The 114,541-nt window shown below is 44.9% G+C and overlaps 3 protein-coding genes and 1 pseudogene across 6 annotated transcripts; 2 read left to right on the top strand and 2 right to left on the bottom strand.

Annotated features, from left to right (window-relative positions):
• The first annotated feature begins 5,619 nt into the window (after nt 1–5,619).
• Nucleotides 5,620–34,044, top strand: GDI2 (GDP dissociation inhibitor 2). Its single transcript, XM_066633963.1, has 11 exons — nt 5,620–5,784; nt 18,925–19,032; nt 20,448–20,547; nt 21,190–21,324; nt 25,490–25,688; nt 26,151–26,282; nt 28,587–28,686; nt 30,151–30,322; nt 31,520–31,664; nt 32,924–32,978; nt 33,065–34,044. Exons 1-11 carry the CDS (start codon nt 5,740–5,742, stop codon nt 33,218–33,220), a joined length of 1,347 nt encoding a protein of 448 aa, XP_066490060.1. The 5' UTR covers nt 5,620–5,739; the 3' UTR covers nt 33,221–34,044.
• Nucleotides 28,270–28,389, bottom strand: LOC136658015 (5S ribosomal RNA; annotated as a pseudogene).
• A 2,506-nt stretch (nt 34,045–36,550) lies between the features above and the next one.
• TASOR2 (transcription activation suppressor family member 2) lies at nt 36,551–95,652 on the bottom strand. Of its 3 annotated transcripts, XM_066633730.1 has the most exons (20): nt 95,365–95,652; nt 83,044–83,139; nt 80,936–81,057; nt 80,819–80,838; nt 80,600–80,699; nt 78,362–78,462; nt 77,062–77,165; nt 74,648–74,720; nt 74,232–74,309; nt 70,786–71,550; nt 68,643–68,801; nt 66,977–67,889; nt 57,876–58,314; nt 49,169–52,618; nt 44,932–45,057; nt 42,812–42,965; nt 40,586–40,691; nt 40,298–40,479; nt 38,942–39,056; nt 36,551–37,364 (listed from the first exon to the last, which is right to left on the bottom strand). In XM_066633730.1, coding segments are annotated over exons 3-20 (6,999 nt in total). In that variant the 5' UTR covers nt 81,049–81,057; nt 83,044–83,139; nt 95,365–95,652; the 3' UTR covers nt 36,551–37,363. The 3 variants fall into 3 exon arrangements, with proteins under 3 accessions (XP_066489827.1, XP_066489825.1, XP_066489826.1); XM_066633728.1 differs by lacking the exon at nt 36,551–37,364 and having other exon boundaries at nt 38,938–39,056; XM_066633729.1 differs by lacking the exon at nt 36,551–37,364 and having other exon boundaries at nt 38,938–39,056; nt 95,496–95,652.
• A 2,412-nt stretch (nt 95,653–98,064) lies between these two features.
• ASB13 (ankyrin repeat and SOCS box containing 13) lies at nt 98,065–108,331 on the top strand. Of its 2 annotated transcripts, XM_066633639.1 has the most exons (7): nt 98,066–98,222; nt 99,576–99,734; nt 101,010–101,197; nt 102,651–102,801; nt 104,013–104,147; nt 105,180–105,371; nt 106,099–108,331. In XM_066633639.1, the coding sequence occupies exons 2-7, from the start codon at nt 99,629–99,631 to the stop codon at nt 106,224–106,226; spliced, it is 900 nt and encodes a 299-aa protein (XP_066489736.1). In that variant the 5' UTR covers nt 98,066–98,222; nt 99,576–99,628; the 3' UTR covers nt 106,227–108,331. The 2 variants fall into 2 exon arrangements, with proteins under 2 accessions (XP_066489737.1, XP_066489736.1); XM_066633640.1 differs by lacking the exon at nt 99,576–99,734 and having other exon boundaries at nt 98,065–98,222.
• The last annotated feature ends 6,210 nt before the right edge of the window (nt 108,332–114,541 follow it).

Below are 114,541 nucleotides of genomic sequence, written 5' to 3'. Positions count from 1 at the left end.
AAGCCAGACAGTGCTGTCCCAATGAATCCAATATAAACCAGTCATGTTACAAGAGTGTTTGAATGCTACATATTTGGCAGGCAAAAGCAAGCAGTCAAACAACCAAGCTGAGGTAATGCTGGGAAACAATAAAAAGGTCCCATTTTCAGCAGCCAAAAGACTTAGGAAAGCTTTATTTTAGCTTCATATAATCAACAGTCACAGCAAGCCAGCTTTCTTTTTCTGAAGCCAAACTTCAGAATATCCTAGCTTCATAAGGCAGAAACCACACTTTAGCTGCTCCTAATTCCCCAAGAACATAACTAACTTTATAATGCTCAAAGACTATTTTTTAATAACCTGTTCCAGTATAGTTTTAATCATTCTTATTTTATTATACTTTTATGTTTTAATTATTGTTATATATTTTTAGGCTCTGGAAAAGTGGTAATATACTTTCTAAAATAAAAAAACTAAAACACGTAATTTTTATTTTAAGAAATAACAATGAAAATGAATGGCAACAAATGATGGTCCAAAAATGGAACCCCTATTCATTGCCTTTTGATCTGTGGGACATTTATTCAGAAAATTTAGAAACTATACGAATGGTGCTCATTTATATCCATTTCCATTTGATCCAAATACTAATGCACATTTCAACTAATGAGCTCCCAATATGGTGTGGAGAGCTTCACTATGAGCTCTACTTAACGTGTTGCTAGAGAAGTTCCAAGCTTTCTTGGAAGTTATTTATGGACCCTCTGATCCCCTGAGAGCCTCTGGCCCAGTTGACCAAACACAACCAGAGTTGTGTTTGTGGGGTGGGGGAAAGGGGGTCTATTTGAGTGTCTGTGCTTTATTTCTTGGACTGTGTTGGTGTTTTGAGAAATCCTGGACATTTGACCGCATTCAGTCATTCATCTAAGTTCCATCTCTAATGTATTTATTTAAATTTTATATTTAATTTTTTTCTCGACCCTCAACACCATGCCAGATATTTGATGTGGCCCTTCAGCTGAAAAGTTTAGAGACCCCTGCACTATAGTATATTCCAGATATACAGTGCTGTACAACATAAGCAGAAAGGAAGAGTCCCTCTCTGAAACAGTTCCTATAGAGAGATGAGAAAAGAAGGAGGGGAGAGGCCAGCTGCAAATGGACATGAGCAAATGCACTCAAGGCTGAGACTCCCAACATCTTTTTATTTTATAAGCACAAAGGGGCTTAATTTGGATGAGGGGCATGATGCGGAAGGACAGGGCTTAACCACTTTGTTGCTCTGACTTGAATCATACAAACACCCCGATGCTAGTATTATCTGCAGAGGGGGAAACTTACAGGCACAATTTTGTTCTGACTGAAAATAAAGGCCGGGGAAGACTGAATCTCCATGGCTCTTCAAAGCTGTAGCCAGTTATATACTCTTCTACAGAACTCTACTATTCTTAGTTATAGCAAAAGAGCAGAGCTGTTGAAAAAGTAGAGCATGTATTTTCCTGCCTGTGCTTTCATGTTTTCATTGCAAATGCATTATGAACTGAATTCCTGTGGGTGCCAGTTTAAATTATTGCTGCTCAGATCATTAGAGCAGTTATCTTTTCAGCTGTGCACAAGAAATCATGATGGAAAAAGCTTGAGCTGCCAGACAGAAGCCCATTCAACAGGAGAGTTTTGCATCAGCACAAGACTCTCTTCAACTCTAACCAAGCAACATTGGGCAGCTGTGACACCTGGTATTTTTGTTCCTCAATTGGCCATTTTCCCAGCTCAGATCTGAAATTTGTAAGAGGTTCAAGATGTGAGACACCAGTACTGTAATGGGGCAAAAGGCTTGGACCACCACACCCTACAGAGAGACATTTGTTCTCCCTCCCTCAAAATATATTGGAACTCAAGATCATCCAATAAATGTGTTGGGCAACAGACTCAGTACAAAAAAAGGAAGTATTCCTCTGCACAATGCATGGTTATGGAATTTGCTTCCAAAGAATGACTTTAAAATCCATGGAAAATCTATCAATTGAAAATCTGTAGTGTAGGGCACCTTATTATTTTTCTGCAACAGGAGATCTGTAAGATCACAAAATGCTTTTAATGACACTTTGAAAAATTACTTCTGATGTAGAAGTTTGGAAGTGAGGAAAGTGAGCTAGGGAAAGGCAGATTATAAGGCTGCAATCCTATCCAGTTTCCTGAGAATAAGCACCATTGAGTATAATAGGACTTCTGACTAGACAGGCATAGGATTGGGCTCTAAATCATTTATATATTTAAATAAATAATAGAAGGCTGTCCATGCATACAGTCTTCCCACCTGCTGGGATGAATGAGAACACATCCACATGACATTAAATCTAAGAGTGATGAAATTTTAGTCAGTTGAGTCTATGAGTTTTAGTTGATTGGTCAAATTTTAAAATTGGTTAAATTTGCACAATTAGTTCTGAAATACAAAGTGCTATTTTGTTTAGGAGACAGGCTGGAAGACACTGATCTGACACCTGTCTTGTGTGCCTATTGGCACAGGGGTTCTTTGGCAGCAGATGGTGTTTGGGTGTGTGTGTGAGAGAGAGAGAGAGAGCGAGAGCGAGAGCGAGAGCGAGAGCACCAGTGAGTTCATGAGCAACAGTAACCACAAAACTGAAAAGTGGAAAAGAAAAGTCTTCAGCCTTTGCTGGAAGGATAATAGGGAGAGGACAGTTTTTAAATCCCACTAAGGGGGGAGGGGAGTTCCATAATGACAACATCACCATAGAGAAAACCCTGCTCCTCACAGCCATCAAACTGGCCTCAGTCAGAGAAGGCACATTTATTGACTGATTTATATCCTGCCTTTCTCCTCAAAGAGCACCCAAGGTGGCACACAACAACGTATGTGTGCTCCTGAGCTTGGGGAAGGGAATTCAAAACTACCTCCTAATACTATTCCTGCTTTGAACCCAACTGGGTTCAATGGTGTTTAATACTAAATAAGCCTGTACAGGAAGGCAGCTCTGCAGCCCACTCTAACCATGTTTACTTAGAAGTCCCACCAGGGCCAGCCCCAAGACCAGCAGGGCTCCCATGTGCCCCCCCATGCACCAGGCAGCCATGACAACTGCAGCTGTGGTGAGTCAGACACTTGTGGTGCTGCGTGCAAAGAATGGCACCTGGAAATAGTTGGTGCCATTCTTCTACTTCTACCACCAACTACTTCTAGGAGGCCATTTTCAGACCAAACAGTCACAGGGGAGGACAAGAAAGCCCACATGCCACTCGCTGTGCTGCCATCCCAGGCTGCCAGACACTGGCTGCAATAGTGGGAGATCCACCAGCAGCCCCAGTGCCGGTCCCACAGAGAGCCGGGCCCAAGGTCATGTTGCCCTCAGGCCACCCCAAGTCCCTCACAGCTCAGCAGCTGGCGAATGAATGCCTGTTGTCAGCTGGCCCAGTCACAAAACTGCCTGACATGGCTTGATTTGCAGTGGAGGATGGAGGAAAGAGTCAGGGGATGTTTCACCTCCAGTCTGCTGTGGACGCGAATCACCTCCAAACCAGCAAGTGCCTCCTTCTAGTGCAGCCATTTTCACTACTGTGGTCCACAGGAATTTGGGGGAAGGTCATTTATTAATAGGGCCAATGGAAGATGTGAGCCCCCACTGGGAACATGGTGTACCTTGTCAATTGTCAAAAACCTGGTGGTGTGCCTTGACCATTTTAGTGCCTTGTCAGTGTGCTGTGAGATGAAAAAGATTGAAAATAACTGTTCTAGTGTATATCAGGTGGCCACCGGAACAAAAGCGCTCCTTCCTTCCTGCAGTCACCTTAAGCAAAGTCTGAAATCCTGTGCTTCCTCCACCACAAAATGGAGTGAATGAGCTGGCTGTTTTAGCATGCAAACACACAGGCTCATTGTGACTAGATGTCCTAACCACCAAAGAGGAACAGGCACCCCCAAATGGAAGACATTCCAGAGAAATTTAGGACATGGCAAAATAAAAGCTGAAGACACTCATATATTGGTTTCATGTGGTTAATTTAAACATATTACTTATTATTCAACTAAAAAATTTATTACATTTGGGCCGAAAACCTAATGCACTTTCCAGCACTGCAGTTGGGGAGCACTCATGGAAGCCTCCTCAAAGTAAAGGAATTTTTGTTCCCTTACCTCAGAGCTGCATTGCCCTTATGTTGATGATGGAAAGTGGGTTAGGATTGCACCCATAGTTTATTACATAGAGGGCGCAATCCTAACCCACTTTCCAGCACTGACATAAGAGCAGTGCAGCTCCAAGGTAAGGAAACGAACAATCCCTTACTTTGAGGCCTCCTTGAGTGCCCCCCAACTGCAGGATGCTGCACACGTCCCATTGTCACAGCTATACCAGTGCTGAAATGTTGGTTAGGATTGGGGCCATAATTTATGAATGACAAGAAGACTGTGCGCTGCCTGCAGGGGCCGCTCACAGGGGAAAGGAGGACATTTTAGTTCCAGGGACATGTGGCGGGTGGGAAGGCAGGTAAGAGAGAGCCTTCCCACCAGAGTCCTTTGAAAAGCACCACAATGTAAGTTGAGGCAGGTGAGGCAAAGCCTCCCCACTGGAATCTTACGGAGCCACCAAAAGAGGTGCCACCATGTGAGGCTCCCAAGCATCCACAACCCACATGTGCTGCACTCTCCATGCTGTGTGTATGGGTTGTGGGTGCTTGGGCGCCTCACATGGTGGTGGCGCTTTTTGAAGGACTCTGGTGGGGAAGCTCTGCCTCATCTCACAGGATGGTGGTGCTTTAGAATGACTCTGTGGGGAGGCTCTGTCCCACCTGCCTCACCTCACAGGGCGGTGGTGCTTTTGAAGGAATGTGTGGGGAGGATCTGCCTCACCTGACAGGGCAGTGGTGCCTTTGAAGGACTGTGTGGGGAGGATCTGCCTCACCTGGCAGGGCGGTGGTGCTTTGGAAGGACTGTGTGGGAATGCTCTGCCTCACTTGCCTCCCCACCCACCGCACGTCCTGAGTGGGTGTCACAGTGGCGTAGCTAAAGGGGGGCGAAGCACTGCGTAGTGCAGGGCGCCTTCCCTCGGAGCCAGGAGTTCCGCCTCCGTCTCGCTCCCCCGCCAGGGATGGCTCTGAAGGGGAGGAGGAGGCGCCGCTTGCCTGCCGCGGGAGGGCACCCTGCCAAGCCCAAGGCTTCGCCCTCTCCAGCTATGCCACTGCGCTCAAACACCGCCGCCGGCAGCAGAGACCCACGAGTCCTTCCGGATCTCTGCAGCCTGAGCCGCGCCTTTACGCATGCGCCTGCTTTCGAACCCTCGCGGCCGCATCAGCGTGGCATCGCCTTCGCCCCGCCCCTTAGCGACGGTTCTCGGGAGCGAATGGGGACGCGGGAGGGCCGGTGATTGACGTCGCGGCGAGAGCCAATCGGCGCGCGGGCCGACAGCGCCCCCTTCCCGCGGAGCCGCGCGGATGGAGGCAATTGGGGCGCGCAGGGGCTCCACCTCCTCGGGCGGCTGCGGCTCCTCCGCCCGGGCCCCGCCCCCACCCCGCGGCCCCGCCTCCCTGGCGCGGTCTCTTCAGGGCGGCCGCGGCGCCTCCATTTTCTCGCCTACTTCCAGCTGCTGCTGCGGCCAGCGCCACCCCCAGCACCAGCAGACCAACCCCGCGCCTCGCGCCAGCGCCCCCGCCGGCCGCAAGGACAGCCTCCGCCGGCGCCGCCCCAGCTTCCCCAGCAGCCCCAGCGCCGGCCGCCTCCGCCGCCGCCTCTCCTTCACCGCCGCCATGAACGAGGAGTACGACGTGATCGTGCTGGGCACCGGCCTCACGGTACGGCGCGGCCTGGCAGGCGGGCCCTGGCAACGCCGCCTCGCCCCCCCGACGCGCTCTGCGGCACGGCCCCCCGCCCGGAGACTGGCCCCGCCTCTCCCGCGCTCCCCCCTCCCGTTCTCCGGGCGGCGAGCCGCGCCCTCCCCCCCTGCTCAGGGCCCCCTTCCTCCCCCCGCTGCTCTTGCTCCCTTCCTCGCAGGAATGTGCGGTGCGTGGGGAGGCAGGTGAGGTAGAGCCTCCCCCCCAGTCCTTTGGTGGTTGGGGAGGCAAGTGAGGCAGAGCCTCCCCACTAGTCCTTCACGGTGGGTGGGGAGGCAGGTGAGGCAGAGCGTAGCCCCTGGAGTCCTTTGGTGAGTGAGGAGGCAGGTGAGGCAGAGCTTTCCCACCAGAGTCCTTCGAAAGGCACCATCATGGAGTGAGGCACCCACACACCTCTGTCTCCTTGGTTTTTTTCATTCCTTTCACCAGGGATATGCGGTGGGTGGGGAAGCAGGGGAGGCAGAGCCTCCACATTGGAGTCTTTTGAAAAGCGCTGCTGCTCTGAGAATTGCCCAAGTATCCATAACCCTCCATGCTGTGCATGTGGGTTGTGGGTGCTTGGGTACATCACACAGCAGTGGTGCTTTTCGATGGACTCATGTGGTCTGCTTCCCCCCACCCGCATGTCCCTGCCTTTCACATATTATGCTGCTTCCCAGCGTCTCATATGGCTTTGCATATGGCTCTTCCTTCCTCAGAACTGCCCACATGTGTCTCTTTTTTCTCTCTGCTTCATTTTCTTCCTTGGCCTCAATCCTGAAGGACTTCCTAGTGCTACCCTTGCTTTCCCTTCTTTCTCCACTTTGTTTTGGGGGTGGCAAGGATTCTCTGCCTATTTTCTCTCTCATTCTGCTGTTCTCATTTTGTGGGCCCAAGCAGTTCTTTCTGTCCCCCTCATCCTTTTACAGTCTCTGTCCCATTCAGAAGTCAAGGACATTCCCCCCTCACGTCTTTCCATGGCACAGCCCTAAAAGACTTCATAGCACCCCATATCATTCTGCCTATTCATTGGTTGCTTTCTTTTTGTAGTAAAATTGGATGCATTCATTTATGAATACTCTGTTCTCCAAGGCAGTATACAACAGTTTGGTGAGGTTATGCTCCTTGGGCTATTGTAGTAAGGCTACTGTATTAGGCTATTGGTCTAAGGAGACTCAGTAAGCTTAGTGGGTGAGCAGGGATTTAAATGTAAGCTTCCCTTTTTCCAACTCTGATCTCTTATTTTCAACAATACCCACTATTACAGTACAGGTGGAGCATGTTTATCTGCAGATTTTACATTTGGAGGGCATAAGGGGCCAAAGATCATGAATTTGTCTATCGGTTATTTTCTGTATCCACAGAGACCCCCACCTGCTTTGATTTCCTCAGTGGCACCATCCCTGGTGTGTGCTGTCTTCCAGCCTCCCAACTTGACAGTTACTTCTCTCCCCCACGTCCACCCTCCTTTACGTATTTCCTGTTCATGATTTCTGTATCTCTTCCTTGTCAGTGTAACAAATATGTATCTTATTCCAGTTTGCTGATGCCTGTTTTTTTTACAGCCCTCCTATCCTGTTTACAGCCCTCCTGCCCAGGAGCCACCTTCTTTGCCTCCTTTCAGCTACCCCACTACCATCTGCTTCATTTAAAAAAAATCTAGGAAGCTTGTGTACAATCTTAACCAGGACATGGTGTTTGCCTTCCCAGCCTATTCTCTCTCTTTGAGCCCATTCACACAATGCAGATGTATCCATCTAAAAAATTTTTAAACTGTGATTTTAAAGGAATGCATTTTTCCCCTTCTCCAGGGATCAGCACATTCCTTCTCATTTGCAGTGGCCATTCGTGCTGAGTTAAATTCATGTATAAAAAAATCTGTATGTAACAAAGTTGAACTTGTATTTTATTTTTAATGTATTAGACTTTATGCTACCATGGCACATGAGTGCATTTGGAGAAACACTGTAGAGTGTACTTTGAACAGGTTACTATGTATATACTTTTAACAGTGATAGTCAATAGGGATAGTCTCCTGTGTAAGTGTGGATAGTATTGCAACCTTTTGTAAGCCCCATTGACTATCATTGATTAAAGCATATACAGACCCATCCTTGTTATACACGGATTTTTTATACACAGATTTGACTCAACACGAATGGCCACTGGAAATGAGAAGCAATGTGCTGATCCCTGGAGAAGGGGAAAAAATTCATCCCTTTGAAACCACAGTTTGAAAAACTGCTTTTTTTACTGTTGCAGAGAGATAGTCATGCAAGTGATCATTCCATTCTCCAGCTGAGCCAGGCAAAGGCAAGGAGTCCTTTGCATTTCTGATTACTGACTGCTTCTCTACCACAGTAAGAAAAGCTATTTTTAAACCACAATTGTAAAGGGGCACATTTTTAAATTTTTTTAAAATTGCTTTTCTTTAACACATTTTATGGTATCAGCAATGAGTCCCTGAATCAAACCCCTGTGAATGTCGAGACACAGCTTTATTAGGAGCAATGGAGGGGCAAAAAACCTGTTTTTTCCACTGTTTTTTATCCATGGGTTTTTTTATCCACTAGAGGGTTCTGGAACAGAAGCCTAGTGGATAACAAGACACAACCTGTACGTTGTAGCCTGTTAAAAGTATCAAGCTCCCCAAATGCAGTCACACACCTTGTTGGCATCAAGTCTAATATACTGAAAAAAAAAACAACCTTTAGAATCTAGGTTGCAGTCCTATCCACACTTACACAGGATACTTGTTATACACAGATTTGACTCAACACGAATGGCCAAGGAATGTGCTGATCTCTGGAGAAGGGGAAAAATACATTCCTTTAAAATCAGTTTTAAAAAAACTGCTTTTCTTTTTATTTTAGAGTGAAAGTCATGCAAGGGATTACGGGTATAACGGGAATCCACAGATTCCACAGATTTTTCCATCTCAACATGATGAGAAGGGCCCTTTAAATTAAAGGAAAAGTTAATGTGATAGGGCTGACAATCCATCAATCATTCTCTCTCCAGGCTTCACTCCAAGGCAGAGTGACCCCTACCTTCCCCCTGAGTACATGAGAGAAAGATCCACTTTGCTCTGGGTGAAGGGAGGGGTTGCTGGCTCCTCTGGAGAGAGACTTATTGATGGATTGTCTGCCTAATGACTCTAACATCACAAAGGTCAGCAAGGCTGTTTTTAAATCACAGAGCAAAGGGACATTGTTTTTTTTTAAAATTGATTTGCTTTAGTGTGACTTTTGCCATCTGGGAAATGGAACCCTGAGTTCTGGAAATGGAACCCTCATGAATAATGGAACACAACCTGTGCGCAATGAAATGAATGGGGACCCATCTGAAATTGGCTTGTGACCTATCTATGGGTCCTGACCCACATTTTAACAAACACTGACTTATCTACATGCATAGCCTCTTGCCTTGCTACTAGTAGCTTTTTATTTTTGGTTTCAGCCCTGCACACTTTGCCATCAGTCCCTGGTGTCCTTTCACAAACCTCACTCCAACCTCCCATTCCCATACTTGCCCCACATTTTAATATAGCATCACTAGCTTAACCATCATCCTTATGCACTCACAGACTGTGTCTACCTTTCCTGTGGAAAAACCACTCCTATATACTGTCATTCTCATATTTGTTTAAATAATTTATACATCACCTTTTTCTTGCCAAAGCAAATGCCCAAGGTAACTTTCAAAATGCAGCACTATCCTGAGAGGTACCTCTACCTTTTAGGGTAGTGCTGGACTCTGTGAGTGCTGGTGTTAATAGGCTTCCTCTGGCCTTGGCATCTTCTTGTTCATATCTTCTCCTTTTCAGTAATACACCCCTCTTCCCAACTTTGATATCCTTCATTGTTCTTCCTTAAAATTGTATGCTTCCCATTCCTCGTTCTTGTTCCCTGCATGCTTTTATTTGGTCACTAAATACAACAAACCTTTTTTTCTTCAACTCTTTAGTTTTGCTCATCTTTCTCTGCTACTGTCTTCTGACCCTTTAAAGTGGTCCTGCTCCTTGGATATTCAACTTTTTCTTTATTGGGCTGTGATTTCTTGCACCTCTTCCTATATACTAGAGGTTTTCTGCAGGTAGATTGGAACCCAGAAGTGACTCACAACCTGACATCAGGTGGGTCACAGCAGTGTTGGCACCTTCACCTTTGAACAGCAGCCAGGACTAGGGGTCCTAGATGAGGAAGATACCTGAGATTTTGACACTGGGGTGCTTCAGAGTAACTTCTGCAGTCTTCAGTATCGACCTTCACTCTTGCTTATCTTCCTGCCATGGCATACCCCCCTTTCCCTTTGTCTTTCAAATTTGAGTGCATGCTATTCTCTGCCCCTTTCTCCTCCAGTTGGCCTGAAAGGAAACAAGGGACAGAATGGCACTATAGCAGCTAATGCTAATTGTCACCAGGTGGAGAAGAGGAACTGGGGCATCTTACTTGCCCACCACTCTTCCATGTTGCAGGTCCCATCTCCTGTTAAGTTGGAGGCCACAGCTCTAGTCTGGTCACTCTCAAACTTTGGAAACTTCTTCCTGTGATCAGCCAACTTGTGGAAGAAGGATGGTCCTTCAAAATAGTAAACATTTGAACATTTTGCTTTGTCATCAGCCAAGATCTTGTTGTAAGTTAAGCTGTTCTATTTAGACTAAACTTTAGAGCTGTGGTTCCCAAACTTCTATAAGGACATTGGGAACCCTGTAAGTATTTGCACTTAACAGATGGGGGGGGGGAGCAGCAGTGGTACTGCTGCGACCAAGGGGTTTAGTAAGGTACCTTGGGAAGGCAGCTCCAGCCATCCTGAGGGTGCAGGGGGCATATGATTTTCTGCAGGTCTCCTTGCTGCTCCAAACAGCTCTTATATCTGATTACGACCCACTGTAAAGGGGAACTGTTATGTTACCTGGAAGTGGGTCATAGTTGGAGATAGGAGCTGTTTGGAGCAGCTAGGGGGACCCATAGAGGAGATAATTCACCACACCCTCAAGATGGCTGGAGCTGCCCCTCAAATACGTTATTAAACCCCTTGGTCATGGCAGTGCTTCAGTTGCTGCAGTGCTATCATTGCTTGACCTTTCCCCTTAAGTGGGAATGGCATGCTTCTGGTTTCCCTGATAATAGCACTTTAACAGTCCTACTAATTTCAGTGTGTTGGTAAAAGAAATATGGCTCAATAAAAATGAATGATAAACCATGGAGTGGGATAATATATTGTTTTCAGAACTATGGGAACAATAAGTATGGCTTCCTGCAGTTTTTGAAACCAGTTTTTTCCTGCTCTTGTTTTCTACACTTCCTCTGTTTGTAGGAATTGAGCAGAGATTTATGCATTTTAGCTGTGGAACATGCTTTGCATTCCTCTGTGACTTTGTGTCTTTGGGTGTCATTCTCCTAAGAGCTGTATACATTTCCAGCACCTCATGATTTTGGGCGTCTCTGACACTGCCAAGAGTCATTGGTGACAAATGGGACCTACTTGGTTCAATTTAGCCCTTACCTCTACTTGCATAAATTGTTACACAAGCATTTCCTTTGTCACATGCATTAGCATAGAGTTGCTACCCAGGAAGAAGTGAATGGCATGTATAGAAAGCTAACAGCTATTCATGGCCTAGTGCAGAGTTGTCAAACAGAGGCCTACAGGCTGAATGTGGCTCTGGAAGCAATTTATCTAACTCCTGTTATAATTAGGATATCCCAGCATAATAAATGGGCTTTCATATCTTAAAATTATGAACAAGATTTGCACATTTTCTGTCACTTGCAGATAATGAGTTTTCTATGCAAGAACAAAGTGCTTATTTCTGACCATCTGTTTAATGATGTCACCTGTGTATGAAACAAGTTTGACACCTCTGTTCTAGTGTAACTGAGAGTTTAGCAGGGTTGTCAGATTCATTTCATACACAAGCTGGCATTCATGGTGCCTGCTGAGGTCCGGAAGTGACATTAAGCAGATTACAGCCAGAAATAAGCTCTTTGTTCTTGTATAGAATCTCATTAGCTGCAAATGATAAGAGTAAAATGTGCAAATCTTGTTCATGTTTTCAAGATATAAGAGATCTCAATTTCAATTTTTTCAAGATATAAGAGATCACTGGGAGAACCTAATTACAGGTTATTCACAAGGCTTCCATTCCTGGAACCCTCATAAATACTGAATTTTGTGTGAAATGAAATGACCGGAAATTCAGGATCCACTGAACTCCAAATGTGACTGGAACCTTCAGTCGTTCCTGGAGCTGTTCTGTGGCCTGTGTACAAAGCTTCAGAGGCCACTTCCCCAGAGGCGCCTCCAGAGGTTCTTCTGAGGCCTATGGAGGCTGTGTGCAGCCTCCACAAAGAAAGGCGTCTGGAGGTCCTAGATAGGCACTTTCATTTTTTGCCCAGAAACTGGAAGTGCCTTTCTAGGACCTCCAGAGGCCTTTCTGAGGCTCATGGAGGCTGTGCTCCAGTCATCTCTGGAGAGATCAGGTGGGACCAAGTCTTGCTCCACGCAGGTCCAGGAACCCATGTTGACCCAGTTTTGCAGATAGAAATTTTGCAAATAAAAGGCTCCACCTGTATAAAGGCAGGATAGATTGCATCCAGAGGTTGCTTTTGGCCCATTGGCCTTATGTTTGACATCCCTGTTCTAGAGTAACTATGACAGAAGAGTTGTGGTCTACATTCTCATGCCTGGCTGCATGTTTGAGTGAATAAGTGCACTTCTGGTGACTTCCTCTTTTCTAAGGAAATGCTGAGTGGGACTGAAATACTGTATCCTCCTAGCACTCCAAACTTTTCAATATGATGGCCATGTTTTATATTTTACACATTTTTATGGGCTGATATGATATGAATGAATGAATTTAAATGAATGAATAAGTTTTACTTGGATCTTTTTTGTGATCAGTATGAGATGATTCAGAACAAAAAAAGAAATGTGATAATTAGAAAGAAACAATGCTGTACTTAAACTGAAAAATGATATATAATGAGTAAATGTCAAACATTAGCAAATGCTCTGACAAAAATACCAAGTTGCTGTGGACTGGATATGGCCCTGGGCCATCGTTGGAGACCCCTGTTCTAGCAGGCAAAACTCTTAGATGTATTTTTCTGTTCAGAGAACTTGGTTTATATTAGTTTATTGTTACCTGTCTGGCAGGGCTTTCCTTTGAAACTTTGGACCTGGGCTGCAAGACATGTCACTTTTGATGAATACACACTACAGGCAGAAATGGCTTTCCTTGACAAAAGCATATAGATAAACAAAGTAATAGAAGCACAAAAGGTACATTAATCCAGTTCTTGTAGTGAAAAGGCTTTGTGTTCAGGCAGGCTGTGTGCACTGGCAGAACACATGGTCATCTGTGATGCTGAATTTCTTAAATCTAGGACACTGTTAGTAAACTCGGAGTCTTGCCTTGTATCTGTGAAAGTGGATATAGGTTGTTGGTTGACAGTTATCTAAAGTAAAGGCAATAGTCCTGTTAGCTTTGCCTGTAAACTGGATGTGTTCAAGAAATGAATAGGTAGATTCTTTGAGAATCTCTAACAAAGTCTTGGCATGATTGCTATAGGTCGCAGCACTTAAAATAAAGCCATAAATCTTACTTTGTGAGTAAAGCCCTCTTTGCGTTGCTGTTAATCATTAAGAATAATTTTCTGTTGGATTAGAGCTTTGCATGCTTACTACCTTGCCTCTTGATGCAATTTCCTCTGTAGAGTTGTCAGTGAACCAAATATACCCTATGGGTCTTAGAAGTCAGTCCACTGCGTTGACTTCTGAGTAAGCATAGGATTTGAATGTGTGGTCAAATTGCAGGGTTGAATAAAACCAAAGCGAAACTGGCTCCAGTTTTTTTATGGAGTTGGAAACTTGGTGATGGAGCTCACTGCAGTTAGACCTCCAACCCTGTGATATCAAAGTCCAATCATTGTCATGAAAAATGGGGACAGTACTGTATAATGTATGGCAATCCAGGATACTGCCAGTATTGTCAAACTAAGCAATATGAACAGGAGCTTAAGTTGATCATAAGCATAAACTTAGCCTTATGTCTTTTGGCTATTCATCAGGTGTTTGATCTAAGGCAGGGGTGTCCAAACTTTTTGACAGGAGGGCCACATCATCTCTCTGACACTGTGTCAGGGGCTAGGAAAAAAAGAATTAATTTACATTTTAAATTTGAATAAATTAACATAAAGAATATGTTAGAGATGGAACTTACTTGAATGAATGTAGGTCTTGCAATAGTTAAAGGCCTGTAAAAGGCTTTGCAAAAAGCAAGGCTGGCCTTTCCGTCACTGCTGCTGCTGCATCACAGATGTGAAATAGCAAGCAGTGGAGGGAGCCCTCATTCCACTGTAGCATCCCACGTGAGATTGAACAGTTGCCCTCAAACTGAGAGCAGTTGCGATGGACCAGCACGGGTGCCAGCAAGTCTCCACAGGGCCGCAAGTGGCCCCCAGGCTGGGGTTTGGGCACCCCTAATCTAAGGGATCTAAAACTGTAAACTTTGTTCACTGCCTTAAGATTTTTTCTAAAATGCATTATATGTAATGTAGTAATGTACGCTGTCGGTGCCACAGGAATGTGTATTTATGTTTTATAAAAACTACAAGGATAGAATAAAACTGCAGTACTGATCTTAATTTGTGGGCTGACTAATACATAGCTTGATTTTTGGCTAGAGGCTTAACCCATTTCTATGCAACCCACAGGTATGTACACATTTGATCCCTGTTGTGTTTATGCAACTTTGGGCAGAAATTACTTAAGAGAGTTTTTTTCAAACTGTGGGTTGTGAGCCAATTTCATGTGGGTCTCCATTCATTTCAATATTTTATTTTTAATATATCAGACTTGATGCTATCTTGGTATGTGACTGCGCTTGGGGAAATGTTACAGACTTGTACATTTAGCTAGCTGCTACGTATATTCTTTTAACGACGATAGTAAATAGGACTTACTCCTGGATAAGTATGGGTAGGATTGCAGTTTAGGATTGTTAAAAATTTTCCTGCTTGATGATGTCGTTTCTGGCCATGATATCACTTCCGGTGTGTCCTGACAGATTCTTACTCTAAAAGTTGGGTCCTGGTGCTCCATGTGTGAGAACCTCCGGCTTAAGGGAAGCTCTGTAGAAAAGGCTCAATGGTGAGTGTGCGGAAATAAAACATGCTGCCAAGCGTTAAGTGAATATTAAGTGGCATGTAATTCATTGAAAAAAATCTATAGATTTGCTTCCTAGAGTGCCTAATAACCTAAGTACAAAATGTTTGAGTTTCAAGGGAGGTCATTGGGAGAGTTCTTGAGCAAAAGCAACAACTGATGCCGTACCACAGGAGTTCTGCCTGTGCAACTGGAGGCAGTCTTGTAGCAGCATAAAAATTTGTTTTGCCTGTGTGCAGTGCACATGCTGTCTGACAGGAAGTCTGCCCACGTTACTGTGTCATGTAGTTGGTCTTGCAGCGCGGTCAAGTTTTTTTGTTATATTTAAGTAATTCTGTGTTGGCCAGTGCAGTGCTGCCCACTGTCCTTGAGAGCAGAGCCTTGTATTGTATGCCTTGGTCTATGTTGCCCTGTGCGGGTAGAATTGCTGCATGATGCAGCCCTATTTACTGTATAGTTCTTGCTGAATGCCTTGCGTGCCCTGTCCTCCTTCCCCCACCCTTCACACGTTGCATATCCTTTTTTGATGGTTTCACTTTTGGGGAAAATATTGTGACTAGTTGTCAAGTTTTGTTGTATTCACAGAGCTGGCTCAGTCCAAGTCCTCAGGACCTGCATTGAACTAGACTCTGCTCCACCTGAACCCTCCAAAGGGGATCGGTGCTGTGCTCTGGTTCCTTCAGGGCTTTCTGAAGCCTACAGAGGCAGTGCTCACCTGCCCACTGCCTCTGTGGGCTTTAGAATGGCCCGGATAGGCGAAAAACATTATTTCCCGTTTCCCTTGGGAAACCAGAAGTGGCTTTTTTTTTTTTTTTTGCCTCCCTGCAGAGGCAGGCTTCAGAAAGCCCTCCAGGGGGGACCGGAGGTGTACTCTGGTCCCCTTCACAGGGAGACAGGGGTGGAAAATTTGATTATTCACGATTTTCAGTATCAGTAAGGGGTCAAGAATGGTTCTTTCACACATACCGAGAACCCATCTGTAGTAGAACTGTAATGGCACAAATACAGCCAAGCGCTATGCCATATACAGCTACAATTATTTAGTTTGTACCTTCTCTGCTGCACTTGGTGGCAGCTGAAAAGCAACTGGGCAATACTTACTGGCATTTGGATTTTTATCAAAACCTGAAGATGTAAAGTTGGCTCTTGATCAGAAGCTTCTTTGCAAGTTTCAACTCATTTACAGGTGAGCCTCATCACTCACGTGGATGGCAAAAAATGCACTATAGCAAATCAATTTAAAAAACAAAGTTTCTTTGCTCCAGTGATTTAAAAACAGCCTTGCTGACCTTTTAAGAAGACAATCCATGGATCAGTCGTCTTCCAAGCACTTACAAAGATGCTTCACTCAGCCCCACCCTTCACCAATGCAAAGTGATCACCTTTCTTTCAGGAAAGAGAGGAGGACTGATGGATTGTCAGCCAGCTGCCCCCCCCCCCTCCATTAAGGAGGCTATTGTTAAAGGACTGTTCAGTTTTTTAAACTGATTTTAAAGGGATACATTTTCCCCCTTCTCCAGGGATCAGCACATTCCTTCTCATTTGCAGAGGGCCATTTGTGTTGAGTCAAATCCGTGTATAAAAAACCCATGTATAAATAGGCTGGACCTGTACTAAACTTTCCTCTCCCCTAGCTGGCAGTCTTAGACATTAGACAGATAAAAAAATCTGCGCCTAAACAGGTTCCGCCTGTATTACTAAGATAGAAAAGTGAGTAACTTTCCCATATAGATATAGGGAGAAGAGGTTACTTACTAATGCAAGTATATAATGAGTTAACTTTGTAGTAATTCAGCATTGCCAATTGAAACAGGGAACCAGTCGTCCTCTCCCCACTTCCCACCTGTATCCTGGGGGAAAAATATCTTCACTTGTACTCTTAACAACTTGTTAGCCCCTACAAGAAATCAATGAGTTGGTTTATCTTGTGACCTTGGTCTAAAAATTGAAGCTTCATCAGAGATTGGTATATCCAACACTTGCTATGTAAATTTGTCCTAGCTGTGGTGGTGCTGGCTGACACATCTGTTAAGCTGAGCACTGTCTTTTCTGTTTCCATTCTAGATCATATTATCATAGAGATCATTCTTCCAACAGCAATCTTTTATAACCCATTTCTAATCTTTATGACCAGTTTTCTGTTCTGTCTTGGGAATATATAATTGGAATGTTTTCGTGGATAGACACAACTGGGCTACTATGACTAAAATATCAGATTTTCTAGTGTGCTGCACAGCTAGAAGTATGTAGGCCATCGTAGGATAGTTTTGCAATAGATCATTTATCATCTTTTACCTTGCTATTTATGGTGTCTGAGAACAGAGGTATCTTAGACTGTTGGTGGCCCCAAGAGATGTCTGAAACTATCTTGGCCTAATTGCAAATGTAACTCCATTCTGTCTTATGCCAAAAAGCTCTCTGATTCTTATTGTTGTTGAACCAGAGACAACTTGGGATGGAACATAAGAATTGCTTCCAACTCTTTGGGATACTGTCCCAGTACCTGTGTTGCACTAATCTCCTCTATGGAAGGCAGGCACTGAACCAACCAAAAACATGCAGGCAGGACCTTATTGCATATTGTTAACCAAAAGCATAGACCTGTCTGCTTGGCATATGCCGCACGCAACCTTTGGTGTGCATTTTTGGAAATTTTGTTGAAATAGATGGTGAGGTAAAGGGAAAAGAAGTTCTTGGCCTCTGAGGTAAACTCTAAAGCTTCAGATGAAAATTGTCAAAATGCTGGAATAAACTGAGCTGCAAACTTCAGTCTTGGATGTCCCAAATTAGGCTCTAAAAAAAAATGAGAGTGATGGGACTCTAGAGAGACTAACTTTATGTCTGCATCCTGCTTTTTGGCTAGACTGGGTCCAGAGCAACTTATGCGTAAAAAGCCACACTGTGTTGGGAGTTGGTGATGCTGCTCAGGTTTCAGGCTCTTCCTTGGAGGAGGAGTTGCAGATAAACCTGTAGGAGGGAGCAGAGAGGGATATAGCTGGCTGACTAAAATATGCCAAGCCACAGGAGCAGCCCTTCCTGAGCAAGCCAAAGCAGCACACTTGGTGTAATTAAGGCTCCAGCAGAGTTCATACTTGTTTGCCTTTGCAGTGGTGTACATAGGCTTATTCTGCGCTGCTACCTAATTTTCCTTCCTCTGCCCTTCAGCGGACTTTCTGCCTGGAGGTTGAGGGAAGCCAAATCTGAGCTTGCAGATTTCAGCTGCCAAAGAAAATGACTGCGCATGTTGCCCATTTCTTCTTGCCCACCGACAGGGCCACACCCCAAGAGTCCTCTCCTGCAGACTTGCAATGCAGTATTGGCAGGTTGTTTATGGTATTGGGCTCTCATTTGGAATACTTGGGCATAGCCATCTTAGGGAAAACCAACATTACCATGAAGAAAATTAAACCTGTACACTATCACTTGGTAGCTATGCCAGATAGGCAGGCACTTCTTTGGGTGGGACAGGCATATTGAATAGCATTGTATTTAGTTGCAGCAGTTTCTCTTTTGGAGCTGTGCTCATTAAGCTAGCTCTGAAAAGGACCCACCCAAGTGCACCAATCTGGTACTCTGCCACAAGTTCCTGGTCCTGTTACTTGTGACTTTTGTTTGCAGATCTGGGACTTCAGAGTTGTTAGTTCTTCTGTTGGCTTTGTAACGCTTCATAGGGAAAACCTGTTATAATGAGTTATATGAGCGACATCCTGCATTTTCCTTCCTGTTTATCTTGTTCGTATTTAAATACACATTTTGTCACAAACTGGCAGATGTGCTTAGATATGGTAGGCAAGTCGCCTTCTTGCCACCGCCTGCTCTTGGCTCAACTAGCAGAGGGTGGAATTGTTTGCCTTGTGTCATGAAGTCCTGCAAATGAAGAAGGAAACCAATGGAAGAGTCAAACCTGTGGACTACCTTGGTCTGATGTTTCCCCCTTTCTTCCAAATGCAGGAATGCATCCTCTCTGGCATTATGTCAGTGAATGGGAAAAAAGTCCTTCACATGGATCGCAATGCTTACTATGGAGGGGAGAGTGCATCTATTACACCCCTGGAAGATGTGAGTACCTTTAAATGCTTGCTTGACTTTTTCAGGTCTCCTCTATTTCCAGCAAATTATGATATACATACTTAAAGCAACAAGGGCAGGGGAAGAATGATAATGTGGACCGGAATTGTCCCTGTGTACATTGCTGTGATTGAACCAAAAGACCTTGGCACTTCCAAGATGCTGGGTCTCTGGACAGGATGTTGAGAAACTTGGGCTAGCACAGTCATTTGCTGATCAGCAAGACTATGTTAAGTACTTGAACAGATCTTATCAAGTTGGCCTGGTCTTTAAGCTGTTTCTGTCCAAGTTGTCTTTCCCTGTCATCTTTGTTGCCGTCCACGCCATCATATCAAGTCTTCATTTGGAAACCACTTTCATTAAGTGCCTAAAGGGCATAGTTTTAGATGGTTTATCCAAAGTTAGAACCTCAAAGTTGTATCTAGTTCAATTACCTGATTTGCTTATGTGGAATTTTGTGTAAAGCTCTTGAATCACATATCCCCCCCACCAGTAGCCAATACCAGGCTATGCAAGCTGTTGTAATGGATTTATTTAATCTGTATATAATTCTGCAATATGGTTTTATTCTAGGAACGCTTAGTTCCTTAAATAAAGCAGATTTTCAGATTCCCTGTATGGAAACTTGATTAGCAGGTGCTATGAAATTTGTTTGATAGGCTTTTCTCCAGTTTTATTTGAAAGGCTAGGGGTGGGATATAGAAGAATTTTAACTGGAGGACCATTGTGTACTCTTTGATGTTGCTGAAGTACTGTTCCTTATCAGCAGTGAATTTTCATATAAGATTCAAATTTTGTGGTTAAAATTAAGCCAATGTGATATTTTTGTCATACTCCATGTCAATTGTATGTAGAATTTCTAACTTTGCATCTGAAACTAGAATTGTGCAGTTAATATGTAGAAGAACTAGTTGGAGCCAGGGCCTAGCAGCTGTACTGAAGTAAGTCCTTACCTCAGAACCTCTGTATTCCATATTTTTGTTTGAGAGTACAGGTCCTCCCTATGAGCCTGTGGATTTGACTTGCTGCGGGTTCCAAACCTGCAGTGGAGGGCCTCACCTAATCTCCCGAATGTGACTGGAGGTGTTCTCTGGTTGCATCCAGGAGGAGTTTCTGAAGCCTGCAGAGGCCATGTGTGGCACCTCTGGGCCTCAGAACACATCCAGACTTTCATCTAGGACCAGACCTGCAAATTCGCTTATCTGCAAGTTTAGGTATCTGGGTCCGGGAATGGATCCCCATGGATACCAGGGTTCTACTGTACACGGTTTTGAAGATGAACCAGGAATTGAATACCTCCTGTTAAGCACTTTGTAAAATTCTGGTTTAAACTGCTGGTAGACTCAGTTTCCCTTTCTATATGAAGAATACACAATCCTAATTATACAATTTTTTTGTTCTTAAAGCTGTATAAAAGGTTTAACCTGCCCGGGTCTCCACCAGAATCAATGGGCCGAGGAAGGGACTGGAATGTGGACCTGATTCCTAAATTCCTTATGGCTAATGGTGAGTGACTGTTAATCCCTCTTCCAAAGGAGTACAGTGTAGCCTCATTCTAAATTGGTTATTTGTGCAAGATATACCGAGTTCTTCTTTTGTTGACTTATCCAATATCAGTGGTTCAATCCTGCCCCAAAGCCTAGAAACCTTTTGGTCTAGTTTAAATAGTCTGGTGTTTAAGCCTGTTACTCAGTAGAAGCCATACGCCTGTGGAAGATAGCTCTGCCTTGAGTACACAGTGGACACTAATGTTGCTAGATTTGCATCCATAAGACTTCCTAGTTGGCTAGCAGGGTTACATCAAGCCAGGTTTAGGGCACTTGAATGTACTTAATTATATACATAACCATCCAGTAATGCAGTTTTCAGCACTGCAGCCATTTTTGGAATAGTGTGTCACATTTGCATTTTAAAACAGTATGTTTTTTGGTAAAGCAGTGTTAGCACTGTGCTCCTGATTGCCTGAAAACCTTCCCCAAGCCCCATATTGCACAATACATGTATAGTTGGCTGTCACCCAAAGACTTCCCCCTTTTTTGCTGCATCTTTATTTTATTTTTCACATTTTTATACACCTTTCCCTCCATTATTTACACCCTTCAACTTATAGTTTTCTTCTGACTCTCATTAAACCTCTCTTGGTTTTAGGCCAGCTGGTCAAGATGTTGTTGTACACTGAAGTTACTCGCTACCTGGACTTCAAAGTGATTGAAGGAAGTTTTGTCTATAAGGGAGGAAAGATTTACAAAGTTCCTTCAACTGAGGCAGAAGCCCTAGCATCCAGTAAGCGGATTCTTTCTCTGTACTATGGTTGGAATCTCACTAATGTGGAGTGTGAAATACTGTACTAGAACTTTCTTGCATTGATTGGGAATGTTTGAGAAAGGATGGTTACTGTGTATTCTCCCAACTCAGAAATGAAGAAGGGAACTGATATCCAGGCTTTGAATGCACTGCTTGTTAAAACTTTAGAGTGCATAAACTATAGTTTAACTCTCACACTATATTGACTCTACAGCAGTGTTTTGCAAACTGTGGGTTGCAAACCAATTTCAGGTGGGTCCCCATTCATTTCAGTATTTTGTTTTTAATATATTAGAGTTGATGCTGCTACCATGGTATGTGACTGCACTTGGAGAAATTACACACCTGTACTTTTAACAAGCTACTATGTATATTCTTTTAACAATGATAGTCAATGGGACTTACTCCTTGTGGGTAGAATTGCAGCCTAGGAATGCAAAAAATTTTCCTGCTTGATGATGTCACTTCAGGTCATGTCATCACTTCCGGTGGGTCCTGAGAGATTCTCATTCTAAAAAGGGGTCCTAGTACTAAATGTGTGCGAACCACTGCTCTACAGCATTTGACTGTTAGTTTGACTTAACAGGTTTGGATCAACTTGAATGTGGAGATCTGTGAAAGTTCAATCTGTGAAAACCCATTGCAGCACAGAGTACAATTACCATAGTAATTATTTTCTGTAATTGATCATATATGTTGCATGTTGCCTGATAAGGAGATACAGGTCTAGCCTATTTATACATGGATTTGACTCAACATGAATGGCCACTGCAAATGAGAAGGAATGTGCTGATCCCTGGAGAAGGGGAAAAATAAACCCCTTTAAAATCAGTTTTAAAAACTGAACAGTCCTTTAACTATAGCCTCCTTAATGAGAGAGAGAGAGGGCAGCTGGCTGACAATCCTTCTCTCTCCAGGTGACCCCTCCCTTCCCCCTGAGCATGTGAAAGAAAGGTGATTTGCTTTGATGAAGGGAGGGGCTGAGTGTAAGCTCTCAGCTCTTTGTAAGCTCTTGGAGGATGACTGATTGATGGATTGTCTTAATGACTTATCTTACATCACAAGGGTCAGCAAGGCTGTTTCTAAATAATTGATTTGCTATAGTTTATTTTTCTTGGAACTGAACCCATGTGAATAATTAGGCTCAAGCTCCTTGAGTGGAGAAATGAAAAAATCACAGTTCTGGGGGCCCTCTATTTCCTCAGGTAATTGCATCAGGCGTCCAAGAGCTAAGTTGACCAGCAGACCTTAGGCTGCACACAACATTCCTGGGAGACTGAAATGGGTTGGAAGGCTGGTGGTTTAGCACGTCCCTGTGTCTTACTACTTGTGGAGAACTTTTGTTACACTCCTGGACCTGTTGCTGCTTTGCAAACATGAAACTTGAATTGCTGTGCAGTTCATGCTACCTCTGTCTGTTGCCACTGAAGTTGATTCGTGATCTGCCACTTGCAGCAGCCTAATGCCACTGCTTGCAAGGCAGGTTACCTTAAGGACAGCCATCTCTGATCACCATGCCATGTGTTAGGCCAGAGGTCTCCAAAGTTTTCAGCATGAGGGCCACCTTGTACATTTGACACAGTGTCAAGGGCCGCAAAACAAACATGCAGATAAAATAAGAGCCAATGTACTGAGAACTTGATTGAATACAATTAAGCGGGTGGGGAGGAGGGGAGCAGAGGGCAAAATGGATTTGCCCAGGAAGAGCAGTGAATGGATTTTGAAAAAAATGGGGAGAGGCAGAGGGCAAAACTGACTTAACTAAAATGCACTGACCTAAGAACCAGCAGTTTAAAACTGTCCAGGATTCCCCTCACCCTTCAGGCACCTTGCTAAAATGCACAGAAGTAAATATCTTGGAACCAGAAGAGTACAGGAGACTTGCCCCTTAAGAAATAAAGGAGACTCTGAAGCAGATGCCCATCTCCCCCTATCCATAACCTGGCTTATTTAAATGTGCAGGTTAACTTCTCAGACCCAGAAGATTGAAGATGTTCTGATTTCTCTCACATGCGCGCCTGCTCTCTCACACACGTGTACACACACACCCTCAGAAATAAAGGAAACTTTCAGAATTTCACTAATACTGAGATACACCAATCGCCACCTCCCGCCTTCCCCACAGACAGGGAAGCGAAAGCCATGCATGCATAGAGAGAGAACCAATCTGAGGGCTTCAAAGGGGTGCAGCTCCAGAAGCAAAGGGGGAGCAGGGCTTCTTAACCCAATGGCAGAAAACTCCAAGCAATGAGGGAGAGGAGGAGAATGGTTGGCAGGTTTCTTCACTCTCTACATGTGCACACACCTGGATCGCTGCCTCCCCCACAGACCCCCAAAATAAAGGAAAGAGCACACACTCTTTCTCCAAACACACAACAAAAATTAAACAACCTTAAGTGGATGGAGAGAAAAATAACACACATAGTGCAAAGAACAAATACCTCAAAGCACGCTGGTGACGACTCCCTTGTCTTGCTCAGGCAATGGGCATGCTTGCAGCAGCTGTGTATGTCACGCGGGTGGCAGCCCCAGAGAGTATGGAGCTGTGGCCATGTTGGAGGGCTCCCTTCATGCTGCTGGTGGCTGCTGGGAGACTGAAGCTGTGGGGGCTCTTTGCACAGCTTTTGCACTTCAGGGTGATGCAGCACCGACTGGGCATGGAACTGCAGTAGCACGGCAGGAGAGTGCCACAGTGGAGAGTTTTCTCAGGGGCTGCAGGAGAAAAGTCTGTCTGCCTTCTGCAAAAGCGCGGGACTCTCTGCAGCTATCAAGAGACCAACACTCATCTCGCAGCTCTTGCGAGTGTTTCAGTAATCAGCCCTCATGCAGACAGTAGCTTCGTCAGTACAGCAAGTGCGGACTTAGGTCTCCACTGGGCCAGAACCCCATTGGAGACTAAGGGGTCCTTAAGGGCCGGATTAGGAGTCTCAATGGGCTGCACTTTGGAGACCCCCATTTAGACTGCACAGCTCTAACAAAACTGAAGATAAGAACTGTCTTGCAGGATGAAGCAGAAGGTCTAGTGGTGTTCTCCCAGCAGTGACTAACCAGATGCTTCTGGGGAAGCAGCTTTCTCTCATACTAACAAGGGACTAGGTGTTTCACTCCTAGGAAATGGCTCTGTTGGAGATTGTTTCATAACTTGATCCTTTTAGTCAGTGATGCTGTGACTCACTGTTGGGTACTGGGCCCACCTGGCTAGACTGAACCCTTAGTACCAGTGGTCATTCATTCATTCCACCTTTATTGGCATAAACAATCCATCAAACAAACAAAATTGAAACGTTCAATATAGATATTATTGTTATAAGGCAGCTTTTCTGTGTTCAGATTTGTGAGATGATATTTTTTCAAGCTATACCGATTAATCAACTAGTAGAAATAATTGTTAATCTGGGACTTGGGTAGGGATACTGTTGGCATAAGGAGCAGACTTGCCAGCCGCAGCACCTCCTCTTCTACTGGGAAAGTCTGGCCATATTCCATACCAAGATCGGGGGTGGGGTGGGGTGGCGGCAGTCTTGGTGAGAACAGAAGGTAAAGACCAAATAATTGAAAATAAGACTGGGTTATTTCCAGTCGCACTTGGCTGCACCTTAGCAGTAGGTAAGCCAGATCAGCTGCTGTGCAAGGGAGAAAATAGTCGCCAGTTAGTCACTGGTTCTTTTCTGATTTAGTGAGCCTGCTTTGATTGGGTTTTTTCTTTTATCCTGAAGAACTTACCAAAACTTCAGTATTCATTAGAATTTGTTAAGTAACTTAGATGGGATGTGCCCATCTGGTGCCATGTGAGAAGATTAAAATTGCATGTTAATTGGTGTTCTCCCCAAGTAAGCTGAGGATAAATGGGCTTAATGAAGTAACCACTGTTGACCATGTATATTTGTCCTTGCTACAGTGTTCAAAAAATCCTCTGTGCATGAGTTCACATTGGCTCTGGGTGATCCCCTCAGAACTGTGGTTTGGAGGATTGACTGAATCAATTAGTAGGGTATGTTGCTGTAATTCAATACCGACCTGGAAGTTACTGAAGTTCCTTCTTGTGTTCCTCTATCTGGAAGAACCTGATGATCAAAAGTGAAGTTGTATACTAGTAATCTGTTGTTGGCATGTACTCTAATCTGGTGGTCTCGTGGCCTTGCAGGTCTGATGGGCTTGTTTGAGAAGCGGCGCTTCCGGAAATTCTTGGTGTATGTTGCCAACTTTGATGAGAATGATGCACGCACTTTTGAAGGTGTTGATCCTAAGAAGAGCACTATGCGTGATGTGTACAAGAAATTTGACCTGGGCCAGGATGTTATTGATTTCACAGGCCACGCCCTTGCACTGTATAGGACTGATGAGTAAGTGGCTGTTCTTTCTCATGCTTGAGAGTCCTCTTCTATGTACTGAGAGTGGAGGAGGTAGGTGAGACAAGCCAGTGGTGGTCCTCTATAGCTAATGGAAGTCAGTTCTTGGGACTCAGTTGTCTGCTTGGGACTCTGCACAGAGCTCTGTGTCTACAGGTTGCCTACAGGTGTTCCTGGACATCAAAACTCATCTTCAGTTTGTTTGCACACCAAATTCTTCTTTATGGACCTCAGGGTAAGAAAAGCTTATGGGTGGGTCCTTTTGTCTCCTAAAGTACTAGGTACAGTACATAACACAAGTGATACTGTCCTGTGCAGAGAGTTGGTTGAATTAGTGAGGCTGTTTAGAATGAGGGGAAACTGCAGTAGAAGCAGGAATAAACTGGGGAAAATGCACAAAAATGCTGAAAGGGATAACTTGCTACCACTTTGCTTATTTTAACTTTTTTTTGTTAGCTACCTAGACCAGCCCTGCCACGAAACAATCAACAGGATTAAACTGTACAGTGAGTCTCTGGCTAGATATGGCAAGAGTCCCTACTTGTATCCTCTTTATGGCCTGGGAGAGCTGCCCCAGGGATTTGCAAGGTGAGAACTCTGAGAATTCCATTGAGTTGCTATTTCACATTCTACATTGAGGGCTTGACTTCCCTTGCCTCTTTGTTATGCTTTTATCCACTGGGATCCTGTAGAGCAGGGGTGTCCAAATTTTTTGGCAGTAAGGCCACTTCATCTCTTTGACACTGTGCTGGGGGCCGGGGGGAGGTTAATTTATATTTTAAATTTGACTATATTTACATAAATTTACATAAATGAATACATTAAAGATGGAATTTCTATGAATGAATAAATTCTACTGAGCTTATTTATAATATAAATATTTCTAGGCAGTGACCTGTCTTAGCAAGACAGGAACACACGAGGAACAATATTTCTAGGCAGAAACTCATCCCAGCAAGGCAGAAACACATGAGGAAAAGTTTTTCACCAACCCCCTCCCCCAGCACTTTACAAAAATGCACAGAACTAAGTATCTCAGAACCAACAGAGTTCCACCATTTGTGGATTGCAGGAGGCACACACCCAAATACAGCAGGACACAGAAGTTAACACAGAATCAGGATCTCACAAAGCAACAGAGAGAAGGGGGAGTATTTTTCATGTGCAGGAGACACTCACTCACCCAAACACACCAGGAGGAAGTTAACAAGGAACAAGGATCTCCCTTCTCCCTCCCACTCAGCACTGCCCTCGCTCACCAAAGCGAGCCAAGCCAGCATGTCACCCCCTTCATAAACTGACCTATGCTACTCCCTCCTGCTCAACAGCCCCTCAGCACAAAGCTAACAAACACAACCCATAACTTCTCCCCTCAGGTCCCGCCCGCCACCCCCCACATGAAGCACACCCAGGCAGCACATTCAGTCAACTCAGGATTTCTCTCCCTCAGCTCCCGCCCACCCTCCCCACACAGAGCAAACCAACACATTCAAGTGGCCTGTGATTACTTGCCCCCACCTGATGTGTGACCTCAGCTCTGGCCTCCCCAACATCGGGTATATTTGCCAGATGGGCGGGGCTTCTGTAGAACTCTCCCGCAGGAGAGTACTTCAGGGCCAGCCATCCCCTCACTGCTGCTGCAACGAGCAGTGATGTCTGGCCTTTGAGGGCTCTGGTGGGTCTCCAGCAGGCCGAGTGCCCTTTGGAGATGGGGGGGGCTCCCTGGAGGCTGGATTGGGTGTCCCTGAGGGCCGCAAATGACCCGTGGGCCATGGTTTGGGGAGGCCCTGCTGTAGAGGAACTATAAGCTCTTTTTAAGTGTGTGGAGGATGTATTGTCAAGCTGAATGAATGTTGCTACGTGACTCTGTCAGCGGAGGGGTTTGGCTGGGTGAGCCTGTGCAAGAAGCAGGGGTAGCCCGCCTGTTGGAGGGCAGCCCCTGATCCCTGAATGCTAGCAAGATCCTTCATGGAGGGAGCACACTGCCTCTTGCAGAGAAACTTGAGGAACAGGCACTGCAGCTAGTTCTCTCTGCATTAATGGTGGCTGTAGCGAAAGCACAATATCTCTCACCAAACATGGTCCTGTTTCTTAGTGAGGGAGGAGGCAGGCACTGTGTAATCTGCAAGCTCTAGGAGTGGCCCTAGCACAGATGCAGAGCATATGCTCTGTGCACAGAAGGTCCCAGATTCTGTTTCTGGTATCCTCTCCAGGCAGGCAGGCAAAGGCCCCTGTCCTTAAGCCTGGAAGAGTAGCTGTTAGTGGAGACAGTATTGAGTTAAGTAGACCAGTGCTGACCTTGTGCAAGGCAGCTTAATATGTTCTGTCCCCAAGCAGAGCTGAGTGGGAGAAAGTGTATTGCTGTGCTTGAGCAGATTGAATTTTGTTATCTGCAGCAAACACAAATAGTTCTAGTGACCGTATACCTGGGGCAGTACCTGCCAATTTTAGTCAAGCACTACAGGGCACGTGTTCCTGTCCATGCTGCCTGATCTGGGTTCATGTTTAACCCAATTGGATTCTGCTGTGGCACCAACTTGGTTGGCAACCTTCAGTCTTGAAAGACTATGGTATAAGCCTACAGCACCTGGTATTCCCAAGCGGTCTCCCATCCAAGTACTAACCAGGCCTGACCCTGCTTAGCTTCCAAGATCAGACAAGATCGGGAATGTGCAGGGTAACAGTTGCTGTATCATCTGACTAGTGCAGTCCAGTGTGTCTTTTCCATGAGGAAAAGATATAAAAGGAATGAAATGCTTGCCTTCCTGTGTCAGTAACTGCCATTTTTCTATGGCAGAACCATGAACCAATGGGCTTTGCCAGCTGCATATGTAGCATCTATGTAGCTGCTTTTAACAGCTGGTTGTTTTATTATGTCTGCTTCATTGACAGATTAAGTGCAATCTATGGAGGCACCTACATGTTGAACAAACCAATTGAAGAGATTGTAGTTGAAAATGGCAAAGTGGTTGGAGTGAAATCAGAAGGGGAGGTACAGTAACTCTTCTCCATTTTTCTCAATTGTTGAAAATCTTGCTATCTTTCTGCCTCAAAGAAGTCAGTTCATTGGTTTGAAAATGAGCTGATCCCCAAGACTCTGTGCCTACAAATGTTTTGGGCTGAGCGTTTCAGTTAATTCAGCACACTTGACCACTGTGATGAAATAACCATTGGAAGGGGCTACTTTTTAATGGCTCTGGCAAACGGCCCCACCATTTGTATGAAGAAGCTGATTAGTACGTGTCACGCTATATAAGTAGTGTGATATGGAAGCTTATTTTGCCATAAGCACGTATACTTAAAGATGCTTATATATGCCTTTCCACAAAACTTCAAAGTTGCTAACACTACTATAGAAATGTCCTGGTGATGCCTGTCCTAGTGGCAAAATAACTCTGTAGCACGGTGGTGCACGTGTCTCCTCATCTGGCAGCTGGGGGGGTGCTGGGAAGGCTGTCTCTTGCCATTGTGTAGTTGCCAAACAGAGCATTTGTCTGGCTAAAGTGAGTACTTGGCCAACCAGATTTGGGTCTAATTCATATAGAAAGGCAGTAATAGAGTATTGTTGCCTGAAATGAATAAGCATTCAGATGCCAGTGCCAGTTTTCATCACAATCAAATATGTTACTGACGGGATTAACCCAGTACTTCATAGTTTTATTCTGCAGGAGATCTCACCGGTAGCTATCCCTGTGAAATTTGATGTAGGTAGGGTATATCACAAAGAGCACCCCTATCAATGTTTCCCATTGGTGAGACCAGTGTCTGTTGCCTTACCATATTGGCTTCTTGGTGCTTTTCTCCAGATAGCCATTCCTGTTGCGGGGTTGTGATAAGAATGGGTTTGTGGGTAAGGAGACTGGTCAAGCTAAGATTGGTCTTTCAGACTTCTACATTCAGCCCTTTCATGTTGCTTCTGGAATGACTCTCTCAGCTGCAGAACCCTCTTCCCTCCCCAAGTCATGCAAATTGCCTAGTATGATTAATGACTGAGTGAAATAGTATGTGTGACATGCTGTTCAGATGTGTCTAGGAAAGAGGGTAGTGGCAGAGAGGCTATACAGATGGCAGAGTGGGCTGGAGCAATGCTACCCATGGTGTTTTGCTGAAGTGCTGCTCCCAGGGAATTACTACCTTCTCTTTCTGGGAGCTCATAGAGTAGAAAGCAGCTGCTGGGAGTTGCTAGAGCCACGTGTGCCTTCAGATCTAGAAATGGAAATTGAACCTGGAAGTGGAATGGGTGCAGCATGAACATGTTACTACCCTCCTCAGTGTGCAGCATATGCTCTCAGAGCACAGCAACTTTTAGAGAGCTGTGTCTATGTGGGCTGCTTGGCTTACTGTATTGCTTTCAATATTCTAATTGCAGGAACCAGGTGTTCTGTTGGTTTGAACACCAGTAGCCTTAGATTTGTCCAACTTTTAGAAAGTTGCCTTATTTTTTCCTTCCTGGCAGATTGCTCGCTGCAAACAGCTCATCTGTGATCCCAGCTATGTCCCAGAGAGAGTGAAAAAGGTTGGCAAGGTCATCCGGGTAATCTGTATCTTGAGCCACCCCATCAAGAATACAAACGATGCCAATTCATGCCAGATCATCATTCCCCAGAATCAGGTTAACAGGAAATCGGGTAAGTCTGGAGGAGTGATCTGGATGCACAAATTAATACAGCCTCTTCTCTCCCAAAGCTCTTGTTGCATGTCTTGGACATGCAATTCAAAACAGGTGTTTGTAACACACTTGAGTTCCTGTGTGTGTTTTGAGCATTGCCTTGTAACTTGGTGACAGACTTGGGTGTAGTTGAAACTGCTAATCCTGGGGCATGATTGACATGGAATAATTAGGTGGCATTCCCAAGTACACCATTGCCACTTCCCTCTCCTGTGTATCCCAAATCTATTGAGACTTGCTGAATTCCATAGAGGAGCCAAGCTTGATTCTCCCCCCCCCCCATTTGCAACACTTCAATGGATAATGAGGAGTGAGTGAGTGGATTTTGCAGGAAGGGGTGATGGGAGAAACTGTGGTATTGCCAGCTGCTGTGGGCTCCCCCCAAACCTACTTATGCTCAGGTTTGGCTTCGTGTTCCTTTATACCATATATTTTTTAAGGCTTTTTGTATCCTTGTCTCTGCATGTGTACTTTTGAGTGCTTGCTGTAACACGTGGCATTTCATGGCTCCTACATAACTTCTTGCCCCATTGTGCTGGAAAAATCTCTGCCTTCTAGATAAAATCCTTAAGATTACATCTGCAAATCAAGACCACGATGAGGTCTTAACTGATCCTGCCAAGGGCCCAGCAGGCGTATGGGGGATGTGAGGGAATGACCACAATCATCTCTTCCTGCCTAGCATATCATGACTAATGGCATGTGCTGCTACTGTGGCAGTCTGCCCTGTTACTTCCAGACCAGTTGGTGTGTGCATTGTTGCCTGCCATACATCTTGAAAGCCCAGGAAAAGAAGGGAGGTGAAGCTGAAAGCAGAGGGGGCCTACTGAAGCTGGGGGGGGGGCACTTGGTCAAAGTTTCAGAGAGATTTATCACCTTTATTCTAGCTAGTGCCAGCCTCAGCCTCATAACAAAACTGGTGTCTGGTTTGCTGTACCCTATTTCAAGTTGGTCAGTTCAAAGCTGAAGATCTCTTCTGTAGCAAATACTCCTAGGTTGACCCAGTCTCCTCTGAGCACCCTTTCTGATAAACTGAATTGGACTGCAGTTCTGTGTTCGCTTACCTCAGTGTATGTCCCATGGAACTTGGTGGGATGAAACTTCTCAGGCATAGGATTGCTTTTGAACTGCTAACTCCTGCACACTTGTCTTCTAGACATCTACGTCTGCATGATCTCATCTGCACATAATGTGGCAGCTCAAGGAAAGTACATTGCCATTGTGAGCACAACTGTAGAGTCAAATGATCCAGAAAAAGAAATCAAGCCTGCCCTGGAGCTCCTTGAACCCATTGAACAGAAGTAAGGCTGCCTGTGGGCTTCAGTCTTCCCAACTTCTCAGTTCCTGTCATGCTAGGGTATTCTGTGCTCCACAGGCATGTTTGCTGGGTGGGGGAAGGCCAAACAACAAACTATGATCCATTACTTATCTACATTCTGAGTAGTTTGCTGTGGACCACCTGGTTTGTGTGATGTGTCAATGCGCTGAACTCTCAAAAACCTCACAGCTGGGTTGGTTTCCAGAGCCAGGGTCCATTATGCTGTGCTGTGTGCCTTTCAGTAAATCCTGCCTTGTTCCCACTCTCACAGCCTGCTGTTCCATCTGAGGAAACGGATACAGAACCAATCAGATGTGACAGTCTTCATACATGTGCACTTCTGGTGTATATTTGGGGTGGAGGGAGGGGAAGGGATAGAGGAGGTTAGGCTTGCCTGTCAACATCAAAGTGAAAAAGAACGCTGAACAGTGAACCTGCTCGAGCATCTGGAAGCAGCCTTTCTGCTGACTTACTGTTGAGGTGGCCCAAGGATGAGGTTCCTGTTGTGGTGAGCTACTGGGGATGCTTTTCACTCCATGTCTGCCGTTGACCTGTGTGTGGCCTGTTGCGCACAGAGCTGCTGTGATCCACTTGCTGAAGTGAGCAGAACTCAAATCCTGCCACCTCCTTTGCATAATCACTTTAACCAGGAAGCATGGAATGTGTTCCATGCACTTCCTGATTGAAGAGACTGCTCAAAGGAGAAAGAGAAGGGGGTAGGAGGCAGGCTTGCTGCCTTCCATGTGGTGGGGGGGGTGTGCGCAGAAGAGGCAGCATTAGGTGGTAGATCACTTTCCTGTGCTGAGAGAGAAATATGCTAGTGCACACAGAACCATCTGTCATCTTGGCTTTCAAATCATGCAGGGTGCTGATGTAAAGGCAGCCTGTGTGCGCACTTACTCATGATATAAGCACTTGGTCCTGCTGAGGGAGACAGGTGTCCCTCTTCTCCAGTTCGTCTGAAGAAAAAGAGTGGCTAGGCTTTTGCACAAACAGATTCCTTCCTTTCTCCACTTAGTCCTGGTTTTTACAACTTTCATCCAACAGCAGAGGAATTTTTCTATTGCCAGAGTTTTCCCAATGGCCACAGGCAAGCCAGTGACTGGGATTGTTGGATCCTGCATGGATTTGTGTTCTTTGTGTCAGGGCAGGGGTTTGAATCCTTCTCCCACATTGTCTTAAACATTGTCTAAAGTGACTCTTTTCCTGTCTCTCTCCCCCTCCCCCCACCCATTTTCATAGGTTTGTTAGTGTCAGCGACCTGTTTGCACCAACTGACCTCGGCAGAGAGAGCCAGGTTTGTATAAATTGGAAAGCAGTGGAGCCACTTATGGGCAGGTGCAGGCATTGCAAATAACTCCTTCTGGTTCTGTTTGTGTCCAGATCTTTATTTCCCGTACCTATGATGCGACCACTCACTTTGAGACGACGTGTGATGACATCAAAGACATTTACAAGAGGATGATGGGATCGGAGTTTGACTTTGAAGAGATGAAACGAAAGAAGAACGATATCTATGGGGAGGAAGACCAGCAGTAAGAGTGCTGAAGGCTTAGCTCTACGTGGGCTGGTGTTGGGGTATGTGATACACAGAGGAACTTAAGTGAGCACCGTATGAAGTTCAATATTATCAGGCCTGCTTTTGTAATCATTTCTCTGAGATTTGAGAGTCCTTCACTGGTCAGTGCTCCTCCCTTCTTTGGATGTAATCATGCGTTAATTCTTTAAACAAGGTTGCTTTGTCAAAATTGGCAGATACTGATACTTCTAATCTTTGCCCATTGCTAATTTGACTAGAGTAAACAGACATTAACCTAGGTTTTGGGAGGGGTGCAAGCCAAAAATAACTTGCATTTCCTGTGTCACCTGAAGCTCTCTAACCCTGTGAATGCTTCAGTGAAAGCAGCAGGTGCCCTCTAGACCACTCTGGTCTCTAAACTGTGTGCCCTGCTACCAGGGCCCTTATCCCAAGCAGCCTCTCCCCACCTGGTCTTAACTTCATGGCAAGCTGCATTTATGGCCAAAGCCCACCGCACCTGTAGCCATGCGGCAGGGTTGCTACCCACTGCTGTCCTCCTCTACTAAAAGCTTCTCAAACCGTTTACATCCCTTGAGACACAACTGTGCCACAAGGCTTTGTGTGTTGAAAGTGATACTAATAAAAAAACCTGGTGCAAGAACAAAATTCCACAGCAGGCATGGTCTCTGTGCAAGTATTTTCTTTCTCCTCTGTATCACATATGGCTTCTCAGGTGGACCAAACTGCACTGCAGTATTGATTTGACGGAGCCTGGGCTTGTGTCTGGTGGGAAAGGCTCCAGATGACTTCTGTACTGCCAAGTAAAGCCAACTTCTGGAAACTAGTTTTGTGCTGTTGTCTGATTCACTCTTGATGCATCTGGTTCACTTAGCTGTAGATGGGGAAGCTGTTAGTGTATTGCATTCACTAGCCACAGTAACAAGCATCAGCTTCCCAGGGTGGGGTGGGCAGACTGAGGAGCACAGGTTAGAGTGGACTTTGAGGTAGTTGCATCCTGTTTCTGGAGGCATATCAATGGCAGGCAGCTCAAAAAGGGTTGGGAACATTTAATTGATTTGTCTCACAACATTTTTCTTGCTGGGAAGCAGGTGCTGCCATCTCTCTGCTCACAATGGCCTGTATAAAGGTAGAGCTCAAACATGAACAGCAGGAATTCAATATTTGTGGAATCTTGTCTAGATTCATGGCCCAGCCTGTTGGTTCCTCAATGTCTCGCCTCCAGCAGTATAATCATCTTGTATAAAGCTCTTTCAGTGGCATTGGAGCAAAAGAGGCAGCAGCACCTACTGCCTATGCTGATACTATGTATATACCATGCTTACCTTGAGTGGAGTACATCTGCCCTGACCTGTTATAAAGAGTGTACTCAACTAAGTAACTGTCAAATCTAGATTGAATTACTTCATATGCACATGGTTATAGAACTTGGGTGAGCAAAGGCATCTGCCTGCTGCCACAGAGAACAATAGAAATGGAGTGGGTGCACCAATGGAGCTTGTGTGAACAATAAAGGGAAGTGTGAGAGAAATGTTCTTCTAGAAGGAATGTGAGTAGTATAGGGGGGAAAGACTACTTGTCCTCCCATGGGAAAGTCCTGGGAAGGGGCAGAATTGATGTAAAGAATGTGTGCCTAATGTTCTGGAAACAGAAGATGTTTTCCTCCACCATCTAGCTTCTCTTGAGCTTGAAAGAGGTTAATTTTTAAGCTGGGTGTCTCATCTCTACCTGTTAAGCATTTGAGTGTCTTGGTTTTCTTAATGTTTCAAGCCTGAACTCTGAAAAGGACAGGGAATACATATGATAAAAAAACTTAGAAAGGGGGATGGTGGTAGAAGACCTGTTGGTTTCTAAGTGGACCAAGTGCTCTGTGGACTTCAGTGGAGAGGAAATGAACAGCAGCGAGACTGTTGCATGGGGAGTTTACTATCAAGAAAGAAAGATCAAGAAAGGCAAGCGTATTGACTGCATGTGAGTAAAGGCAGTTATGCAAACAGTGGCATAGTTAAAGGGCCTGCAACCATTTGGCATTAAGTCAAAGAGTTTAGAGGACAGATGGGACAAAACTGGGTAAGGTGCCTTGACCTATCTATGCATGCTGAATCTCCCATACAGGTACGTTGCATTAAGGCAGTGGTTCTTGAACTTTTCTGGCTCGCGCCTCCCCTATCCTTGTGGCCATTGGCCACGGCTCCCCATTATAACACCTCACCTCAGTTACCTCCAAAATGGGGATGAAGGTGTTAATTATACACTAGAAACAAAAAACAGCTGCCAGCAGGCTGCAATCCTAACCACACCTGAGAGACCTAGAGACTGGCTGCAATCCTAAACTCACTTTCCTGAGAGTAAGTCCCATTGAACACAATAGGACTTACTTCTGAGTAGACCTAGCTAGGATTGTGCCTTTTGTCTTACAATAGCAGCCAACAGAGTGCCCCCCTCCCCAAAAAGAGTCGGGAGCAAAAAGGGGAATGGCTAAAAAGGAATGGGGATTTTTATTTTTAATCAATTTTTGGAGACAAAACCATCAAGAGTGGCTTTTTTCTCTTTTGGAGGGGGATGAAAAAGAGAAAGGTGAGGATCCTTGGTTAAGCTGACAGACCCCAAGCCTATGTAGGTCTACTCAGAAGGAAGTCCCATTTGAGTCAATGGGGTTCCTCCCAGGAAAGTGTGGAAAGGATTGCAGCCACACAGAACAATATTACAACTCACCCCCAGAGTAGATGGGAGCTGCTCACACACATACACCCAACATGCAGATGCCACCCCTGTTCCCCCCCAGGCAAGATGGAGGAATGCAGGCTGGGGCATTTGGATACCCCCCCCCCACTAGGAGCAGGCTGAGCTTACTCTTCCCTCCCAGTTTGAAGCCTGTCAGGAGCACACCCTGTGCTGATGAGATGCAGCACCTCTGCACTCCTCTCCTCCAGCCTTGACCAATCCCAGGGCGAGGGGCACACTGGGAAATATAGTCCCTGGGGCAAGGCTGCACATGGAGAGAGCTACATGATGAGATGCAGCACCTCTGCTGATGCCCAGCCACCCTTCTCTCCCACCTACCCCCACCATGTTTCACATGCCCTCCCAGCCTCACGCTGCTCCACCACCTCTTTCACAGCTGAAGAAAAGCAGCAAGGCAGCAGGTGCAGCTGAGCAGAGCTCTGCAGAATCAGCTGCAGCCACCTCTCCCCAGATGCCTCAGAGGCCCTTATTGGCTAGCCACGCCTCCCTAGGGAGGTAGGACGCACAGATGGAATACCTCAGCATTAAGGGGTCAAGTCCACAAACTGACAGAATAGACAATTTCTGGATTAAGCAAGTCTAGCCAATAACTTGGGTCAGTTTTATTTATAAAGACTGTTATAAAATGCTTTCCAAGGAGAGACCTTGTATCTTACAAAGTTTATTAGTGCTGCAACCTATCCAGCATTTCTGCAATACTATAAATAGAACATGGGGAAGGAGCCAGCCTAGCTCCAGAATGCCAACATTCCTATCTACAAAGGAAAAAGTCCTAATGAGCCTCCACAAACTGGTAAGAGTAAAAAAAACAACTTGCAAGCTACTGTTGATTGCACAGTAACAGTATCGCATTTCATTTAAAAGTAGGTCCTAAAATGTATAATTCAAGTACGTGAGCTGTGGCCTACTGGAAATTCCTGCTGTATGAGCCCTGATGAAATGAATGGGAAAACTGTTCAGCAGTATGATAGCATAGCTTCTGCAGGAGAACTTCCAGCTGGGTCATGCCCATTATGTACCGTCCATGGAAAAAACTTGAGTTGTGGACTGATTCCTAAACTTTCAAGTAGGTTGGGGTGTGTTTTCCCGTTTGGATAGTTCTGTTTAGCTGCACAACTGTGTCATTAAATTGCTTTCTATTTCAGACAATACATACAAATGTTTTCCTTAAAAGGTTCCACATGGTGGTTAAATAAAGCAAATGAGCAAAGTCTTCCGCACAGCCCTTGAAAAAGGCTGCCATTCTCCCCATGCTTAGCTTTTATTATGCATGGTGGGGAAAGGAAGGAGACAAAATAAGCATCTCTGAGTACAATATTGAGTACAATATTGTACAAATGAGTACAATATGCCTGCCTTCTGGGCTAATGGGAGAAGGACAGAGGCATCCATCTTGGTTATCTGAAATAAAAGAATATTAATGTTAAGATTATTGCAGATCTTTGAAGCTACAAAAAGTAATGAACCTCTCTATGTGGAGTCAGCTAGAGAATTCATGACAAAAGGTACACTGTCTGGCATTTGATAGCAGGCCTACCTCAAAGGCAATATAGGAGTTGCTCAAAGGCTATTTCAGCAATTTTCAATCTTTTTCATCTCAAGGCACACTGACAAGGCACTAAAATTGTCAATACATCCCATCAAGTTTTTGACAACTGACAAGGCACACTATGCTGCCAGTGGGGGAGGGGCTCACATTGGCCCTACTACTAAATGACCTCTCCCAAATTCCTGTGGCACACTTGTAGACCACTTGTGGCATACCAATGTGTCATGGCACTGTGGTTGAAAATGGCTGGGCTAATTCATACAACATGTTTCTCAGCTGAGTACAGATTTAAAGGTCTGTTTCTAAACTACATGAACAGCCTAGGCTAGCCATTTTCAACCACTGCTGTGGCACATCAATGTGCTTCTGGAGTTAGGGGGAGGGTCATTTATTAGTAGGGCCATTGAGGGAAGTGGTGTGCCTTGTCAATTTTAGTACCTTGTCAGTGTGCCAAGAGATGAACAAGGTTGAAAATCACTGGACTAGGCCATGCTTGCAGAGTAGTTCCAGAAAACAACTTCCAAACAGTTTTCACAGCACTGAAATATCAGCAACATTCTGTGGTGGTTGAAGCACAGCTGTAATGCCTACAGGCTGGAAGCAGCAGCAGCTGGCCTTTCTGTTGCTAAAAGAAGAGTCACCATGGCTTCTTAATCCCAACAAGCTCTACCTTAAGCTAAGCAGCAGGACTTCCATCATGTTCAGCCATATCTCTCCATGTAGCTGTGGTCACAACAGTTTGCACTGATTTAAGAGCTGGCTGCCAGGATAAGAGAGGAGCTGTAACCACCATACCCTCTAAGCCAGTGGTTCCCAAAGTCCTATTCAGACTTTGAAAAACTTGTAAGTCTTTGCATGGGCGGAGAGGGGGAGTAGTGCAATCAAACCAATCACTGCTGCCAGACAGAGAAGGGTTTTTTTTTAAAAACTTACCTGAGGGTCACTATGGCTCTCCAGAGGGTCTAGAGTGCCTGTGACTCCCTGCTGCAGCCCTCCCCAAGGCTTGGAAATGTAAAAAGAAAAAAAAAACACTTCTGGTTTGGGACAAACAAAAGCCAGAAGTGTCCCCCCCTTTTTTTTTACATTTGGGAAGGGCTGCAAATGGAGTTGCAGGCTCCCCAGACATTCTGAAGAGTTTATTGTGACTCCTGGTAAGTTGAAAAACCCTTTCACAGCCTGGCAACAGTGTAATCATGGCAATTGTGTTGCTGCTGATTTCTGGCAACCCACCAGTTTAGGAATCATTGATCTAAGCTATACAGCCCTAATGAAAGTCTTGCACAGCTGGACTTTTGCATTCTGAAGCTTGGCAATTACCTTATCACCAAGTGCTCTGGAGCAGGCCCAAAGCTGATATTACCAGATTATCTATTTCCCCACTTCATCTGCCCACCTTGTGCATCCCTGGGAACCCCATAATATTCCTTACCAACAGCCACTTCTAAATGGGGCAGCCATGTCTTGAGCAGTCACAATGAAGGTACTGACATCCAGGGCCAGGATTCCCTTGCTCTCCAAGAACTCTCTGTTAGCTCTGGGCTTTTCTGCAATGGGGACATGAAGAGAAGGGTTTGCTGCTACCTCTGTCAAATACTTGCCATCATTAGGCAGCAGGCCAAAGATTAGGCAGCTAAGAAGAGTCTTGCTAGCTGTATGGGAATTTTGTTTTGCTGGGGGAAAAGGCATTCTTGGGCTCCTAAGATTAACACAGGTCTACAGTCTTTAGCAATACTCCTCCTCCATAAATTAACATGATCTCTGTGGTCAATGGCGAGCCCCTCATGATGTTAGAGCTAGGGAGCAGCTACCAAGAATGACTATGATGTTGTTCTTAAAAAGATAGATTCTATTTTATTCCACTATGCTTGGTGCATCTGCCATGACTCCACCTGTGCAGAGATTGCTTGACCACAGATAGCCCAGACAACCTCCAGACCGGACTACACAATATGCCATGTGGAAGTGGTCCTGGAAACTTTCATTAGTTCAGAATACAGCAACTGGGATCCACTATAGAGAACATATCTCTGGCCAGTTCTCAAATAATTGTCCATTTCCTGGAACAACTAAAAAAGGGGAGGGGTTCCATTAAAGACCTCAGTGCCTTGGGACCTGGGCACCATCTTCTGCAGGTATTTGCCTGGGTCTTAAGATACTGCTGCCAAACCTAATTCTTTTCCACAGCCAGGCCAATATATCTTCATTTGTCTTGAACATTTTTCTTTTGGGGGATTTCAAATGTTATATTACTGTGACCCTCCCCCCTAATAATATCTAAAGTTATGCAAAAAAAAAAAAAAGATAAAATAAAACACAAACTCCCAGGAAACTGGCCAAAGTAAACTGGTTTTCCCTGCCTGCTCACCTCACTTAGAGTGGGGAAATGGGGCAGGGGAGAATGCTATTGAACTGTCCACCTCTTTTGCCTGAATCTGTTGCCCTCCAGTTTCACTGGGTGACCTTCTTAGTTCTTTTCTTGGGGCAGTAGGAGCATTCTCCCAAAATGGTTGGCATAATTTTCAAAGACTCTCTCATATTCATTCCCCCACCCCACCCCCACCCTGTCTTTTTTTCTAAACTGCTTTAGCCTTCCCTGGTAGGGGAGATACTTCAACACCTGGAACATTTGGGGGACCCTACTTTCGACAATCTCCTGAAACTTAAGGGGAGGGGAAGGGCATGCAGAGTTGCATACTTGCTGCAGTCCATGCCAGACTGTGACACAACTTAGTCTGAAAGTGTGGAACAAAGGAAAACATGCACAAAAACCGAGTGGCTCTCTTGCCTGTGAGAAACACAGCAAATCTCCGCCAAATGTGCTGAACCTGCAGATTCAACAAGCACTTCAGATACTCAGATCGTTGGGTGGACTTGGAGTCACATTGATGGTAGTGAAGAACTTCCATTATATTTGCCCCCTGGCAGGATCTCAGGATCATGTCCTTGGCGTGAGCAGCAGAATCCACCCTTCGGGATGAGAAAGGTTTCAGGGGTTGACCCGAAATGGTTTAGAGTTATGCTCTGCTCCAAAATACATCTCCATGGCAAATAGAACATCCTGCCCAGCCCTTACCTTGTGTCTTCGCGGAGTTTTTTAGTCTCTTTGTAGTGAAGGAGCCACCTCCATCTTCCCCGACCATTGAGCTTCTCCAAGGTTTTGACAGTGTCCTTCAGTTCCTCTGTGGAAAGAGCAAGACCCATTCTGGTCAGTTCAACTGGGACCAGCTACCATTTGGCTCCTCTCACTCTAGGACTGTCATACAGGACTCTCCTTTTAAGCTGTTGCATAAAATGAACAAACTGGCATTCAAATTTGCTTATTTTCCTCTTCCCTCCTGCATCGTGTCCATCAGCTGCTGTGACTCAATGGTGGGAGAAGGCTATTTGCCTTCATTTTCTGCTTCTAAACTACCTACTGGTATGGACATAAAAGCCCACTTCGAACATCTACCATTGTGCAAGTGACTAGATTTTCTCACCTATATGTGCAACTCACAAAGAATTAAACATTGTGCCATGAGATTTTCAAAGTGGACAGACTGCTACAAATTCTGTATCAGCCAATGTGGTTCTCCAAGGGAATAATCCCTACTGGCCCCTGGAGAAAGGTGGCATTGCCCTGGACACATCCTCCTTCATGCCCTCCCCCGCAGCCAACATGACTGGTAGCTCCCAGGTGATGAAATTGTCTTCCAGGAGTACTGCAGGGTGGAAAAGGTATGAAGAGGATGAACTGATCTTGCCTGCCTACCCAAGCTGCCCAGCCCTCAGATAGTTAAGTGGAGAGCTGGAGGGAGAGTTGAAGGGGATGGGGATGGGGAGCAGCTAACAGCTTGACCTGGGGGCTGGAGCACACCAGCAGGTAAGGGGGCCCAGTGGATCCTGTCACTGACCCTGCCCAGATGTAGCTGACTGGTCATTTCTCACAATGGGAGCTTTAAAATGCCCCATGATACACAATGCTAGTTTTTACACATGCTCAGCTTTCCTGGGTGCCAATATATGGGTGGGGAAGTCCAGAAAGATCACTCAGGCACCAGCCAGGCCCCAAGAGAAAGGGAGCGATCAGGGCATGGCTCATGTCATTCTTTTTTTCCACAAAACAGGAACAGGAGGGGAGACAGGCTTGACCACAGCAGGTCACAAAGGGGCACTGGGCAAGGTTTTCCAGAGACAAATGTTTCCTATACCAGGGTTTCTCGAACTGATTGGGACCTGACTCGAAACTGTGCGTCATGATCTGATTGTTGTTGGGCTGCAAAACTGGAACTGACAAGATAATAGCTGAGAAGGAAAATGCATGGAACCCTATGGAAAGTGAAACTAAGGGCCCAATCCTATCCAACTTTCCAGCACTGGTGCAGCTGCAATGCAGCCCCAAGGTTCAACAAATGTTCCCTTACCTTGAAGAGGCCACTGTGACTGCCGCCTCACCACAAAATGCAGCGCATGCCCCGTGGGCATGGTTGCACTTGCACTGGAAAACTGGATAGGCTGGGCCCTAAGCCACACTGCATGTTTACTCATGAGTGGATGACTGTGCATTGGACCACTGCAAAGGGTAGGCTGAGAGGAACACTGCACCACCCAAATGGTTGAGATCCGATGAACACAGCCCTCCAAAAACATCCGAGAAGGAAGTCCTCCATCCAAGCTGACAAATGTATTGAGTCCTATGGAAAGTGAAACTAAGCTACATGGACACATTTACTTATGAGTAAGCAAGTGCCATGGCTTGTGTTGAAAGTCAAGCAAAGGGGAACACAAAACCACCAGAATGGTCCCGATCTGATGAACGTGGAGCTCAAAAAATGCTCCAGAAGGTAGCCTCCCCCATAAAAAGGATAAAAACAGAGGCTTGAGTTGGTAAGGTGAAACTTTTTTCATTTCTTTTTTAGGGGTTGAGGTTATTGCAGGCAGGCTACAGAAATAATTCATTTGGTGGAACAGGGTTGACTTCTCCCATTTCATCTCTCCTTATTTATTTATTTATTTATTTATTTATTTATTTATTTCCTATCTCTAGAGAAAATGGCACAATTTCAGTGCTTATTGCATTTCCAGGAAGCACTTCCTTGTTGATGATGTCACTTTAGGCAATGATATCATGCTGGTGGATCCCAGACAGACTGCCATTCTAAAAAGTGGGTCCCAGTGCTAAAAAGTTTGAGACCCACTTCCTATACTGACAAGCTAGAGTTCTGTGTGAAGGGGGATTGAGTATCAATGCAGATGAGGAGAGCATTCAATCCTGAGGTTTCCCCCTTGCATTCTGAGCAGGTTGATTGCACCGTCTCACCTACTGTCATGGCCTGGAGCACGCTGTCATCGGATACCACAAAACCTCCACTGTGAAACAGCTCCTGGCAGGTGTTGTCCAGGACATCTTCAGGGCTGTCTACCCCCACAAATGTCACATTGGGAAGGTGCTTCAGCCTCAGCAAGGAAGGGATCTGTTCAAGAAGCAAACACTTCTCATGAGCAGCATGCATCAATTGCAAGCATTTCCAGTGTGTCTTTGGCTACTTTGCATGGTTTTGCTCATTGGGGGCAGGGCAAGGAGGCGCCAAGGACCTGCCCTCAGCCATTCAGCCTCTTCTCTCTGGCTTCTGGGATCCAGCATATCTTATTTCACTTATATCCCACCCTTAATTCAGGGACCTAGAATGGCACACATCACCAACCTCCTCCATTTTATCCTCACAACTACCTCATGAAGGATAGACTGAGAGCCCAGATAGACTGACTCAGCCCAATCTCAGTATGACTGAGATTCACAGCTGAGCTGGGATTTGTATGAAGGTCTTCCTGGTTCTAATCTAACCACTACACTATGATGGGACAGTTGCAAGGCCTTAAAACTTGCTACATTTTTTTAATGAAAGCTAAAATTCTAGATTACTGGGAAGGTGAATTTCACACCCAGTATCACCTTCTATGCATTTTCTGCAAAATCACAGCTTATATACAGCCTTGGTTACTGCTAGATCTTATAAATGAGAATGGGATGAGGCTCCAGGACAATGAGCACAATCCTCACTCCTTTTCCAACAACTACTCTCCTCTTGGTCTTCTCCAGGGCATTATCTGTTTCAAGACTAGGGAAAAACTATGATGTATTAAATTTAATAACCATCTTGGATGGCCAAGTCAGGCTGTGTTACAGAGCAAATGCAAATCTAATGATCTGCATTAGAAGGGGATGTCAGAACATGAGAACTGCCCAGTTGGATCAGGCAATCTACGAGCGCTGCACACTCCAACAACAGCTTACCAGCTGCCTCTGAGAAGATACTAAGCAGGATAGTACAGTTCAGTGGCAGACTGTTTCTGTACACAGAGGTTCTACTTAGCCCCCAAGGTTAATAGCCATTGTCACCCTCAGTTTATCTGTCTAACTCCCTAAATCAGTGGTTCTCAAACCTTTTCAGAGATTTACTCCCAAAGTAAATCTTTGCGGGGAATGGGCGAGAGAAGTGGCACAATCCCCAGGATTGCATCGCTAAGGGGGTGCTTTTATTTACAAAGTGCCTGGGCAAGCAGCAGGAGGTGCAGGGAGCCCTGCAGAGCCCTCCACAGGGCTCTCCGAGGCTTGGAATGTTGAGAAACAGCGTGCGCAAACCAATCCCTGATTGAAACACGAAACTGGAAGTGGTTTGCACGTGCTGTTTCTCAACATTCCAAGTTTCAGGGAATCTTACGAACGGCTGTGCAGGGCTCCCTGCGCCTCTTGCTGCCTGCCCAGACACTTTGTAAGTACAAGCCCGCCCCCCTTAGCAACATGATCCTAGGTATCATGTCACTGCCTCTCCCCTTCCCCTGCTCCTTAAAGGGACAGGGGTACCTTCACACGAACTGGTAGGTTGTGACCCACCAGTTTGAAAACCACTGCCCTAAATAAATGCCCATGAACTCAGTGGGAAAGTGCATGACTTTACTAAATGCATCATCACATCTAAGTTCCACTCCTTATCCAGAGCTACTTCTGAAAAGCAGGGCCCTATACAGATAACATTCCAAACAGAGACATGGCTAGAAATACAGGGCATCTCAAGAACATGTACACATACTTCATACTGTCAAATTTAGTGCTATAATTCACACATATACTGCATATGGTGTATACAGAAGCAGTTGCTCGACCCAGTTAACCGGTTAACAAATTAGTGCTTGAAATGTTCCCCACTGGCAACTCAACAATGTTGAGTAAGGGCTCCACGACATATGTGCTGGGATGGTTCTACATATCTCCACACTTGCTTCCCTTGGATGCTCAAGGGTTGCAGGTTTCTACAATGAAATATGTATACATTAGAGCTCATCGAAGTGTGTTACATTTTTTGAGACACCCTGTATTGCGAGGGGAAAAAAACTCCAGGAATATCTGGAAAGCAGTTAGAAAGAGCCTTCTGAACCTACTTTATGAATGTGTGGAAAGATGTCCTCATTTCTAATGATGACCTTCAGACTGTCTGTCTCTGGATTGCTCGCCTTCAAGAAATGCAGGGGCTCTGCTTCAGTGTGACCCTCTTTTTTCAGCAAGTTCTGCAACAAAATATTAATTTAAAAACAACCAACCACTGAAATGGAAGTAGGCTGGTCAACAGTTTTACATTTCTGAGTTTTCTTTTTAAAGCATGATTCTCTAGGGGCACAATCCTAACCAACTTTCCAGCACTGACATAGCTGTACCGATGTGGCATGTGTCATGAACAAAGGGGGGTTGGGGGACTTAGGGTTCTTGGTTTTTTGAACCTTAAAACCCTCAAGGCCCCTTGCCCGGTAGTACTGCCACCACCCTGTACATGCCAGTGCCTCAGTCCAGGGACACTGAGACCCTCTAGGCTTAATGCTATCCCTTGCAGGCACTGAGCTCTTTCTCTAATTAAAGCCTCAGTCCTCAAGTTACTAGACTTCATCGAGTATTTGGTAGCTTGCTGAACGGCTAGGCAGGATTCTGAACCTTTGTTCCCAACAGACAACGACACAAGTTAGTAAAAGATATTTTAGTTTAGCACAAGCATGCTGCAGTGGGTGAGGAAAGGGAGAGGTGCAGTGCCGGGAGGAAGACTTGGCCTCTTGGGAGTACTCAAGGACTGTCCTCAGTAGCACCTACCCTTTACAACCCCTCTAACTTTGCTTGTCAGCCATGCAGGCACCTTTCTGGACTTAGATGAGCCCTTCTTCCTTTGCAGGATACACTTCCGCTGGGCCTCCAATACTGTTCTTTTAAAGAGCTTCCACGTGCTTTGGAGAGAATGGACTCTTTTTACCTTCCCTTTCAACTTCTTTCTAACTAGCCTCCTCATTTGAGGGAAATCCACCTTTCGGAAATAAAGGGTTTTTGTTTCAGTTTTGCTCGGCACTTTTTCTTGACATGCTTGGCAAAACAGATTGCACTGTTCCGCAATGGCTCAGTAACATTACATCTCTAACCTGATCCTGAGTACCACACAATATTAAATCCAGTCATCTGTATTCTGGAGGGCTCCATGACTCCATGCTTTAAGGCACAGTCGTTTAGCAAGTAAAGAAATTCACTCTCACTTTTATGACCAGAGTACAAATTGACCCAGTCAATATGAGGATAATTGAAGCCTCCCATGATTACAAACCTCTCTCTCCTTGATGCTTCCCTGATCTGTTTCCTCAGTTCAAGGTCCCCTTCAGGTATTTGGTCCAGAGGACAACAGCATGCCCCCAGTATTACATCACTCCTTGAGCCTGGTAATTTAACCCACAGCGATTCTATATTGGAGTCAGACCCACCTTCAATCTCTACTTTTCTGGATTCTATCCCTTCTACATAGATGGCCAACCCACATCCAACATGCCCCTCCCTGTCCCTCCTATAGAGTTTATAGCCTCAGATTGCGGTATCCCACTGATTCTCCTCATTCCACCATGTTTATGTTATACCCACATCAGGGGTGGGCAAACCCTGGCCCAAGGGCCGTTTGCGACCCTCAGGGACCTCCAGTCTGGCCCGCAGAGAGCCCTAAGTCTCCAATGAGCCTCTGGCCTGTCAGAGACTGTTGGAGCCCATGCCGGCCAATGACTGCTGGTCACAACTGTCAGACATGAGCTGCAGGCCGAGTTAAAGCAAGACCTTTTATAGTCTCCATGTGTTTTCTACTTTTCCTTGGGCATTATTTTAACCCCTATTGCCTCTGAACAACTTATGTCTCCATGTGTTTCTGGCCTGCTCTGGCTTGGTCTGGATGTTTTCACTGTTCAATATGTGTGTGGCAAACACTTCATAGTTCTCATGTGGTTCTACATGCCTGTATTATAGTTCTTATGTGTATTATAAATAAGCTCAGTAAAATTCATTATTTCATATAAGTTCCATCTCTAATGCATTCATTTATGTGATTTTATGTAAATTTATTCAAATTTGAAATGTAAATTAATTCTTTTTTCCCCTCGGCCCCGCCACAGTGTCAGAGAGATGATGAGGCTCTCCTGCTAAAATGTTTGCCCACCTCTGCACTACATCAAGGTTTTCCCTAGCCACCAAACATTTCAGTTCCCCCATCTTTGCTTGAAGACTTCGGGTATTTGCATAAAAGCACTTGTAAACGGAAGCCCCTCAAGATGGGCTGCTTATTTGCTCCTTTATCTCTGAGCCTCTCATTCTGATGGACCGGCTATCACTTCCCATCATGCTTCCATTCCCAATTCCTTTTCTGTCACTACCTTGTTGCTCTCTAACCTTCCCATTCTCATTCCATAGGGATGAAGAGTCCCAAACCAGATGTCCCTTGGCTCCTGTTGGCTTTCCCCCAGGGTTCAGTTTAATCATGAACTTGAGTTTGATTCCATTATGTCAACCTTCAGCCATTTTGCAGCAGTTGTAGGAAGCTAATTGGAAGTTGAGAAAGAAGCTCCTTATCTTGAGTTTTACTTGGACCAGGTGAAAAGTTTGATAATGGGCCTAGTCTTCAAGGTCTTGCTAACTGAAATTTGGCTGCAGCTGTGATTCTCTAGTTAGGATGGGTCAGAATGAGTGGCCAACAGTAACTTCAGGTGATGAAATCAGACTCCAGACTTGCCCAAGCCCCCTGCAGCCCCCCGGGGGTGCGGGGAGCCCTGCGCGACCTTCGGCAGGGCTCCCCGGGTCAGGGAAGGTGACAGCGGAGCTATTGCGCCCCACTCCGCTAAACCGGAAGTGGTGTGCGATCGCTCCACGTTCCCTTTTGACTGGGCTGCAGGGACTGGGGTGCACCCTCCAGTCCCTGTAGCAGCCGTCCCTGGCTGCGGGAAGCTGAGCACAAGCACCTGCAGGGCTCAGGGCGCGAGGGCCTGCGGTTCAGGGAAAGTGAGAGTTGGCCAATCGCGCACCGCTTCTGGTTTAGTGGAGCGTGGCACGATCGCTCCGCTGTCACCTTCCCTGACCCGGGGAGCCCTGCTGAAGGTCACACAGGGCTCCCTGCAGCCCCCCTGAGCGGCGCAATCCTGGGGAGCAAATAAGCAGCCCATCTTGAGGGGCTTCCGTTTACAAATCGCTGGGGATTGCGCCGCTCCCTCCACCCCCGCAAAGACTTACTGCGGGGTTCAAACTCCTTGCGAGTTTGAAAACCGCAAGACAAAGGTAATGAGGGATGTTGAACCAACCTACCAGTGATGCCAGAGCAACTTTGGTATAGGATTGCATCTGACAGTATTATCCCCATGTTGCAGCTGGGAAAGACTTAGGTTGAGAGGGAGCGGCTGGTCTAAGGCTGGCGAGAATTCATGGCAAAGATGATTAGAACTAGGGAAATCCCAAGTCACAGCTCAGGCTCTTAGTCACTACATTATACCAGTTCTCAGTGAGGCAGATCAAACTGTGTCCAGACTATACCACTTCATACATTAGCAAGAGAGGTATCATGTGGCATGCTAGTTTTCTACATACAGGCAACTTTTTCTGTGCAGAGAAGCATTCCATCATGTGCATCCTGCACTGAAGTGGTACAGACAAGAGATCCATTTGCTTGCCCACAGATGCCCAGTGATGCACTGCCAAAGCCCTATTTAAATCACTATCAAACAGCCGCTGTGATTAGTCAAAACTTCAGTTCTGCCTATTCATGGGTTCCTTGCAAGACAGTCTGAGAACAGGAGCACCCACAACAGACAGACATGCCTAAACTAAGGGAGGAAGTGATCCTTATGACTCTACCTGCTCACCCTAAGTCAGGGATTGTCCTACTTGCAAAAGGTGACAGCTTTCACCAAACTTCTTTGTCCAGAGAGATTTGACACCTTGCCTTCAGCTTTTACAATGACTGAAAAACACTGCTATTCCAACAGGCATTCACTTGTGGTCAAGCAACATGCTACATCAAATGCATAGCAGGTTTTGGTGCTCAGTAATTGTTCTTTGTTCATGCTACAGAACAGTCAAGCACGGTTAGTTTAACACTTTTCCCCATACCACAGTCCCAATGAAAATGATGTTCTCAAAGTTACTATTACCTTATGAGGAAAACTTATACTGACACAGGAAATTTGGTCAAGGTTCCATTACTGATTGATGTTGCTACTTTTGTTTTGTTTAGTTGTATTACAATATAAAAACATACCCAGATATAGAGGGAGACTAATGCTCTAATTCAGTCCCCTTCTGCACAAACATAACACCCACTGTCTGCACAAATATTAGAATTACCTTTAGTCTACCAAAGAAAGGGTTGTCATCGGTTTCCATCAGGTAAAACATGTAGGGGGTTTTGGAGGCCTCTTTGACAACATTTTTAAGCCTGAAATGTAGTGTGTGGCAGAGTTCTGTGAAGAGAGACTCATAGGAGGCCATCCTTTGAGGTAAGGATGAGGATCTTTTCTCAGGAGCTGGAGCACCTTCTGAGGTAGAACTTAGATCTCTCTCTTTGTTACTTGTTTGCCTGTCGCCCAATTTTATCACCTTGCTTAACTCAACAAACTCGTCCATAATAACTGAAATATCTCCCCAGGAATCTTTTAGCTTATTATTGTGAGTTGGCTTGTTCAGACAGAAAGGTGAAAATGGCTCCTGTCCTTGACTTTGACATTTGGCTGCTTTGCCAACTGAGTCTTGTGCCACTGCAAGAACAGGAGGGGGCTCCAGGAAGTCTGTGCTGCTTCTTGGGTACCAACTTGAAATCCTCTGCCTTGGGCCTGGATTTCTAATTGTTATCAAGAGTGGACTTCGGCTCCTGGCTGGCAAACTTGGAGCAGGAGCAGCTGCTGCTGCATCTTTCAAGGATAATGTTTCTGCTCTTACTCGAGGTGAAAAGTATTTTGCACAGATATTGCTGGAGGTAGAAAGTTGTGAGTTGTTCCTTGCTAGGGTTTCTTTTAGCTTATAATGAAAACGCAAACATTCCATATCCAAAGTGCTTTGGATGGGGTCATCCCAAAATCTCCAAGTCCTGCTCAAGGAGTTTATTAATCCTGACTCTCCCACAAAAGTGTCACATCTCTTGGAAGAGTGAAATGTCCTAGTTTTGTCTTTGTGCTTCTTGGTTACAGAAAAGTTTATATACTTTAGTTGCCCCAAGTCACTGTCAATACCAAAAGCTGGTGATATGGATTTATCACCTTTCCTAGCTGTAGAAGGCCAGTCATATTGCTTAGACTCAGCACCTGACACCCTCTTCTTATTTTCTAAGTACATCCAATTGCCACTCTTACTGATCTCTTCCTCAGGGTTCAAGCCACAAACATGGTTAGCTCCAGCAGCTCCTGGTGAATCAGTCAGGCTCATATAAGAAGAACTCCCAGGTGGGCTTCCATGAGAGGGATTTCCAAAAGGTTCTTGGTCATCCTCTGCAGTAGGGAACTTGTATTCCAAATTCATGTTGGCATCCATAGCTCTGACAGGCAACTGCACTCTTTCCTTTGTCAACCATTCACTGAAAGGATTTTCAGAATCCCCCAGTGTGAGACTTTCTCCTGCATCTCCATGCCTAGGCAGATCAGATTCTTCTGATAAATATACAATATGATGTTCTCCTGGCGCATAGGGCAAGATTTCTGCATATGCTTCCCTAACCCGGTCTCTCTCTGAAGTGGATGCCTCATAGCTAGCAGGTCCTAGTTCACACATTACAGAAACAGAGGAATTCTTGCCCTTTGACAAGGGTGCTTCAGCAATGGAAGCTGAACACTCCAGACTTCTTGTGCCTATTCTTGTCCACTCCATGCAACCAGAGATGGATGAGACATTTTCATTCTCCTGAACCAACTCTCTTTCAATCATATTTGCTTGATCAGAACTCACACTTTCATGCAGTGTTGAATGACCTTGTAAAGTGGCATGCAAGTCTGTCATTTGGTCAACAAAGATGCAATTTTGTTTGAGATGCTCATTTACTATCAGTTTGGGGTCAGTTGAACAACTCTCTTCATCACTCTCAGGAGGGGAGACACACTCTAGGGTAACAAAACCCCTCCAGTTTAAGTCTGAATTTACTTTAGAACAGGTTTCTTCACTCACCACTGTTAAGGCACTCACTGTGTCTATCAACTCACTAAGCAAGGATCTAATATCTTCAGATAAAGTAACTGTAATCTGGTTTAGTTTATCACCACCACATCCAACTTCTTGAGTAACAGACAAATCTCCAGTATTATCATCTTCAGGTTTTGCTTCAGGCACTAGACTATTCAACCCCAAGCTCCGTTTTTCTTTTGCGTCTGGAGAGCCACTCTGCAATTCTGGTGACTGTCTGGCTTGCTGTTCCTCTCCAGTGATTGCAATGCTTTGCACTTCATCTGATTCACTAGCCTGCAATGGTGCTGTCTCAGTCAGGTGGAGTCCTTCCTCTTCTTTGGAAATGGATACATCTTCAACCAAATCCAGCTGTTCTGAAGGTGTAACATGTTGGGCAAATACAATGGAGACGTTCCCTTTTGATTCCTCTTGAGTTGACATACTCTTTTGTACTGGGTGCAGTTCACAAGTTTGCAGCTGAGCTGAATCAGCCATATCTTCCTGGGAAATGTCTTCAATTAAAGTGATTTGATTTGGCAATTCAAGTGGTTTGGTTGATACCACAACATTTTCCCGGTTTCCTGACAACTCTGCTTCTTCATCACAAGTTGTCTGATGGACTGGACTAACCTGCCATGAAGGTGAATCATCCAACTTGATTCCTTCATCTTCCTGGCAAATGTAGGAGCCTTCAACCACATCAAGTTGATTTGGAAATATTGGATGTTTGGCTGATACAACAGAGTCCTCAATTCGTAGTGGTTCAGTGACTTCCTCAAGAGCTGTTTGATGAACAGCATGAACTTGCTGGGAAACCAAATCAACTCCATTCTCTCCTTGGTCTTCCTGCAAAGGGCAGAAACCTTCAACCAAACCTCTTTGGTTTGGAGCTGGGGAACTTGACGCTGAAACTACAGAATCATCTTGGTTCCCATGCAATTCTGTTCCTTCTTTCGGAGATTCCCGATGCACAGAAACTGTAGCTGATGATGTTATTAAAGTGAATGGACTGTCATCGGGTGATGCTGCATCATACACAGCAGCTGCTTCTGTCTCTTCAGTCATGAAGCTTTTCTCAAGTACTTCATTCTCTTCATCCAGGTCCATGTCTCGGGGTTCTGAGTCAGCATCATTGCTCTCAGAAAGAACAAGGTCAATTGATTCCAGTTCCACATTTTCTCCATCTATATCCTTCTCTTCATTTATGGAGAGACGTGTCAAGTTCCCTACTTCTCTGCATGAACCATCCCTGCACTCAGCACTTGTTTCCAACCATGGCTCTTCAGAAGCATTTGGTGATCCAACACTGCTTGTCTGGCAGCAACACCTCTCCTCTACATAAGGAGATCTGCTGTCTATTTCCTGATTCTCCACAGAAGCTGCAGCCTTGCTGCTGGCTACAGCTTGTCTGTCTGCTAAATCTGCTGGAGATGCAGGAGGCACAGATGCTGTGTCACTCTGAGAAACTTCAGCAAAATTAACAGCTTGATTTGCTTTTATCTCCCCATCAATGTGCCTATGTGCCTGGGACCTATGTGCCTGGGACCTTAAGCACCTATCAATGAGCTTATTTGAAGAACTTTCATTCAGGTGATTGTCAGAGATGACAGGATCAAGCACGATGTCTTCAGAGTCCTCTCCAGCCACCTGAAAGTTTCAAATGTTCAGAGAGACATTAGTAGGCACAAAAAATCCCCATAACTTTTAAATCTATAAACTACACTAGAGCAATTAAAACAACATTTCAAAACAGTTCAAAGTTTACCAAGCATTTTAAAAACAAGTTCTGTCCACAGTTAGAACAGCCTAACCTCTTCTGTCCTCCAAATTCCTTCAAGGCTCATCTCAATGCAATGCTTCTAAAACTGATCTCCGTAACATGTTGCCCATCAAGCCAAATGCAACTCACTATTCGTGCAGTGGGGCCTGGCAGGTGCTCGTCAACTCTTTCCTGTTTTTCAGCTCCAGATAATAATATGAGGTTTACTGAGCTCCTCATGAGCAGAGGATAGCTTAGTGTATTTGCCACAAGTTATGCACACCTGCTCTAAACATCATGCTATGACAACTAGAGCCTTGTTCAGTAAGGTTTTGCATTTTGGTGTTTTTCAGTTTAATATCGAAGAAGCCTAGGTCTCTCTGTCCTCACAACCAATTCATATCACCACCACCTTTTTCTTGGCCTTCCATTTTGATTTAAAATAGGTATCAAGTTCTGGGGGAATATATGAAATATTCATAACATGACTACCATAAAGGCTACCACAATACAAATAAATGATGAACTAACTACTAAAACAGAGAAAAAATATCTATACAAAAGAAGAAGAGTCCTGCTAGCGCCCATATAGTGTGACATCCTTCAAGAAGTCCACAAGCAGGGACTGAAGACAAAAGCCCTCTCACACTGTATGTCCCCAGCAACTGGTATTCAGGGGTACACTGCTTCTGAACATGGAGGCTCTATTTAACTACCATACAGCTATGCTTCCCCAGTTGTCACATTTCTTTGTTAATGGTATGCCACCAGTTTATAGGACCCAACAGCACCTTTATAATAAAGGATTAAAGAATCTAAATGCTGACATTGTAATATCAGATCTTATCCCTGAAGCAACTTCATGTGGACTTGCAGCCTTTAGACACTCATAAGGAAAACAATACTAAAAAGTGCAAAAGAGATGCAACATGTTTAATGTTAAATTCCACTTAGGGTTTTGCATGCAAGACCACAGCCAGTTATGAATATGCAATGTTCCAGACTTTGACATATGATCTAAAGCAGGGGTGTCAAACTCATTTCATACAGAGGGTTGAACAGCATTCATGATGCATGCTGAGGGCCAGAAGTGATGTCATTAGGCAGGAAGTGATGTCATTAAAAAGGTCATAACAAAAAATAAGCTCCTTTTCTAACTTAGAAGTCATTAGCTTCAAATGACAGAAGAGGAAATATCAAAACTTGATTGTATTTCAAGATATGGGAGAACACAATTTTCATGTGGGTTTTCCTTTCAGCAGTAACACCTCAGAACTGCTCAGCAGTTGAGAGCCTGAGGGCCAGATAAAAAGCTTCCGCGGGCCGCATCCGGCCCCCGGACCTTATGTTTGACACCCCTGATCTAAAGCTTTCATGGTCAATACTATTAGTGTTCCATTAAGAACTGTTTGGGCTTATTGGCCATAGTCTATGAAGACTTTCATTTCCCAGTGTTTTGCCCACAACTTCACAAAGAGAGTCTGGTCCAACAAGAAGCTGACAGAACATACCAAGATCCAGGTCTACAGAGCTTGCGTCCTGAGTACACTTCTGTACTGCAGCGAGTCATGGACTCTTTGCTCACAACAGGAGAGGAAACGGAACGCTTTCCACATGCGCTGCCTCCGACGCATTCTCGGCATCACCTGGCAGGACAAAGTTCCAAACAACACAGTCCTGGAACGAGCTGGAATCCCTAGCATGTATGCACTGCTGAAACAGAGACGCCTGCGTTGGCTCGGTCATGTTGTGAGAATGGATGATGGCTGGATCCCAAAGGATCTCCTCTATGGAGAACTCGTGCAAGGAAAGCACCCTACAGGTAGACCACAGCTGCGATACAAGGACATCTGCAAGAGGGATCTGAAGGCCTTAGGAGTGGACCTCAACAAGTGGGAAACCCTGGCCTCTGAGCGGCCCGCTTGGAGGCAGGCTGTGCAACATGGCCTTTCCCAGTTTGAAGAGACACTTGGCCAACAGTCTGAGGCTAAGAGGCAAAGAAGGAAGGCCCATAGCCAGGGAGACAGACCAGGGACAGACTGCACTTGCTCCCGGTGTGGAAGGGATTGTCACTCCCGAATTGGCCTTTTCAGCCACACTAGACGCTGTGCCAGAAACACCTTTCAGAGCACGATACCATAGTCTTTTGAGACTGAAGGTTGCCAACAATATAATATTGTGGGCATTTTCAAAGTGTGAAAACCTGTTTCACCAAGAGTTTGGGGACGATGGAAAACAGTGAAGGCAGCAAGCTACTATGCCTGATATATAGAATCAAACATTTATTGAAGTACATAAAACACAGACATGGATAAGTATGGAACTTTGAGGAGAGGAAGGGCAGCCCAATCCTGAGCTGCCCGGTACATGGGGCTGTGGCAGCGCCGAAAATGGCTGCCACCGCAACCTGTGTACTCCACGCAGTCTTTTGTTCCCTTCCCCCAGGTAAAGTAGCCCCGCAATGGGGCTACTTGTTTCTACAGCAACCCAAAGGTCGGCGTAGAATCAAGAGCCTCCGTGTCAGGCAGGCAACCCAACACGGAGGTTCTGGATCCGGTGGAGCAAAGCTCCACCAGTCCCGTCTCCTCCCCGCCCCCCTCCACCTTCCCTGGAATGCCTTCTCCCAACCTCTACCATGCGACCACCAAGTGTCGCAGCTCTGGCACTTGCCCGGTGCTCGCCCAGCACTGACCAGTGCTAAGCTAGCACTGGTGCTAGGGCCTGCAAACGTGCCTTATGACATGTTTGCAACAGTGCGCGCCTGCGGTGAGCCAGCACACAAAGCTAAGGATTGGGCCCTTAGCATTCAAAAGGTCAGGTTCCAGCCAAACCATAGAATTAAATCCTTCCTTCTTGGGTCACTCAAATAAGTATCTTATATCTAATCCCTCAGCGATGTCACGCTAAGATGACTCCACATCAGTAGAAAACTCTTCTTCCTTCAGATGACTTCCCTCACTGACAGCTTCTCTTCTGGTTGTTCTCTCTGCCTGCCCTGACTGATGCTGAGAAGCAGGCTCCTTTTATAGAGGCTGGACCTCTACACACAGGCCTCTAAGGCACGACCCTGAAAAGGCTGAAAGTTCTCACTCAGGTCCATTTGCAGTCTCCTTTTCTGCTTTAATCCTTTCTGGGATGTTTACCCCCTTTGTTGAGGTGTATTCATGAGTTTAACCCCTATCTCTGAGGTAAAATTTTCTCCTACCCACTTAAATAAAACTTTTTCATAAAAACTAAAGACTTTAAGGTCTCACTTAAGTCAGGTAAAAGAATTTTGGTAGAAAACTCTTTTACTGCTTACTGAGGCAAGTGTTTGAGCTTTTAATCTTTTCTCAACAAAAGGACTAGAGGCGAGAACCACAGACCACTCATCTCACCCCAAAGCAACTGTCAATAACTGTCCACTGATCTTGTTCACTGTGTGTTCCTTAAAGGACTATGCATATTCTGTATGAGAGATCAGGAGATCAGTGCAACCCTGGTGGTAGAATGTTTCACAGGCAACAGAACAATCCAATTCAAGGATAAAAATCTTCCTCCTATACATAAAGAATGTAACAGACCATATAGGTAGGATTCTGCAGAAGGTGAATTTGAGACCAATCTTTAAGTCTACTCAGAAAATACATCAGAAATCACAATAAGCAAAAGGAGTAAGGTACCCTCTCTCTCCTTGGCAAGGGCTTATAGAATCTTATGTAGTTGTGGTCAAGTATACACAGGCAACATGAGAAGGAGCCTGAACAAAGAACATGAGAAGCACTCTCAGTTGCTACAGGTTGACAAATCAGCTGTGGTTGAGCACATGGCAAAGACAGGCCATAGGATGGATTGCCAACATGCACAAGTATTATCTATGACTACCTAATACTACACTGGAACTTACAGGGAAACAACAGATATACAAAAACACCGTAACAATAAAAACAGAAAGGAGGAGACTTTGAGCATTAGCAATGCTGGGCTATCAGCCCTTAGAAATGCTAGGATCCAGTAATTTGGTACAGGAAAAGAACTGGGTTGTGGAAAGGAAGTGCATAGTCCTTTAAGGAACACAGGGTGAACAAGATCAGTGGGACAATTATTGTCAGTTGCTGTAGGGTGAGACAAAAGGTCTGTGGTTCTCACCTCTAGTCCTTTGAAATGCCTACAATATTTGTAGGTGAAACCTTAGGAAATGTAAATTTTCATAGACCATGGCCAATAAGCCTGAACAGTTCTTACTGTTCCAGGCTTTGTTAATCAATGATGACAACTTTACTCCATCTCTGGAGCTCAAGAACACAGTTGAAATCAGGAGCTCTGGGCTAGAATGGAAATTCATGGCTCCTGTGCACAGCTGCTCCAAGTGGTGAGCTTCAGAGAGAGAGAGATTAAAGCGTGGGTGTCAAACATATGGCCTGTGGAAACTTTTTATCTGGCCTGCATGATAATTGGGCCTTCCCAGTACCACCATCAGTTGGCTGCTGAGCTGCGAAGTGACACATTGGCAGAAGTGGCACTGCTGATAGGACATGATAAATGGGCTCTCCCATATTTTGAAAATATGATCAAGATTTGCATATTTTCTCTCTTGTCATTTGAAGCTAATGAGTTCCTAGGTACAAAACACTTATTTTTGGTCATCACCTGCTTAATGACATCACTTCCAGTCCCATTAATGCTATTTGGCCGGATGTATGAAATGGGTTTGATACCCCTGGGTTAGAGCATCTGCTAGGTAAGGCTCCCTGGATCTGCAGTGGCTCCATCTACCCAGATTGACCCCAGCTTTCCTAAACAGGAAGGGCTATAAAGGCTTTCTGTTCAGGCTAATGCAACAACAGTATTTCCTGATTGTTTTCCGCTTCAGGCGTATCCCTTGGGTTTGACCTCCCAGCTCCAATTCCTTGACTTCTAGTTCCCACTTTTGAGTTTCCACTCAGAAGCTGTCTATAGCTCAGCCCTGGAAGTTGGCTCCTGTTGATGTATGGACTTATTTAATACATTTGTTTATTTATATCCAACCTCTTTCTTCCACTATAGAAATTGATGGTGCATTTTAATAATAATAATAATGGGTCCCTACAATAATGGGTCACCCATCCAAGCACTGATGAGATTTGCTTAGCTACAGCAAGGAGGCTATGTGCCCTTGGACCTCACCTTATCAAAGAAATGAACAGTAGCCTCAGAGTTGCTGGTAGTCGTGTCGACTTGGTCATCTTTCAAAGACAGGTCACTCAGTTTCTCAACGCAAAGGGGAGGCTCACTCTCTATGCAGTTGGTAGAGGACAGTTCATTACAAGAAAGTGGCTTCTCAGAGGGAGGACATGCTCTCTCTTCAACTCTGCTGAACACTTGGTCAACTTCTGAAAGTGAGTCTGCAGGGCACTTCTCCAAACTGTAGGATCCTCCATAGTCATCCAATGGTTCCAAAGGATCTACAACACTGTTCAGTGAGACGTATTTGGCAGGGTTACTGTGTTCAACCACTTTCCTTATGGTAGGAGAATTGACTTGCCTGCTGTAAAACAGAGCTACCCACATATAGAGTATGAGCTTCATTTCTTCCACATCATCAGTCGTACTAATATCCCAGGGTCTGGATGAAAAAAAGCAAAGGCAGAGAGAAATAGCTGGGTATCTGACTGACCATGTAATTTAAGTATCTCTGGCAAACTGAACAGTATCACATCACATAATTTCAGTCTCACATAGCCTGGGCCCTGAGTACCTCAGGGTGTGTCTTTACCTATATGTACATTTATTCCACTGCCTAAGATCAGATCAGAAGGCACTGTCTCAGACCCAAACCACACATGCAGAAATCAAAGTGGCAAGGGGCATTTTCCATGAAATAAGGGCATGAAGAACTCCTCATCCTGTGGGTTTTGTGCCACAGAATATGCAAGTATCTCTGCCACTCATCTCTCTTAATCCATGAATTTGGACTTTTCCACATAGCTTTTTGAATGCATGGTTGCAAAACCCATGTGGATCTTGATATCCGCGAGTTTGTTTGATCCCAACAGCAACCGAGATTATTGTCCTGGATGCCACAGCTCCCCCTCTTGCTGATCTCACCTTTCAAAGGCAGCTACCTCCTTCCCATTGCTTGTGGCAGGTAGAGGAGAACAGAGTAAAAGTACTGTGTTTGAATGGTGGTCTGAGAATCTTTCAAGTGCATTGGCTCATGCTGGAGGGAAGTGATGTTCCTGTGGATGACTGAGCGGCAACACAACCCCCACTTCAGCATTCATGTCTGCTAATAGGTGTTTCATTTGTGCATGTGTGAAATGGCTTTTGCTGGTATGGACTACATTAACTACACCACTAAGCCTGATTTTTTTTACTCTTTTATTAAATCAAAGCTCATCAGAGCAAGTTTTCAATCATAAAGCCCTGTTAGCCTCCCAAAACCACTAGACTTTGTGCCACTAGCTACTCCAGGCCCTGACCACTGAAGTAGCCAAAAGCATACGCCTGACCCTTTCTGCAGTCTCCTCGTGTGCTCCATCTCTCGAGCTTGGTCTGGGTGGGGGGAATCATATTTAGGCCCCCTCAGCTGCAGATGGTTCCTGCTTCAGCAGAACCTCACCTTGAGGGAGGCTGAAATTGTGTAGGATGCAGCACATCATCATCACTGGGGCCAGCTGCTTGCTGTCCTGTCTTTACAGTAGAATCATCCCTTCAACAAAGGATTTCACCACAAACATCCTCAGGATATAGTTGAAATGCTTGCACTCTGGGATGGGGGAGGGGTAGGGCTTCATCAGCAATGGGCATAGCAAGTAGGCGGCAATGATCAGGGGTGGTTGGCAACCCCACTGATGTCCTCTGGCACAATGGGTGCCCAAGAGCCCTCCTCCATTCTCCTACACAGAAGGGGCATCTGCCCGGCACCCCCACAAACATCTCTAGGAAAATTACTCGAGTCCACCACCACTTGCAGCACTACAGAATGGTACCTCATAGGGTGAAGGTCTTCGTCGGTCCCGTCATTCACACCCAGGATTTGGGATGCGGCTTCCATCCAGGGTGCCAACACAGTTCATGGAGCTCTTGGCATGAAAACAACCAATTGAGCATTGCCAAATTCATGACCAAATCCAGCATGTTATCTGTGATGGTCTTGCAAATCTCCACAAAGACAGGGAATGCTGTGGACATCCTGACCATGTACAGTGCTGACATTGTTCTGTAGTTCATATTCAACCCTAGCCTGAAAAGTCATGGCCACTTTCCCCAAGGGTAATGAGCTTCCACACTGGCACGGACTCCTGGGTCAGTCACACCTTGAATTTGTTTACAGTGCATGAAGTGAATCGGGACATGTGGTAGTACCCCACCACTGGTTGCCATCCCAGCTCTTGAGCACATCAGTCACTCACCAAAGGGTGCAGCAAGGCAGGACCCAACAGTTCTGGGGCTGATGCTCTGAGGTGATCCATGTACTGAGTGTTTTGGCCCCTGCCTAATGGCCCACATTGCCTTCAACTGGCAAGTGAGAAGGGTGCTGATGCAACCATAGTGATTTTGTGGGACCAGAGACAGGGTCTGCACCATCATCCTCCACCACCATAATCATGATTACATGAATTGTCCCAAGCTAGTACAACACCATGCAAAGCATTGCATGGTTGATCAGGTTGATCTGCCGCACGAACTCTGCCAGACAATCTATCCTGGAAGGTTCTGACAAGTTGCCATTGTTAGCACTGTGGCAAATGTGTGGTTGTAAACCCTATGCAAATTGAAACCCACAGATGTATTTTCCCATGGAATAACTGCATGTTTTGTTTGTGCCTTAGATGCCATATATTAGCTGCCTGGGGGAGGGTCTTCTCTCTGGTGATACTGCTGCAATTATGGAATAGTCTCCAAGGGGTAGCTGCCTGGCAAAATTCTTCTATAGTCCTATGTAAAGATCTTTTTTGCCACATGTTTATTTGTATATGCTTTTTAAGTTTGATTCACTACCTTGGGCATTTTCAAATAGAAAAGTTTACAAATAAACAAAAATTCCAGGAAGGCCAATGATCTGAAGTTATGGGGAAAAAATAAAATGATCTATACTGGATTGGAAAAAACACTTTCATTCTGTTAAGGCAAAGTTTTAAACACTGAAACAATGTCTAGAATTATTTAAAATATTTGTATCCTGACTTTCCCTTCCTGCAAGGGAGATGCTCACAACGTTTATGTAGTTATACTATGCCATTTGATGGAAAATGATTGGGGTCCTACAATAACAACTACAGAAATGGAATGGAAATGCCTCATGTTGTGGGATTGAGATCTAGCTAAGGAAAACAACACATTAAGAAAATTCATCATCCTGTTACAACATTCCTCTCTTCCTGCTCTAAATCCATTTCCGGAATCTTCTATGGAAGGTGTCCGAGATATGCACAAGGTCTAGCCTTACGTCTACATTTTCTGGTTTGGACAGGAATCTTTTGGTTAACATTCTTTGCTAATGGCCTTACGGTAGATATGCAATATTTGTAGCCTTTGGATGATGGTTGTGGAAACAATCTCAGATGCACAAACCTTCAGTTACTAGACCTGACAACTTACCTGCTTAGTTTTACAAATGATGCTATCCCTGAGAAACTGCATGCATATTAAATGACATATTAGTGGCTGTGAGACTTGTTTTTACTAGATCTTGGGAAATGCAAGCAAGTCCCTTTGTGATAAACCCCATGCTTTCCCTTCTATTTTTTGCCTATTTTTTCTGTATTATAGACAATGGTACTCAAACTTCTCAGGAGTAAAACTCCTAAGTTTTTGAGGGAACAGGGAAATCAACAGTGACACAAGCCCCATTGCTTGTACAACAGTGATTGCACCACTGTGGGGAAGGGGAGGCTTTCTTTAAACCTAACCTACTTGCTGCCTAGGTGCAGGGAGCTCCGCTGAGTCCTCTGCAGGACTCCCCACAGCTTGTAGAAAGTGAAAGTAATGATTATGACCCACCTCGTTTCACAATAGCAATCCAGAAGTTGGTCGCCATTGTTACTTTCACTTTCTACAAACTGTGGGGAGCCCTGCAGAGGGATCCACAGGGTTGCCCACATCCCCCAGACCCTGGCAGCAGATAGGTTAGATTTAAAGGAAGCCCCCCCTTCTCCACAGCAGCAAGATCCTGGGGGTCACATCTCTGCTTTCCCCCTGCCCCCACCACTTAAAGGGAAAGAGGTTCTCAAGTTGATGGGTCACAACCCACCAGTTTGAGGACCATTGTTTTAGACAATTTTTAACTCCCTAGCAGCTTCTGTGCCATTCAGCTGCTGGAATTTTCTTTATAAGAAGCGTTTGTCTTTTATTTGGCAAATGCCATTGTTAACAGTGCTAGATGTATATATTCAGCTTCCATCTGAGCGACTAGCTCCCTGCCGAAATAGGAATGTGCTTAGTAATTGGGGAATAAGCCTATCTATTTTGATCCAAGTGGTGGGAGAAAATGGCCAAGTAGTTTCCACTCCCCTAATCAGTTAATATGATGACATCATTGCAGCCAAGTGATAAAACAAACCTGCAGGAAGGGGGTTATTCTCCATCTGTTACCTGAGTGACCCATTCATTGGGAGCTCAGAGTAACCTCTTCCTCAATCGCAAGTGAAATGGACTAGGGATTCCCTGACATGTATGTAGCTTTACCTAGGGAATGTCTAACCAATAGAATATGGTAAGGGCTCTTTACTTCCAATTATTCCTGTTTGCAATTTTTCCAGTACTGCTTACAACATTTTAATCAGCAACACATGAGAGCCAGCAGCATCTCAGCGCCATCTGATGGGCATTAATGGTTACTGCATCCTTCTGGTGAAGACCTTTCTTAATGCTTTCCTGCCAAGTTTAGATTTTCTCTGCTTACCTTTTTCCCATTTTCATTACTTCTTTTTTTGTTTAGATTTTTAATAAACTAGTTATATTTTGACCCTTGGTCTTTCTGTTCACAGGTAATTCAGTGGATTGTCACAGCTGTAATCTCTGAAGATGCTACTGTGAGATTGTTTTTTAAACAGAACCCCTGTTATGGGGTTCAGTGTTCTCCTAGGAGAGTTTCTTTCCCCTTCAGATGGTCCTCAATTGCCTGATCTCTATAGTCTGGGATGATGGCAGCAGATATAATCTTTTGCTCATTCAGCTGCTAGTCCAATGAAGGGAAAGTAGGAAGGGGTATGGGTGTGCTAACCACTAGGCCAGCAGTTCTCAAACTCTCCAGGAGTTTGAGTCCCATTGTAAGTTCTTGTGGGGAAGGGGGGGGGAATGGAGTCACACTATCGCCAGAATCATGCCACTTGGGAGGGGTGCAGGTGCTTGCTTCCACTTACTAGAGTCTGCAATAGGCTCCCAGGGGGTGTGGAGAAACCAATGCCAACCTCCGCAGGGCTGCCCAACATGCAGAGACATTGCAGATAAGGATTGCAACCTACTTTAGGTTTGCAATTGTAAACCGGAAATGGGTTGGGATTGTTATTTTGAGGGTCTCAGCAATTTGGGGAGCCCTGCAGAGGCTGGTGCAAGGATCCCCACACCCCAGGAACTTGCTCCAGGCTCTGGTAAGTGGAAGCAAGCCTCTGCACCCTTCCAAAGTGGTGCAATCCTGGTGATTACATCACCCCATTCCCCCCACCCTGCCCCTTAAGGGGGCCAATGCCAGGGCCCTCAGATCGAGATGTTGCGATGCTCCAGTTTGAGAACCACTGCACTAGGTGTACTTCCCTGGACCAACCTGCCTTCTTCTAGGAGTCTCCTTTGCTGACATCCTTGAAAAAAGAAAGGCTCAAAGAAACAGAAGTAACTTTACCATAGATTTTTGATAAGCAGGTAAAGTCTGGTCTCCAGTGATAAGACATATAATGAATCCATTCTCTGTATCAAATCACGATCTGATTGAAGTTCTACATATTTTAATAATGCTGTTACTTAATTGGAAAGCTCTTGAAAGCTCCTGTTTTTCCTCTGCATGTTTGTTGAACATTTGTTTTATATTAATGTGACACTTTTCTTCCTTCTTAATAATGGGCATAAAGTTAAGTGATCCATGAAGTTTAGGCTGTCCATTGCCTCAGACCTCTACAAAGTTGGGGGACCTATGAAGAATGTCTGCCCTCAGAGGCTTACAGATGGCAGCTCTGGGCCATTTTCTCACCACTATTGTTGGTGCTTCAATTGAGGCCCTGGTCAATCTCTGGAATGGAAAAACCTCTGGCTGTTGACACAATCATTCTTGAGCTTCTCTCCCTTCTCAAAGAGCTAAGGCTGCTCCCTGGTTTTCTGGGGAGCTGCCAGAAATGAAACAATTGGGGTGATGACCTGAGCAACTGTGAAGGCTTGCAACAAGTCTGACCAAACATGGACCCACTTGATCCCACCACAGGATGCAGATAAAATCACTCACATCTGCCACAACTTGGACTCCACTTTAACAGTCCCTGAAGATGTCCCCACTGCACCGACTTATCCAGTTATTTTGGATTCCTTTCAGTATGTACGGCCTAAGGATGTGGACAGGATTCTTGTTAGAGAAAGGCTGGCCAGGTGCATGATCAAACTCTGCCTATCCTGGCAGCAAAGGCCTGGTTGAATGGGTAAAGATGGCAAAAAAAAACTTTATCAGAGGGTTCTGCAACATCCTGGCTTAAGATGGCAGTAGTTCAGCCTCTGCTTAAGATTCCACTGTATTAGACAGACACTGGCCTGTCTCAAAACTTCCTTTTTTTGACAAAGTACTTCAGCGTGTGGTGGCAAACAGCACCAGCAATTTCTAGATGAAATTGATTATTTTGACCATTTCAATCTGACTTCCAACCTGGTTTTGAAACTGCTTTGGTCACTCTGGTGGATGTTCTACACCAGGAACTGGCTGGGGAAGTACAAATCTGTTTGTTCTGATGAACCTTTCAGCATCAACCTTGCTGGGAGAAGGCTTAAAAGCTGGCTTTTGGTTTGTTTACAAGGCAAATTCCAGAAGGTGGTGCTAAAGGACTCCAAGCCCTTGAGCTCCGGCTAATGGGAAATCTCAGGGTTCAATCTTGTCCTCCATGCTTTTAAACATCTATATAAAACCAGTGGGAGATGTCATCCAAAAGTTTGGAGTTGGGTATCATCAATATGTGGACAATGCTCAACTCTCCCTTTTTTATCTTCAATTGGGGAAGCAGTGGATGTTCTGGACCACTGCCTGGTCCAGAATGAGGACCACTGCCTGGTCCAGTAATTCCAGTATGAGGACAAACAAGCTAAAATTAAATCCAGAGAATATGGAGGTCCTGCAGGTCACTACAGCTATTGACCCAATGGTTGAACAGAGGTATGTCTGGGCAGGGTTGGACACTCTTTGAAAAAGGAGACTTGCAGTTTAGGGGCCCTCCTGGATCCAGTGTTTCTTCTGGTTACATATAGCTGGGAGAGGGAGTAGCTTTGCCCAGTGTTGATTGCTGCACAAACTGTGCCCATTTCGGAGTCATTCAGATTTTGCTACAGTGACTTATACATTGGGAACATCAAGATTGAATTACTGTAATGTTCTACATGGAAGTGCCCATGAAGACTGCTTGAAAACTGCAATTGATTCAAAATGCAACATCCCATTTGCTAATGGGTGTTAGGGAACCATGCAGGGCCTCCAGAGTCGCTCAATGGAAAAAGACTGATGAGCTCTTACCAGACTTGGTACAAGATGCCAGATCTTGGCACACTGGGTCTCATGTGAGCTTATGCAGTCAAAAGCCATTTGGGGAGAAGGAACAGCTGGGGGAGGGGGGAGCTGTAAGTGGGGAAGAGAGCAAGATGGGGAGGGCATAAGAGAAGCAGAACAGAGCACAAGAAGGGAGACCCAAAGAAAGGAAACGGAGCTGGAATCAGTGGGGAGATATTGACAGGAGCACCATGGACAGGTCACTTGGATGAGAGCTCAGAGGATGTCAAAAGTACATAACTATATTACCCCTGCTGTATTAACTGCATTGCCTGCTGTCCATTGGAGAGTAGTTCCAGGTGCTTGCCATTATAATCACCTTCAAAGCCCAACATAATTCAGGGCCCCAAATACCTGAAGGACAGCCTCTCCTCACATGAAGCTATTTGTCCACTAAAGGCAGCCAGAGCGATCCTTTGGAGTGTGCCATCATTTGTGGATGCACTGCTGTCAGAGACATGCGAGAGGGCCTTCACCCTTGCAGTGCCCATCTACCAGAGGGATCTCCTCCACCTCCTCCTTGTTCCACTCCATATCATGTGTATTCTCAGTAGATCTGGGTACCGGGATGCTCTGGGCAGTTGTGTCTGCCCCGATACCCCGATGCACAGCCTTCTGGGATTCCAGGCAACAGAAACAACTGCCAGAAGTGTCCCAGTACCCAGATCTACTGACAAATTATGCAGCACAGAGGCGGAACAGTAAGCTCCAGTGCAAACATGGACCACTTTTTTGATGGACAGCAGTCATGAGTTTGAGGACTGCCAGTCTACACCTATAGCTGTACAGCCCCCCACCTTGCTTCCTTTTTCAGACATGTGAGAATGTTTCTGTTCCTTCAGACATTTGGTTTACATTGTTTCTGCTGCTGCTGCTGGTTTCATATTTTGATTATATTTTGCTCAAATTGCACTTTTTATTTTGTGAGCTGTCACGAGGGAAAGTCAACATACATTTATTTTTTCAGTAAAAATAAATGTAATAGCTCAGAACACATTCTGGCAGAAGTTGGGCATTATGACAAATTAATCTCCAGTCTAGTGTCTGCCTAGCCATTCACCACTCAGTTTAACACAACACAGGTTCTTAAAACCTGTTTTAAGAACCTGTGTGGTGTGGTAGTGTCACACTGGAGAGCAGAAATCAATGAAGGCTGCTATTTGCATAGATTACTTTTTCTGAACTGTTTATCTAAGAAGTGTAAAGGAGAAGGCAGTAATTAAACAGTGTGAAACAAATGGAATAGATTTGTCTGTAACCTGGACTTACTTTAACAGTCTACACCTATTCTGCCTGTTTTGTATTTTGAGGCCCTGGGTTCCATGACCAATGCAGATAAGGAAACAGTTATTAAACCACTTTTTCAAACCAAGTATTTTGTATTCTCCAGCATACAGCTGTGATTCTTTTCTAAGTGTTTAAAGTGCTTGTGTGGATCTGCTTTGCTTTTGTACTTGGGGCCTGCTGAATCCCTGAAGAACCATTTTTTCTGGTCCAGGTACCTGACGCTTGCTGTAACCCAGCACAGGATTGACATCAGTAAAGGACTTACCCATGTACAGCCCGAATTACAGTTTTCTCTAAAGAATTATTTGTGTATTTGCTGTCTAGACTGAAGAGATATTCCGCTTCCCACTGACAAGTCACTTGCACAGTTTCATCACAACAGGTCACTTTACGGAACTTGGAGAAGTCTTCCTTTGGCCGTGCGGCCATGATGGCAGAGCGCCTCAATGGGACATAACTCTTAAACTGCTTGTGTAGCTGGCAAATGTTCTGCTGGTGTCGGAAGGGCAACACTTTCCCAAGTGAAGAGACTGATTTGGTGTTTTTCACCCCATTCTTAGAGTTGAGAGAACTGTGCACACCCTTCAAAAGCAGCTGTTTCTTTGATAATTCCAGTACAGTCGAGGCATAAGAGTGTTCTGAGGAAATAAGAGAGGGCGTGCTTGAATCTGAAATGTCTCCAGCCTGCCTTGCAAGCACTGCGTGGGACTTAGTCAAACTGGATCTTACACACCTCTTTTTGCTGTGATTCAACCGGCCCTTCTCTTGTGAGCTAGAAAGAGATTCTGCACTTAGATCAGGTTGCCCAGAAGACAAAAGGAAAGGTGGACGAGTTTGGACCGAAATGGGAGCACCCTTTCGTTTTTTGGTGACTCTGTGATATTCATGATCAGAAGACCTGTGCAAAATTTTCCCTTTCTGCAGGCGATGGCGCTCTTGGGACGGGCTGCAGGGCAAGACAGGTGTGTTGCCATTATTGATCAATACAGAGTTACATGAGCTCAGCGCTAAATCAGCCAACATGTTCAAGGCATGAGAATCATATTCATCCTTTCTGAGAGACTGACTAACATCTTGAGTAACAGTTCTTTCATCAGAAGGATTGTTCTCATTATCAGCTTCCCTCGGGCTTTCCAAAGAGATTACACCCATACTGCAAATGACACTCTTCTTCTTAACTGTAAAAAAAAATAAAAAATCAAGGAATAAATTTCAGGACAGGCTTCTAATACAGCTCAACATTGAAAAAGACAGAATTCAAACATTAACTTTTGAGAGTCAGCATGTAGTGGGTGAGAGTGCCTTGGTTCGAATCACCACTCAGCCATGGAGTTGATTGGGTGACTGTGGGCCAGTCACTCACTCTCAGTCTAATCTACCTTACAGGATTGTTGTGAGGGTACGGGGAAAGGAAAACTCATTCTTCCCTGAGTGAGGGCAGGCTAAAAATACAATAAAATTAGATAAATCCAATCAGATAGAGGTAGCCATCAGTCTCTTGCTCCCTCAAGTTGTAAGAGTTACATTTTGAGTTCAGAAAGGGCTGAAGAGGCCAGCAACTGACGCTATACCCTGACCAACATATGCTAAATTCCAGGCAAAGTGCTCTTTAACCCCTTCTTTGCAGTGTGAATAAGACAGCATTTCCCACTACTGCACCATTGGATGCTCACAACTCTGTTTTGGCTCATGCAAGAATGAGAGACTAAGGTAAGTGGGGGAATTTGGACAGAGTCTCTGGCACAGTTAACACTGGAGGGAGGGATTAAAAGCCCTTCTCCCCTGTGTGTCAGGGGCAGCAGGCCAAAGGACCAAAGCATTCAGGAGACTGGAATAAAAACCAGTTGTATACTTTAGAAAAAGAAGGGAAATGACAGCTGGCCATTTGCTTTCCTAGCCTGAACTCTCAGTTTCAAGTATCTCAATCTTACTTGGCCGCCTCTTGTTGGTCTTGTCCTCACTTGTAACCTTGTCTGCATCCAAGTCCTTTATATGTTTCAAGAGCCGTGGCTTTTTTTGTTCAATGCCTTCAGAAGCAGCCAATTCACACCTTGGTCTCTGCACAAATTCTGCAGACAAAACCTCAGCACCTGGAAGCAAGAGAGACCCTTTTAGAGGGGGCATCCAGCCCTCAGTGCTATCCTTTGGCATGTGTTAAACCCCACACTGAATGCAAGGTGCTCTAAAGCAGGCGTGTCCAAACATTTTGGCAGGAGGGCCACATCATCTCTCTTACACTGTAGGGGGGCTAGGAAAAAAAATTAATTTACATTTCAAATAAATGAATATATTAGAGATGGAACTTATATGAATGAATGAAGATCCTGCAATAACTCAAGGCCTATACAAGGTCTTGCACAAAGTAAAGCCAGTGTTTCCTTTGCTGCCGCTGCTGCATCACAGATGTAAAACAGCAAGCAATGGAGAGAGGCCTCATCCCACAGCTCTCACAAGAGGTTGAACAGTCACCCTCACACTGAGAGCAGTTGCGTCAGGCCAGTGCAGGCTCCGGCAAGTCTCCAGAAGCTCATTAGAGACTGGGGCTCCCCGCAGGCCAGATTGGGAGTCCTCAAGGGCCACAAGTGGCCCCAGGGCCAGGGTTTGGGCACACCTGCTCTAAAGAACAGAGAAATGATGCAGCCCTATCATTGACTGGTAGTGGCTCTCCAGGGATACAGACAAGGATCTCTCCCAGTACTTTCCAGAGATGGCTCCAGGAACTGAACTTGGAACCTTCTGCATGCCAAGCAGGGGCTTGGCCACTAAGGGTGCAATCCTAACCAACTTTCCAGCACTGAGGTAAGGGCAATGCAACTCCAAAGTAAGGGAATAAACATTGCCTTACCTTGAGAAGGCCTCTGTGATTTTCCCCCAACTGCATGATGCAGCACATGCCCCACCAGCACAGCTGTGCCAATGATGGAAAGTTGGTTAGGATTGCACTCTAAGTCTCTTATTTATATTCTGCGTCAACATTGGCCCAATTCAATATTACTGTCCGGATGTTCAGACCACAGGAACACCCGAACTTGCCCCAATAGTGCATGCAGTGATCAGGAGGCTTAAAGGCCCTGTCTGCACACTTGGTTCCTGTTTCATGTACTTATCCTACATAATTTCATGCTGATTTTCTGCCATTGTTGGCATCCAAGGAGGTTCATAAAACATTAAAGACACTGTCATAATACAGGGCAGCAGCTAAAAATCAGAAGCACCCATCACAAGGGCACAAGGGAATACCTATAAATAGAGAAAGAAACAACTATCCAGCACCCAACACCTGAAAGCAACACTCAAAAGCCAAACAAACAAAAAACCTGATACCCTGCAGATCGAATGAATCCAGTACTTTTTGGTCAGTGAGATAAGTACTATTAGTGGCACTTCATAGTATGACTGCTGGTACTTGGACCCATGGACACAAAAAGTGCATGACACTGTTTTGCCTTCAGCAGAAGAGGGGATGAGTGGAGTGAGTTGAATTCAGAATTGCAGGATCTTGCCTGGTTTATTACTAGAACCTCAAGTTCATCCACTGGAGCCAGGTGCAAAAAGACAGCTCATGAGGTGGAGCCAACAACCTCCTGTGCCCCATGAGCCATAGGCTGGAATAATTTAAAACTTTTAGAACTAATTTAGAATGATGGCAGAACTTTTTTTTAATCTTAAAAGAATGAGATATGGTGCCAGCAGTCTTCAGAATAAAGTTGCATTTTGCAGCTGGGGGATACCAAGGCTCAGAGAAATACAATCTGTCCACTGAACAGGTAAGTAAGCACACAAGGATTGCAACAATTCTGTTATTGCTACTGCAACTGGGAGTCAGAAACTCTTCCTGATCACCCACAGACCCACCTCTACCTTCTGCCTGGCCTGAGCACATGCTTCCCAGTGTGGAACACTTTTGGCAGCCAGAGTACTGTGGGATCTGCATGTGGGAAGATGCTTTTAAGTACTGCTGTCTCCAAGATCCACCCTCAACGTGTGCATAAGGGCCTTCCCAGCACCTGCATTTGGGGAAGTAATCTTGAAATCAGGTCTGAGGGATACAGCTTTGAGTTAAACAGGACTCACCTCTTTTTCCTTGAAATGGACACTGAAGATTTTTTAGCTTAACGGTGGGTCCATCAGAATCTGTTTGAGGCCTTGTACTTTTGGAGGATGAGATAAAGAGACTTGTCTTTTTCTTTCTGATTTTCGTCCGCTTTTTGCAGCTCTCCAAATTGCAAAGAGCCTTCAGAGGGGGCCACTTCTTCCTTGAATTTGCCCTGAGCCTGCTGGATTTCCTCTTATTTCCTAGCAAAGGCCAGACTTTTGTCTGGCCTGTTTTCAGGGAACAGTTTTTGCTGCATGGATTTGATTGTGCAGCATGCTGAGGCCTGACCAGTTCAACAACACCAGGAGGCAGCGCGTCTGAATGTAAACCCACAGACCTCTCAGCCTCACACACTTTTCCTCTGCTGGGAGACCGAGAGTGATCTTCAAAATAAGCGACAGCTGCTGCCAGTTCCAAAGTATAGTTACTGGGATCCGATAGGTAGAATTGCAGGCAAGAAAGAGAGTTGGGGGAGCACTTTTCAGAAACTACATCCAGGTCAGACCGCTTCAGGAACAGGTCAAAAGAGCTGGGCAGGCTGTCCAGTTTGTCAAAGGGTGGGAGCGAATCCCGGTCAAACTTTGCAAAGTTTTGGATGTGCTGTTCAACCAGCGAACCAGGAGGGTTCCCCTCTTTATCAGGGTGCTTGGCTGCTTCCCCCAGTGCGTAATGAAGTCCTGGCAGAACTAAAGTGACCTCTGAGGCTCTCTCATGCTGCTCAGGTTTGCAGTTCAAATCTTTTGCTGCCAAGAAGAAAAACTGTTTTAAGAAAAGATACATAAATTACACTATAAGCAGGTATACAACCACTACTGCCATTCAGCTATGTTCTGAAAAAACACAGAAATGCTTCAATATAACTCAGAGTTTCCAACTGGAGAGAAAGTCCATGCTAAAGGCACTTATGGTACAGCATATCCCCAGGAGAGCAACATAAGGATACCAGGACACTTCTTCATAAGGCATATGATTTGTACTATGCTGCATGGCACACATGAGCATGCTATTACAATGCTACTAAGGGCTGATTCACAGCAGCCAGGACTGGCATCACAGGTGGGCCAAGTTGAGCACAGGTCTGAGGGCCCACACTCACCTACCTGGGACCGAGCTGACCTGTTTATGAGAATAGCAGCAATGGCACAAGTAGCTGACAGATTCACACCATCACTGCCTTCACCACTGGGCACCTCCCCACACACTGCAAATGGCAGCAGTTGCCTGAGATCCCCTGTGTCACTGTGGGGCCTTTAGAGAACACTCTCATTTCCCTGTGGCGAGGGTGGAAATGAAGAGAAACTAATGCTGCAGCCAAGACCTTTGGTGGCAACTCATCCCTGCTCCCACCAACCAATGGGCTTTCCTCCCAGGCCACGTGTCATTGTAGTGGCCCATGAGAAAGATCACTGGCCAACAGGAGCAGGAAAGAGCCACCACTGAAGGCCCTCCACCACAGCACCAGCTTCTCTTTGTTCTCCACTCTAAGAATAGAAGGGGAAACAGCTACAGTCACTGCCCGTCAACCTAACCCATGGGAGAACACGATGCAGCTTGGTCACAGATTGGTGCCAGCTCTGCTATGACCCATACTGCAGGCCAAGAAGTGGTTGAGTTGTTCGCTGCTAAAGCTGGTTGTGTGGCAAAGTGACATTTGAAAGCTTCATTACTCATTCAATTATCTCATTTCCTCCCCCACCCCAGCACAAGCCCTCCTCTTCTTGTTTTCTCACTTCCTCTCAACTGACAATGATACCATTGATTCTGCGACAGATGCCTTGGCTTCATCTTTCACTCCTCTCTCTTTCATCATTTTCCATATCCAATCCATATCCATCTAAGACACTGTAAAATTACAGATCCCCCCACATTATCCGCAGGAGTTTCACTCCAAACTGCCATGGATAAGGAAACCAGCGTAAAACTGTAACAAGTTTAATGCTATAAAGCGAGCATAAAACTTCCTGTTTTTCCGTAAAACCGGAAGTGACCTTCTGGTCTTAGAAGGCCTTCAGAGGGCCAGGGAGGCTGCAGGCAGCCTCCCCAGAACACCCTCCAGAGGGTCCATATGGGTCCAACCCACAGATTCAGGGATCCGCTGATAATGAAATCCACAGATTCAAAATCTGTGGATACAGTGAGGCCACCGTACATCTTTCTTCAGTAAAACCTCCAGCTCATGCCCTGGAGATCTCTTGCCTTGACTACTGCAACTTTTTCCTTAACTTCTCTCCTACTGCCCCACTTTGGTCCCCTCACCTCCATCAAGCATCATTCACCTCTTTCATGACTTCACTCCCCCTCTGAAATCCCAACACTGGCTTACAGTCCACTCTGGATCCAACACAAGCTCCTAGGCCTTCCCTTCAAAGCCCTTGCCCCTCAGAATTGCTTTGCTCACATATCCTGCTACACATCCTGTGCACATCCCTCAGTTTCCCAGATATCTTCAGCTCTCTCAAACAGCTTCACCCCTGCTTCCTTGCTGCCCATTATGCCTACAACTCCCTCTCGAAGTACATATGCCCCCCATCCTTCCTCAAGCCCATATCAGAACCCACCTTTTCCTGCAGCCTGTGACACTGCCTCCAAGTTCTTCTGCCCCACTGCAACTAAGCCTAAGCACATGTAACTGAAATAGTGGCATTTCTTCCCTACCTTCCCTGGTACCTTTCCAGTCTCCCTTGTTTTGCTTTGATTATGAGCCCCTCGGGGCGAGGGTGCGTGCGCATCTGTGTTTCGTTCCTCCCCCTAGCGTAGTGGTTCCCAACCTGGAGTACGTGTACCCCCAGGAGTACTTGCCAGGACCTTTAGGAGTAATTGAAGAAACTGAATAATGGCAGAAAAAGGCAGGTCTTTATCAGAATGCTTTGAAGGGCTGGCAAGGCAGGAAGGAAGGCAGCTAATTGGCTCCGACAGCCCCAGTAACTGCTAGTTTCTGGTCATCAATTTGTGCATTATCAGATATGCATCAGTAGTTGAAAACACATAAATTTAAAATAACAGCAACTACAGTAATTACAAACATTTTGCTAATATGAGGGGTACAATTTATGGAAATGGGCTGCCAAGGGGTACGCATGTGAAGAAATCTTGGGAAACACTGCCCTAGTGGATGTTTGCAGGTGTTGTTTCTGCAGCTTTTTATTTTGTGAGCCCTTCTGGGACAGGAAGCCATTTAGTTACTTGATTTTCTCTGTAAACCACTTTATGAACACTTTTGTTGAAAAGTAGTATATAAATATACTTAACAGTACTAACAGTAACAAGCAGCAGCTACAGTTAACGTCAAGGAATGAAAGATAAGCCACCTGCATGAAAAGAAGGTGGAGAGGGAGGAGCAAGGAGAGAGTGCAAGAGCCTGGGGCTTCTCTTCATCTGAAGGACTGTTTGTACTGTGCTCAGGTTTCAAGCAAAACTTTCTTACCTATTAAACCTATTGTATTTTGAGAAGAGATTAAAAACAAGGCCTGAAGGCATGAAGAGGATTCATCTCGTCCAGAATCTGTGGATAGAGAGAACAGACACAAAGATTTGGCTCTTCCATTAACAGCACTGGTGTATGCAAGGCATCTTTTAAAGTGACATCCCCTTACATTTCCCAGGGGGAAAGCACTGTCCCTCTTTACCCCAGCATGACATATTATCCAGTGACTCTTGCTGGTGTCTCTTTTGTGTCTATTTTTTTTAAAGATTGTTAGGGAACCATTTATTTAGCTATGTAAACCACTTTGCGAACTACTTTTTGCTGAAAGCAGTGTGAGTGTGTGCATGTAATATATATACACACACACACTTAATATATTTTCAATCAATTGTATGTGTGAAACCTTTTTTTCTTACCTTCTCCTTTTAACAAGGTAGAGGATGCGAGCAAGAGGAGAATACCTTGGTCATTTAAGTATTTGACAAGTGCCTACAACACAGAGACAAAGTGAACTTTTCAGTAGAAAAAAGATGGACCTTGACTTGATTCATGTAAGCAATTCTTACATTCTTATTTACTAGACACGCACACGCACAGAAATTAAAAATACATTCATCTCCAAAGAGCTCAGGACCACATACATGAGAGGCATTTCATTTTATTCTCACAGTGACTCTGCAAAGTAGATTAGAGCAGTGGTTCTCAAACTTTTTAGCACAAGGACCCACTTTTTAGAATGACAATCTGTCCAGGACCCACTGGAGGTGATGTCACAGCCAGAAGTGACATCATCAAGCAAATTAAAATAAATAATTATAAATAATTAAAGTAAAGTAAAGCAAATAAATAAGGGCAGATGAGGTTGGAAAGTAAGCCCTGTTCCACGAAATATATTCTCTCTGTAGCCTGGCTGCAATAACCTTAACCCATCACTCCCCAGTTAGTAAGATTTTCAACCCTACTCAGCGCCCAGTTCAATTTATGTTCTTTTATTTAAACCATATCAGTATCAGGACCCTCCCAGCTTTACAAGTCTAAAAAGGGGAGGAAAAAATTACCTTAGCAGCTCAAGCCTCTGTATTTATTCTTTTTATGGTGTGGGGGGGCTGCCTTCTGGGGTATTTGTTGAGCTCCCGTTTCATCAGATCGGGACCATTCTGGTGGCCTTGCATTCCCCTTTGCCTGACCTTCCACACAAGCCAAGGCACGTTTGCTTACTCGCAAGTAAACACAAACTTGTATATTAGTTTCGCTTTCCACAGTGCTCAATACATTCATCAGTTTGGAGGGACTTCCTGAGTGTTTTTTGGGGACTGCATTCATCGTTTCAGGACCATTCTGGTGGCATTGGATTCCTCTCGGCCTGCCCTTTGCAATGGACTAAAGCACAGTTGCCTACTCACAAGTAAATGTGTGATGTATGGAGACCTATGGAAAGTGAAGTTGAGTCACATTTTCTCTCTTGGCTATCTGCTTGTCAGTTTCAGCTTTGCGACCCACCCACAATCAAGTCACAACCCACAGTTTGAGAAACCCTGCATTACACTAAGAGTGCGTGTGATGGATCCAATGTAAGATCCAGTGAGATATATTCCCCCAAAACTACACAACTCGTTTTGCAAGCCCTAGGGACCATTTGGACTTGTGCTTCTTGAACAGCAGCTCTCTCACCATATTGCCTGGCAAACTGCACCTGAAATGGAGAGAACCCCAAACAGTAGCTTTTGACATGACATAGGAACGTGCCTCTTGAATGAAAGAAGATCCCCATGGGCATGCCCAAGTAGCTCTTTGGATGCAAACCAGTAAGCTTGCTCCTCTGAGCAGCACTTCACAGCAAGATATCCCCAATCGAGGTTTACCACTCTGTGCCCTATACCAACGGTTCCCAAACTTGTTAAGCGACAGGATCCACTTTTTAAAACGACACTCTATTGGGACCTTTTATATCTTCCTTGTCAGCTGGGAAGGGAGGACACTTCCTTCTTGAGTGTTTTGGGGCTTGCGTTCATCAGATCAGGAACGTTCTGGTGGTGTTGTGTTCCTCTTGACCTGTCCTATAGAGCAGGTCAGTACTTTTCTTTCTATAGTGCAGATGGAAAGCTACCACTGAGAGATAGTTGCTTGCCCAGTGAGTTCACTGCAGAGGTGAATCAGGAATTCTCATTTTGCATCTCATTGCCCACTCCTAAACCCTGCCATTGGTGCTAATGCAGCTGTGCTGATGGGATGCATGCTGCATCCAATGGTGGAAGGGGGTGATCAGAGAGGAAGGGAAAAGGACACTGGAGGAGGCCTCCACCATATCCTAACCCCCTTGCCAGGCCAGAAAGCCCTACACAGGGCTTCTTGGACTTATGCCTTTGCTGGTGGAGATCTGAGTAACCCCTTGGGCAGGCTAGAGCGTGTCAGGGAGTAAGGGAAAAATGTTCCCTTACCCTGAGGATACCTCTGGCCTGCTCAATTCCAGCACTGGATACAGAGTGGGTCATAAAGCTCTGCTGTACCAGCACTGAATAGGATGGAGATGTGAACTGAATAAAAAAATAGCTAGAGTCACATTAAAATACAACAGAACGTTCAGAACTAGCCTTTTTAGCTACAGATTTTTTTGTGATTTGCGTCCCCATTTTCAGTGGCCACTGCAACAACAACTGGCTTTCATAGATTTCCTAATAATTTTAATTTTGTGCTGACAGGACTCAGATCCCAAGACCCCCAAAATTAAATAATTAATGTGCTAATTTGCCAGGGAAGTTCTGTAGAGAACACATGCACAAATACACAGAAATTCAAGATAAGTACTTTTCTCCCGGCTTGACAGACTTACCAGATCCTTTTCTTTCAAACTCTCTATTAACTGATCCACTTTCACTTCCTCTTGACTGAAAAGTTCCACTTCATATAAACTGAACAAAATGCCTCTATTGCATGCTGCAGAGAAAACAAGAACTCTGACATTTAAAAACTCACAAAAATAAATAGAAATTATTTTTGTAAAAAATAAGTAAAATGGAGAAAATGGAGAACAGTGACAGTTTCCCTCTTCTTCCATCTTCTCTGAGATGACTAATCCCAAAAGCAACCTCTGCAGGTGGAGCAACATCCCAAACCATGATACGCCAGGTCAGACGCAAAGCCAAACCACAGTTTGCCCAGATAGTAATTGACAAACAAGCTTCAAACCCTGGTTTGGCTGCCATTTGCAACCCATGCTTGCCCAGGTGATGGTGATGCAGACATCATGACAAAATATAGTTTGGCATTACATTTGAGTGCTTTTGAGCGCTAAAACATTAACACCTGTCTTTTGGATGTTCTTTTGAAAAGGTTTGTTTTTTTTAATCTTCTTCTGTTGGAGCTCAAAATGTCTTATACCTAGGATGGTGAATTTCTCTTAGTTCTTCAGGAAGCCACTAGTTCTCCAGAAAGCCACTAGTGCAGGGACAAGAGAGCCATTTACGGGATAAACTGACTCCATCATGAGTGGCAGAGTCCCAAGATAAAGCTAACACCATCATCACCATTCTAAGAGTGTGCCTTCATGGTTGGAGCATTGGTGCTCTTGATCCTGGTTGGGACACAATCTCTTGGGAGCGGCTGCTGCTGTTTTAATCAAATAGCAGACCCACGTGGCTGTTTGAAGACTTATTTATTTCTCACACTCTTATGCCACCCTTCCTCCAAAGAGCTCAGGGTGGTGTACATGGTTCCTTCCCTCCTTTTGTCCTCACAATAACCATGTGAGGTAAGTGAGGCTGACAGAATGACTTCATTCTCAGTAGAAAGCTGAGGAAACTCTCAGTAAGTTTCATGGCTAAGCAGAACCTGCATCCTCCAAGTCTAAGTTCAACTCCCAAACCACTATACCATCCTGCCTCTCACCACCTGGAAAGTGGTGCTAGGAGTGGAGGTGGGGAAGAACAAAGCAAGCAAGCTTCATCTATGAGAAATTTGGAAAATGCTGCAGTAGCACAAAGACAACTGTTATCTCATACGGTCACCATGTTCATGAAATGACACTGAAAAAGAAATTACTTGCAAGCCTGAACTATAACTGAAAAATTACTACTCTTGAAGCTAATAAAAGACATAGCTCTTTTCATAACATACACAATTTAAAAGTGTACCTTTATCATTTGCACAAGTGTTTTTTCCAAATGCAGCTTCAGGCAACTTTTTTCTCAACTCAGATACATCTACAACATATCTGATCTCTAGCTTGGCTGGTCTAAAAGAAGGGAAAGGGGGGGTGTTATGGACTCACAACAACCTTGGAAACTCCCCAGTTCAACTCCAGTAACAACTAAAGTTCAGAAATAATGCTTCACTTCACCATGGCTTAGCATTATGAAAACGTGCTAGCCTTGGGTTCACATCTTTCCTCCTTTCTTTCCTTCTTCATACATGCAGTTGGAAGCTTCCATTTGCAGTTTATAACTAACTGCAGTTTCCGTCGCAGTTTCAGTGAGTTTCAGATTCCATGAATTTCAGACAAATACAGGAAACTGCAGTTTGTAATATACCAGGATCTGATCAAACCAGACAAATGACAAATACAGGTGTAAGCCCCTTAACTTTCTGGCCAGCGACAGGTCGCATATGCAATGGCCAACCCTGGTCAGGATGTCGCAAACCCCAAGCCTCCAAAGGTGGAGCAGATGTGTGCTGTCTCTGCGAAGCTCAGAATGACCCAATCAAGCGAAAGATGCGATTTCCAGTTTCCTAGAAGAAACCAGAAGTCACGTCTCTCACACGATTCCGGCATTCTGAGCCTCGCAGAGGCAGTGCGCAGATGTGCACTGCCTCTGGGAGGCTCAGAAAAGGCTTCAGAGGTAAGAGGAGAAGAGCTTCCTCTCACCTTTGGAGGCTTCACATAGCGTCAAGCACTGCTTGATAACAGGGATGCCAGTCTGCATCCCTGCCATTAAGCAGCGAATGACTGTACAAACTTTAAGCTCCTCTCCTTGCACACCCAGGAAGGGGTGAAACGATTATGAAAGCTGAAGCCTCACAACAGCAGATTCTCATAATTTTAAACCATTGTTTAGAATTGTGTCTGAACCAAATCTAAGACAGTGATGCTGTTATAAATATGAACCCCCTGCTAAGGCATTAAAATCTCCAGGATATTGAAAAGAAAATCCTTTGTTCCCAAGTAACAATGGTATGGTTAAGTAACAACCCAACTGAGCTGTGAATGGCCACATAAAATGGGGAGTGAAACTGGGCCTAGGATTACACTGGAGCTAGAATGTAGAACTAGAACCTGGAACTATTCTGTTGTCACACAGGGCTCAAATTCTGAGTTGTCGTTTATACTGGGCTATGTAATCCAAGAAGGCAATGTTGGGTGCACCTCCACATAAGCCTGAGGAAGGGTGCCAACAGCTACCACTTCAGTTCTTGAGTGATTCGATGGAGAAGGTTCTGGGACAAGGGTCTGAGACACAGTAGTTCAAGACCCCAATCCCTTACAAGCTGTGAGCAGAACAAACATTTAGCATTCATATAGCACTCAATCAGGATCCAAAGCATTTTATATACATTCTCAATTATCCTATTGTCAAGTAGACTAGTATCACATGAAAAGGGTAGCATTATGAAGACCAAAAAAGTCCTTTCTATACAAGAGGACAAAGAACAGAAGTGCCCACCATTGCAGAGGTCTATATGTTTGTAGCTCCTTTAGAAGTAGATCAAGTAGATCAAAGAAGTAAATCAAAGAAATTATTTACCCTAGACACACACTTTAAATATTTCTATTAGTCTTTATGTTTTGAAGTGGCAGTGAATACAGCCTCCTTGATGCTATTTTCTTGAAGTACACTGGAGTTCATATAGCTGGTACCAATACATATTCAGTTATTCTTTTTTTTTTTTTTTTGCACAGTTTAATGTTATCCTCATATCACAGGGAAGATTAAAGCCAAAGGTGCTTTGCCTAGAGACTAGCAAGTTCTCAGTGGGGCAAGATTGGAAGGGAGGACTTCACAGTTTACATTCTGTAGTGCAGCAGCAGCAAGAATGAGCTGTAGGCCAAGAAGCCCTGTTTGAATATTACCCCAGCCATACACTCAGTAAGTGGTTTTGCAACCCAATCCTATGCACATCTACTCAGAAGTGAGCCCCCTGAGTTGAGTGGGGCCTACTACCAGGTAAGTAAGTAAGTAAGCCATACCCTTATTCTCTCAGCCTCCCAATCTAAAGATAATAATACTAAACAGGGTCATTGCCAAGATGATCCCAGTGAAATGCAGTGGATGTGCTATGCATATACAAGGTCAAGCTCACCCTCAGCCTCCCAACATGTTTGCTCCTTCCCCCTCGTGCAGCTCTTACAGGCATCAAAGAAAAGATATACTTACAACTGTGCTGGGATGGAGCCACTAGAAGGAGACCAAAGGGCGATGTCACATACTTGCTGGCCTTGAATGAAAAGCTGTCCTTTCCAGACACAGTACAACACTAACCATTTTTAAAACCACATGGGAAAAATATCATTAAATTATTATATGAGAAGAGACAAACAACAAATAAAAAATCCCAAATCAGCCCATGCCCAAATCAGCAAAGGAAGCTCTTACCTTTTGTCTTGCATTCAGCTCTACAGAAAAGAAAAACGGGAGAAAAAGACATTAAAATACACAAAAAAACTAAAAGTGCAAATAACTTGATCAGTATAACTATTTAAAACTGCTTACAAGCTTTTGTGGTTTAATGGAGACATTCTTTTAGGTTCACAGTGCTGAAGAATTTTTGTTACACAAGGGGCACACCTGCCAAGGATGCTCAACTCCCCAATCAGAAAATTCATACAGCAATACTGAAACAACAAAAGACAAATAATGGCAACAGAACACACACACTTTACAGACAGTAACCTGAACAACCATCCAACAAGGTCCACAAGAGCTTGAGAAAAGCCCTGCTGGATTTTTCCAAAGGGGGCCTCATCTAGTCTGTTCCCACAGTGGTCTGCCAGTTGCCTCTGAGAATTCCACAAGCCAACATCTCTCTCGTCACTGCTCCCCTGCAACTGGGATGCAACGGCACAGTGCCTCAGAATCTGGAGGCAGTATATAGTAAGGAGGTCAGTGTGATCCCAACAGTAGAGTCTCTCAAAAAGTTCATGGCTGATATGAGATTTTAACCAAAGATTTTCCAGATCACACTCTGTAACACCTCCATTAACCATCATGAAGATATGCGCATTAATTCTGTTAGCACCTTGAACCAGGGGTGTGTAATAAGGCTGGATAAAAATCAATAACTACAAAAATGAAAAATAACCCAGTTGTGGTGATAGTTTGAATGAATGAATGAATGAATGAATGAATGAATGAATGAATGAACGAACCTTTATTAGGCATAGATAGAGAAATCATAAAAGCAAACATAATTAGTCCTAATCCCGTTTATCAAAAACTGAGTTTAGATACTAAATTACTAATAAAACATTTACAGTTCAACATAAAAGGTGATAGTTTTAATTTAAAATGTGTTATTATAGCTCAAAAATCTCATTCTGGATTAGGGATTATACATATATTTGAGTCAAGGTAAAAAAAAGTATTGTTGAAAAGGAAATGAAGCTTAGATGTGAATAGTTGAATTTTGTAGAGTGAGAGAATGGCAACATCAGAGACGATGATCATTCGTCCTGACTTCAACAGCCAGATTCCACCCCCTTTGATGGGATCGGGCCTTCTGAGAAGGATTAGGTGCTTTATGGTTGTAATTAAATAGCAAAGTCGTATTCAAAGCATGTGGTTGTAGATTTGGCTTGCTCCTATCTCAGAGAGGCTGTTCTGCCACCAAACTGAAGGAGCACAGCTGCAAACCATTAAAGAAGAGGGGGAAAGATAATCCAACCTGGGTTAGGTCGTATAAGTCATCATCCAGCACATCCCAGGTAGCCGCCACCACCTCTTTGGGAGAAGGAGACTTTTGTCCCCTTCACCCAGGTAAAGCAAGTAGCCCCACAATGGAGCTACTCATTCTACGACGACCCAAGGGTTGGCGTAGAATTCAGAGCCTCCGTGACGGGCAGACAGCCCAACATGGAGACTCAGGATCTGGTGGAGCAAAGCTTCACCAGTCCCACCTCCTAAGTTCACTTGGTGAACTTTTTTGGTATTGCTGAAAAGTATATAATTTTTAAAATAATCATAACAATGTCAAATGCTTAGGCTTAACTGGTTTTACTATAATAACCTCCAGTGGCAGGAGGCACGGGCTACACCAGGTGATGCACACAGGGGGATGACAACTCTACTGGCCAAAATTATTAAAATCTTGGTATGTTTGAATAATACATTAATGTTATATATCATTCAATGTGTGATTTCATGCAGAAAGCAGTGAAACAAAACACATTGAAAGACCTCTGTTCTATAAAAGTTATAGCCAAAAACCCAGCTAGGGAAAGGGCGATGGTGCATCAGCATACCCACTGCCCGAGGGTACTGCCCATCCCACTGCATGGAGGAGATACATCATGGGGTGACACACTGGCCTCCTGCATCAGGTGGCACAAACCTAGTGACACCACTGATAACCCCTTTGGCAAACGTGTATGAATTTGTTTACTACCTGTTTTATCTGCAGGGTATTCACATTTACTGTAAAAGTAGAAACAATATCAACCCTCTGCCCCACGCCCCCCCCCCCCAATCCACTACTAGGCAAATTTTCCTTAATTCAGACAATTCCTCCCTTAATGACCAAGTCTACGAGATTTCTCAAGGGAAGAGACAGGGTTGCTCAAAGCAATTATAACTCAAATGCCTGTTGGACTCTGCACAGTTACCTCTGTTTTATTGTACAGCAGGAGAAGAACACAGGTATCCTCAGGTTCTTCCTTGGTATAGCCACTTGCTTTCTTCTGTTATGAGAGGGGCTTGGCCTGCATTAGATAGAATGGAAGAGAGTGATTCATTGACAAATGAATTGGATGCACCCAGGTTCTAGTTGACATGATGATGGATCTCAAGCACAGAAGAGTGTATAGAATGCCAAATTCAGCAATGATTATACTGATTTCTGAACCCTGCATAAATTAGGCAAATTGAGCAAACTTGCATAGTTTTATTGTGGCTTGGATTATCATGGAGAGGGCAAGGAGCTGCAAATCATTTGCATTGATGATACTGATTCAGCATTGATTTTACTGATTTCTGCACCTTACATTAATTATGCAAACTGAGCAAACTTGCATAGTTTTATTGTGGTCTGGATCATCATGGAGAGGGCAAGGAGCTGTGCAGATCATGAAATGAGCGGTACTATTTTCTAAGGCAGTCCTTTTCACACATTTAGCATTGGGACCCACTTTTTAGAAAAAGAATCTTGTCAGGACCAACCAGAAGTGATGCCATGACCGGAAGTGACACCATTGAGCAGGGAAATTTTTAACAATTCTAGGCTGCAATCCTGCCTACACTTACCCAGGAGTAAGTCCTATTTACTGTCATTGTTAAAAGCATATACATAATAATATGTTAAAAGTACAGGTCTGTAACATGTCCCCAAATGCAGTCACATGCTATGGTAGCATCAAGTCTAATATATTAAAAATAAAATATTGAAATGAATGGGGACCCACCTGAAATTGGCTCGCAACCCACCTAGTGGGTCCTGACCCACAGTCTGAAAAACACTGTTCTAAGGGAACCAAAAGGGCAGGATCTCCTGGTCATTTTAACAGGCAGTCATTCCAGCATAGGTATGATTTAGAAAACCTTTCATAACCTTTCCATGGAGACATTAGGATATTTGGTTTGGTACAGAGACAATGTCAAAGCTCATTATTCCAAAGTAATTAATGTAGACTACAGGGTGTCACACAATTTGTGGTAAATGAACACAGTGGGGAGAAGATGCACTGATCACTTGAGGGGACAGCAAAGTGCACAGGGCTCATTCATACGAGGGTTGAAGAAATTCAAGAACCAGCCACATAAATGTGTGTTAAGCACCGGATTGACGATACAGTATAGGAAGTGCCTATTTGAAACATAAGGTTCAATATACAGTCCAGAAATATATTAAACACAGATCACTAGAATACAGGACTGATGACTCTTGAAAGCAAACAATCTGGTTTGCAGGGCAGGGTTCAGTGTAAATACAGTATATATTTTATGGCAGCGGTTCCCAAAGTATTGGTCCAGGACCCTCCAAAGGGTTGTGACCCAATTTTTGGTAGTTCATGAAACTGATCGGGCAGATTAGGCTATGTGCATCAAGGGTTAAACAAGCTGCTACGGGGGGGGGGGGGAGCCCAATCAACATGACAGCCCTTATTTATAAATCAGCATTTATAAATCAGACAGCGGTCTCTGAGGCCTCTGAAAAGTTTGGGAACCACTGTTTTATGGTATTGCTTTTGCAATTTTTGTTTTAGATTTTATTTGAGTTTTTGAGAATTGTATTTTGATGAAAAGTGTATTATAAGAATAATACGCAAATAAATACAATTAAATTTAAAAGTCATCCAATGCGTACAGTGAGGACAAAAAACCTGCTAAGGCAAAGGAAGCAGCCAGTTCTCCAGTTTTTTTGAGAACAGCCCTGAAAGCACAAGGGGGGGGGAAGGTAAGTCATTTTTTGTTTGTGTTGGTCTGTTGGCAGCCTTAAGCATATGCAAAGGGAGAGACTCGTAGGAGGCTGAGGCTTGAGGTAGAGCACCAAAGACAATGGCACCTGGGGGAAGTGAGCCTGTGAAATATTTGGTGTCTAGCAATGCTGGGGCACTGAGCTAAGATGTTTTATATCGAAAAGAAACCAGAGACCCCAGGGAGAACCTATTATGGCAGGAAAAAAACTAGGAGAGCCAGTAATACATAAAATGAGTTTAAGGAACAATGACGCTGGGGACCACGGATATCTTGGGGTGACTAAATCACCCCTGCTGATATGATCTGGGTGACTGATCCCTTGCTAAAGGATCTGGAAGCAACTTTTCTCTCCCTTCTTGGCCATTCCCCCCCTACACACACCCCTACCTTGAGGCATGGCCATTTGTACCATAGAGTGTGTATCTTGGCCATAATATTCTGGAAGGCAAGCAATACAAACAGAGTTCTCCAACAAGGAAGTGAGTCACCAGAAAGGAACAAGGGTAGAAGCAGTACCTTGACCTTTACCATCATCAATGATGAGAGCATCCCTTCATGGGGACACTAATTTTTCCCCATGAAAGAACAAATGTACATTCATCAAACACATTGGAAAAGAGTACAGACTTTCTGCACTGTATCACTTCAGATTGCAGGTTAGGGAAATTGCATTTGCTGAAGGTGTCCCATGGAGTAAACCTACCTATACATCCTGATATAGTAGCCTTCTCCAGGTAAGAAGATATTTTTAATGAGAAAGCATTAAAAAGACTCAGTTCTGACACAGGGTTGGGCAAGTGGCCTTTTTCTTTAAGAGAAATTTTAAGGTGGTTGCTAAGTAGAAGACATTAGGTTGCCCAGGTGTGGTTCACTGGTAATTTGGAGTATAAAACCTGTGTGTGGGTTCACAGAGGAGGACAGCAGGAACGAAGCCTGGGTTAGTAGTCCTTGTGCTGGAGCATGTTAGAATGAGTATTATGTGGTTGACTGTCCTGTAATGTTGGTAACTTATTACCTTGTTAGGTAAGCTAGTGAACCTTTCTTATTTTGTATGCTACTGAAAATGTATGATTCTAATGTTTATGGAGCAACTAGAGCTCCCTTAAGAACTAACCTTTTCTTATAAAAAAAGTTCTTTTACTTTGAAGATTAAGTGCAACTCATTCTATTGACCAAGGGAATGTATTTCAAAAGAACCTGAGCACCACATTATCCTCAAGGGTTAGGTTGATAAAAGAGGGTGTTGGTTGCATCCTGCCAGGGTTCAGGAATTTCCCCTACTCTTTCCCTGACCCCTTGGGTGACAAGCGTAACAGCTCCTGCCTCAAGTCTAGAGTGGTAATCTCTAGAAAGGCCTCTCTTGCATGATGTTGTTGAACATGTAGCCCAGTCTAGTATAAGAGGCAACGAGGGACTATTTTTCGTTTCCAGAGGAAGAAAGAGGGAACAAGAAATAAAAGCACCAGACAGACTCCCCAATCCAAAACCAACATTTTTCAAATGTTCCCTATAATTAATCTGTGAAATGCCTGGTCACAGGATATGCTGATAGTGCATGATTATTCAGTCTACACCAAATTACTTATGTATGATGCAGATACAGAAATGATATTGATGCAGGCTGGTGAAAGCCAAAAGCCAAACACAAATGCTAACAGACCAAATGCTTAATGAAACTATGAGTGTATGTAGCCATTATGCTGAAACTAATCATATATGCAAATGCTTACTTATGTTAATAATGTTAATGCAATGTTATGGGTGAATTAGTTAAGTAAGAAATAAGGGAAATGTTATATTCAGCATGCCCACAAACAAACAGGCTTGGATCCATATTTGCCCTCTCTGAAGAAGTTTAAAATAGCAAAGCTGAAGGCAAGTTGTAAATCAGGGGATGTTTTATTGCTAAGTTGTTTAAGCATCAGATAAGAATGAGACTGGAATTTACCAGCTGTCAGGCTAATTGGTAGGGTGATGGATGAAGCTAGGCTGAATAGAGGAGTGTCTTTAAAATTACACTCTCAAACTTGAATGCCTGCTTCTGAATAAAGAGTAATTTAAGGTTTAAACAAGCTTTCTTTAGCACCAAAATGTGCAAAGCTATCAGAAACTTTCATGTCAAAAGAGTCTTGTATATGCATTTTACCAAAAAGCAACATGATGTGTGACTGCATTTGGGAAAATGTTGCAGATCTGTACTAATGACAGGCTACTGTGTATGCGCTTTTAATGCCTACTGAGTAATGCCCTTAGAGTTGTAAATTAACAAAAGAATCTCTCTCTGGAAACTGCCAAAGCAGCACACCAGAGGTTCATAGAAATGCCAAATGAATCATGAAAGTTAGCATGTATGTTAATATTCTTCACTGCCTTAATGGTTATAGAATACAATTAATATACAGTGGTGCCTCGCAAGACGAAATGATTTTGTTCCGCGAGTCGTTTCGTATTGCGAAAATTTCGTCTTGCGAGGCATCACTGCAAACTGCAAACAAACAACAACAACAACAAAAAGCAAAAAAATTCATCTTGCGAAGCACGGCCATAGAAAAATTTGTCTTGCGAGTCACCAAAAAAATCGCAAAACGCTTTCGTCTTGCGAGTTTTTCGTTGCGCGAGGCATTCGTCTTGCGAGGCACCACTGTATAAGGAAGAGTGAATTCTAGCTGTTAAAATTAGTTTGATCAAAGCATGGGACACAAAGAATAGTGGAAGCTAAAATGAAAAGACAAGTCTCAGATGTATCCTTGTAGACTTGAAAATGCAGATGCCTGCCTAGAGTTAATGAGGAGTTTGACAAGGAGACTCTAGAGAAGTTACAGTTTACAGATAAGACCCTTATCTAGGCAAAGGCATTCCAACTCTATATCGTGCCTGTCACCTTAATCGAACTAGATAAGATATAACATATAGAGAGCTAGGGAGTGACCAGAAAATTTATATCTTTCTGTTGGTACCAAGAGCAGATAGTTGAGGGCAGAAGCAGTTTAATGAAAAGACAGTTTATCTTGTTTGACAGACAGAGATAGAGTTTGGTAGATACAAACACCTACAAATCAGCTAAACAAGAACAGATAAGCAAAGAACATTCCTAAGAGGATCCCCTGATCTGGAAAACATCATTAGAAGCTCTAAGTTAACAAAGAAAGCAGGATTTAACAAAGAGAGAGGTCTCTTGAAAACCCTTGTTTGCAGGAAGAATTCGGTTTGTTATTAAATTAAGTTTATATACATATTGAGAATTATAGAAGACCAAAAGTTTAGTTTATAGAAAACCCACATTGTTTGATAGAGAGGAATTTAAACTAGTTCTGTAATAAATGGGTAAACAGTGCCATCTAGTGGTTGTTGGAAACCATGTTTTCTATGTGCACCTAGCCTTATAAGGAAACTGAAACTTGAAAGTGACCAATCAAATGCTTGTAAACCTGTAACCAATCCTGAGAAAGCCCTCATTTCTGATGTCATAAACCCCCAGCCAATGACAGTGAGATTTTTGAAACAAAGAAGTCAGAATCCTATATAAGCAAAGGGTTCACACTAGAATATTGCTGTTCTCTGGAGGCACTGAGAGTTCCCACATAGTTCTCATTGCTCCCCACTTTGGACAAGAAGTCCCTGAGAGACCCATTGCTGGCAATGAAATAAAGCTTGCTGATGATCACCACTCTTGCCTACTGAGTTTGCTTTTTGAACTTTGCTGCGGACCTTGCAACAATATTGTCACAGGGCTTCATTCAAATATGAATGTAACATGCACTGTATATTCAGGTTAAAAGAAATGTAAGCACAGTAAAGGACAAAGAAGACCACAACAAAAAAAATTCAGTATAATTCTTAGATCACCCAGCTTCTAGTGCTCCGTTTAGGTTTCAATTTTGCAACTTTTCAGTTTTAACAGGTGAAACAGCATGCTTAGTGCTTCCATGCTGCTACAGACTAGAAAGTGAAACTGATTAAAACAGAAACTAAAGTGACCTACTATATTCTGCTTCTGCTATTCTACCACACAAACTAAGTACCAGAGAGACAAGAGAAACTCAGTAAGAAATGTAGAGGTGACTCACCATTTACACTAATCATTTCAGACTTTAAACCTAAATTCAAAGATTTACTGATCAGCACTACAGGTGGCTCCTTTTTAATTTTACACTGTAAAATTAATGTTTTTCAGCATCCAGCTGAACTTTTAAATCTAAGTCTATTATTACTGTGTTCATGTAACTTGGCAAACATCCGTAGCTTATCCAACTCTTGTGGTGGTCATGATTCATTAGAATTTATGGGGGGAATAGGTCATAGCTTGTTGGAAGAGCCCCTGATTTGCATTCTGGAGGTCCAGGCTTCAATCCCTGGCAGCATCTCCATGTAATGCTGGAAAAGATCCCAATCTGAAACCCTGGAGAGCTGCTCCCAGTCTGTGACAATGCTAAGATGGACAAAAGGATTAATTGCATATGTTCATATAGAATACAAGCACCTAACAGCAGCTCGCAGGCCAGGTCTGGTACCCATGGGAACGCGACCCTCACGTGAACGGAGCCTTAAGTTTCATAGAGCAGCCTCATATCTGTGCCTCCAATCTCCCCTAAACTTTGCATCAGGCAGCCACTTTCTGCTACCCATCGCCCCAGCAGGCTTTGCACCAGATTTCTGGGCAGGCGCAGCTTCCCGGTATGAAGTTTAGGGAAGTTCGGAGACACAGATACAAGGCTGCCCCACATAACAGTAAGCTCTGTTCATGCTGGAGAAGGGTTTTTCGGTACTCCGTGATCCCAAGTTTAGAGACCACTGATATGGAAGAGTAACCACAGTGTAAATACTATACTTGTATAGTATGCTTGCTATACTTGTCAAACTACATAGGCCAACACATTTTTACAAAGGTTATGCCCCCAAGATTAGTCATTTTTTGTAGATTTTGAGGTGCTGAATATGAATAATGAGTGTTATTGAGGGTCTGGGTCCTTGAAATAGTTTAAGTCTATAAACATAGGTCATATCAATATTCTCTGTGCAGTGGTTCTCAGACTTTTTAGAGGTCCTAGAGCCTGCTGCCTGACTGGCAAATGCCAATCTATAATGGTGATTGGGCAGCAGTGCTCCACCCAATAGCAGCTTGCTTAACCCTTGATACACAAACCTTCATGTGCCTGTTAGTTTTGCAACCCAACAAAAATTCGGCCACAACCCACTGGTGGGTCCTAGACCCACAGTTTGAGAAACACTGCTCTGGTGTATTTTACAAGTATCTGACTAGTTCAGTTAACAACAGATTTCAGCTGGACATGCTGAAATGCGAGCCACATAGTAATCTGATCTTGCTGGATGGAAACTGATAACATTTAGTACTGTCACAGACATTTCTAGAAATGCTGTAACATTGAATGACATGGAACAGAGGGTGGCTAGCACTGCACTTAATGGCTGCACAGAACCCACAGAAGCCCTGTTTAGACTAGATAAAAGTCTAATTAGGTGCATGCTTTTTTACTCTCTTTTTTTCTAGTCAAAGAAATAGCATTGGGAGGCATACAAAACAGTCCAAAACCCCAGCAGGGATGTTGGTCAGTTTTAGCACCTGCTGTGATTTATAGCCTGATCACATCCCCATGCTACTTATGGGGGGGGGGGGTGGCAGCTACTATTAAAAGCTGTCCATTTTAAAGATCCATTTTCCAGTGCACAAAGTTATTGAGATAGTACCACCATAAAGCCTCAAAACCCACAAGCAGTACAAAAGGATCAGGCTGTGGGCAACCTGAATCAAGCGTATTCTCCAGTCTGATCAGATCTGACTGCTGGAGCCTGAAGTACAGCATACACAAGGGCAAAGGCCAGGCTCCCAATAGTCATACATGGCCTAGACTGGGGTTCTCAAACTTTTTAACACCAGGACTCACTTCTTAAAATGACACTATCAGGACCCACCTAGCTTTACAAGACTTTTTAAAAAAGTGATTTAGAAGGAAATATTTTTATTTATTTACAAGTAATATTTATTTAATTTCTAAAAAACACCTTGATTCATTTCTCATTATGAGGCAGCCCTAACGAATAGCTTCAAAACTTGAGGGGCTTAGTTATGTGATCCAGCCTTCAACTGCACCCACTACCTGTCATTGACAGAACTGGGGGAAAAAACCAGAAAAAGTTTATCTTCCTATGTTTACACAAGTTTGCAAACTGTAGGAGCTCAGCTGTTTGTAGGGCAATTAACAGCTATCTGATTTTTCAATAGCCTCAGGGCTGGAGACAATTAGTTATCAGATCTTTCCATGGAAAACATTCCATGGAAAACATTTTCCATGTTTTCATTGAAGGCTCTGCAGGACCCACAAGAAATTGGGTTTGAGAAATACTGGCATAGAGAATTCAGAGACTGCCTCTGCCTGCCAAGCTTAGGGACTGTTGTTGCACCACATGGAGCAAAGAGTCGTGCAGCCATTATCTAGGTAAGTCTCTCCAACCTTCCTGAAGAGTAGGATATAATAATAATAAATAATAATAACTTGGTATTTATATACCGCCTTTCTGGTCATCGGATTACTCCTCTGACTTTATTCAAGGCGGTTTACATAGGCAGGCATTTCTAAATCCCTTAAGGGGATTTTTACAATCATAGAGATTCTCTCTTTCAAGAAGCAACAACATTTCAGAATGGATCTTCCTGGTTTGGTCTCACTTCTGGCCTCCAGTTCTCCCACGCAGTCTGACAAGCAGCTTCATCTCTCACATGGAGGGCAGCCAAGACGGTTCTTGCTCACACCAAGAGCAGGTGGAATCACTCAGCTGGGCTTGTCAGCTGCTTCAAGGTCTTGCCATTCTCAGACATTCAGGGAGCTGCCAGTGTCCTCGAACTGGCGACCTTCTGATGTTATCTTTGGGCTAACGGAGGCTCTACCCTCTAGACCAGACCATATAAAGAATCATCTTTCTGCAGAAATGACTACATTGTAGTAGATCTGTCACATAAACAGTTTTGTGATTCAAAATATGAATTTAGAAATGTTTGCATATTAGGTACTGATATTTTTCTCTGTGATGCCATCAGTAGAATGTGCAACGCTAGACCACCTAACCAAAAATGGCAGCTACAGAAGTCCAGGCTTTTGTATAGTCTACACCAGTGGTGCCCAAACCCCAGACCGGGGGCCACTTGCAGCCCTCGGGGACTCCCAATGTGGCCCTCAGGGAGCCCCCAGACTCCAATGAAACTCTGGCCCTCCAGAGACTTGCTGGTGGAACCCATGCTTGCCCAACATGAGTGCTCTCAGCATGAGGGTGACTGTTCAACCTCTTGCATGAGCTGTGGGGTGAGGGCTCCCTCCACTACTTGCTGTTTCACATTTGTGATGCAACAGTGGCAGCAAAGGAAAGACTGGCCTTGATTTGAGCAAGGCCTTTTATAGGCATTGAGCTATTGCAAGACCTTCATTCATTCATAGAAGTTCCATTTCTAATATTAATTTATGTAAATTTATTCAAATTTGAAATTTAAATTAATTCTTTTTCCTCCGGCCCCCTACACAGTGTCAGAGAGATGATGTGGCCTTCCTGCCAAAAAGTTTGGACACCCCTGGTCTACACCAAAAGAAATCATTAAATCACTAAAGAAAAGAAGAGCCTATTACAGTCCTGACGAGTCCTAAAATACCAAAAGTCATTTCTTTGGAATTGTAATGAGTACACAAGCAAAAGTGGGGATTTTTACATGCCCCCAGACTTGTCCAAAAAGCAGTCTCAGCCTGCTGATTTAAATGGAACATAATTCCACCTCTGCACTTGATAACTAGAGCCTTTGCAAGATCTCATGACAAGACACTCAGGAGACAGCTCCATTCTGCTTAAGTCTCCTAGGGCCACAAGGACTTTTGGGAGCTGTGTTATTACTTATGCACACACTACACTATAATTAACTCCTCTATTAAGTTCAATTGTTGTATTCCAATCAGAGCCTTTGCTTACTGGTCACAACACTATGAAAAGAAAGAAAATGACAACAGACACATTTCTCTTGGTTCAGTTGCCATTTTTCAAGAAATACCTGCAGTAAAACAGGACTGCTGAGTCTTAGCAAGTAAGATGGTTGGATCTCACAAGAAGGCATCCACTCAGACGCTTTTTTCTGAATCATGAGTTGATTAAACTGGTTGCACAGGATTTTATGCTGCATAAAGTTTCTCATAGGCATCATTGTTCCAAGAGAAAGTAAACATAAATGAATACTGGAGCCTGAAGGCCTGCACCAGATTGAAGAAAGGTCAACTGGACAAGACTGTAGATTGCAGCAACTACAAAGTGTTGTTTGAAAACTTGAACGTTATTTGGAAACTATATAGCAGCTTCCAGGTGATTTAAGGGTTACTGAAGTTCCTCTAAGTTTTTGGGATTGAGGTATGTAGTGAGATGCATATTAGATTGCAATCTTAAACACACTTACCTAGCAGCAAGCCCTATTGGGGCTTATTTGTGAGTAAACATGCATAGATTACAGAACAATTAAAAACAGTATGTTTTGATTCTTACAGACAACTGGCATACATGCTTTTTCAGGACAACTCCAAATCAGAAACCCTAATGAACAAAAGAAGCATCATTACATAGGCCCTTGAGCACCCTAGCACAGCACTGCCACACTGACTCTCCAAGGTCCAAAACAGAAAAGGATCTTTCCCAGCCCTACCTGTAGATGTTACCAGGGCTAAACTTGGGCTCTTCTGCATGCAAAGTAGGAATGGCTCCAGGCCACTTTAAATAATTTATACTTCATTAAAATCACCAGGGGGAATTTAAATCACCTCAATTTAAACCAATATATCCTTTATTTAAAAAATGAAAATCTCTTGATAGAGATATTTTGTATTGTACTTTGGTCACTTCATACTTTTTCCAACCTGTCATTTTTGCCATCCCTTCCTAGAAGAAGGAGTGGAAGAAGAATCAGACACACTCACCAGTCACTTAGAGATCTGAAACATGCCTAAAACCTAAAACTGCAAAATGAACATGGTCTTTGTTTACAACTCTTACCCAATTATCACAGCAAACCTTTTTTTATAGATATTGGACATTACATTTAACAGTAATTCTCTGGCACCAGTTTCCCAAAACCCATGTGCAAACTTAATGAAGTACTATATTATTAAACCTATAAAATATGCATTTTGATATGAAGGATAGCCAATGTATACACTCTCCTCACAATTGGTGGCTGTGGCATAAAGATAGCTGTATGGTACATGTAGATAAACTGCTTAAGGTGGCAATCCTAAACACATTTACTTAGAAGCAAGTCCAAAGGAATTCAATGGAGCTTATTTCCAAGTAGACATGCACAGGATTGCACTATAAGACCACTGTGCACTTACAATGAAGTAAGCCCCACTGAAATGAGTAGAACTAGGTTCCTATTAGAGACACATAGGATTGTGTTAGACATCCCACTGAAATCAAAGTGGGCTGGAACTGCAGCCCTTCAAACTTAAGGTTGTAACTCTATGAACACTTAACTGGGAGGAAGCCTCACTGAATGCAAGTAAATATGCAGCATAAAACCGTTTCCCTCAACATTCACGTAAGTCTAGTAAACGCTACCTGCAGTCAGATCATAGGTGTGCTTACTCAGATATTTCACCAAGTTGCACTGGAGCTCACTCCCAGTCAGGTACGCACAAGACTGAAACCTTAAATTACTGACTTAGGTTGTGCAACTGACATGTAACAAAAACCACTGGGGACCTTTTGTTTTCATATTATAATCACCGAACACGAGAGCTCTCACTCACACACAACCAACGCAACCCTAAACACACAAGCTATGGAGTAAGCTCCACTGTACGCTGCGTAACTTCCTTCCGAGTAGACTTGCGTAGCTATCCAAGATAAATCACGGGAGTATTCACAGAAAGAACCAGGCAGCACCCCAAGACCGCGATCCTGCTGCCCGCTGTCCTGGAAGTGGGCCTGATGGAACCGAGTGGGTTTCCCTTCCCAGCCAACAGGGCTCGAGCCAGGCTGTCAAGGCAGAGACCGACACGCGCTGCCCTTCTCAGACGCACCAGCACCGCCGGCCCCTTCCCCGCCGCCGCCAAGGCTTCCAGAGGAACGAGATGAGCCGCTGCGCTACAACCGGGAACACTCGCATGAACCGAAAGCAACGTGCGGCCGCGTCCCTCGGAGGGAGCGCCGCCACACCGCAGCCTCCGCGCCCGGTCCTCTAAGCTCCGATTTGCACAGGCAGAGAACGAGTGCCCCATCCAGTGCACGGCTACTCAAAAGGGAGCCCCACTGTGTTCAATGGGGCTTCCTCCCAGTGAAGTGTGGCTAGGACGGCAGCCTCAGTGCGGCTCTGGCGCAGCTCCCCTGCAGCCGCCAAGGGTCTTTGAGGGGCAGGAGCGCAGGATCTCCTCAGGGCTGTGGGGGGGGGGGGCAGGTGAGGCAGCGCCTCCCCCACCTCCCGTCCCACCTGTCAGGCACCCACCGGGCAGAAGGCGCACAGCCCCACTCACCCGACGCGGGCGTCCCGGTGCCAACCCCCCGGCCGGGCTGCGAGGCTCTCCCATGGTGGACGCGCCGCCTGAACCACGGCGGGGCCCCGCGTCCGCCTGCGCTCCTGTCCTTCGCGGCCCTTCCTCCTCACCCGGCGCCGCGCTCCATCCCTGGCGGAGCCTGCCCGGCTGCCTCGCTCCTCCTCGGGCCTGTCAGGCGAGCCCTTGGCGGGGGGCGGCGGCCAGGGAGCTCGTCCCCGTCGGAGGCGGGCGGCGCTGAGAGACGGGAAGATGTCCGACTCCTCCGGTCTCCTGTGGGACGCGGGGGGGGCGGCTGCTCCGCCGACCCAGGAAGTAGAACAGCGAGGAGGGCGGTGGGGAGAGAGAAAGTGAAAACCGACCCGGAAGGAGTCGCCCCGCCTCCGCGCCCCCGTCTACTTCCGCTTCTCTCTGCTCTGCTGGGGGGCCGCCTGTGCTGTGGTCGGGCGGGAGGGAGGGTTGCGCTGGCCCTGAGGGAAGGGAGACGCCCCCAGCGCCGGCTCTGCCGCTTCCCCCAGGTAGGAGGGAAGGGAGCCAGCCCCTGCATCCTCCTGCCCATGCTCTTGGGGGAGGGCAGAAAGGGTTGCCTCAGCCCCATCTCCAATAGTGGGGGGGCAAGCCAGGGCTGGGGCGGGGTACTGCAGGGCCTGGGGCAGAAAGGAGGCCCCATTGTTGCCCCCGCGCTCCATACATCCCCCCAGGGACGTGCGGGGGAGGCAGGTCAGGCAGAGGCAGGTGTCCTCGAAAAGCGCCACTGCCGTGGGAGGCACCCAAGCACCCACAACCCACGTGCAAACATTCTCTTACCTTGAGGAGGCCCCATGACTGCCACCCAACAGCAGGATGCAGCACATGCCCTGTTTGTACAACTATGTCAGTGCTGGAAAGTTGGTTAGGATTTTAGCCTAGGAAGTTTTGCTCCTTGCATTGGGTTGAGAATTATCTGTCCTGCAGTGAATAGGTGGTGCTTGCTTTTGAAGTGATATTTTATTCACTTCTCTGCTTGGTGACTTATAAGAACATAAGAAGAGCCCCACTGGATCAGGCCATAGGCCCATCTAGTCCAGCTTCCTGTATCTCACCCCACCAAATGCCACAGGGAGCACACAAGACAACAAGGGACCTGCATCCTGGTGCCCTCCCTTGCATCTGGCATTCTGACTTGTTTGGGATACAGTATATACTTATTTTCTTATGCAACATTATATAAGTAAAACCATATATTATACTGCTATACTGTCAGATGCCCAATAATGCCTTACCCATCAGTAGAGGTGTTTGAAAATGGTGTTATTTATTTTATTCAGAGGTAAGCTCATTGTGTTCAGTATGATTTAGGCTGTTCGTTTCACTGGAAACAAACAGCTCTACCCATCAGGGATGGGAACTCGAGTCCCATCGAGTGACTCAAGTCCAAGTTGCAAAAATACATGGGTGACTCAAGTCCGAGTTGCAAAAATACACATCTTTTGCTGACTTGTGTACACTCAAGTCAGGAGTGTCAGTGACTATAGCACTGACTTGAGTCTGAGGCCAGTGAGTCGGAAACAAGTCCCCATGCATGCAGAGTTGACTCTGTGCCTGGGTATGCTTGCTTACTTTTTTTGCAGCGTGAATGACCTTTTGTCAGGAAACCAGAAATATTGTTTAAAACCCTCAGTTTTTTGACAGTTATTGAGTTAGGCCAGGGGTGTCCAAAGTTTTTGGCAGGAGGGCCACATTGTCTCTGTGACACTGTGTCAGGGGCCAGGGGGGGAAAAATAATTAATTTACATTTTAAATTTGAATAAATTTACATATGTTTACATAAATGAATATATTAACGATGAACTTATATGAATGAATGCAGGTCTTGCAATAGCTCAAGGTCTATAAAAGGCCTTGCACAAAGCAAGGCTGGCCTTTCCTTTGCTGCCGCTGCTGCATCACAGACATGAAACACACAAGCAGTGGAGGGAGCCCTTGTTCCACAGCTAACGTGAAAGGTCGAACAGTTGGCCGTCATGCTGAGAGCAGTTGCATGGGGCCAGTGTGGGCTCAACAAATCTCAAGGAGGGCCAGAGGCTCATTGGAGACTGGGGCTCCCTGAGGGCCACATTAAGAGGCCACGAGGGCCGCAAGTGGCCCCAGGGCCAGGGTTTGGGTACCCCTGAGTTAGGCTCTGTGAACTTCAATAAGTTTCCTGGGGAGGGGGGTGGCATTTCAGAGGGGGGGCAGCATGTCGCAGACCTGCCCCGAGGTGCAATGAGTGCAGGTCCACTACTGCAACCCATAAGCATTAGTATTTTAATTACTGTATTTTCGCACCCATGGGTTGTGGGTGCTTGGGCACCTTGTGTGGTGATGGCACTTTTTGAAGGACTCTGGTGGGGAGGCTCTGCCTCACCTGCCTCCCCACCCACTGCATGTCCCTGAGCTGTATGCACATTGGGGTCAAGATCCAGAAGGCTGGATGAACAAGACATGAAAGGAAATGTGGGAGAAGGAAACAAACAGTGCTGGAAATGAAAGTGAAGGAAGAGGCGCGCAGGGGAAAGAGAAAGGGAAACAGAATGGGCGGGCAAGAGGACAAAGGGTGAAAAGTGCTGGGGAGAAAGCCACTCTCTTTTCCTCTTCCTGCTTCTGCCCAGGGAGCGGCCTCCGCGCTGAACCACAACTCCCAGTGGCCTTTGCGATGCCACAATGACGTAGTGAGTCAGCATCAATGGGTGACGCCATAGTTGCGTAACCCAAACGAGAACACCTTCTCTCCTCCTGGCCGGGGGTTGCCGGGACTTGTAGTTTAGGCTGACTAGCTATGGAGAGGACGATGGTCAGCGGTTCCCTGCTGGGAGAGATTGGTGAGCGAGGGGATCTTGCTACTGGCCACGCAGGGGGGAAGATGCTGCCTGGAGTGGGGAGAGGGGCATGCCTCGGGAGCAGAGAATGCGGAGGCACCTCCTCCTGCCCTGTGGTCTCTGGGGCTGCAATTAGTTCTGCAGTGGGGAATGTGGGATTCCTGGACTTGATGGTGACTTTAAGCTTTGGCTGCTGGACAGCAGCACCAGACCTGAGACGCCCAGACATCATTCTGATGGGGGAGAGGCAAAGAGGAGGAGCTGCCTGCTTGTACTGTGGACAGAGACAGACGGAGGTGGTGTTTTGGTTTCCAGAGAGGGGCAGGGTCCAGCCACCACCTAGTGGGACGCTTTCCATAGGCGTAGCTAGAGGGGGGTGCAAAGCAAGTGTTGCAGGGAGCCTCACCACAGTGTGCAAGCTGCCCATCCCCTTCGGAGCCATAGTGGGTGGTGGGAGCAAAACATTGTATGCCTCACTTTTGCTCCCACCGCCCAGAATGGCTCCAAAGGGGAGGGGCAGCTTGCACACTGTGGTGAGGTTCCCTGCCACACTTAGTGCTTTGCACCCCTTTAGCCACTGACACTTTCAAGTACCCTTGATTTCCATGGGAAAGATTAATTTTACGTTTTAAATAAAAATCTCTCCTGTTGAAATTGGTCAGACTAAAAGTTGCAATCCTGTTAGAGGAATAAACCTGGTTGGACACACAGTGCAACTTATTTCAGAGTAAACATGCATGGGCTCTGGCTGCACAAGTGCTTTCAGTTTGGCTGAGAAACTCTGGCCTTCTTCCAAATTTGTATCTAATACTGTCGAAGATCTGCAGCGCACTCCTCCGTGTCCCCATTTGCCCTTCCTGAGTTAGCAGCACAGAGCTAGAGGGAGGGTGGCAGCCACTGTAAACAAGTTACCCATGTTGCCTGTTGTGACTTCAAACTGGATATTGCAGGAATTTTTTAGCTCAAGCAATGTACAGTATTGGTCTTCTGCATAAGAATCAAATTCCAAGCTTAGGTGTGTATTGCTATTGGCACCCAATAAGCTTCGTTTTGCAGTCGTTCACAGGGTGCCTTGGTATATGCCCGCACACTTAGTGTTTAAAATTAGAGATTTTTCATCCCAGCTTCCTGCTGATAAAACTGTGCAGCACCCCTGGGTTCCACACTCGCATAATGCCATTTGTTAGACACTTTCAGAGCACATGTACCTAGGTTGCTGTTCCTTTGTTCTTTTAATCACAATATTCCTTAAAGTGTGGATAACTATAATAATAATTCTGGTCCCTCAGAGGTTAAAAACACACATACTGCACTGTATTTTGCTGCTGTTCAGTGAACTCTTATGTGTTTTGAAAGAGGTGTTTGTGGATCCAAAGAAGATGTAAACTGCTGTCACATGAGCATTGGCAATGAAGAGAGAAACTGAGAAGAGCCAAGCTAAGTGTCCTGGAATCTGCCCACCCTTGGCTGCCACTTTTTCTTGCAATGCGTCTTCTGCTGACCTACTATTATGCAGTCAGTGTTTTATTTTGGTTTATTTCTGTCTAGTTCAGTTATTTTCAACTTTTTTTGTCTCACGGTACACCATCAGTTTTTTGAAAATTGACAAGGCACACTGTACTACCAATGGGAACCTCACATCCCCCAATGGCCCTACTAATAAATGACCCTCTCCCAAATTCCCATGGTGCACCTGGGGACCATTCATGGCACACCAATGTGCCACAGCACAGTGGTTGAAAATGGCTGGTCTAGTTTAAAGTGTGCAAGAGACACACATTTAAGCACCTGTACTTGATGCTGGACACCTGCCTAGAGAGCAAAGGGCCAGACTGTTAGAAGGACCATTGGTAAGAGACCATATTTCTGATCTTGCATTACTAGCAACCCGACCCCTTGCATTATCTAGCAACCCGACCCCTGTTAATCGACCTTTGAGTTCAGCACTCCAGATTTGGATGGAGTTTGTTTACTATTTCAATGTCAATGCAGTTTTCACATAAATGGAAAGGAGACTTTCCAGTGTAAATTATGCAAAAACAGCAGATTTAATGGTTTATGACTCTAGCCACTTCCCGGACTCCTGAGGAGGAAAAAGCATATTTTGAAAGACACAGGAGAGGTCTCACACCTCCACTGCTCCTCACCAGCTTCATGGTCAAGCACAATCTTGGAAACAATTTGAAAGCCATCCAACCAGCTGCCGCACCTTCAGTTGAATAGTAGGACATAGGCAGAACCCATCAGCTAACAACAGAGGACCACCAACTATGATTGAATCATCCTCCTAATATATAATCCTTTAGGATTATCTGGGGCAAAAACATAAAAGATCCTGGCTTTAGAGTCTCCTCCATTGGCCATTTTGTTCTTTGATCCACACTCAGTTCTCAAGTCCTACCTGCTGTTGGCTTGTCCTGGGTTATTAACCTGCAGGTCCTGTGACAAGTCACTCCATTCCATTCTCCATTTGAGAACCACTGTGCCATATGGCATCCAGAATTGTAACAACCCACAACTTCCTTACTTTCCTGGCTTCTCTATCTCCTTTTTCCTTGAGCACAGGCTGGTCAGTCACTTTTCTCAGCATACCTACCTCCTCTTTCTCTGTTGCAGCTACTGTAAATATTCTAGGGTCTGGTTTTTTGTCTTCAGTTCTGCTTTTGAATTTTTTATTAGTATAATAGCTTTATTTTATCAGTTGTTTACCCTGAATGTGTAAAAAGAAATGGATAGAAAGGCAGGAAATACATTCTGGAAACATTTAAATAGTTCTGCCTTCATTCCCAGGTTTTTGGGCTGCCAGAACCCCAGTTCATGAAGCAGCCCGGAGTGGAGAGATCCTGCAGCTGCAGGAACTTATACAGAATGGTGCCTGTGTCAACCTGGTTACCTACGACTCCATCACACCCTTACATGAGGCCAGTCTGCGTGGCCAGACTCAGTGCGTGAAAATCCTACTTGCCGCAGGAGCCCAGGTGTGTGCTTTAGAGGCAGCATAAATGTAAAAGCAGCCTGAGTGTCAACTGTCAGAAAGAGGAGAGGAGATATAAGTGTGTATGTCAAGCCAGTTGCCTGTGGGAAGCCCTGTGCTCCATTTGACCTGGAAGCTATTAGCTGCTCTACCCTCAGATTGGTCTCAGTGATGCCTCTTTGCTTTGCTGCCACCACAGAAGCATTCCTGGAGAGCACAACAGGGGGTCGTGGACCTCCAGGATAGACATTGGGCATAGGGTAAAAGAGTTTGTTGATGTGTTCCAGAACACCAGCCTGATCTCTACTGAGGCTGTCTTCGAATATGTTTGTAAGCTGTCTCGAAGATCTAAATGGTGGAAAGGCAGCATGTATATCGGTTTAAACCAAACAAAGCCAACCTCTGTCCTGGTAACCACAGCTCTTTCAGATCCAGGGATGAATGTCTCCCTGCAGCTTTCCCTGCAGATGAGCTGCAAACAGGGAACCACCAGTGCACATCTCACCTCTGCCCAGAGCACACTTGACAGCCTTAGGCAAGTCACTGTCTTTTTCCATCCAGCTGCAATATGGGGATTCAAAACTGGCCTACCCTTGAAGGCTGATTCTAAGGATTGCAAGATGCATGCAAAGCACTATCTAAATGTTCAGCATTATTGTCATTATGTGCACTTCTGCTAACTGCCAGTTTTTTTTTCCTCTTGGACTCCTGTCTCTTGGGGGTCTCCTCATTCTTATGAAGCACTTTATTTTGTGTTATTTAAAACATTTATAACCCACCCTTCCAAAAGCTCAGGGCAGCTTAGTTTATGCTTTCCTAGATTCCCACTTTAGTTTTAAATTCCTTTCTTGGAATCAACTGCCTGCCCTGCCTCTTTTCCAAGATCAGAGCAAGTCCAGCCAGTGGCTCTTCTGAATAGCCAGTCTCTTGCTAACAGTCAAGTAACTGAGCCAATCACTAGCAGAGGCTTTTCTGAGTGGTCAACCCTTCACTGTCAGGCAATCAACCATAGTTGACATTGCCACTGCTGTCACAAAATCCTTTAGTGCGGTGGTTCTGAAACTGTGGGTTAGGGGCCAGCAGTGGGTTACAAAGTGAACATGCTTATAGTTAAGGAAAATGGATGGAGCCCTATGGAAAGTGAAACTGAGCCACATATGGGCACTTACTTATGAGTAGACAATGACATCTTGGCTCAAGGTGAAGGGGAGCAAAAGGCCACCTGAATGGTCCCAATCCGATGAACATGAACAAAGATTCCAGAAGGTGTTTCCTCCAGTAGTAAAAAAGGTAAAAACAGGCTTGAGCAGTTCATAAAGTGAATTTTTTTTAGTCTCGTAAAGCTACATGGGTCTCAATAGAGTATGGTTTTTAAAGGTGGGCTCCAGTGCAAACAAGTTGGGAACTGCTGCTTTAGTGAATTACAATATAGGGTAATAGTTACTGTTATATTGCAGGTGGATGCCAGAAACATAGATGGAAGCACACCGCTCTGTGATGCCTGTGCCTCTGGTAGCACAGAGTGTGTGAAAGTCCTGCTGTCCCACGGGGCCAAGGTCAACCCTCCACTCTACACAGCATCTCCCCTCCATGAGGCCTGCATGAATGGTAAGCTTCCAGCAGCTGCCTTTGATCTCAGTTGGCTGCACCTCGGCATGCAACTCCAGTCACTTGGAGGAAGCCTTCATATGTGCATGAGTTCAGTCCCAGCCCCTTCCACTGCGTCTCACTGGAAATACATACTGTAATGTGTTTTTCTGTATCTACATGTAACTGTTCAGATACTTTGGGCAGCACTGTAAAGAGCTGATGGGAACATACTGACCTTGGTAAACTAGGCCTTGTGTGTGTGTGTTGTTTTCTTTACTGTAAATAGTATGAGCTGGGGGCCCCAATCTGGATTGAGGCCATACAAGGGTGGGGGGGGGGTTTAATATGATCCCTGCTGATTTGGTTCCCTCAGTGTGTACACTATCTACCCAGGGGAAAAAGTTCCCTTTGGAACCAATTGAAGCTTTTTTCCCCCCCAAAGCAAGTAGCAAGTATGGTGGAGGGGACTGTGGAGGACTGGTGTGGTTCTGATCCAAATGTCCCCTGTTTGTGCTACTTGCAGAAAAGAAGCAAGCACACAAGGGCCAATTATGTGATGAAAATCTAATCTAACTGGACCCTAAGATAGGTGGTCTGAAAAGGATTGAACATTCAGGAGCCACTGGATCCTAGTTGCAAAAATGTATGTAAAGAAACCAATGATCAAACAGAGGGAGGTTTCCAATTGTTTTGTTTTTCTTTTGGAAAAATGTCTCAATCTGCAAAACCACAAGCTGTCAGACTGGGAAATGTTTCCAACAGAAAAATCACCCAGGGACACTGGAAACAAGAAACAACCTCTATATTAAGTCTGAGCTGAGATGCCTCCTCCTTGCAGCAAACTTTGGAGGGCTATTTCTGCTATTTTTAGGGGGGGCTGTGACATTGAGTCTTACAGTACCAGTAGCAGTCTTGCTTATGGCTGGTGGCTGCCATTTTCCCCCTCACAATGAATTATACTCAGAATGACACTATGTGATCACATTTAGTAGTAGCACCTGTGGCAGAAGTGCTACCACTGCAAACCAGAGGACAAAGTGAGGGGTGCTGGAGGAGCAGTTGTTCCCCCCTGCCCCCAGAAAGTGGGTGGAGCATGTGTGCAATCACCAGGGAGGCTGAGGCTATTTTCCTTGTGTGACAGGCGAGGCTCTGCCTACCCTGACTGTCAATCCTTAGTGTATTCTTCGGGAATCTTGGTTTTTTTACTGATTTCGCCTCCTTTTTTGAAGGTAGTGCTGAGTGTGTGCGTCTCCTGATTGATGTTGGTGCTAACCTGGAGGCCCATGACTGTCACTTCGGGACCCCTTTGCACGTGGCGTGTGCTAGAGAGCACCTGGATTGCGTGAAGATACTGCTCAATGCAGGTGTGGAGAGATGAATTGCATGCTGTTTGTTTGTATCCCACCTTATCCCAAAGTCTTTGGGCGAGTAGTATGCTTAAAGTGAGAGCAGTTCACTGCAATGCAAATGGCATTTTTCCTACATATGTGTTTTATCCAGCTGGTCCTTCATCATAAAGGTCAGTTACCTTTAGCAGTTCAAAACGGATTATGTAATAATTTCAAATAACCTCTTACCAGATTAACCCTTGGGCCTTGAATGCTGAATTAAATGGCAAGGTCTTTCAAGGATGCTGGAGAACATTGAAGTCTAGACTTTGGTTATCTTTCTTATGTAGGGCGTTTCTTAGCCATGGAGCTGCAGTTGGGAGCATTAGATGTGCTACGTGGTCAACAGCCAAAAATGTCTCTTCAGATCATTCTACATAACCACAGACTGGGCCAATGATGATGATTTTGCCAAACTGGCAAACCCTTATTATGTTGACAGTTGATCTGCCATTGTGAACAGTCTGATTTGTTGTAAATTGTTCATCTGTTTTGATTTGCACAAACTCAATCTAGCCTGTTGGAGATTGTATTCAACCATAACAGTAAGAGCAATTGACATTTCCTTATGCGAAGGTTCAAATTCAAACATAATGAGAAAACATAAGGAGCAAATGCAGAAGGTTGACTGAAAAGTTCATGGAATGTATTGTATATGATCAGACTTGCACATCTGATCAAAAACAGAGCAGCAGGGCAACATTGGAACTGTTTTATAACATATACGGGAACATTCCTTTCAGAATGTTCCAATGGGAATATTATGGTTATTCTTGATGTTTCAGACATTTCAAGATCTATTTTATAATTTGAATGATTGAAGGAAATGGCATGTTTGTGAACTGATTCTTTTTCATGCTAGTGTTGAGTTAAACGGTTTAATTTCCAGATTATAAGTGTAGGAGTAATATGACAGAAAGAATGAAGCCTGCCAAGTGTGGGCTTTGGGGGCCTCTCCCTTGTTCCTGTCTTCCTCTGTTGACCACCTTTTCTTGTTTGTGCTGTCAGGCGCTAACGTGAATGCTGCCAAGCTTCATGAGACTGCCCTCCATCATGCTGCCAAGGTGAAAAATGCTGATCTGGTGGAGATGTTGGTTGAATTTGGGGGCAATGTCTATGCCAGGGACAACCGAGGAAGGAAACCTTCTGACTATACCTGGAGCAACAGTCCAGTGGCCAAGTGCTTTGAGTTTTATGAAAGTAAGTTGGGGGTCCCACTGCTGCCTCCCTGTGGTTGAAGGTAGCAGTTCTTCTCTCCATTCTCTGTCATCTTACTTATCATAGGCCTTCCCTTATTCAGTGCTTTGTGTTGCTGCACTTCAGCTGGCATCTTATATAGTGCTGTCAATGTAGGTGGGACTTTATGGAGCAAGAAAAGACATGTTTCTGATCAGAGAAGCTTACGATGAAAATGTAGACCTATGAAGACAGTCTTATTTTTGCAGATGCAAAGTTCACCAAGAGGAAGGGGGTTGCATTAGCATGTCTATAGTGGCATCTGCCACTGCTCCATGTCTTCTATATTTTCTCTTCCTCTAGTGGGACATCACAGTGCTTGAGGAGGGGGGTCACAGCTTTGCATGCAGAAGGTTCCAAATTCAATCCCTGGCAGCACCTCTAGATAAAGAAAGCAGACCCCCTCCTGAAACCCTGCAGGGTGCTAGTCAGTGTATAGCTGAACATTGGGAACTTGATAATCCAGTGGATCAGCTGGAAAAGGCAAAGAAGAAGAAAAGGCAGCTTCCTGTGTTCTTCTCACAGGTGTAACATCCCTTTTCTATTATGAAAAACAGTCCCTTGCCCTTGGCCACCCCCTGCTTAGAGCAGCTCAGAGCTGTGTGTGCAAATTGGTTTGCAGTGGACTGAAGCAATGATCCTTTATGTTTTTTCTCACCACCCCACACCCTGCTGCTTGGTCATTTTGCAGAAACTCCACTGAGCTTGTCTCAGCTCTGCCGACTCAGCCTGCGGCAAGCCATCGGCCAGCAGGCCTTGGAGAAGATTGCCAAGCTACACATCCCTCCGCGATTCATCGAATTCCTGTCCTACAAATGATAAACACAAGAGGAGCCTTTCAAGGACAGCATTAAGTAGCACTGGTCACTTTTCATCTCAGGCAACCTACCCCATAAGAAATCGTTTCAATTAATGATGTAAATACTATTTATGAGATACTTGTTGTTTAAAGACGTTGTTTAGGTCACCTTTGCTGGGGATTCTGGGATAACAATAATACTTAATATGTATATGGTATTTTTCTGAGCTCTCAAAATCCTTCACTCACACATGCTGGTTATCCTTGCGACAACTGTATACAATATTATCATCTTACCTCCCTCAATAATCCACAGTTCAGGAACCTGAGATGGAGAAAGAGTGTTCACTTTGTGATTGCTGTGGTCTTTGACTGAGCAGCTCACAGTTCCTCTTCTTACAGTGCAATCCTATGTAGATTTACTCAGAAGTAAGTCCCACTTTGTTCTGTGCATCTTACTCCCAGGAAAGCAAGCACAGGTTTGTGTTGTGTTGAACAGGTGTTTCAGCACCAGCATTTATAGTGCTGCAAACCCTCCTGCAGTCTCTTTGGGTCTTGCTGCTTGGTGTTCATTTTTTGGATGCATATCACCAGTAGACAGTGGACTGTCATTACCAACAACAACAACAGTATTACCAATACCAACATGCACCAAATACCATAAGTGCATAGTCATTTTTTTCCCCTGTCTCACTATGGCCTCTGGCCAAAAAGGTTTTGCAGGTGTTCACTCTACAAAAAACGTGCAAAATCTGGTTCCTTTTTCTGTCTTACTATAGTCTCTGGTCAAGGACCCATGCCACTGGCCAGTGATAGCTCTATCATGCTACTTTCAAGTCTCCAGAGAAGCAGTGCTCTGTACTTTCAGTGCTGCACAGGCTCAAGGCAGGTCCTTAGCCCCGTGAATGTGGATAGGATTGTGCTCAGCATGACTGCTTACCTAGCCTGTCCCCTCCAGGCTTCCTGCTTCTAATTCAGGAAAGAATTTGCAAGATGCCAGTGTACCAACGCAGTCATATTATCTTGCAATGATGTGACAGCCTTGAAGTTTTGCTTCAGCACCATTACCTGTGATAGTCTGTTGTCTGTCTTAGTATGCTCTTGGCCAACCCTATTTATTTTTTTGTCTTGCACAACAGACAATAGGATCAGGCTTCTAGTCAATCTTCCTCTACTATAGAAAACCCATTCTCTTTTCTTATATCAAACTCTAGTACACATTCTTATGTTTCCAAAGGAATAAATGGTGATTACTCAGATGGTACTGCCACCAGGGTGCTTGGGACCCTGGCACAAAGCGGTATAACCTCTGCCTATCCCCAATGGCATTGGTATAGAGGATTTGGGGGGGGGGTGTCCTGGGCAGGTGTGCCCTTGTCCAGTGCCTGATCTGGCCAACTGCTCACACCATCCTTGTACCAAGATATAATTGCCATGTACTCATTAGCAATCAAATTTACTTTTATGAGTGGTTGTATGAGTTTCAACTTTCCCTTTCCAAGGCACTTGGATAAAAGTGGAGGGGCTCCACAGGCAGCCTTTATTTCAGGTGATGTAGTCCCAACTACCTTAGGAGATAGCTGTCATCTTTGATAGGGTGGACGCAGGCACCAGATACCTGTGTATCCCACATACAGATGGCTAACGGAAGCCACTAATTGTGCCCATCCTGTTTCATATTATAGACCACACCACTTCTCCAACCACTAGGCTTGAATAACAATGCTCAGTAGTTATATAGTGGTTTGGATGTTCAACACGTTTCCATGCACAGTATATCAATAATGATAACAACCTGTAAGGTAGGCCAGCATTAGTGATCTTTTATGGATACAAATGGTGAGCCAGAGACTGTGGCAACAACAGCTTGCTTGATGGTGCAGTCCTATGAGCATATCTACTCAGAGATAACTCCCACTGAATTTAATGGAACTTACACCCAGGTAAGTGTGTATAGGATCATAGGTGGAGTCCACCTAATGAGTTTGTACCTGTGGCAATGAGGCCTTCACAGCTCACCTGTAACCACCACATGACACCAGCTCCAGAACACTGAAGTCTTCTGTGGTCTTTCACAACATATTTTTTGAAAGTCTCTGGCTAATAAATTTGGAATAAGCTGTGATTATGATAAGTATGCTTCATTCTCTGCTGTAAGGCTCTGCATTGTCAAGATCACTTAATGTGGTTTATGTTGTTCTTAAAGAGCATCACTGTAACTTTAGAAGAACAAAGGGGCTGCATGCACTGTTTGCGTAACAGGAGAAGGCCAAGGCCCCATGGGTGTATGCAAATAGCCTGTGTTGGCTTGAAATCTAAACTGTGTGGAAGCTGGTCCTCAGGGTGAGCCATTTACCCAAAGCCACTCTTGGCCAATTTCACCACACCATTGCAAACCTTGCGCTCACGTGGGCTTTCCGAAACAAGTATCTAGATATCTTTTACCTTTGGTCATAGTACACAATCTTTGGAACTGGTACTATGATAGAGAAAGGAAGTAGAGAGGGAATCCAAACATTCTAAGCAAACCCGGTTTATTAATCAGCACAGTGAACAAAAGGAATCGTGTGAAACTTTGCAGGCACTAATTATCTTAAGCAATCACCACTTATATGGGCAAGCCTGATCTTCTTAGAGATTGCCAGAGATCATGCCACTGCAGTTCTCTCTGATACAACATAGCAGCAGCAGATATGGACCCACCCACTGTGTATTAGGCTTCATTGGGTTGCCATTTGTAAATAATAATTTGTATATTTCAAGGAGGGTGCTCCTGTGAAAAAATTCCAAGGGACAGAGAGTGTTCCTTGGGTGAGTTAACCTCAACAGAGCAAAATAAGAAGCTCTTTTTTGTGGAACTGTAACTTGGAACAGAACTTGTTTTGTTCCTTGCAGGATAAAGGTGCCCCTTAGACACTGCTTAGGAAGCAGCTGTCTCTCTGCTGGAAGGATCTTGAGGGCAGAAGGACAGGCAGATGTCTGAAACTGCACTTTTATCAGGAGCTTGGCACCTATCCTCTGAGGCAGGCTGCCACTGTAACTCAGAGGACCCTTGGCTTAAGAGAAATGCTGGCTTTGGAGTAAAACAACCTTAAAGACAGGCTAACAGGATGTATTAAGATGTATATGATGAAGTAACATCCAAAATCACATGAAATACATTATTGACATCAAAACCGGCTGGTTAAGTTTGCAGCCTGTAACGTAATCTCTCAATTTTACCAGTGGTTTCGGGGAGTAGAGTAACAAGTCTGGGCAGCTTGCACATGCCTCTGGGGAAAGTGGGAGGAGGAGGGATGCATGTATGGTTTCCTGGGCAACCATAGTGCTGGAAAACACCAAGCATTGCTCTGTTGCCTAGGTAACGTGGGGCTAATAGCCTAGCTCACAGTGGGAAGATAGGCAAGCATCCCCATGATAGAGGTGGAAGAGATCATTGTGGCTGAAGACAGCTAAAGAAGAAGAAAAATACATTGGAGATTTGGGGGAACATTTTAAGTCCCACACCCCTTAAATGTTGCAGTGAAGGTTTTTCTGGTGATACTTTGGCCCAACTCTCATTTAAAACACAATGTGTGAAAACTCCCAAGCAACACAATGAAACAAGAATGCCAAAGGCAGATTTGCCACTTCTGTAGCTCAGCTGGTCTAGTTGACAAGTTCCTTAGGTGGGAAAACTAACCATTGTCTCCACAGGTCACCTGTCCCAGCTGACTGACAAACTGCAGTACGCCATCCAGTCACAACCAGAGTGGCACTGTGGAGCAGCAAGGGGTCAGTCGGGAATTCCCTCTGCCAGTGCAGAGAGCGAAGCCCTTGGGTGCTGCTGCCAGACTCCAAGCCTTCTGGCAATGATAGATTTAGACATACTGGGGTAGCCTAAGATTTTTGGACCATGAAGTGAGTACCAGGAATGAAGGTCCACTCCCCCTCTTCCTGGGTATCTGGATCTGAAAGGGGGAGTGGAAGGAGGAGGAACTGGAGGAGAGGAAGGGCTAGAGTATCTCCTTCACTGCTCCATCCCAATCTAGTGTGAACAGAGGAGCATTTTGTTTCTTGTTCTTGGTAAAAAGGACCAAATGGGCTTCAACACCAACCTACTTTATTTACAGACAGGTTACATTACAATGTTGGCTTCCCCTCCCCCTGCTCCTCCCTTGCTCCTCCTCCCCCCTTCTATCTGGCCCTTGCTACGAATTGGTATCCAGTGCCTATAGTGGTGGGGTAGCCCTAGTTGTGAGTTTGCAACTTTGGTCAAAGCCAGGCTCGTGAAGCTTTTTGAGCAAAGTCTGAATAGGATCCAGTATGCTAATTTCCACAAAGTGGTGGTAATTTACAAATCGGTGCCTAATCAGCATAATTGTATTGTGCAAATGTGCTGGACATGGTGTTACCAGTCCTGTTTTTAAGACACATGTAACATGCAGATATGGGGGAAATCTGTTGCCAGCGCAAGAACCAGGTGCAGTAGCTGATGGCACAACTCAGTAGAATGGCCTGAGAAAGAGAGGGAGGTGAGGTGCAGCACCAGATACCTGTATATACTGTACTCATGTATAACATCTGGTGAATGGAGGGTTCTGTGAGTTCCTCTCAGAACAATAGCATAAAAACCCCATTGAAAAATTGCGGTTTAGACTAGCCTGCCTGTGTAAACAGCCTTGAATGCTGTGTAAAAACACAGCAATGTCAGAAGTGTGGTAAATAATTGCTTAAATAAATGAGAGTGCAATCCTAGCCCACTTTCCAACACTAACATAAGGGCAATGCAGCTCCTAGATAAGGGAACAAACATTCCCTTACTTTGAGGAAGACTCCGTGAGTGCTACCCAACTGCAGGATGCAGCACATGTCCCCTTGGCGCAGCTATGCCAGTGCTGGAAACTTGGTTAGGATTTGGGCCTAAGTTGATCTTGTAGATAAGTCAAGGACAAACTCGGAGCAAAAAATTCAGACATTTTTTATAACCTGTGGAGGCAACTCCAACAAGGTTACACCACTAGAAGTTATTTTCTATGTAGGCTTATTCTCTCCCTTCAACTTACCCAGGCTGGTGTACCTGCAACCAAAACGATGCTGCTTGAACTTACAGGCTAACAGGCAGGCCTTCTGGGCACAAGAGGCTCCAAATCCTATTAGTTTCAATGGAAAATCTGCCCTAGTCAGGTTTCTGGGAGACATTTTTTTAAATAGGGAGAAACAGCCCCAAATTCCACACACTTTTATGAGAGATACTATTTGCTGTGAGCTGGGCAAGATTTCAGCCTTAGGCAAGTTTTCATTTGTGGAGCTGCTGTCCTCCAGATACAATGTCCCCCACTCCTGTCTCTAGTAGGCAGATGTTGAAAAGGCTGACAGGGAGACCACAGCCACCATGTGTCGGTGCGCGCTATTGTTCAGAAGTCAGAGGCACATGCAGAGGAACCTTCTTTTGATTTGTGACACATAGATTGAAAGGCACCTGTGTGCATGGCTAGGCTCTAAACCAGTGGTTTCCAACATTCAGGAGCCCACAGACCACTGAGGAAAAGATTGGAATAGTCGTAGACCACATGCAACCCCCCACCCTGCACACAAAAATACAGTTTATGACAAATATTAAATTTGTAATAGAGATATTTATTTAGTACAGAAATAAATTTATTACAAATGTATTAGATTTATTATTTATACAGAAGATTTGTAGGTTGCTGGTTGAAGGTGGGGAACTGGCATGGTATGAACAGGCACCAGAGCCACATGCTGCTTCTCAGCCTAGCCAAACCGGCTTCCTTGGGGCACAATCCTTGGGGAAGTTCTCCCACTCAACCCCTGTTGAAACAACCTGGCACAGTTCTACTTCATTCCATAGGGCTTCTGCAGTGGAATACTCCAGAAGATTGTGCCTCCATTTGTGGAAAAGGGGATTTTCAAGATAGACTACCTCACACACTAACATGTCTCAAGTTGGTTCTGCCTGTTTCCAAGCATTCATGTATGGCCAGTTTTTAGGCCTGCTGCTCATCTTCCCCAAGCATTGGCCTCTTCCTGCAGGCACTGCATTTTCCCCTCCTCTCCTTTTAACCTGTTCCATCTGTGAACGTGGCTCTCTTTAGTTTGGATGCCATCAGGACAAGAGTTCCAAGGCCCAGAGAGGTGCAGCCTCACATTTTTTCCACTACAACCAAGCCCTTTCAGTTTGTCTTACAGCAACACAGCTGTTTTCGTGCCAAGTGAGGGGGAGGGAGCTTTTAAGCCTCCTGACTGTGGCCTATTGCAGAGCTCTGAATTTTTTTTTAATAGTTCACACATGTACAGGCTGCAGTGCACACCCACACCCCACCCCCACATTCTGGTGTTTAAAGTTTTGGTTCTGGCTCTAGGGAAAGGGACTCTACATGGGGCAACATCCAGATGGATTCCAGCCACACCCCTTTTTTTTTTGGTCAGACATCACAAGATCCTGATTCATGTTCCTGGGAAATCACTCTCTGTATTTAGTCCCACATTTTGCCTCTTGGCAAAATCATTCATTCATACAACGTACATCCATATATCTGGTGCTTTTCAGAGAATGAGCAGACATGTCCCTGCCAGTCAGGACTAGTCCAAGACCTCCTGATGCCTGAGGTGGCATGCCAAGTGCTCCACCCCTTTACCTGGTGATGTGAATGAGGTGGAGAAGGGTGAGAGATGTTTTTCACATAATAGAAAAGGGATGTTACACTATCTGGCCACTGCAACACTTGATGTGGCTGGGAACAAGGCAGTAGTAGCTGGCTTTGGTGGACCACACAAGGCCTGCTGGGTTGCTACCTGGTTGGCACGGCAGACACAGCCATGAGTGCCAGGGCTCAGCAGGCCCAGACATTACTGGTCCTACACATCCCTACTGGCTCCTCTACATGGGGTCTTTAAAAGAAGCAGGAAATGTAGTGTGTTTCAAATTTCTGGCTTAAAGAGCATAAGGAAGGAGCCAAACAAGGGGCAGGAAAGCTGTATTCTAATCCTCAAGCAGATGTTTTTTAAGGAACTTGATGGAGGAAGGAGCAAGGTGTGAAGGCAGGGGGCCTGAGGATTGCAATCTGCCCACTTTAATGAGCTCATGTGGAGGAAGGAACCAAGTAAGGAGGCCAGCTCTGTTGCAAGTGGACTGAAGAGAAGTGGCAGGCATCTCTTTGTTCCTGCCCCCCATCTACTGCCTGATGTCATGATCCATTTGTGTCATGGATGGGCTTCCCATGCTCCCATGAGACTTGAGGGTGGGTGACTTTATCTTAATATTTTAAAAAAGTTTTATTTCCTTGGGAGGAAAAAAGTGCCATAAGCCTTTGAAAGGTTAAACTGGGGGCTTTTTTGAACTATCTTCCTTCTGAATCCAGGCTGGTGTTTGGCCCTTATCTCCTTCTGCACTGAACCAAAACACAAAGAGTCAAGACTCTTGATGGGGCAACCTCAGCAGTTTCCTAGCCAGGGCAAAACTCCGTCAGTCAAATGGCACCCTTCAGGTTTTTCCAGAAGCGTATGCCTGCATTGTGTGTGTGTGTGTGTGATAGAACATGCACTGGGTTGGCCTCTTGTCTGAAAAACAAACAAGAAAACCCCACAACCCTCCAAAAACAAGGTCAAGATTCACTAACAAAAATAAGGATGAAACAGATGATTTGCTAGCACAGACAAGTACATTGAACTACATTGCTAGAAAGAAAATTCATAAAGTCCATCCTTGAAACTCATCTTTTTCATGACTATTTTGGTTTAACCCTCCATCTCCATGAACAGATGAAAGGAAGCCCAAGGACACATCACTAGATGCACTAACACTGTTCCCTTGTTACCTCACATATGTCGACTCACAGCCTTCCCTGTTGTCATACGCACAGTCAAAATTTAGACTGTCAGTCCCTCAGGGCAGGGTTTCTGTCACACTGTAAAGCCACATGTACTGTTCTCCCCTTGTCCTGGGACATTTATAAGCTGAAATGTCAACAGAAGTGGGGTGGGGAGACAGCTGAGAGGAGGGAAAGATGCAAAAAGAGAGAGAAACAACCCTCTGTTACAACTTTTACTGAAAGAAAGAAACTTGTTCCAAGCACTCATGTGGATGGCAAAAAACTATAGCACTATAGCAAATCAATTTAAAAAACAAAGTTTCTTCGGCCCTGTGATTTAAAAACAGCCTTAGAGTTAGAGAGTAATTAAGACAATAATCCAACAATCAGTTTCTCTCAAAGTGCTTAGAAAGGCTTCACTCAGACCCCTCCCTTCACCAATGCAAAGTATATTTCTTTCATGTGCTCAGGGGGAAGGGAGGGGTCTGCTGGAGAGAGGAGGACTGATGGATTGTCAGCCAGCT

The sequence above is a fragment of the Tiliqua scincoides genome, chromosome 7 (assembly GCF_035046505.1).
Source record: "Tiliqua scincoides isolate rTilSci1 chromosome 7, rTilSci1.hap2, whole genome shotgun sequence".
NCBI lineage: Eukaryota > Metazoa > Chordata > Lepidosauria > Squamata > Scincidae > Tiliqua > Tiliqua scincoides.
This window is presented reverse-complemented; position numbering and strand designations above follow the sequence as displayed.

Coding starts and splice junctions, on each gene's coding strand:
- GDI2 (XM_066633963.1), top strand. CDS start 5,740: ATGAACGAGGAGTACGACGTGATCGTGCTGGGCACCGGCCTCACG. Junction 19,033..20,447: donor CTATTACACCCCTGGAAGAT/GTGAGTACCTTT, acceptor TTGTTCTTAAAG/CTGTATAAAAGGTTTAACCT. Junction 25,689..26,150: donor GCACTGTATAGGACTGATGA/GTAAGTGGCTGT, acceptor TTTTTTTGTTAG/CTACCTAGACCAGCCCTGCC.
- ASB13 (XM_066633639.1), top strand. CDS start 99,629: ATGAAGAGAGAAACTGAGAAGAGCCAAGCTAAGTGTCCTGGAATCTGC. Junction 99,735..101,009: donor TGCTGACCTACTATTATGCA/GTCAGTGTTTTA, acceptor CTTCATTCCCAG/GTTTTTGGGCTGCCAGAACC. Junction 102,802..104,012: donor CCATGAGGCCTGCATGAATG/GTAAGCTTCCAG, acceptor CCTTTTTTGAAG/GTAGTGCTGAGTGTGTGCGT.
- TASOR2 (XM_066633728.1), bottom strand. CDS start 81,048: ATGAATTTTCTGATTGGGGAGTTGAGCATCCTTGGCAGGTGTGCCCCT. Junction 71,551..74,231: donor AAATACAATAGGTTTAATAG/GTAAGAAAGTTT, acceptor TCTTCTTGGCAG/CAAAAGATTTGAACTGCAAA. Junction 39,057..40,297: donor ATTTGCTGTGTTTCTCACAG/GCAAGAGAGCCA, acceptor TCCCCATTGCAG/AAAAGCCCAGAGCTAACAGA.